Source organism: Phascolarctos cinereus, unplaced genomic scaffold (assembly GCF_003287225.1).
Source record: "Phascolarctos cinereus isolate Bilbo 61053 unplaced genomic scaffold, phaCin_HiC Scaffold_2;HRSCAF=192, whole genome shotgun sequence".
NCBI classification, from domain to species: domain Eukaryota; kingdom Metazoa; phylum Chordata; class Mammalia; order Diprotodontia; family Phascolarctidae; genus Phascolarctos; species Phascolarctos cinereus.
In genome coordinates, this window is record NW_027555625.1 from 247908313 (window position 1) to 248052491 (window position 144179).

Here is a 144179-nt window from a genome sequence, read left to right on the forward strand (position 1 = left end):
ACTTGCTAGGCTGCAGGTGGGATAGCCCTTTGTTGTTGAAGGCTGGGGAAGGAGCGGGTTTGATCTCCCGCTTCCTTTCTTTGCTTCTCCCGCACTGGGCTCTGCTGGTCTGAAGCTGGAGCTGACCTTGTGAAGGGGAAGGAACCTCGCACTTCCTCATTTGTTTACAGAAGACAAAGGAACTACTACACATTCTTGATAATGCCATCTTTATTAATATCGTTATAATAAATTATTCACTAGTGGTAATGATGACATTGAGCTTTATCACTGATCTCCATGTAAGAGTTTTCATTTATAGAATGCTAGAGATCACCTTGCTTCAATCCCTTCATCTTAAGGGTAGAGGTGGACACTGAGTTCCAAACATAAGTGACTTGACCAAAGTCACACCAAGAGGACAGCTAAGTGGCTCAGTGGATAGAGCTCTGATTCAGGAAGACCCGAGTTCAAATTCGAAAGCCTTGTTGTGAGGATCAAATGAGATAATATTTATAAAGTGCCTGGCATGTAGTAAGTGCTTTATGAAAACTTACAAATACATACACATATGTGAAATGCACACATACTTGGAAGCTAAGTGTTACAACTGCACTAGAGCTTAGAGAGGTACTGCCTAGAGACACTGCTGCCACTCAACACAGCCTTCCAGTGAGGTCCCCCAGTATTACACCATATATATGCATGCATATGTATGTGTATACATACATACACATACATATGCATGCACATATATACATATACATATATGTATATGTGAAGAATATGAATAAGAAAGCACAGAGATGTTCACTCAAGATATTTGATATCTTGGAATATATTTTATGTGTATGTATAAACTGGCTCTATGAAGGGGAAGGGAGTATACACACACACTGGCTGTATGAAAAGGAAGAGAATACACACATATTCAATATAATTTTAAATGTATATGTATATACATTTATATATACATATAAAAATACATTTAAATTATATAATTATATTTCCCCTTCATACAGCTCGTTTAGAGGTAGAACTGGGACCAGAACCCATACCTTAGAGTCCATTACACCCCATTACTTTCTTTCCTGGTAAGGTGGATTGCTTTGGGCTCTTATCCCCACTGGTTTTACTTATGGAAGCAGTAGAGAGACCTCACCATGTGGCTATGTTGAGTGGCCAGCAGTGTATCTAGAAGTATTTCTACGTTCCAGTGCAATTATTATTATATAACATTCAGTTTCCAAATTCTTAAATGGCTTGTTTCCAGCAGGTAAAGGGACCCTTCATGCAGTTGTCCTAATTTTCCTGTTCTTCTCCAATCTCCTGCCTGTGTGGTCCAGCAGACTTCAAGGTCCAGATCTCAGACTATCTAGAGACAAACAGGATTGGGCTCACCTGAGGGGATACGGAAAGTGACTGTTTTAATATATTCCATGAACAATTGACTGTGGTTTTGGAACCGAAGGGTACAAGTGCTGGAAGGGACCTTAAAGCCCTCTAACTTTACAGATGAGGGTATGTGACTTGCCTAAATTCATGCATTATTTATAACAAAGTTGGGGCTGGGCCCAGGTCTCCATTACTCTTTCTGCCTCACTATCCCTACCTCAGGTATTCTCTTGCTCTGCATCTTTTTTCTGTTCTCTGAGTTCTTGATTCTCCCATTTATCTGTATTCTGGCCGGAGGTGTTGGCACAGATAATTCCAAAGAGTGAGAAATTAAAAACTCGTTTGTAATTAGATTTGGAATGTAATTTTCCATAGTGTACTAATGTGTAATTATGTGCCAATCAGAAACACTAATGGTTTGTGGAGAGGATGGAAAGGGATTTGATTGGGGTTTAGGCCTGAGACAAGCTGCTAATGGATAATTGAAAGTTGACTGCATTTCTTTTTTTTTTTTTTGGTTAGAAAGAATAATACCAGGGTTACAATTTGGTATCTCATAACTCTCCCTCATGCCCTGCCAGGTTGAAATGTAGATCCACATTGCTTGTGAATGATCAGAATTGTCCTTGTATAGCATGAATGTGTGAAGGGACAAGATGCTCCCTACTTTTCCTTATTCCTTCTTGACCTTCCCCCTCCTCCAATTAATTTAGACAAAGAGTAGGCAGGGCCTTGGGTTCATAATAACTATTTGCACACAGGCATGGGCTGTCAATACAGTATATATACTGTATATATACGTATATAGGCACACACATAATATGTGCCCAACTTTCAGTCAATCCATCTACAAATATTTATTAATAATAATATCTAGCATTTGTATAGTGTTGTAACATTTGCAAAATGCTTTACAAATATCTCATTTTATTCTCACAACACCCCTGGGAGATAAGTGCTATTATTATCCCTTTTATAGGAAAACTGAGGCAGACAGAGGTTTAAATGACACAGCTAGTAAATGTCTGGGGCTAAATTTGAACTCAGGTCTTCTTGACTCTAACTCCAGTAACCTATTCATTTCATCACCTGGGGGCCTCACTAATTAAGCACCTGATATATACCAGGTGCTGGGAATATAAGGACAAAAGTGAAACAATCCTCATCCTTGAGAACCATACAATCTGTCCAGCAAAGATAACATGTACATGTATAGTAATATACAAAATGCATTAGGAATAGATATAAGGTAATTTGAGGGGAAGAAGGAGACAAGCAGCAGAGTACTTCATGGAGAAGGCAACACTCAAGCAGTGAGTTCAAGGAAATCAGCAAGGGGTTCTAAAAAGCAGAGATAGATGAAGAGAGAGTGAATTCCAGGCATGGCGGGCAACGGATTCAAAGGCCCAGAGGCAGGAATCAGATTGTTTCATATGAAAAGCAGTAAGACAGCCAGTTTGGTTGGACTGTGGTTTATGTGAAAGAGAGAAATGTGCAACAAGACTAGAAAGGTAGATTGGGACCAGATTGTGATGGGCTTTAAATGTCAAATGGAAGAGTTCGTATTTGCTCCTAGATTGAATAAGGAACTGCCAGAGTTTTTTGAGTAGGCAGGGAAATCACACATTTGGATCTGGAAGGGACCTTAGAGGCCAGTGACATTGTAAGACCTACACTTTAGGAAATCACTTTAGCAGTTGTAGGGAGAGACTTGAGGCAAGAAGATGTTTAAGGGGGCTATTGTTTAAGAAAACCTGATATGGGAAAAGTCATCTTTACATGGTCCCTTAGTCAGGTGACCTAGGTTCTAATTCATATTTTCTTAAGCTATTTTTTGTATTACAAATTCAGTTATAGAATCAGAATGATGTTTTAAAATTCACAAAATATAATGCATAGGATCATAAAGAAAACCAATTATGTTGAAATATAGTTATCAAAATAGATTTTAAAAATTCGTTCATAGACCCCAAGTTAAAAATCTTCATTCTAGTTCTTCTTCCATACCCCCAAGAACTTGCTATGTGACATTGAGCAAATCTTTTTTAAAGGGCCTTGGTTTCATCAAGTATGAAATGAGGGGTTGGGGCCAGATGATCTCTGACTGGTGTATTGTGTTCTCCTTCATCTGTTTTGTTTAGCCCCAATTATAGACCTTTGGAGGGAAGTAATTTCTCTCCAATTATCCCTGCCTCCTCCTCCAATTCTGACATTCTCTGAGTGTTGTCAAGCACTGGATTTTCAAGAGATGTGTGACTGAGCTCAATCACAGAGGATCAGATATGTTACTGTAGATTGAGTCCTAGACACATGCCAACATCATGCAGATCCCGCTTTTTTCAGCTCCTCAGGTCACTTGAGTCTGTGCCAGGGATTCTTAGACCATTTTTGTGTCATAGACCCCTCTGCCAATCTGGTGAAGCCTATGGACCCCTTCTCAAAATAATATTTTTGAATGGATAAAATAAAATACATTGGATTACCAAGAAAGTCAATTATATGAAATAATGATAAAATATTTTTTTCTCATGCAAGTTTATAGACATACTGAAATCTATCCAACTCTCAGGGTTTATTTAAGGCCAAATAAGCTAATATCTGTAAAGTGCTTACCACTGTGCCTCACCTATAGTAGGAGTATAATAAATAAATGTCCTTTGGAGTTAAGAACTCCTGGTCTTGGAGAGAACTTTTCCTATCTACATGGTAAATGCAACCTCATAGTGGCTGTGTTAGACTCTGAGAATGTTAGATTCTGAGATATGATATACTCTGTCTAGAATCAGGACCTCTGGACCTTTGCCTGGAATATAGACCTCAATTATAGGACTTCCCACCCCCAGAAACTCAAGGAACCCAAACAAATCAAGAGGAGATCTCAACAACTATCAGCAAGATAGCCTTCAGCTAGAGCTACACAGACCAAGCAGAGAGGAACCTGGCACACCTGACCAGTTAAACTGAGATATTGCACCACTCTGCAGAACCTGACCTGGCTCATTCATTCCCATACTCTCCAGACACTACACCATGAATGTTACCAAAGGTTAGCCAGTCTGACATCTTGCTATAGTAACACCAGTCTTTTCCACTGATCCCACCTAATTGATCTCTCCTTTCTAACCCAGAAACATGGAACTGCTAGAATGGATCTCTAGTACATTGCTTCACCTGTATTCCTCCATTCCAGTACCTATTGCTAATACCATGGATCTAAGAAATATATCAGGCATAATCAAAAGCTTCCCTTAGTGCACAAAGAATTTTACTCTTTGGTTGGCAGCATGGATTAGAGTTGGAGCCTGCAGTACTGCTGGTTGGCATAATGGCCTTCGGCCTTTGGCAAAGTCAGAAGAAATGCTGTTCTTGAGCTTGATGAGGGCATTTGTCCTTCTGCTCTGAGTGGTTTTGGCTCCGGTCCCTGGAGCGTGGAGGGCACTTGTACAGGGTTTTGTTTAAAAACTGGCTTCTGCAGTGAATGCGTTTGATCTGGGGCCAAGCAAACCGAATGCTTGCTCTGACCCTGAAGGAGGAAGAGAAAGCCCCAGCCAGCCTGAACAGCATCTCTTTTCTCTCTTGTATCCATGCTGGGCTGTTCTCGGCACAGAATCCTCCAACACAGCTCCTTGGTGGCTGGAAGGGTTTTGTGCTTCAGGCTGGTGTTCCTTACTCTTTCTTCATTTTGAATATTTGTGTAGCATTATTCTGAACTCATTCTTCCAGAGCAAGGCCAGCTTCATCTCCCCTTAGGAAAGTTGGGGTGTCCTTGAGGCATTGGGGGAGTCTTTCTCTAATGCCATCAGCCCAGACCTCCATTCCCATATACTCTCCCCCACTATTAATCATCAGTAATTAGCTCCTGGTTTCGTTTAACCAATTAATATCAGTTAGCTTTTACAAAGGGATGTTTACTGAAAAGATATAGGAAGAGCCAAATGTACAAACATGTTCTTATCAACACATGTGGGTATTGTCTCCCCTGTAATACCTTGGGCCTCAGGGAGAAAGGACTCAGACAATGCAGTTTCTGCATAGCATTTGCTACCAAGTTCCTTTACAAATGTGGCATAGCTTGTGGTTAGAGGAGGTTGAATCTCTGCTATTGCCTAACAGAACCAGGGCAAGTGCTTTGGATTTCGATCCTCACCATCTTGTTTCTGGCAAATTCTGGCATGGATTCCAGCTCCTTGACTTTGGGTGGCTTGTTCTGCTGACCATTGAACGTCCCAAGGTCATAGCTATCTCCAATTTCCTTGGGGTGGGGATATATCTAACAGACACAGAAACCATAGTAGGGCCATATGGCCTAGGTAGGAAGATAAAAGCCTGAAGACTTTCCCCACCAAAGGCTTGCTTAGTTTCCTCATTCCAGCACAGGCAGGTAGGAATAAGGATCCCCTTGTTTTGAATTTATCTCAGTTCTGGCTGTAAAGCACATCAATGGTCCTCCTCCTCATCATATGGTTAGATGACCAGAACCAGTTACAGAAAGAATGTCTGGGCATGTTCCAAATTGGGGATTAGGACACTTACACTTCATATCATCTTTCTGGAAGCAGCCCCCCCCATCCAAGCCTCTTCACATGGGGATTGACCCCCATTACACCTATATTATTTGCTCCTTCTAGGATTATCCTCTAGCTTTCTCTCTTTTCTTCTGAATCTAATACATCTCTAAAAGACCACTGAAGTGACACTGTGGTTTAAGGAAAGGTCATAGATGAGAAGTGCCTCTCCCCAGAGCCTCAAATAGCAATTTTTATGCTTGGAACAATTATCACAAAATAGATCCTGGGGCATACGACACAAAACTTGTCCTCAGATCAACCATGGGGCTAGTGGTTAGGGCATGACTCCATAAAGAGGAGTCAGAGATCCCGGGATATCAGCTCCTATTGGGGGGAGATCCTGAGATGCCTTGAGGCTGCTACAGGGTAGGCCACTGACCAGGGACGAATTCACCTGTTATTTGGTGGTAGTGAAGAAATGTTTTATCTGGTAACTTCCTAATTTAACTAATTATTCTTTTTTAAAAGAAATTTTTACTGCCATCTTTTGCTATTACATGGTCTCAATTTCCCCCATATCTCCTTCCTTTCCACCTCTTACAGAGACATTATACGTAACAAAGATTTTAAGAAGAAAAATGAAAAAGAGGAAGAGAAAAAAACAGCAAAAAGCAATCAAAATATTTTAAAAATCTGACATGTAAAGTTTTTCTTATGTAGGTTGTATAAGTCTACATAAATATTATCTACAATTAGATTTACCTAAATTTGGCTCACAGGGTGGTGTGAATAGACATATCTGGAATTTCACTCATCCTTCTTTACAGGAGACTTTTTATTTCTGCTTGGATGGGAACAAAGGATTGAGGCCATAAAGTGGACTGTTTTGCTCTCCTCAGAGAGTGGATATTGGAGTAGAATTATACCTGTCTCCTCCCCAAGTCCTCCATACGCATTGCTAATCTAGGGAAAATGCTTTCTTGATCACTATCTTTTAACCAAAGGAGTGCCCCAGGCTATATCCAAATGTTTGACTTGCTTCTCAGCAACAGCTAGTTATATAAAGACCATTGCGATGGTGAATAAAGACTAAACCCATTTTCCTAAGCAATTTTTCCAATAGCAAGCAGGAATCATAGAAGTTATACAGATTGGAATACCAAACACGCACAAAATGAATGAACTCTCCCTTTGGGAGCAAGATATCTCAGTTTAGCCAAGGAAAGGAATTTCCAAGCTTACCCAAACAGAAATTTCCCAAAGTCTCTCTATTAGGGAAAACTAGAAGTAGAATACAGGTAAGCATTGACTCCTCTACAATTATTCTTCTCACAGTTATCGCTATCCCCATGGTGGGGCACTCCCATGATCCGGTAAATACGCATAGAATTCTTTGGCCCTCCTTTCTAACCAGATTATTTCTAACCGGAATTATTATGGTATTAAAAGACAAAATATGTTGATATTATATAATATATCCATATATTTTATGCATTTCTGAGTTTGTAAACTTTTTCTGTGTCTGCGGCTTCTGCAAAACTCCCCCCAAATTCCCATTTAATTTCTTATGCTGGCCTGTGATATATTGAAACTGCAATGGGAAAAGTCATGATGTGGAAGGGATAACTGTACATGTAAGCTTCTTCCCAAAGTTTTTTCTCCTTCCAGGGGCCTTTCCCTGAAGAGAGCTTGGATCTGTGTGTGTCCTCTCTCAAAGCCAAAAGGCAGAGAAAGAACCTTCCTCTCCCAAGCTCCTGCCATATCTGCCTTTCACACAGGCACAGAACATTAAGTAATCATTTTATCCACCAGTGATTATGTAAATGCCCAGCCTTGAACCCCAGTTACAGACAATATACGCAATGTTCCATACCCATGGACTTCCCCCCCTAACTTCTGCAAGAAATTTGGAGGAGTGTCTTCCTATATCTCTTCTTTGTGGCAAAGATTGTTCTTTGTAATCTGGCAACATTCGTTTTCAACTGTTTTATGTTGTTATTTCCATTTCCATTTTAGCAAATTATTCTTGCTTATTAGTTTCTATGCTGTTGTGAGAATGAACATAACAGTCAATTTATATATGTAACAAAATGTGAAATTATAAAATCTTTAAAAATAATTATTATTTTATAATTATTTATATTGTTTGCATTCATTTATTTGGATTTATTTGTAATTAGAAATCTTATTAATAAGTATTTTTGTACCCTCTAAATTTTAGTGCTCTGGGAAAAGCCCTAGTTATGCAAGCCTAATTATGGCTCTGCCTTCCATCATACCAATGAAGAACACTATGCCTTTCAGGATACACTTGCCCCCTTCAGCCCTGTTCCTTACCCTCCTCTAAATCTTATTAGCACAGTGACAAATGTAAGGTAGAAAGCTGTGGATCTGAGAATCTCCATTTCTAGGGTGCTTGTTTTCTAGGGTGTTTCTGAAGTCTGGAGACTGACCTTAATAATAATAATGAAAACAGTGACAGCCGACATTTAGATAGTGCTTTAAGGTTTGCTAAGTGTTTTACATCCATTATTTCATTTGTTCTTGGTGTCAGAGTATATTATAAATTAATGAGGTGCACCGCTTTCTTGAGGAGGGTAGTAGTACCTTGTGCTGACAAATATTTACACTGCCATTTCTAAGGAAACCCATCTACTGATGGTTTGAGAGATGGTAGAGTTTGAACCTTAACTTTCTTTGGATAGAATGAAGATGTCTTAGGTTGGTTCATCCCAATGTAAGTGGGATAGGAAGTGTGGAGGTTTCATCGTGGAGCCAGAATGGATACATATTAGTTTCATCAACCTGCTTAGAGATTTTGAAATATTTGGTTCCTTGGGTCACTTTGTTCTAAGGGGTGCCTTTTCCTACCTGTGAAATGCAACCTAATATTTGCTATGTTAAAACTGAGAATGCCTAGTCGAAAATTAGACAGCTATGTACATAGATGGAAAAGATCAGCCTATAGTGATAACTTGTTACTATCTCACCTTTGGGCTATAAAGGACCATCAAGATGTTCTTTTGGTGCTGATAACTGGTGTAGTAGGTAACTGGCAGCTGGCTCCCAGGTGTTTATTACAGAATGTAGAGAGGAGTCTGAGTGTGACAGGATGTTGGTCTTTGTTTTGAGTAACTGTATGAAAGCCAAGGGAGTCTGAGTCAGTGGTGTGTCAGCAGGGTGTGAAGCAATGTGTCTTGTGACCAACTGAGGGTGTTATTTGGGTAAAGATTCTTAGGCAATTTGAGGGCATGGATGGATAGAAGGTTGTGGTTCCACACTTAGGTGAATCTCCATTTAGATAATTTGGGAGTAATTCAGAAGTAAGGCTGTGAAGATGTAAAAGGAGTGATGCTATGGAACGTGTTCTGGCTCCCTGTGGCTGGGCACAAACATTGGACTCTTGCTGAGGGGCAGGTGCTTCACCTTACTGAGATATTGACGAAGGTCTTGACTGGTCCTCATGTTTTCCTATGGCTTGGTATTGAGTCCTTGGGAATGGAATCTGGAGGAGGCACCTTCTTCCATAGTAAGCTGGAACAGCTATAATAAGGCTCTATGCCCTCTCTCTTAGATTAGAAATCAAACTGGCCTGGGTGAAAATTTCTGCCATGGGGAGCTCCAGCATATAGGACAGAAGTGGGGAACTCATTTTTCTACTGCTTTCCTCCAATGCATAGGGCAATTCAGATGGAGTTCTGGACAAAAATATCTTAGGTGGGTCCCTGGAATATGTAGGGCACCTAGAATTTCTCCAATGGATCCCTGAAAAAGCTATAGGGCATTTCAAATGATGGTCCAAACTCACTTCTTTTTAGATAGGTTAAAAAAAAAGAAATCAGACTTTGATAAACTCCAAAAATGTGTGGGTTGGCCCAAAAGGAATTAAACACTTGGGAATGACAGGAATCAATTCCTCCCCCTTTCCTCCATATCCCAGAAGAGCCTCAGAGATGTGAATCATGACTCATGGAGGCTGCTTCCCACCAGCGGCCATAATTCTGGGCTCAAGCAGACCAAGATTCATTTTGGGAATGGCCTGGCAACAAAGAGACGGGATCAAGCTTTTCCGGAAATCTCTGGTTTATGATGTCTCCACCCCAGAGCAGAATAATGGAGAAAATCTCTAAAAATCAAGCTTAGATATGGTTCACATCTAGGGTCTTCCCATGAAGGATTAACAGGATCCTATCCATAAAAGGAATTCATTCTATAAAGAGGATATCAAATATAGGACAGGTATTTATTTCTTCCATCACAAAAAAATTCCTCAAGTACATAAAAACCTTATTAAGTGTTCATTTAAAAAAAACACTTAAAACATGAAACTATAATTGGTCATATCTATCTTGCTCTCCTGGGAGGTAAGGACAACTTTGTTGGACTTCTAAACAAATGCTTCACATTCATCTCAAAACTTTACTGTTTGAGTAACTTACAAAACCCAGGTCTTCCTGACAGTTAGACATGTCTTTTTTTTCCTTTGTAATTAGTCATCTTCTCTCCTAAAGAGTGGTGTAGTTGTAGAAAGCACCTTCTATTGGGCAGTGGGGACCAAGTTAGGAACTCCCAACCTTTTGAACTCACAAGATTACTGCCACTAAGTTTGTAAACATCTATTTCTTAGGATCATTGCTTGCTGAGCTGGGCTTAGGAAAAGAAATACAAAACAGAATAGGCACTCAGATATTTAAGACCAAGTTTCAAGATCATCTTCTAGACAAATACATGTTCTAGGTGCTTTGTACTTGAGTTGAAACTATTGTGGATGCTGGGGGTGGGGAGGGTAGAAACATCTCCTTCTTCCCTTGCCGAAACCCAAGAAAAAGCTAGTGCTAGATCTATTCTAAGAGAAGGAGGCCTGAAAGAGAGAAAAGGTAGAAACTTTTCATAGCTCTTACCAGGGTGGAAGGAGTTATACTTGGTTTTGCAGGGTAGGTTATTCTTGGTTGTAATCCTAGCTCTTTTGCCTTCCAGAATATCATATTCCAAGCCCTGTACTCTTTGAAGTGGTAGCTGCTAAATCTTGAGTGATCCTGACTGTGGCTACATGATATTTGAATGGTTTCTTTCTGGCTTCTTGAAGTATTTTCTCTTTGACCTAAGAGTTTTGGAATTTGGCTATAATATGCCTGAGAGTTTAATTTTGAGATCTCTATCAGGTGGTAATTGGTGGATTCTTTCAATTTCTATTTTACTCTTTGGTTGAAGGATATTTGGGCAGTTTCCCTTGACAATTTCTTTAAATATGATGTTTAGGGTCTTTTATTTTTGATCGTGGTTTTCATAGACTCTAATAATTCTTAAATTATTTCTCCTCTATCTATTTTTTAGGGCAGTTATTTTTCTTATGAGATATTTTACATTTTCTTTTCTTTTCTTTTTATTCTTTTAACTTTGTTTTATTGTTTCTGGATATCTCATGGAATCATTAGTTTCCACTTGCCCAGTTCTAACTTTTAAGAAATTATTTTCATCAGTGAGCTTTTGTACTTTTTCCATTTGTCTAATTCTGTCTTTTAAGGTGCTTTCTTCAGTATTTTTTGATGCCTCTTTTACTAAGCTGTTAATTGTCTCTTATAATTTTCTTCCTTTGCTTTCATTTCTTTACCTAGTTTCCCCTCTACCATTGTTATTTGATTTTGATTTTTTAAAGCTCTTCTAGGAATTCTTATTAGGCTTGTATCCAATTAGCATTTTTCTTTGAGGCTTTGCTTGTTTTGACTTTATTATTATTATTATTTTTCCTGAGTTTGTGTCTTAATCTTCCCTGTCACCATAGTAGCTTTTCATGGTCAGGTTCTTCTTCTTTTTTTTTCCTTCTCATTTTTCTACCTTATTACTTGATTGGGAACTTTATGTTAAAGTTTGAGCTCTGTTTCCAGCTTGGGGCAGGGAGGGGCTTTTTTGTATTGATGTTTTCAGAGTTAGCTGGGGGCTTGGAACTTTTCAGGTGCTTCCAAGGTAGTGTGATCTGGGGAGAGGTGTGCTCACTTCTCTCCTGTCAACATTCTAGTCCTTTTCTAGGAAGGTTCCCTGACCCTTTGGTACCAGAAGCAATACTTCCTTGGGGTCCCTGATCCCTTGGGGCTTGAAGAGATACTGCCCCTCATGCTTTCCACTCTGTTGTGACTGAAAGTACTCCTCCCTACCCTTGAAGTGGGTGTAGGCAATGGAGTTGCCATTTGGTCTTTTGTACAGTGCTAGCCCAGGGGGTCCCCTGTAATCTCTTTCTGACCAGTTACCAGGTCCCCTTACCTTACCTTATCTTACTTTGACTTGAAATATCCTGAAGTTGCTGCTGCCTCTGTTGCCACCACTTAGCCCCACTACTGGTGTTTCATCCACATGGGCTCTGGGCCAGCCTCCTCCCCCATGTCACAGATCTCTCTTTCTGACCTCCTAGGTTGTCTTGTGCTGGAAGAATGTCTCACTCTGACCTTTTGTTGGCTGTGCCTCTCCAGAATTAGATTTGAGGTGTTATTTTAAAGTTGTTTGGAGGGGAATGTTGGGAGAACTAAACTGAGTGCTTTCTCTACTCTGCCATCTTGGTTTCACCCTTGGAAATTCCATACCCTCATTTCTGAACACTGCACCAGAGTAGTTCCCTTGTTCTGCTATAATTGTTCCTTATTAATTGTGTCATCACATGATCCTATTAATTAATAATGTTTGTGTTCTTGCAGCATAAATGTTAAGCTACGTGAAAACCGTGATTGCTGGGCACGTGCATTATAAATCATCTTGAAACCATCATGGACCATCACAAATGTTCTGCAGAAACAAACCTTGTATTGCTGTTCATTTCAGTATTAAGGCTATTTTCTGATTTAAACTAATCTTTTGCTTATGTTACTGTTCTATCTGGTAGTTTTTCAGATGAACTTGCTGGCAGCCCTGGTGAGTTGTTCAGCTAGATAGCTCAGTGTATAGAGCAATGGGCCTGGGCTTGGGAATATTTGAGTTCAAATCTAGCCTCAGACACTTACTAACTTCATAACCCTGGGCAAGTCACTTAATCTCTATTTGCCTCAGTTTCTCATCTATAAAATGAGCTGAAGAAGGAAATGGCAAGTCTCTTAACCTGTTTGCCTGAATTGCTTCAACTATAAAATGAGGATAATAATAGCATCTACCTCCCAGGGTTGTTGTGAGGATAAAATGAGATACTATTTTTAAAGTGCTTGGCACAATGCCTGGCATATAGGAGGCACTACATAAATGCTTATTTCTTTCTTTTCTCTCCTCCTCTTCTTCCTTCCTTATCCCTCCAACCTTACACACACTCAGCAGTGTTTCTGTGAGCATGTAGCTGGTGTGCTGGTAATAGAAGAGATGAAAGTAACATCTGAAGTGATTCTTTCCTTACAAAGGTTAGTTTATATATGGAATCTTGCAGATAATAGTGAGCATATGAAGCCTTATTGGATTTTAATTCTTATAGAATTTTCCACATAAAATATTAATAATTATTTTATAATCAGTTTTATTATTTTTAGTTTTCATAATTATAGGTATAAATTTTATGATTTGTAATTATGTAACATAAAATTTAGTTTAGTACTTTTTTTGGACAAAAGTCATTATAGTTATTGTAAACACTAAATGAATAAATCCGGGTAGTTAGGTGGCACAGTGGATAGAGTGCCAGATCTGGAGTCAGGAAGACTCCTTTTCCAGAATTCAAATCTGGGTCTCCAACATTTATTAGCTGTGTGGCCCTGGGCAAGTCACTTAACCCTTCTTGCCTCAGTTTTCTAATCTGTAAAATGAGCTGGAAAAGGAAATGGCAATACACTCTAGTATCTCTGCCAAGAAAACCTCAAATGGGGTCACAAAGAGTCAGACACCCCTGAACAACAACAGTGAATAGTATGAGGGATATATTAAATGTATTAAATTGTCCTGGTGGCTCATAACACATTTCCCCAAGCATTGGGAACCTCAGCTTCATGGGATTGCCAGTGTTATCACGAAGCAGGCCACTGCCAGCATATGTCCAGATAATGAGATTAAGACATTCTGGGTCCTAATGCTGATCTCCACAGATGGGTTCTGGCTTTTGGAGATTATCATGATGAAGCCCTGGCTGAAGTAACAATCTAATCAGCACAGTCTGATCCTCCAGGGGTCTTTGTAAGATAGCTCTCAGGGATTACAAATCATTCTAAAGTTGATTGAATGAATAAGTGACTTTGGGAGCATGTGTGAGTACATCTGTGTCATCTTGTTAGGGTTCTGTGATCTCTGACATGATCACATTTGAGAGACCAGGGAAGGGCTCAGAAGATGTTGTCAAAGATTAACATAGAGCCATTGCTATCCAAACCCTTCCACATTCTTTATGCTTGAGGTCTTGGAAAGCTTGGAGCATATGATTTGCTAAGGGACACACAGTACAGGGAAGCAGGGGCCAATACTCACAGCTACCCAGGAAGCCTAGATCTTCAGCACCATAGTCTTTGTCATGTCTCCTCTCCCCTGCTTCCACAACAATCAACTTTCCAAACAATAGAATGAGTCAGTTTTATAAACAGTAGTCCTGCAATTCTGATGTCTCTATTAAAAAAATCTGCTGCCTTCAGGCTGCCTCGGAATGGAAGAGAAGTTGGTGCTCTTCTCAGGGCACCTGGAGTTGTCACTTGCTTACCTCCCCAAATCAGCTGTCTTGGCTTCCTTAATGTGGTCATACCCTTCCTGCACTTCTCCTTCCTGGGAAGTATCCCCTTCCTTTTCTCCCCACTGCCGATAAAAACCAATTCCTACTTGGTTCCATTTTCTAAGGACTCTGATATCAGTCAGCTAAAACAAATAGCCTTCTCTGGTCTCATTTTTCCAGGGTGCTGCTCTCAGCTAGCTTTCCTTGAGTCATCCTGTTAATAGGTGATAATGGTTTAATGAGCTGTATACCTCTTGGCAACATAGTTGTCCTGGAGACACAGTCCAAAGAATGAAGCTCTAATGGGTGTATCATAAGCACTGTGGCAGAACACTGGAGAAGATCTTTGGTCAGCTAAGCTGTAAAGAAAGGGGGTGCATCCTGTGAACTTTGCAGGGGGTGGTGGTGTTAGGAATGACCTGTGTATTAGTTTGAATTAAAATTAATGGATGAAAATGCATTTATTGCATGCTTCCTATGTGCTAAGCATGGTGCTCAGGGTAGGGATACAAATACAAACCAAGCAAGACGGTCCTGTCCTCAAGGAGCTTACATTTAATGGGAGAAGACAGCACGTGAAGAAGATCTAGGAAGGAGTCTGGGTATACCATGTATGGTGGTGTGGTTTGGAAATGGTCCAGAAGTGTCCTGGAAACCTGGTTTGTGAGAAAGATCCTCTATCAGGGTTCTGGTGGGAGAGAAATGAGGAAAAGTCGAGTACAGGTGGCATGGTTTGGAAATGGCTGAATTTTGATTGTGAGGTGATGGGAACTATTCTAATTTGCCTGTTTATATTTCTTGTTTTTTCCTTTATGGAAGAGGTGAAGTTTAATGCCTACTTACAGTAACTAAAGATTTACATACTACATAGGCAGGGCACTAGAGTTTGCCCTTGCCACCAGGATATTGCTTAGAAAAGAAAATTGATAACAGTGAGCCTTGGATTGGAAGAATGGACCAATGATCTTTGTCCAAAGAGCCCAGTTGGGGGAATCCCAAATTTTGTTTGGGTGGATAAATGCAAAGACAAAATACTCCTAAACAGCGTTCCTTAGCTCAGTGTTGGGGTGGTCACAGACCCCCAAATGGGTTTGGTTCTTATTTTCCAGATGATGATTCTGAAGGTATTTCATAATGGGCAGAAGGGTCCAGTTGTCCATCTTCCCCTGCAAAGACTGGTTATTTTTCCACTTGGAGGAAAAGATGCCTGTCTTTGTCAGGCCACTAAGGGAGTAGATACAAAGTGCTCCAGTCACAGGGGAGGAGATTAGGCTAGTCAGACTAACCATGGAGAAGATTGTAGAACATGATAGGTTAAGGTGTTTAAAGTCACCTAATTTAAGATTGGGTAGTTTTCATTTATATACTTCACCACTGGCCTTACCCTGTTGTTTCAATTCTGAATTTTTATAGTCTCTTTTATTTTACAATCAAACCATAGAAAGCACATGCCTATGCTTAGGTGCAATGAGGAGGAGGAAGGTTGGTGTAAGGAAAGGAGACAGAAGAAGCACAGGTAATTCGAGCTCCGATGTGTCAGATCTCTGAGTCCAGGGAGTGAGGTTAGTATGGGCCAGGAAAATGCAATAGTCTCAGGGACTCATGTTGGGATGAGGGAGTGTGCTGGAGCCAACTGGTACAGGCTCCTGAGGTCTGATTGTTTAATTTTCAGCGTGCACATTTACACCTCAGAAAACAGCAAACAATACAAATCAGGGCTTGAATTTTTGTTTTGTTTATTGTCTATGCTTAAGAAAGTCCTAGAGAAAATATAAATGCAGATGAAACTTGTATCTGCGTATAATTTTTAAAAAATCATTCATCAGTATACCCCTAGGTTTAGGAATCAGGGTATTTCAGTTGGGGATGTAAGGTAGAGCTGAAGACAATTTGAGGGAAACAGTTAGGGTTCTAAGGAATCTGATGGGTGAATGAGTAAGTGAATGAATGAATGAATTACAGACTTTGTTAAGCACTTACTTTGTGCCAAGCATTTTGCTTAGTTCTGGGGATACAAAAAGGAAAAGCTCCTAGGGACCTCACACTTTAATTGAAGGAGAAAACACATACAAAAGAATTCAGCAGCAGAGCACATGGAGACTTCCAGAGGTCCTGAGGGTATAGCAATAGGACGAGTAGCAAGGTCTAGCAAGCCAGATGAAAGCGTCAGGGGGTCTGGAGAGTATAGAGGCAGGGCATATGATTAGGTCTGGGGGTGCTCCATCTAACTGAAAAGATTAGAGCTGGTAATCCCTTCATCATTCAAGCAATGTGAGCAGGATTCCTGCGTGACTGAGTGAGGTGGGGTCTGGGCTACCCAAGGATTTGGGGAGAGAGTGAAAGGAAGGGAAGGGGATAGGCCACCCTTAGTGGTGGGTGATGTAGGTCAGTAAGGTCTAAGGCCTAATGATGAATCCTTGCTTCCATTAAGGTCAGCCCTCTGGATTGACTTAATAACCTAACTCCTTTCATGAGTACACTGTATTCACTGAAGAAGCATTTAACAAGGAATTTATATGAGTACATGCTTCCACCGCTGTCCTGTAATCACGATGTATTTACAAGCCTTGCTTCCAAAGACTTCAAAGTACTGTTAATACCTAGCATCTCATTTGTCTTTATGGTAGCTTTGTCAATGGAAGAAAGAGTTGACCTTAATGTTCTTATTTCACAGATGGAGTGAGTGAGGCGCGGGTTGTCTGGAGAGGGAAGTTACTAAAGAGCATCTAAGAAGAAAACTAAGAATCTATATACCAGGCTGTTGTGGGTCAGGCTATTGTGGGTGGGTAGGGGAGTGAGTGTGCCAATGGGACAATTGATTGTATGAATCCAAAAGTCTAACATGAAAACCACATTTTGGGCTTTGGGAATGTGAAGCTCATTCCTAGCATCTGTTGTGTTTTCTTGAATCAGAATTTATAGTTTGATTACTTTTGTTTGGGCTCTTATAATCCTTTTTTAATAGCTGGTAATTTTGATCTTTAACTCTTCTATTCTCCTCAACTTAAAACTAGCCTTTGAAGTTAATGATGAGTTGGGGCGCTCTGCCTTCCCAAAGTCTGCATAGGCTCCCACTGGGCTATGCTCTTTGGCTCCCTTGTGTCACTGATCATGGCCAAATTGCTCGTGGGGAACTTGGTCAGTCGGGGAGAACTCCTGGAAGTCTCTGCTTCCTAATTACTCAGGGGAAAATTTCCTGTAGTGCTTTGAAGATTGGGGCAGGACTCTTAAAGATTTGCTATCAGGGATGGTCCCTTCTACTCATAACCTCCCATGCCTGGCTCTGTGTATTTCTCTGGGAATCACCTGGAGTCCTGTAGTAGCCCTGGTTTGTGGAAGATGATTCTGTTCAAGCCATGGTCTTGTGGGGGAATAGTTGGTAGCCAAAGTAGTTATGTCTGTATCTTAGTAAAGAAAAAAATATTTTGAAAGACAAAATAGTCCTAAATGGCATTGGTCAAGTCAGGTAATCCTTAGGCCTCCCAAATGGATCTGGGTCACTCAAATTACGATTCTTCAGAATCTCTTAATGAACAGAAGGGTGCAATTGTTTTTCTTCCCTTGCAAAGACTAGTTACTTTTCTATTGTGGACATTACCTTTGTTTCTCTGAAACTCAACCTATAGATGTCACAATACTTCAGTGAGTCTATGATTTTATTAGTGTGGATATTCTTTCTATTTGTGCAGTCCATAGCCTCTCCATACCTTTTTATCCTGTGCAATTCTTGTCTGTCTATCTGTCTGTCTAGCTAGAAATCCCCCATAGATCATCTACCCTAATGCATCAAAGAACTTACTCTGATTTTTTTAACCTTTCCTGAATACATTTAGGGTATCCAGACCCCACCTACGTGGGGTCTTTAATGATGGTTTTTGCTCTACTTCTTACATTCAAGTTACTGTCGGTGACATGTTATAGCCTGTTGGCATCCACCATGTCTAGCTTTTTGTGACACTACTCTTTCCTAGATATTCTCCCAGTTTTCTGACCTTCCTTACTCTCTTATGCTGGATCTTCATCCACATTAGGCTTGTTAGCACGTATCTGTCCTGGGCTCTTTCTCTTCTCCATCTATACTATTTCATTTGGTGATCTCATCTGCTCCCATGGATTCAATTATCATCCCTATGCCAGTGATTCTCAAATCTGTTTATACAACTTTCATCTCTCTGCTGACTTCCAGGCTCACATCTCCATTTGCCTATTGGATATGTTGAACCAGATGACCTTCCTGAATCTGAAACTCAGCACGTTCAAAACTGACCTTGTTATCTTTTCTTTTAAGCCACCCTTCCTCCCAAACTTCCTTATTACTATGGCAGGCACTACCACCCTCTGGGTCACCCAGGTTCATAATCTCATCCTCAACTCCTCACTCACTCTCACTCCCCATATCCAATCTGTTGCCAAGACTTGTTGATCTTACCTTTGTAACATCTCTCCCATCTGCCCTTTCTGTCCTCTAGCACTGCCAGTGCCCTGGTTGAAGGCCTTATCACCTCGTGCCTAGATTATTGCAAGAGCCTGCTGGTCTGCCTGCCATAAATCTCTCCCTACTTCAGTTCATCCTCTACTCATTTGTTAAAGTGACCTTCCTAACATACAAGTTTAACCATGTCATCCTCCTATTCAACAAATGCCAGTAGCTCCCTATCACCTCCAAGATCAAATATAAAATACTCTGGCAATCGAAGCCCTTTATAACTTACACTGCCACATTTCCAGTCTTCTAACCCCTTATCCTCTCCTTCCCTGCCCTACCCATGTACTTTTCAGTTCAGTAATACTGGCTTCCTTGCTAAGCCTAGAACAAGATAGTCTACCTTCCAATTCCTAGTATTTTCCCTGGTTGTCCTCCAGCCATAGAATGCTTTCCCTTCTCATCTCTGCCTGCTGGCTTCCCTGGCTTCCTTCAAGTTTTAGCTAAAACCCCATCTTTTCAAGCAGGCCTTTCCCAAACCCCTCTTAATTCTCATACCTTCCCTCTGTTGATTATCTCCAATTTATCCTGCATATATCTTGTTTGTACATAGCTGTTTGCGTGTTGTCTCCTCCGTTAGACTGTGAGCTCCTTGAGAGCAGGGACTGTCTTTTACCTTCCTTTGTCTCCCCAGTATTTAGCACAGTTCTTGACATATAGCAGATGCTTAATAAATGTTTATTGACTGACTATGTGTCCTTCCATTGTGTTTTCGGTGATAGGATCATATGATAAATTCGGAGCTGAAAGGGACCTTGGAAGTCATTAAATACAACTGCATTTTACAGATGAGGAAATCGAGGCCTAGGTCACACAGATAATATGTTCCTAATCAAAGATTTGACCTAGGTTTTTCAACTATAAATTTAATGCTCTTTGCACTTTACCACAGTGCCTGCAATTGTGATTATTCTGAAATCGTCATATTCTGTAACAGATATACCATACATTTATTTAAAAAAAATTTATTTCTGATATTCTAAGGCTATATCAGCAAAGCCCAAGCTCTAGCAGCTTCTACCATATTGGAAAGGCTTTGAATATACTCTTGGCCACAGACTATGTTTGTTTTCCAAGGACCACCTTTGCTAAGTATGGAGAATCCCATTATACATATACTGGTCACTTGGTCATGAACAATTTGGCCATCAAAATCATAAATCAAAGGCAAACAGGATTTGCATTGTGCTTTTGCCTTTATTAGAGTCTCTGTTTTAAGTGAGCACTTTTTATTATGCATACATTTTTATTAATTTTAATTGTGATAGTTTGTTGTTTTGCCAATGTTTTTACATAAATAACTCTGCTCTTTGTGTTTTGATCTCCTTGAGAATAAGGTCCCATCTTTGGTTTGTGTTTCCCTTTCATGTGTATGCCAGTTCTGGGCAGAGGTGGGAATTCAGCTGAAGATGCTAACAGCCTGACCATATCTTCCAAGCAGACTCCAAAGGATCTATAGGCCTTCAAAATTTCCCAGAAATATGGTCACCATCCCCCAGAGCATGCTGTAGCAACTATCTTAGTAGGTACAGGGACAAGGACATTCCATCCTTGATCATATTTATCAGTGCCCGCTCCATCTAATCCTACTCATTAAACTTCCCTCACAAGTGGCTGAAGGGAGATCTTTCTACAAAGAACAAGCCTGTGGTGTGTGGACCCATGCATCCTTGTGATGTGAATCAAGTCAGGATTGAAGATAATTTTGGTGATATCATAAAAATGGGGAATATGGAATCCCTGTCCCTTTTCTTACTGCTCCTCCCAATGCTCTCTCTCTCTCTCCTACTTCCAAAATGTGTTGTGGGAATCAAAAAAGCTAATTCCATCTTGGGCTGTGTTAATAGAAGTCTCGTTTCTCAAGTGGAGAAGCTCGTCCACTCTCTGCTGTTGTCAGACTACCTCTGCGGCATCACGCTTAGTTCTGGATACCACATTTTAGGAAGGACACTGGCAAGCTGGAGCATGTCTTGAAAATTGTGGCCAGGATGGTAAAGAAGGCAGCTAGAAACTATGTCATATGAAGAATGTTTGAAGGAATTGGGAGTGTTTACCTGGGAGGTGGGGTGAGGAACATTGGCTCATGGATTCAGAGATGGAAGGGATCTTAGCGGTTATATCCAATCTCTTCATTTTATTCATGAGGAAAACTGAGATCCAGAGAAGTTAAGTGATTTGCTCAGGGTAGTATAGTTAGTAAATAGGGGAGCTGGGGTTTGAACCCAAGTCCTCTGATTCAAAATCCATTGTTCTTTCTTACTGCATCACATTTCTGCCTTCCAATAGCTGAAGGCTTTTTATATAGAAGAGGTAGTAAGTAGACATTCTGTATAGCTCTTGAGGGTGAGACTAGTGATATAGATGTAGCAGTGACAGGAGGGCAAATTTTGGTTCTGCATAAAGAAGAGCTTTCTAACTGCCAGAAAGGATTGGCAGTGGAGGGGGTTGCCTCATGGGATAACGCCCTCCCCATCACAAGATGTATTCAAGCAGGACTGAATGACCCTCTGTTAGTTATGTCATAGAGGATTCTTGCATGGGGTGGGAGGATAGACTTGGTAACCTTTAATGTTTCTTCCAATCTGAATATTCTATAAATCACACGGCTTCCATTTGAAATTTTATTTCCACAAAATGTCACATCATTTCAATGGTAAGAACACAACACAGAATAGAATTTCATATCACAGTGTTTTGAATTGAGAAAAAATGTTCAACAGGAAGGATTTTTGGATTACTCTCCAAGCCTATGGACCACAAAGATTAAGAGAAAAACCCAGAATTACTGTCTAATGCCCACCATTTTGGAATTAAGTGCAGTCTACCTATTGATTACCTTTTCTGATTGACTGTTAGCCTTGTCTGATTGGCTTTTCTATGACTTCTCTCTGCCATCTTTAGCTTTGGTAAAATACATTATTACCAGACTTCTCCACTAGGTGGCAGACCCAGCCTATGAGAAAAAAAAAATAACTTGTATGCAGCATTCAAGGCAGACCTTTTCTCATTCTCTGCATCCTGGCTGCCCAACTTTGACCTATTTACAGAGGATGCTTAATCTGCACAATAGAATGTTGCTTACATGTTGCCTGTAAATTGAATTGTAGAAACTAAGTCATTTCTAAATACACAAGAACATTTTAAACCTCTGTAGAGAAATGTATCCAAGCAAAGGCTGGATGATACCTTTCAGGGTTGTGGTAGAAAAAAAGCTCATGGTCTGTTTCAGGATAGTGCTAGGTGACTTCTGAGACCTCTTCTAATTGTAAGCCCACGTATCCTTTTGTGAAGCCCAATTCGGTTCTTAACTTATTTTTGTATAAGCCCGATTTTTTATCCAAAGTGGCCACATCTGGCCACCATGTACCTCATTCCTCACAGAACCACAGATTTTCAAAGTTAGAAGAGAGCTCAGAGGCTATCTAGTTTAAGCCGTACCCAAACAATAATCCACTCTATAAATGCCTGATCAGTGGTCATCTAGCTTTTATTGGAATATCTCCAGTGAAGAAACTTTTTTTAGCTTCTTGCATATTTATACCAAGATGTCCTGCTAGAACTTCTAACTCCACATGGCCAAAACTGAACTCGTCATTATCGCCCTCCCCAAAAATGTCCCACCTCCTAACTTCTCAATTTCTACAGATGGTATTTCATCCTCCCAGCTTTCCAGGCTGAAAACCTCAAGGTCATTGACTGTATCCTCTTTCTACCACTGACAGAGTCCCAGGGAGGTCTAGAGGTGAAAAATGAGAGTAGGAGGCTTGGCCAATGTAAAAATCCAGGGATCCTGAGGCTCCTAGTCCTCAGAAATACAGCCTTTACCAATAATGGCTTCATTTTTTGGCCAAGAAGATGCACTATTACATTGCGGTTTTCAGTGTAGGTTTAAGGACCTCATTGACCTGCCTGGCATTGCACCCCTTATGGTCAGAGCCATGTAGTTTAGCCCTCAGTTTCTTGAATTGAATTATATTGTTTCTTATATTGTTCACTCCCTCCCCCCTCCCACCTGAGTCTGGTTTCCCCAGTCAGACTATGAGCTCCGTGAGGGTAAGGACCAAGTCTCCTGTCTCTCCTAGAATGCAGGCTAATACAGGGCCACCGATATTATCATACACAAAGAAGGTGCATAATCAAGACTTGTTGACTTTATGGGAGAGAGTAGAATCTGTTGGCCATAACAAGGCTTTTGGATTACTTGTGGATTCCAGTGGTCCTACTCTCAAATGCTGCCTCTGGATAATTGAGAATTGGTAGAATCAGTAAAGCACAGGGAGCAGAATGCAGTCAGTTTCTGAGGGCTGTCATGGGCTCCTTCTTTTGTAGAGAGATGGTAGGGTCTTAGAGCCAGCCATCTCTGTCTGACCAGTGGCCACTGTGTTCCTGCTGTTTCTTTCTTCTGAGAGGAAGGCAGGTGAATATCTCCAAGTTCAGAGAGCAGCAGAGATGTGAATACCAGGACCTTCTATTCTTCTTTTTTCTTCCCCTCTACTACCTCTGTTCCAAGTTTACCTGGTCTGAAGCCTTGGACCATCCACCTCCCAGATCCATTCAATTACTATTTGACTTTTCCCTAAGGGAGGAAAAGATGCTAATTTCTGTTTCCAGGAATTACCATGACTCCAAGGCTGAAGGCTGGACACAAATGTTCGGCAGAAAAAAAGTTCCCCACTCGAGAGGAGGATTGAGCCTTTGCAAACCCTTCTGTTCCCAGGGCTCTTTGTTCAGTCATCAAACTACTTCTCCTTTATGTAAGAACCTTCCAGCCATTTGCACACAGTCCTCAGAGTTTACCGCCAAAGATTGATTGTGTTCATTTTACTTAAGATAAGAGTGGAGGCCAGAGGGGTTCCTGAATTTGTGCCATCTCTTTCTTGCTAAGATGGTTTGTGCTTTTAGAAACTAGTTAAAAAGATTTATCCCTGTTTACTCCTTTCCCTCCACACCAAACCAAGCCTTCATAATGCCCTTTGCTTGCCTTACTCTTATCCCCTGGGAGAAGTACACAGTGGTGTTGAAATCTAGGATTGGGGAAGGAACTCACAGAGTCCAAGACTGCTGGCACTTTGGAGTTTGGAGACTCTGGTCTTGGTCACTTGGCCATTTTATGTCATTTCTTTTTTGTTTGTCTTAATGAAAACAAAACTTCCTGAATTCCCACTCATGGCCCACTCATGGAAGTCTCCTCCAAAGCCCCATTGCTTGAAGCAGGGCTGGGATTGTCTTCTTCCTTTGGGCTTCCTTCTTCAATCTGGGCAGAGACCTCTTTCACTCTTCTTCTTCCTCTTGGGGACTTCTTAGCTACCATAAACAAGAAGGCAGACACTGGAATTAACATCAGGGTGGGGGAATCTTTCAGAAAAAGGACTACATAGGTCATTGGATGTGAGGGATACTGGGAAAAATGGACCCTAAGCTAGATCAGATCTGAGACCAGGGCCTGCCCCAGGCAAATTGCTGAGCAGGCACCCACTCATTTTTATTTCCACACATCTTCCTTACTGTCTAGCAATCCTCTTTTCCTATTCTACAGAAGTCCTGGGCTTTCTGGCAGTCCAAAGCAACCCATCCATGCCTGTCTTCTCTCACTCTTTCCAGTGGTGTTTTTGCAAATTACCTTCCCAGTTACAACTCCTAAGCTCTCTATATGGAAACTCTTGGCCAGATATTAGGAGAAAAACTTTTGATAAATTAAGTCATACTAAGCTGTGAATTCGATACAATTTTTTCAAGAGTGTTTGGATATAAGAGGCTCGTTAACTTTTTTTTTCTTTTGTTAGGCAATGGGGTTAAGTGACTTGCCCAGGGTCACACAGCTAGTAAGCGTTATGTGTCTGAGGCCAGCTTTGAACTCAGGTCCTCCTGACTCCAGGGCTGGTGCTCTATCCACTGTGCCACCTAGTTGCCCCGAGGCTTGTTAACTTAAAGAGCCCTATAATTGGTGCCACTTAAGGTTGGAACAGTATGAAGAATCTCAAGCATTGTGGAGGAGATCCTTTTGAGAAGTGCAACCAGATGCCTTTTCCCATGTTCCCAGCCAATAAGCAGTAAGCATTCTTCAGGATTGTGGAGGCATTTACTTCCGGAAGAACATTATCTTCCAGGAATGGAGGCCTTGACACAGGGAAACATATCTTCTAGAGGTAGGAGTGAAGGAGCAAAAAAAAGAATAACAGAATCTTTGCATTTTAGAGCTGGGAGAGACCATTAAACTCAGCCCATGTCTGAGCAGAAATCCCCTCCCCCTAACCAAAGTACTAAATTAGTCTTGTTACTGGATTTTTTTTTGCCTCAGTTTAATAATCAGGCAAAGGAGAGTCATCTTTCTGAAGACGATACAAAGCACATAGAAGCAACCTAGTACAGAGGAAAGTAATGCTGGATTTGGAATCAGAAGACCTGCCTCTGCCACTTTCTACCTGTGTGACCCTGGGCAGGTCACTCAACCTCTTTAGCCTCAGTTCTTCAACTGTAAAATTGAGGGGTTTGACTAGGTGACCTGGGCAGTCCCCTCCAGTTCTAAGTCTGTGATAGAGCTCGGGTTATCTGGGCTGAACTTTCTGATTATTTGGATTCTTGATAAATGAGCGTTTTATTGTTAAAAAAGCCTTTTGGGCCACCAGAAACATAGTGCAGTGCTTTCTCTGGAAGTTAGGCTTATCTCTTTGGTTTGGGGTCCAAGCTGATTTTCTAGTAGCTTAGATAACTCCTTGTCATAAAACTCTGTTCCCTGGGGTGAGGAGCATCCTAGATTGGGTATTTTCCCTCTCAAATCATTCCATTTTCAGTGAGTCCTATCATTGACTTACATGACCTAGAGAAATAATACTTTCCCCAGGCCACTTATGGAATAAGAGGAGTAGGGTGAGAAGCATTTGTTTTTCTGCCTCTTTCTGCTAGGTGTCTGTGCAGGAAGAATTTTCTTTGAAGGTTTGCCTAACTTTGAAGATGTACCTAGGGGATTAGTGGCATTTTCTGGCTCCTTATGCTTCCTGTGTGGCAAGCCCAGGCCCTTCTATCTCAGGATGTAGGCAGCTACTTCCAGGGAGGTAATCCTTTTCGTTGCTACTCCAGAATTTAATTACAGCTCTTGTATCCAGAGTCCCTTCAAACTAGGGGAAAAAAAAACCAAAACCAAAACCAAACACAAACCACATGGGGCAGCTGGGTGGCAAAATGGATAGAGTGCAGGGCCAGGAATCAGGAGAACCCAGTTCAAATATGGCCTCAGGCACTTACTAGCTGTGTGATCCTGGGCAAGTCACTTAACCTTGATTGCCTCCAAAAACTCCCCCAAAACAAAACAGAACAAAACAAAACGAAACAAAAAAGCAAGGGCAGAGTGAAGATTGCTTGCTAGTAAGAAATCAAAGAAGACTTCCTCACAGTGTAAGGGGGCACATACTCTGGGTGTATATGACTGAGGGCAGGGAATTCTACTTTGTGGGCCCTTTCTTTGCAAAAATGAGCAGCTGTGGCATGGACCCTGCTTTGTGGTATGTTCTCCAGGAGACAGTCATGCTAGCTCTATGGGAGTCCCACTCTGGTAGTATACAGTTGTTTTTTTCTCTTTTAATAATATTTCCATTAAATACAAGGCAAATAAGAGGTAGTAGATCGAAGGCTGCTCTTGGAATCAGGAACACCAATGTTCATATCCAGCCTCTGATACATATAAGCTGCATGGTTGTTTTTCAGTTGTGTCCAACTCTTCATTTGGGGTTTTCTTGGCAAAGATACTAGAGTGGTTTGCCATTTCCTTTTCTACTTATTTTACAGATGAAGAAACTGAGGTAAACAAGGTTAAGTGACTTGGTCAAGGTAACACAGCTAGTAAGTGTCTGAGGTCAGATTTGGACTCTGGTCTTCCTGACTCCAGGCCCAGCACTCTATGCACTATGGCACCACCTAGCTGTGTGGTAAGTCACATAATTTGTCAGTGCCCCCAGAAGTCTCTAAAAGTAGGTTACAGATGAGTTGCTGATCTCCAACAGTGAAAGGTGTTTCCACACTGGGAATTACCCACACTGATTAAAAATACTCATCTGCACTAAAAAAGAAAATATTTCAAATGCTCAAAAGGAAGTAAAAAACCAAGTTGTAGGGTAACCCCAGGTGAGAGGCTGAGCCCATCTGCTATCCTTGTGCGTTCAGGAAACTCCATCACGACTAAGATTCACCAGATGGAACCACGAAGCTCCTGCCAGTACCCCATCTTGAATTGTACCAAAACAAAGAACTGACTTAATAAACCCACAGCTTCCCCACCCATGGCCCCTTGGGGCCCATCTGTACCATTCTGCAAAACATCTGGTTTGCATGATGAGGCAGGATGCAGCTACTGAGCTTGGGGCTGCTTAAAGCTTGGTCTTATCAAGGGCAATTTTCTGCTTATTCACCAGTAGGAAATAGCTGTATAACCCATGCCATTGTTGGAAAGTCCAACTGCTACAGCCGGTCTGGAAAATAAACAGGAGTTGCATAAAAGCTTTCTCCAAATGTCAATAGTGTATTGTGGAGTGGGTGGCCTCCGCTGTCAATCCATGTTTCTGGATATTGCTTGTATAAACACTGAGGGACTTACATGTATTAGCTTATGTGTGAAAGAGGGCTCTTTCAGAGCTCTGGTTGCCAAGTCTGGGTGGCTAACCATTAGCAGGAAGTTCCCTGGACTGGAGAGATACGTGGGGTTCCCAATGTACAGGGGACCGTGTCTTATCACAGGGAACGCAAACCCCAATAGTATCACCCTAGGCAAATGTTTGAGCAGCATGAGCTTCTTGTGGTGGGAACAAACAGTCAGGCTTCACCCTCTGCAGCTCTTCCGCTTTTAAATGGAATCCTAATCCAGCAAGCCCAGGGTTTGGGCCCCAGCATCCTGGGAAAGGGCCTGAAATAGTTTCTGATACTTGATTTGGAACTTTTGTTACATAGCAGGATAATGGTAGCAGTGATGACAAAAAGTCTCTTTGTATGATACCTTTAACCTTTTGACCTCATAAACATTATTTCCATTCATTTTTTTCTTTCTTTCTCTTCCGTAATGCTTTAAATTACTCCAGCTGTAAGCAACCTTACAGATCATTCAGGTCAACTCTTTCATTTACAGATGAGGAAACTGAGACCCAGAGAAAAGAAAAGGCGGCATGGCGTGATGTATTCTGCTTGATAGAATGCAATTTCCTTGAGGGCCAGTACTGTCTTGTTTTTTTCAATTTGTTTCCAGTGCAAGTACTTATTAAGATGACTACTATGTATCAGGCACACAAATATAAAAGTCAGACAATACCTGCCCTCAAGGCACTTACATTCTACCCAGGGGGATAGAATATGTTCATAGTGCTTTCTAGTTTATGAAGTTTGATCTCACTCCTGGCCCAGTGTTCAGCTGAACCTAGATGCTGGGCTACCTTGAAGCCATTCAGGTGGTTTTAGTCACAGCTTTGAGTAGGCAGATGATAAGTATGTCCAGAGTTGCTGGGAGGCAAATTCAAACATGATTAGAAACTAGAAATAATAATTGCCCCCTGAGACCTGGCTCTCCTTCTCCCCTATCATCCCCTCCTCTCTCTCCCATAATGCTCTTTACCCTCTTGGAAAAGCCAACTCTTTCGGCTGGGCCTTCTTCTCTTATACCTTTACTCCATAGATCTTGTCCTCGTTTCCGTTTCTTGGGCAATCCCTGTATTTTATCCTTCACACAGAAATACCTTAGGTCTTCTCCCTGGGTATCTTGGTTGGTTCCTGGGTCATAATTAGGAGGCACCTGAAGCACATGAGAGATATTGCTTAGGTTAGGACACAGCACCTTCTAATCCCAGGTCAGAATCATAGGGTTTGGAGCTGGAGGGGTTCAACCACCTCATTTTATAGAAAATAAACTATGGCTCAGAGAGGGACACACAGTTAGTAGTTATGCTGGGACATGAACTCCTCTGGCTTTAAATCTACTGCTGGTTCCATTTTTCCCTTCATGTTATCTTCGCATTCTCATTCAACCATCTTCCCCTTTGGTGTCCCTAAGTCCCAGGTGGCAGGAACAAACCTCACTGTCTGAGGTATCCATCTCATCAGACTCTGGCTTCGAGGACTCAGCGTGGTTGGTGTCTGTAAGGCACAAGAAAGAATGTTGGGCTCTTGGTTTTAGTGAACAATGGCTTAGAAGTTCAGCTGTTTGTGTCCACATCTCATTTCATTGCAATAAAAGGCCTTTAATGTCATCAGAATCACCTACTATAGAAATCCCTACTGTAACCCCCCCAACAAGTTGTTGGTGAGCTTTGACTTGAAGACCTACTATGAGGGAACCCATTACCTCCCAAAGAAGCCAGTTCCACTTTTGGGTAGTCCAATGGTTGGGAAGTTTTCCATCACATTAAGCCTAAGCTGGCCTTTTTATGGCTTCCCCTCAGTCCTCCTGGTTCTGTTCCCTGGGGCCAACAAGTAATAAGGATAGGGATTGAGCTATGATTTTATAGGTTGTATGCCTATAGGTATAAGGAACTTGAAGGTAAAGAAACTTCCTTTATCAATGCAGGTAGGAACTTTCTCTTCAATTTACAACTTTAGTGAGTTGCCTTGAGCACTGAGAGATTGAATGACTTGTCCATAGTCACAATCACAGCCAGTTTATGTGAGGGATGGAACTTGAACCCAGGTCTTCCTTAATTGGAAGCTGGCTCTCTATCCACTATGACAAGCCTAATCTTTATTCCATATGATAGTCCTTGAAAAGTCCAGCAGAGCTTTTATATCTCTCTAGACTTTTCTACAGAATAAACATCCTTCAATTGTTTCTCATATGATGTGGGCTCAAGACTCTTCACCATCCATCCTAGTTTCCTTTCTCTGGACAGTCTACAGCTTAGCAGTGTCCTTACACTGTGGAGCCCAGAATATTCTAGTGGTCTGACCAGGGCAGAGTACAGAGGGCTGTCCTCTTCTTCCTGGAAGCTATGCCTGTCTTAATGAAGCCCAGAGCTAATGTATTAGCTTTTTAGCCATCCCATTACATTGTTGACTCATATTGAGATTGTGACCCACTAAAACCCCCAGATCATTTTCAAACAAAGTGCTATCTCTCTGATCTTGTACTTGTGAAGTTAGAGTGGTCCCTCTACCAGTGCAGATCACATTGGATGGCAACCTTTGTCTCTATCCTTCTATAAGCCTTCCAAGTAGGGTCCACTCAGCATAGAGAAGGTCCTCCTCTAATTGTTGTAGTATCTTAGACTAGTTAGTGTGGTATAATATGCAAAAAACTGAATTCATCATCTTCTCCCACCAAATTCTTCCTTCTTCTTAACTTCCTTATTCATGAAGTTGCCTCTGTGCTCCCAGTCACCTAGGATGACAACCTAGGTATCATGCTTGACTCCTCACTCTCTCTCAACCTCCCCATCTCCATATTTAATCTATTGCCAATCTATTTACGTTTGTAACACCTCTCATTTTATAGTCTTCTCTCCATTGACACTGTCACCTTTGACAATGTCTCCACTGACACTCTACCTCCTCTCCATTGATACTACTACCACCGTGGTGCTGGCACTAATCACCTCATGCCTAGGCTATTGCAATAAGCTGCTGGTTGGTCTTCTTGCCTCCAGTCTATCCTCCACTCAGCGGTCAAAATTTCCCAAAGCACAGGTCTGATCGTGTCACCTCCCTGTTCAATAAATCGAGTGGTTCCATATTACCTCTAGTTCCCTATTCTAGTTCTAGTTCTCTAGGTTCCTTAACACCACCAGGATGAAATATAAAATAGACTCTGACATTCAAAACCCTGTATAACCTAGCTCTTTCCTACAATTCTAGTTTTCTTACACTTTATTCCTCCCCCATATACTCTGTGACCCAATGACATTGGCCTCTTTGCTGTTTCTCAGCCAAGACCCTTAAATTTCCAACTCCATGCATTTTTACCAGCTGTCCCCTTTGCCTGGAATTCTCTTCTTCCTCACCCTCTCCTCCTGGATTGTTTGAAGTCTCAGCTAAAGTCTCACCTTCTGTAAGAAGTCTTTCCCAGTTCTCCTCAATCTTAGTGTCTTCCCTCTGGGAAACTGGGATGTTTTCCAGTTTCTTCTGTCTATACCTTGTTTGTACGTAATTGTCTGCATGTTGTCCCTCCCATCAGACTGTGAGCTTCCTGAGGGCAAGGACTGTTTTTTTTAAAACCCTTTTTTTGTATCAGTGTGTTGCTTAGCACAGTGTATTGCACGTAGGAAGTGCTTAACTTCAATGCTTATTGACTTTAATTACAGGCTCTCCTAAATAAGATTCATAATCATTCACATTTAATGCTAATGTCTTTTATCTGTTGACAACCACCAATTTACTTTGTCTTATATATATTTTGTGTATGTAGCTGTTTTTCTGCTGTCTTCTTCATTAGACTATGAGTTCCTTGAGGACAAGGATTGTCTTTTGCCTTGCTTTGTATTTCCAGTGCTTAGCACAGTGCCTGGCACATAGTAGGCGCTTCATAAATGCTTATTGACTGAGTGACTACTTTCTCTCATTCTTACTGCATAACTAGCCCGCCTCCTTTTCCAGTCATCCATGTCCTAGATTATGTCTGGTTTCTTTCATAACCAGAATGTCAATATGGATGTGGTTCAGTTCCTCCAGCAATATGTCAGCTCATTGACCGTTGGCCAAATAGCCCACATTAAGAATATGAACAATTAAATTAATGTTTGTATACTGTATAAGAACTGTGTAAACAATACCTTCTGTACCCTACTTCATTATTATGGAAGCTGAAGGGAGAAAGGAACACGTAAGACTGAGGACTATTTTGTATTTTGTCTATTTCTTGGGTCTCAATGCCCTCCTCCTCCTCTCCCCACCAATGGCCATCATTTAGTGGGATCCAGCCCTCTGGCAATGGTCCTCCCTGCACGTAGCTAGTACAGCAGATACAGTGTGTAGGTTCATAGTATATTTAGATGATAATAACAGTCTTTTTCTCTGTTTCATCAGGATATAGCACTTCATAGTGGTTTGCAAAATGTCTCAGAGTGGATAGAGACTTTACTAGCCATAGTCTCATTGAATCTGTACTGAAGTAGACAGGACAGAGATAATAATTCTAATTTTACAGTCACTTTTCCACCATCCATCTTTTAGGGGATCCAGCCTTGCTGTTTTAGACACCTTGCTAGGCTGGAATAAGATTCATCCCTCTCTTGGGGAATATAATGCCAGGTCAAAGAAAGCCTGTCACCCAGGAGAGGAGTTCCCTCATTGACATGTCATTCACTGACACCTTGGTGCAAAAGAATATATCACCCCATTCTTGAGAGCAGTTTTTGATGTAGGCAGAGGGAGGGACCCTGGAGAACAAGGAACAAAGGCCCTGGGCCCAGGAAAAGGAGTCTAGGCATGTCAAGCTTTCCTGATTTCCCACTTTGCCAAGGGTCACCTCGGCCCAGCACTAGGCCTGTCAGCCACACCTCCACCCCAGATCTCCTGATCTCCCCAGGATCTTCTTGCTAGACCCAAGGCTCAGTTTACATAGTGAGTTGGCAGTGGCCAAAGCCGTCTTAGGCTACATCTCTTGATGTGACTCATGGTCTGGCTCCCAGGAAGTAGGCATGAAGGGATTCAATTATAACAACATGGGGAAGGCTCGGAAAATGACTACAGTTAGAAGGAAAGAAGTAGGAGGAGGATTCTAGAGTCTCAGTCACATGAAGAAATCCAGAACTGGAAAGGCCTTGAACAGGAATCTATTCTAGTTCTTCTCCACCAGCTGGGCAAATATCTAAACCACTCAAGCTACCCTCTAATGAGTTGTATCTTGGTTTTGTAATAACATAGCATTTGTATAATATTTTATATATTTTCAAGCAATTCTACTTATATAAAACACTCATTCCTTTCCAAATATGTTTTCCTTTCTGTCATCTTATCTTCCCAATACCCATGTGAGATAGATTTATTCTTTTTCCCATTTTACAGATGATGAAACAGAGACTCAGACAGGTAAATTGTCCAAGATCAATACCCTTAATGATACTACCCTGAACTACTTTTCAATTTTATCAAGGTCACTTTGAATCTTAACCTCTGCAAATTTGTGGACCATTATTCTCTATGCCATTCATCATCAATATGCATATTGAATAAGGGGGGTCCCTAGGATTTGTCCTTTCTGAATGTCACTCCACGGGTTCACCACAACCCACTAATAATACATTGTTCTCAATGACATGGATGCAATAGTCCTGTAGTTAGCAAGAATATTGGCTTTAAATCAGGAGACCAAGATTTTCATCTCAACTCTACCATTTGCTATCATGTTACCTTGGGCAGGTCATTTTACTTCTCTGAGTTGTTGTTGTTATTGTTGTTGCTGTTGTTTTTGGTGGGGCAGTTGGGTTTAAGTGACTTGCCCAGGGTCACATAGCTAGTAAGTGTTAAGTGTCTGAGGCTGGGATTTGAACTCAGGTCCTCTCGACTCCAAGGCTGGAGCTCTATCCATTGAGCCACTTAGCTGCCCCTACTTCTTTGAGTTTTAGATTCCTCATCTATAAAATGGGGATAATTATAGTTGTACTACGTAGAAAGGCAACAGAGCATAGTGGGTAGAGGGCTGGACTGAGAGTCAGGAAGATGTGTGTTTTAATCTAAGACTTATTCTTGGATCCATGGGTATGTTGCTTGTCTTTCTGAGGTTCAATTTCCTCATCCTTAGAATGGGGATAATACCCGTGGTACCTAACTCATAGTGTTGTTGTAAAGTCAGAGGAAATAATATGTGAAAAGTACTTTGTAAACTTGAAAGTTCTAAATAAGTGTCATAAATAAATGTCTAAATAAATTCTTATTATTAGCTACCTCTAAGCTAAGGTATCCAGTGAGGTCATGTATATAAATTGCTATAGAAATATAAACAATTATTATTACTGTGACATATCAATTATTTTATGGATATGATATGATCTTAGGATCATAGGATATAGAGCTTTAAGAGCCCTTAGAGATCACTTAGTCCATTTTATAGTTGAGGAAACTGAAATCTGCAGAAGAGAAGATGGCTGTCCATGGTCATCCAGGGAGTAAGTGGCAGAGGCAATATCCTTTAAGCAATTATTTTACATTTTAGCAGAAGACCATGGTTGGGAGAGGGATTCAGAACTGTCCCAGAGATGGAAATATAATCTGAAAGTGCAACAAGCAATGAATTTTGTATTGCAATCCAATCAATATGCTAGATTAAGCTATTTAAAAATAACAACTAACATTTCCATAAAACTTTAAAATTTGATATATTATCACATTTTAGCCTCATATCAACCCTGTGAGGTAGGTGCTATAGGCATTATTATTTCCATTATATACATTTGGGGCAGCTAGGTGACAGAACAGATTGAGCTTTGAGCCAGGAGTCAGGAAAACCCAAGTTCAAATCCAACCTCAGACACTTACTAGCTACATGACCTTGGGTAAGTCACTTAACCTCTGTCAGCCTTGGTTTTCTCATCTGTAAAATGGGGATAATAATTGCACCTACCTCCCAGGATTGGTGTGCAGATCAAATGAGATAATGATTATAAAGTGCCAAACACAATGCCTGGCACATAGTCAGCACTATACAAATGTTGGCTAGTATTATTGGGAAGTCGAACCTCCTGTAGGTTAAGTGACTTGCTCAGGATAACACAGCTAATAAGTGTCAGAGGCAGGCTTCTGAACCTAAGTCTTCCAGACTCCCAGTCCAGCAGTCTGTGCACTGTGTCCCTTTATCTGTTATTTTGATGTCACATACTAGTAGGATTACCTGGATGACCATCTGCTTCTTGTTTCCGGAGAGACAACCTCAGCCTGATTCCTGGTTCATGTTCAGCCTCGTCTGAAGTGAGCTTGCTGGGATGATGACCTTGTGTGGATGGCATTCGCTCCTAGGAGATAACATGGAGGACAATAGTATTTAGCATCTCCTGGGCTCTGCGTACTTTCTGATCTAAGCAGCCGATCCCTCCAAACCTGGGGCTTAAAGAAGCCCTCTCTGGGTCCCTGCTACCCCAATCCTTGTTCCAGAGCAGGAAATTCCTAGGCTTTGGACCCAGGCAATATTCTGCTATTGTTCCCATGCTCAATCTTATTTCAAGTGCCATCCCTTGATATATGATATTTTATAGGTTTTTCGTGGGATTTTACAAATCATGAAACCCAATCCCTAATTTTTATAGGTGATAAAACAGGTTCACAAAGTTAAGTGGCTGAGCTGGGATTTGAACTCAGGCCTTCTGACTTCAATTCTAATATTTTCCCCCCATGTCTTATTGTAACACTAGGTGACTTTTAAGTACCCTCTTTAAGGTCTAGATGATCTCCGAGGATTTTTCTAACTCTGGGCAGCTAAGCTCCTTTGGCTTTTGGTTTTTATCATTTTGCTTTTCATTGATGGGGTCATTTTTCAAAGGAGCCCTGTGAGACATTGTTGTTCAGGCACAGAAAATTTTATTTACTTAAAGAATAATCAATGCAATAGTCTAGAAATCAAAATGCACAACTTAAGAAATTTAGAGGCCACTGAAGGCCTCTAAGGGTGTTTTTTTTCTTTTTAATTTAAAGTGCTCTCATTTAACTGGGAGTAGTCCCTAAATCCCATGGATGCTATAGTAAAGAGAATAAGGAGGGTGACAAGCAATTAACACTTTTTCATACAGCTATATAGTTCTCTAATATTTCCTGTGTGGCAAGCTTGTCTCATGATTAGAGAGACAAGGAGGAGACTTCTCATATGCTCCCCAAGGACAGTGAGCCTGTATTCTTCTGAGTACAGGTACTACAATTCTGAGCAGATGGGGATGGGGTGGGGTTGCAGGTTGTGGAAAAACTTGTTGGCTTACTGATCAAACAGGCCAAGAGGAACACAGGCCTTGGAGTCATAAGACCTAGGCTTTATTTCCAGCTCTGTCACATACTAACAAAAAATCAGTTTTTAAAAAAAATCACTTTGATTTCTTTGTCTGAAAACTGCCTGTTTATATCCTTTGACCATTTATCAATTGGGGAATGACTCAGTTCTCTATATATTTGAGAAACGAGGCCTTTATCGGAGATACTTGTTGCAAAAGTTAAAGAATTTTTTTCCAATTTTATATAATCAGAATTATCTATTTTACATTTTGTAATGCTCTATCTTTTTTGGTCCTAAATTCTTCCCTTACCCAAAATCTGGCAGATACATTATTACATGCTCTCCTAATTTGCTTATGGTATTACCTTTTATGTGTAAATCATGTGTCCATTTTGTCCTCTTCTTGGTATATGATGTGAGATATTGGTCTATACCTAGTTGCTACCACAGTTTTCCAGTTTTCACAGCAGTTTTTGTCAAATAATGAGTTTTTGTCCCAAAAGTTTGGATCTTTGAGTTTATCATATGCTAGATTACTATATGGTCATTTACTATAATGTATTGTATATCAAATTCATTCCACTGATCTACCACTTTATTTCTTAGCCAGTACCAGATTATTCTGATGTATTACCTATATCTGATTTCTTACCATCTCAGAGAGGGGGGAAGGAAGGGAAGAAGGGAGTAATAGAACTTGGAACTCAAAACTTTAACCCTACCCCCCACTTAATAGTATTTTATTTTTTCCAATTACATGTAAAGATAGTTTTCAACATTTATTTTTATAAGATTTTGAGCTCCAAATTTTTCTTTCTTCTTCCCTCTTCTCCCCCCTCTCCAAAACAGCAAATAATCTGATATAGGTTATACAAGTACAATCATGTTAAACGTATTTCCACATTAGTTATGTTGTGGAAGAAGAATCAGAACAAAATGGAAAAACCACAAGAAAGAAAAACCAAAAACCAAAAAACCCCCACCAAAAACCAAAATGAAAATAGTATGCCAAATTTGATCTGCATTCAGACTCCATTGTTCTTTCTCTGGATGTGGATAGCATTTTCCATTGTGAGTTTTTTGGAATTGTCTTGGATCATTGTATTGCCGAGAAGAGCTAAGTCTATTATAGTTGATCATTGAAAAATGTTGCTGTTACAGTATACAATGTTTTCCGGGTTCTGTTCATTTCACTCAGCATTAGTTCATGTAAGTCTTCCCATGTTTTTCTGAACTCTGCCTGATCATTATTTCATATAGCACAATAGCATTCCATTACACTCACATACCACAAGTTGTTCAGCCATTCCTCCAATTGGAGGGCATCCCTGCAAATTCCAGTTCTTTGCCAACACAAAGAAAGCTGCTATAAATATTTTTGTACATGTGGGTCCTTTCCCCTTTTTATGACCTCTTTGGGATACAGACATAGTAATGGTATTGCTAGATGAAAGGTGTGCAGTTTTATAGCCCTTTGAGTATGGCCCTCAAAACTTAAAAAATGTTAAAAATTGTTTTAACATGTAGCTAGAGAAAAATAAATAATATTTTAAAATTACTTTCAGATTGACAAAGCACTTTTTCACAGATGCTCCTACGAGGTAAGTAGTATGTTATTTTCACTTTACAAATGAATAATCTGAGACTAAGAAAGATGAAATCCCTTGTCCAAGATCGCACAACTAGTAAGTAGTAGACCTGGGATTTGAAAGTGTCTTCTGACTCCATGCCCAGCAAGACTAGCTGTATAACATTTTACTTTGTGCCTCGTTTTTCTTCACTGTAAAATGAGTGAATTGATGTATTTGGCCTCTCAGATCCTTCCCCTCTGAAGGTCTAAAATTCTGTTATTCTGTGATCTACGCCTAAACTACGAGGGGATGGGTCTTAGACGTCAAGGCAAACTTGTGGATAAGTTGGGTGACAATGGAGCATGGCTTGCTATGGGAGCTTGGGGTGGGGTAGGGAAACCCCACTTAGAATGCCCTCTCCTCTTTTTTACTCCTCTACCTATCCTTCAAGGTTTGAATCTCCCAAGATTACTCAGGCCCACACTCAACTATCCATTTTCTAAACTCTGATTGTGCCTGGAGTTCATACTTCATATTTTACCACTTAATTGTTCTCTGTTTCACAAGTGTCAGTCTTGTTTTCTTAGCTAAACTGTGAAATCCTTGAGGGCGGGGTGGTGGCTTTCCTAAACTACACTTGAATAAAACTCTCCTACAATATCCCCAACAAATGCTCAAGTCTTCGCTTAATGACTTCTAGGAATGGAGGGGACCCACTTACCTCCAGAAGCAGCTCATTCCATTTTTTTGGATAACATTAATTGTTAGGAGATTTTCCCCCCTTATATCATGCCTGAGTTTGCCTCTGTAACTTTTAGCCATTGCTCTTAATTGTGTCTTCTGGAGCCAGACAGAAAAGTTTAAACCATCATCCAAGTGATAGCCCTTCAAATACATGATGACAGTGTTCTAAGTCCCTTGATATCAAATTCTGTTTTCCTTAGTATCACCTTGTCATTCTGTCAGCATCCCTGCTGCCTGTCTTAGCTATGAATAACCAGCCACCCATGTGATGTGACCTAAGGATGCTATGAGATAAAATTCTGAAATGTATTATAAAGGGATAGTTTGTGGACCTCTCAAAAAAGGAGCAGTGATCATGAAAAGTTAGAATGGCTCTACGCAAAATGAGGTCATTAAAAAAAAGCAACCTAGCAGCCCTTTGTATGGTGGCAAGAAAATGGAAAGAAAGTATATGCCAATTGATTGGGGAATAAATGAACAAGTTGTGTAAATGAATGTAATGAAATATTATTTGCTAAATAATATTTAAAAAAATATGTTTTAAGTATTTTAAGAAATTATAAAATGAGGAATTCAGAGAAATGTGAGAAGACCTGTGTGAATTGAGGCAGAGTTACAAAATAGAATCAGCAGAACAATATGCAGGACTGCAATAGAGTTTTAAAATGCTAAAAGATAGCTTAATCTATAGTAAGTGAAATGACTTATATTGTTTCCAGAGGACAAATAATGAAACACATTTCCCTTTTTCAGTAGAGAGGTAATGGACTATGGGTGCAGGATGTTACATATCCTGGCAGATGAGCCACTCTGTAGATTCATTTTGCTTCCCTGTTTTGAATTATTACAAGGAAGGGCTCTATCATGAGATGATAGTGACATATAAACCAAAAGGCATTAATAAAATATTTAAAAAGGTCATGCCACACTAAATTTACTTGCTTATGTGACATGGTTATTAAAGTAGTAGATCAGGGAATGTAGTAGATATGATTAACTTAGCTATTAGCAAAGCATCTGGTAAAGTCTCAGGTTATTTTTTGGAAAAGATAGAATAAGATGGGCTATGGAGGGGGGGGAACTTTTGGCCTTGAGGCCACCTATGGCCCTCTAGGTCTTCAGGTGTGGCCCTTGGACTGAATTCAGTCAATTAGGTGTATTTGGAATTGGTTGAATGACTAAATCAAAAAAATAGCTATCTTGTCACTGTCATCTTGGAAGGAGGTATGCAGGGAGATATCTGTGCTTGGCCTTATGTTGATAAACATTTTTTTCTTTTTTAATCAATGATTTGGATAGAGGCTTACCCAGAGGCTACAGATGGCTGAAAGGAAGAGGGCTACCTTTCAAAAATAGGCAGACAAGCCAGAAGGAGAGGATCACTAATTTTCTGCTCTATTCAATTAAATAAATGTTGATAAATATTGAAGTTATGGGAGGTATAGAAATAAAAGTCCTAGAGCTTGTCCTTAGAGTTTGCAGTCACATGGATAAATTGAATATAACATAGAAAAGGATATTAAAGGCAACCTGCTGCCTTAAAAAACTCTAGAGGCTCCCTATCAGCTTTAGGATGAAATATCTGTTTGGCATGTAAAACTCTTTACAAGATGTCTTCTTCCTATTATTTTAGTTTTCTTACACATCATCTTCTGGCACGTTGAGGTCCAGGCTTACTCTCTGTTCTTTACACATTATGCTCCCATGTTTCATCTCCATACCTTTGTACTAGGCTATCCCCTGTGCTTGGAATGTTCTCTTTCTCACCTCTTGGAATCCCTGGCTTCCTACAAGATTCAGCTTAAGCAGCCACCTTCTGAGGGAGGTCTTTCCTGTCTCCACCCTCCTCCCCTGCCACTCCTTCTCCTCTTATTATGCCTTGCATAGTGTCTACTTTGCATGTATCTTGCATATGTTTATTTTTTCACACATTATCTCCTCCATTAGAATGTAAGCTCTTTGAGGTCTGGGAGTATCTTTATACCCTCCAGTGTTTAGCAGAATACCTGGCACTTGAAAAGAGAACAGTTGTTTGCTTGTTGATTGATTTGAAAGGCAGTCTCTGAAGAATGCAGACAAGCTAAAGAGTAGGTAGGAAAACACCAATGTAGGCAGCAGGGTCCAGGAAGTCTTCCTAGGGAGGTAGATCTTGAGCAGGAGCCCTGGGGTGGGAGGTGGGGGTGGTCCAGGGCTGAAGAAGGCTTAGCAGGGAGGAGAAAGACTGAGTCCCCTGGTGCCTCAGCTCCTGGATGGACAGGCACCAATCACATTCTAGTCTGAACCATCTGGACAGCTCTTTAGCCTCAGCTGAGTACACTAAGGTGTGTCAGAGGGCACAGGGCACTCTGTTGGCAGGCTCCTTGATGTCTTTCTGAGAGTCAAAAAATACTCTTGAAGGGTGGCATCTGCTTTGGGGACCTGTGAGCTCCTGTTCTGTGGAGCCTGCTTTGGCTTCACAGAAATCACAGATCCTGATTTGTTTCAAAAGGCAGGTAGTTAGTTATTGAGTAATCTTTCTAGGAGACATCACAGTGCCTGGGGCGGTGCTGGAGCCCCTTCCCAGGAGGCTCAGAGAGTTTGAGAGTCACTAGGCAATAAATCAGGATTTGTCACCTGCATCCTTAGGAGTCAGACTGAGGCCACTCAGAATATTGGGGGTAGAGGGAAGGGAGAGGAGGAGGTAATTAAACCCCAGTAGTTCCCTTAGAAAGAATAAAGGAATGAATAGTCATTAATGCATCAGTGGGGCTGCTAGGCTTAGAGTTAGATCCCCTTTTATTTACCTGTTCTGTGTTGGGCTTTAGGAGTCTCCATCCTATATTCTATTCTCTCTCAATTTCTTGGAGTAAACACCACCTAAACCACAATGTGAATGTGTTTTCCTTTTGGTTCACATAAAGTGAGAACTGAAGTTAAGAATGTTAATGGTGAAATGAAATATAGGTTATGCTTGGAGATTTCCTCAGAGCTTAAGCCAAAATACAAGCAGAATTTGTGATAGAATCATGAAATGCAATATGTAAATAAGTATTTTACATCCTGAGAGCCCTAGACAGAGCCTAGAAAAACCTGGGCCAAGCTAAGTCAAGGGACTAAGGAAAAAGGCAAGGGGAGGGAAAAGGCAAATGCTTGTTGCATTTAGGACAACTTTCTAATTAACCTGCCTTACAGGTGTCAAAAATCCTTCTTTCACTATCTACCTACCTTTAATGATTCAATTAAATACCTCATCTCATGAAGATCTATTTTCATAGTTTCATGTGGAATAAGCATCACCTACCCTGATATCCATTACTGAGATAATTTATTAAGGCATTTTGAAAATTTTGGGCACCATATAAATGTCAGCTGTTGTTATTTATTATTATCATCACACCTTTGACCCTTATTTTCCATGTAACCTTGGCAAGTCACTTGCCTGCTATGTAACTGAGTCAATTTCCTAAGACTTACCTGCTACGATATAGACAAGTTAGATGACAAGTTTATCAGACTTTGAGATAACACAAAGCTTATATGATTAGCTAACACACTAGGTTACAGAGTGAAGATTTCAGAAGAACTTGACAGGCTAGAGCACTGAGATGACTTTAATAATATTAAATGTGAAGTCTTATTCTTGGATTAAAACAATCAACTTCACAAGTACAAAATGAAATGGTATGCCTAGATGGCTATTAATCTAAAACTATCTAGAAATTTTAGTGCTTTGTAAGCTCAATAGGAGTCAACAGCATTATGTGGTAAGCAAGAAACATAATAAAAGCAGTCTTAGGCTTCATTGAAATAGCCCTGGTGTCTTATTTCAATAATGTCTGACTTTTGCACAGATTTAGTCATGCTGTTCCTACTCAAAATCCTTCCTTGGCTACCTTATTGTCTACAGTACAAAGTAGCCAGCACCTAGGACAGTGCATACGCATAATAAGTGCTTAATAGAGACTTGTTGATTGATAGTAGGTACTTAATAAATGTTTGAATTGAATTCTTTTTGATTATGCTTCTCTCTCATCAAAGTACAAATACATTTTAAACAAATCTCTTTCCCATTAGCCAAGTATACAAATACTTGGAGCTATTACCAGGCATTGGCATTGACATTGATTTCTCAATGCCTTTCCTGATGGCTGACTGGAGGTATCAAGCATCAATAGGGGAGGTCTGTCTAGCTTCTCTAAGCAGATGAGTTGGCAGTGGGTGGGTACCTGAGAGAGGACACCAGGATAAAAAGAAGTTGCCCAAAGCCAGACCTGGAGATCTCAGTGATCTGAACTGGTCTAGCCTCTGGCTTGTGAGTGACACCCTTAAAAAGAGAGTTGGATTCCATCAATGACAGGCTTGCTTAATAAGGTCAGGCCTTCGTGGGCCAGGCTTTGTTGGGGGAGGGGGAGGAGGCGGGGAGGACCACTTCGGGCTCTGGTCACTTACCAAAGTTGCAGATGGATCATCGCTCTCCTGGCTGCAGACTCGATCTACATCTCTATGAACGTCTTGGGGATTGGAGGCTGGGAATTTGCTTAGGGTCTCTGGAGCCAGAAGGGAGTGAGCCCCTTTGCCCCTCTGTGCCAAAGATCTTTCCCCTAACCTTGGACTTGGGCTTCGAATCTCCGGGGGACTAGGGGACTTGAGCCAATCGGGGAGTCTAGGGGCTTCCCGACACCGGCCATAGTCGGAGAGGTCCAGGGGCTTGTCCAGGACATAATTCCGGCTCGTTTCCTCCTTCTCCCTTGCCTCTGAGCAGTCGCTCCCCACTAGGAGCAGAGGTCTCATAGGCTCTGCACAAGGCTCCCTGGGTGGATGCTTCTCTTCCTTCTGTGTCTCTTTTCCTCCGGAGTCTGCAGCCTGGTGGGGAGAAGAGGGCGCCTTCTCCTCCCGTTCCGCTGGAGCTGTATCTCGGTCTCTGGTGCTCTCCACCCGAGCTCGGAGCCCCCGAAGCTGCTGCTGGGCCAGGAGGTACTGCAGCCTCTCCCTTTGCTCCAGGAACTGGAGCGTGCCCTCCAGTCTCTGGTCCCGCATGTACACGATAGCTCCGGGCAGGTCTAAGAAGGCCGGGCGGTCCTCCCAGTCCTCCTGCAGTCGGCTCCGGACTTCCTCGCCCTCCCCGCCCTTCAGCCCACTCCTCGAAAAGCTCTGGGTCCCCGTGGGCGAAGAGCAGTGACTCCGGAGGCCGAAGCGATGCAGGGACAAGTGGCGGTTGAGAAGACAGAGGTGCTCACTGCGCGCTGTCAACTTTAGGGATTCATAGGAAGAGGCTGACTCTCGGGAATCCTGCTTGTTTGTTTTCATGTAGCTGAGCCGGGCACGGGGAGAAAAAGACAACACAGGGCAATTGACTAATCCGATGTGAGAACGACAAAAATGCACTTAAACCCCTCCGTTCTCAGTTTCCCCTTCTGTAAAGTGAAGGGGTGGGGTTTGGAGGATTTCCAAGATTCCTCCCACCTCTGACATTGTGCTTTCTGGTGGGGAGAACACTGCTTTGTATTATCTACCCTTGTGGTTCATATACGTTCAAAGCTGGAAGGGACCTCACAGGTCAACCCTCACATTTGACAAACCGAGGTCCAGAGAGATTAAACGACTTATTCAAAGTTATATACAAGTAATAAGCAGAATTTGAAACTAATCCTCTCTGACTTCAAGACCAGTACTTTTAACACTGTCATATCATATGCACCTGTATTCACTCCCTTTCTCTAGATCATCCTTCACAGGGCTGCCAGGCCAGGTCATGTCACTGCTGGAAAATATGCATTGAACAGAATTCTGAGAGTTTAGGTTTAGGAGTCAAGGAAGTTAGTACTTTTACCCCATAGTAGGAACCCGATGGATTTTCAATGAAGGCCCAACAAGCACATTAATGAATGTCCTCATCCTCCTAAATATTCTTTCACTTTAAGGTATGAGAAAAATAGTTGATAGTTTTTTTCTTTATGCCCATTGTAGTGGCCAGAAGGCTGGCATTGTAGTTAGGAAGCTCTAGTATCAAATCCTGTCTCTGACAAATACTGGCTATGTGTTGCAGGGTAAGTCACTTAACTTCTCAATATTACAGACATTTGTCTAAGACTGTATATAGTACAGAACAGTCACAAGTCTGAATCGCTGGAAGGAGTTTACAAACTAGATCTCTACCCTGATGAAATTTCAGGGTATTGCTATTGCCTTCCCACACATCCCACATCTGGAGTATTGTAAAATTATAGAATGTTAGATTACATGGGGAATATAGGGTGATCAGTTGCCACCTCCAAGTGTAACTTCTTTCTGGCTAGAATGCTTTCCTATTTCTTTTTTTCCCCCTCTTCAGGACCTACAGAATCCTTTAAGAATCAACCCTAAGACTCACAGAGCCTTTTCTATGAAGCCCTTAATGATCTCTCCCACCACTGAATTTTTACAGTACTTAGGTTTGTCCCATTCAGTAGGCACTTATTACCTAGAGCCTTTTATTATTAGCTCTTTTTGCATACTGGTGAGACTTGTTTCTTCAAGTAGACCTTGAAGTTCCTGAGGGCAGGGTCTCCATCTTCTCTTTCTACTCTCTTCCCCTACCACAGAACCTTGCACTCAATAAACATTGTTAATTGGTGTTAACTGGGTTTGCATTCTCTGTGCTTACCCCAATTGAGGGTTTTATGGACTTGAGGTTGTAGAAGCCATATGTTGGGCAAGTGGGATGGGGGAAACCAGCTTGCAAGTAAATTTTTGCCACTGAATACCTGTAGTGAGGAGCTAGATGCAGATAATTAAGAGTTGGTTCTATACAAAGGGAAAGAAAAAGGTTTTTTTTGGGGGGGGAGTGGGAATCTATTTACGTTCAACTCTCACTTCTGCCAATACTTTAATCTTTTCAAACAACTAATTATAGAAAACAAACATCTAGTTTCTGGTGACAGAGTTGGAGGAATGTAGAGCAACTGGAATGTTTGTTCCTATTGGGAATAGTTTTTACCTCAGATGTAATTTACATCTCTGCACCCCAGATGGATTCTACAGACATAATTTCCTTTTTTGTGTGTTTGTCCACCTTTCACAGGGGACCAAGCTCACAGGGAGAAGCCATCTGTTGCCTAGTGAGAACCAGCAGCCAGGGTTTTCTTCACAATTTAGTGCTTAGTTATGTTCTTTCTAGAATGAAGAATCATAGGATCAAAGGGATAGGGAGTAGACCTGTGATATCATTGGCAGAAGAAACTCCTGCCAATGCAGGTCAGACCTTCTCTGCAACTTACGGTGTTAGACAGTAACCTAGAGCATTGAGAACTTTAGTGGTTTACATAGAGTTGTATAGTCAATATGTGTTAGAGGGCAAAACTTATACATAAGTCTTCCTGGCTTTGAGTATAGCTCCACTATGACCCGATGCCTCTCCATATGATCATAGAAAAGGTAATAGAAGGTTAGAATTGGAAGGGACTTGGGAGCTCACCTAGGCCAAACCCCTCATTTTACAAATGAGGAAACTGAAGTCCAGAAAGAGGAAATGACCTTTCTGATGTAACATAATTGGTTAGCAAAATCCAGTGTGGAGGCAGACCCATCACATTGAAAACAGGCTCTTTCCTCAAGTGATGGGCATTTAAGTTGGTTACATGATGACAGAGTGAGCTTCTGTGCTCACCCAAAATTTCTATGTTAGTGTAAAACTCCCCAGAAGTAGCTGGAAGTGATTGAAGCCAGCTCAGCAGAGGTACCAATCTTTCTTTCAATCAACAAATATTTACTGAGCACTTCTTGGATACTCAGGTGCTATGGGTTAGACAAGAAAGGAGAATGGTCTGGGGCAGCTAGGTGTCACAGTGGATAGAGCACCAGCCCTGGATTCAGGAGGACCTGAGTTCAAATCCGGCCTCAGACACATAACACTTACTAGCTGTGTGACCCTGGGCAAGTCACTTAACCCCATTGCCTAGCCAAAAAAACAAAAAAACAAAAACAAAAAAAAAAAGAAAGGAGAATGGTCTGAGCATTTGGAGAGCTCACTGACTATTTGAGGAGAGAACTCAGGAAAGTAGTAGTAGTGCAGTGTAAAGAGTAGCAGAGTGGGGGAAGGGAGACTTGGGTTCTAACCTCAGCTCACATTCAGCCCTATTAATCTGGCCTCAAGAGATAGGAGAGCTCTGGGAAGGAGGGAGGTGAAGAAGGTAGTTCCCAGAAATCTTGAACAAGCTTGGTTTGATTTCGAGAGCCCTGATTTTAAAGGCTCAGACCATGAAGGGATAAACTTAAGGACAAAAGGGACAGTTACCCTGAGCTCCCAGGTGTCTAGAGCTCCAGAGGCCCTCTTGGAATAAGTGTGTGGTGAAGTGTTGGTTCTGCCTCTGATCTCCCTTCCACCAGTTTATTCATTCTTCCCCATCCCTTCCTCTGATCCCACTTCCAAACTCAGGCAGCTTCATTAGCATAGGGATTGATAGAAAACAGGGTGCTATCAGCTTAGATTTAGCTCAGACTGTGCAGCCCAGATGTCAGGTCCTGGGGGAGTGAACAGGGACTCCATCCCACCACAGGGATGGAAGCTTGGATCAGGGCTGGAATGGAGATCCCTGTTTAGGAGGATGGAAATGGTGGAGAATATGCTACAAGAAGCAACTTCTAGGGAGTTCCTAGGAATGACCAGTTCCTTCAACATTTCCTCCTGTGACCTTACTCCCCATTTGGACAGAGCAGCACTTCCTTCGAATGCTTGGCTTTCCCAATCTTCTCCCACCCCAATACTTCACCGTAACCCAGGTAGTTCCCATAGTTCTCTCAAATTGATTTCCAGAGAGATGATATTCTAGTTTGGTCTGGGCATTTGGGATAGCAACTGGACTGCTGTTCGGATGGGCCTCTCACTCTGGGAAGTATGTAGGGGAAGGCCAAATCCACTTCCTCACCCTGATTCACTCCATTTAATATATGGGAGGGGGTCCCTTTTGCCTGGGACTGTTTTTTCAGGGCTGTTTCAGGGCTTTCTTTTTTCTTAATTACAGGGTTATAGATTGAGATTGTATGTTATATATTATAGATTGAGGCTGGCTGACTTTAGAGTCATCTAGATGACCTTAGAGGTCAGTTAGTCCAGTTCCCTCATTTTGGACATAAAGAAATTGAGGATCAGAGAGGTTAAGTAATTGGTCCAAGGTCACACAGGTAGTAAATGGCAGAGTCGGGATTTGAACCCTGGTCTTCTGACCCATTGCTCTTTCTGATGTATCATGTTCTACCCCCAACTCAGATGTGATCTTCTGTGTGTGCTGAGGAGATTGAGGAAGGGGAGCTCCACTCACCTGTCCAGGGTATGGCTTCGGTCATAGGATGGGGATGGAGGGCTGCTTCTTGGCGGGGGTGGAGTAGCTGCTTCAGAAGAGTTTTTCTCTGAGAGGCAAGCCCTGGAGCCTGGTCTGACCACAGCAATGGTCCCATGCAGCTGATTAGAAATCCTCTGGGGATTCTGAAGAGAGGGAAGGTGAGAACAGCATCAGGGTTATAATATTCATTACACTTAAACAAGGGCACATAGTATCCTATGCAGATGTGCTCCAATTTAAACAACTCTGTTTCATGTATGTACGTATATATGGTTATTCACATTACACTACAAAAGATAGTAACCTACTCCTTACACTGCTGACTTAATAAGGGGCCCTGGACAATCATCTAACCTCACTGGCTCTCAGTTTTCTCATCTGTTAAATGAGGATAGTACCTGCTCTGTTTCTCTCACAAAGTTTTTGTGAGAATAAAATGTGAAATTTCTTTGAAAAGTACAAAGCTCTATAAAATGCAGGGTTTCATTATTAATACTGTTCTTTAAGTAGTAAGTTACTCACTGTATTTAAGTGTTTATTTGCAGATTACAATATCTTAGAATCATAGAATCTCAGAGCTGGAAGAGACCATAGGTATTGTCTAGTCCAGCCTGTACCCAAATAATGAATTATATCTGTAACATCCTTGGCAAATGGTTGGTCGTTCAGCTTCTGCAGGAAGACTTACAATAATATTCAGGACAACTGGCTGGAAATGTCCAATAGACAGCAGTTGGTGGGGTGGAATTAGAGCTCAGGACATAGATTAGGGCTGGATATAGAGGTCTAAGTCATTTATAAAGAAATGATAGTTGAACCTAGGTGAGTAGATACCAAGAAAAGGGGTATAGGGAGAGAAGAGAAGAGGAAAGTCCCAGGACACGGTGTTAAGTGGGAGCACACATGGTTAGGGGCAGAGACAAGGATGGAGATCTGGCAAAGGAGATTAATTTTAGGAGATTAGTAGTCAGAGCAGAGAGAGAGCAGTAGTCAGAACAGAAGTCAGTGTCATGAAAGCTGAGGGAAGAGAGAGTTTAGGAGTAGAGAGTGATCAATATTGTCAAGAGCTACAGAGAAAAAGTATAAGGGCTAAGAAAAGGCTGTGAGATTTAGCAATGAAGAGATCCTTGGTAAACATGGAAAGGGCAGTTGCATTACAGTGATGAGGTCAGAAGTCAGACTGCAAAGGGGTGAAAAGTGAGTGGAAAGGAAGTGATAGAGAGAAGTATAGATACTTTTTCTTTTCTAGGCATTTGACTGAAAGGGAGGAGAGACAGAGGACAGTATAGCTAGTTTCCAATTAGTGAGAAAAAAGAATCCCCAGAAGTGATCACACATATTTAAGTTTGCACTTTTCAAAATTATAATTATGCAAAATATGTTTATTTGTTCTAGCTCAGTGGAAATATTGGGACCTAAATGTGCCTTTCTATTTTAACTATTCTTGCTAATGTTAGGCCAGTTCAATTGGAGTCTTGGCTTCTAGCCTCTTCTTTTTACAATCCATCTTCCACATAGCTGTAACAATAAGCTTCCTAAAGCACAAGCCTGACTGCATCATTCCCTTCCTCCAGAATCTTCATTGGCTCCCTACTGCATTTAAGATAAAATACAAACTTCTCCATTTGATATTTAAAACCCTTCCCAATCTGACTTCAGCTTATCTTTCCAGGCTTATTTCATGTAACTCTCCTTCATACATGATATATTCCAGCTGGACTGGATTACTTGCTATTCCCTGATCTCTTCAGTCCATTTCCTACCTATGCACATCTATGTGTCTTTGTACAGGTTGTCCTCATCCTTTAGAAGCATCCTTCCTCGTCTCTGCCTCTTAGAATCTTTTTCTTGAAAGCTTAGCCAATATGCCACCTTCTACAGAAAGACTTTATCTATCTAGTCATTAATGCTTCTTCATTCCTTAAATAGCCATTTTTATATTTATCTATTTGCATTTTATATCCACTCCCCAGTAAAATGTAAACTCCTTGAGGACAGGGTATATTTTACATTTTGTCTTTGTTTCCTAAACCTCTACAACTGTCTTGCACCCAGTAGATGCTTAAGAAATGCTTGTTGGCTTGAATTGGATAGGGGAACTCATAATTTTTTTTAAAGCAGCTCATCCCAATTTAGGATAAGTCTAATAATTAGAATGTTTTCCCCCCACATTTATTTCCTAATAGTTTCTAACTATTACCTCTCATTTTATACCCTGGGGATAGGTCTAATCCATCTTCTATACGAATAGCCTTCAAACATTTGAAGATAAGCTCTTATGTCTACCACCTAAGCCTTCTCTTGTCTAGGCTAAACATCCTTTGTTCCTTCAAGTCATTTTTGTATGGCATGCTTTTGATATCTTAGTTGTCCTTATTGGGATATTCTATGTCTTGTCAATATCTTTGCTTAAATGTGATTCTTGCACTTATGGGTAAAGTTCAATGGGACTTTAACTTCACAAAATGTCAGAGCTAGACTTCCAGGAGCGAAGATGGCAGAGTAAGCAGTAAATTGCTGTAACTCTCCTATATTCACCTCCAAATAACCATAAATTAGCACCCCAAAACAAATCAAGGAACAGCAGAGCCAGCAAAAAGATGGGGTGAAATAATTTTTGAGCCCAAGAAACTTGGGAGATTGGCAGGAAAGATCTGTCTCACTTGGGTAAAAGGGGAGTGCAGTCCAAGACAGGAAGTGTCCCAGCAAGCCAGCAGCAAACCAGTGGGAGATCCTGAGCCCCCGTGCAGTGGAGCAGGCAAATGTCAACACCACGATCCCCACATACTTCAGGATACCCAGGGGAATGGGCAGACTCCAGCTCTGAGAACTGCCAGGTGCTTCAACATTGCCCTGGCAAACTGGCAACCTCTAGTGGCCAGACCTCCACATGCTTCAGCATGGCCCTGGGCAAACAGGCAGCTTGCAGGGGCCAGATGCTGCGTGCTTCAGTGTAGCCCTGGGGAAACACATGAAACACCCCATAGGCCTCGGCACATACCAGACACCAGCACTGGGACCCTGGCTCAGCACCAGGTAGGCTGCCAGACCCCTATGGCCACTAGCAGTGCCAGCACCCCCACCTCAGTCCAGCAGCAGACACGAGGGTCCCCCATGGGCCTCTGGGCAACATCAGTGCAGCACCAGGTAAACAGCCAGGCCCTGCGATCCCTGGCACAAGAAGCCTGAGACAGTGCCCCTTCCATCCTGTGGGCAGAGATCAAATTTAAAGGAAAGGAAAAAGGCCAAAAAAGATGAACAAAACAACAACAACAGAATCTGACCATAGAAAGTTATTTATGGCGACAGAGAAGATCAAGATGCAAACTTGGAAGAGGACAACAATGTCAAAACACCTATGGGCAAAGCCTCAAACAAAAATGGGAAGTGGCTTGAGCCCAGAAAGAACTAATGGCAGAGCTCAAAAGGGAGTTTAAAAATCATAAAATAGAGGCAGAAGAAAAATTGGGAAAAGAAATGATAGCGATGCAAAAGAATTATGAAAAAAAGTCAACAGCTTGGAAAAAGGAAACAACTGCTTAAAAAGTAGAATTGGCCAAATGGAAAAGGAGTTACAAAAATCCACCAAAAAAACCCAACTTCTTAAACACTGCCATTGGCCAAGTGGAAAAAGAAGTACAAATGCTAACTGAGGAAAACAACTTAAAAGTTAGAATTGGGCAAGTGGAAGCTAATGACTCTATAAGATATCAAGAATCAAACAAATTCAGAAGAATTAAAAAGTATAAGAAAATGTAAAATACCTTGTTGGAAAAACAACTGACCTGGAAAATAGATCCAGGAGAGACAATGTCAGAATCATTGAACTACCTGAAAGCCAGAATCAAAAGGAGGACCTTCACATTTCAAGAAATTATCAAGGAAAACTTCCCTGATATCCTGGAACCAGAGGGCAAAATAGTCATTGAAAGAATCCACTGATTATCTCAGGAAAGAAATACCAAAATAAAATCTCAAGGAACATTATAGCCAAATTTCAGAGCTATCAGGTCAAGGAAAAAATACCGCAAGTGGTCAGAAAGAAACAATTCAAATATTGGGGAGCCACAATAGAGATTACACAGGACTTACTAGCTGCAATATTAAAGGATCAGAGGTCATAGAACATGATATTCCAGAAGGCAAAGGAGCTAGGACTACAACCAAGAATCACCTACCCAGAAAAAGTAAGCATAATACTTCAAGGGAAAAAAACAGTCACTCAATGAAATTGAAGGATTCCAAACTTTCATAAGGAGAAGACCAGAATTGAACAAAAAAATGATCTCCAATAATCAAGACCCAAGACAAGCCTAAAAAGGGAAAAAAGGAAAATAAAACATAAGGGATTCAATGGAGCTGAACTGTTTACATCTGTACATGGGAAGATGATAATTGTAATTCTTAAAAATTGTACCACTAATAGTACATCTAAAAGGCATGGACATAGACAGAGGGAATGGGTATAAGGTGAATTTGAGGAGATAACATAAAAATAATTAAGGGATGAGAAAGAGGAGGAAGAATGGGGTTATTCCACATGAAAAGGCACAAAAAACCTCTTACAGTGGAGGGAAAGATGGGAGGGTGGGTGATGGGCATTGTTTAAACCTTACTCTCATCAGTATTGGCTCAAAGAGGGAATAATATACACAATCAATTGAGAATAGAATTCTATCTTACACAACAGGAAATAGGAAGGGAAGAGATTACATAAAGGGGGAGGACTGACAGAAGAGAGGGCAGGCTTGAGGAGGCAGTAGACAGAAGCAAAACACTGTCAAGGAGGGAAAGGGTGAAAGGAGAGAGAGAGGACAAACAGGAAGAAACATAGGGTGGAGGGAAATACAGTTAGTAATCATAACTGTGAATGGGATAAACTTTCTCATAAAGTGGAAGCAGATAGCAGAATGGTTAAAAAAACCCCCAGAATCCTACAATACGTTATTTACAAGAAACACCCTTAAAGCAGAGAGACACACACAAGGTAAAGGTAAGGGGCTAGAGCAGAATTTATTATGCTTCAGTTGAAGTGGAAAAAAAAAGCAGGGTAGCAATCCTGATCTCAGACAAAGCAAAAGCAAAAATAGACCTAATTAAAAGAGGTAAGGAAGAAAACAACATCTTTCTAAAAGGTACCATAGACAATGAAGTAACACATTAATTCACCAAGTGGTATAACATCCAAATTCTTAAAAGAGAGGTTAAGTGAGTTACAGGAAGAAATAGACAGCAAAATTATACTAGTGGGGGAGCTCAGAACTTGATAAATCCAACCAAAAAATAAACAAGGAAGAAACCATGGAGGTGAATAAAATATTAGGGAAAGTTAGATATGATCAGACCTTTGGAGAAAACTGAAATGGGAACAGAATAGAACTCTTTTTTTCCCTCAGCAGCACATGGCACATACACAAAAATTGACCATGTATCAAGGCACAAAAACCTCAAAATCAAATGTAGAAAGGCAGAAATATTAAATGTATTCTTTTCAGATCATAGAGCAATAAAAATTATATTCAATAAAGGGTAGTGGAAAGATAGATTAAAAATTATTTGGAAACTAAATAATCTATTTTTGTTTTTAGGCAATTGGGGTTAAGTCACTTGCCCAGGGTCACACAGTTATTAAGTGTCAAGCCTTTGGTCTGAGGCCAGATTTGAACTCAGGTCCTCCTGACTTCAGGGTCGGGGTCTATCCACTGTTCCATCTAGCTGCCCCTTAAATAATCTAATCCTAAAGTATAAAGGGGTCAAAGAACAAATCATAGAAATAATCAATAATTTTGTTAAAGAGAATGTCAACAATGAGAAAACATCTAAAAAATTATGGGTTGCAGCTAAAGCAGTACTTAAAGGAACATTTATTTCTCTAAATTCTTACGTCAACAAAATAGAGAAGGAGCAGATCAATGAATTAGGCATGCAGCTTAAAAAACTAGAAACAGTGCAGGCAGTGATGTGGCACAGTATAGATCATTGGCCCTGGAGTCAGGAGGACCTGAGTTCAAATCTGTTCTCAGACACTTGACACTTACTAGCTGTGTGACCCTGGGCAAGTCACTGAACTCCATTGCCTAGTTAAAAACCAAAACAAAACACTAGAAAAAGAACAAATTAAAAATCTCCAATTGAAAACCAAACTGGAAATCCTGAAAATCAAAAATGAGATTAATAAAATTGAAAGTGAAAAAAAGCCACTGAACTAATAAATAAAATAAGGAGTGGTTTTCTGAAAAAACAAACAAACAAACAATAAGATAGATAAGCCACTGGTTAATTTGGCTAAAAAAAAAAAGAAGAAAACCAAATATCCAGTGTCAAATATGAAAAGGGTGAAATCACCACCAACAAATAAATTAAAGTAATGATTAGGAAGTATTTTGCCCAATTATATGTCAATAAATCTGATTATCTGAATAAAATTGATGAATATTTATGAAAATATAAATTACCTGGATTAATAGATCAGGAAATAGAATGCCTAAATAACTCCATCTTAGAAAAAGAAATTGAACAAGCCATTAATTAACTCCCTAAAAAACCCCCCTGGACTGGATGGCTTCACAAGTGAATTCTACCAAACACGTAAAGAACAATTGATTCCAATACTATATATAAACTATTTGGAAAAATAAGTGAAGAAAGTCCTACAACACTCCTTTTATGACACAAATACGGTGTTGATACCTAAACCAGGAAGAGCTAAAACAGAGAAAGAAAATTATAGACCAATTTCTTTAATGAATATCAATGCAAAAATTTTGAACAAAATACTAGCAAGGCAATTTCAGCAATATATCACAAAGATTATGGTGGGATTTATACCAGGAATGCAGGGTTGGTTTGATATTAGGAAAACTCAACATAATTGACCATATCAATAACAAAACCAACAGAAATCATATGATTATCTCAAAAGATGTCAAAAAAGTTTTTGACAAAATACAGCATACATTCCTAAGAAAAACACTAGAGAGCATAGGAATAAAGGGAACATTCTTTATAATGGTAAGTAGTATCTATCTAAAACCCATCAGCAAGTGTTATCTGGAATGGAGATAAGCTAGAAGCCTCCTCAATAAGATCAAGAGTGAAGCAAGTATGCTCATTATCACCACTGTTATTCAATAGAATACTAGAAATGTTAGCTATAGTAATAAGAGAAGAAAAAGACATCAAAGGAATTAGAATAGGCAAAACTATCACTCTTTGCAGATGATATAATGGTATATTTAGAGAACCCTAGAGAATCAACTAAAAAACAACTTGAAATAATTAACAACTTTAGCAAAGTTGCAGTATATAAGATAAGCCAATACAAGTCATCAGCATTTCTTTATATGACCAACAAAGCCCAGCAGCAAGAGATAGAAAGAGAAATCTCATTTAAAATAACTGTAAACCATATAAAATACTTGGGGTGGGAGGATCTACCTGCCAAGACAAACCCAGGAACTATATGAACATAATTACAAAACACTTTTCATACAAATAAAGTTGGATAAACAATTTGAAAAATATTAATAGCTTATGGATAGGTTGAGCCAATATAACAAAAATGACAATTCTACCTAAGTTAATTTACTTGTTCAGTGCCATACCAATCAAACTACCAAAAATTATTTCATAGAGCTAGAAAAAAATAACAACAAAATGCATCTGGAAGAACAGAAGGTCAAGAATATCAAGGAAATTAATGAAAAAAAATACCAAGGAAGGTGGCCTAGCAATACCAGATCTCAAACTATATTATAAAGCAGTAACCATCAAAACTATATGTTACTGGTTAAGAAATACAATATTGGGTCAGTGGAATAGGTTAGGCATACAGGACACAGTAGTAAATGACCACAGTAACGTAGTGTTTGATAAACCCAAAGACCCCAGCCTTTGGGATAACTGGAAAACAATAGGGTACAAACTAGGTATGGACCAATATCTCACACCATATGACAAGATAAGATCAAAATGGGTACAAAGGGTGACATCATAAGCAAATTAGAAGAGCAAGGAATGGTCTACCTGTCAGCTCTACAGGGAAGGGAAGAATTCATGGCCAAACAAGAGATAGCGTTATGGAATATAAAACATAAATTTTATTATATTAAATTAAAAAACTTTTGCACAAACAAAACCAATGCAACCAAGATTAGAAGGAAAGCAGAAAGCTGGGAAACAATTTTTACAGCAAGTGTCTCTGATAAAGGCCTTATTTCTCAAAAATATATAGAACTGGTTAAATTTATAACAATACAAGCCATTCCCCAGTTGATAAATGGTCAAAGAATATGAATAGGCAGTTTTCAGATGAAGAAATCAAAGGCATATAGGCATACGAACAAGGGCTTTAAATCATTTTTGATTACAGAAATGCAAATTAAAACAACTCAGGTATCACCTCACACCTATCAGATTAGCTAATATGACAAAAAAGGAAAATGATAAATGTTGGAGAGGTTGTGGGAAAATTGGGACACTAATATACTGCTGGTGGAGTTGTGAACTGATCCAACCATTCTGGAAAACAATTTGAAACATGCCCAAAGGGCTATGAAACTGTGCATACCCTTTGATCCACCAATACCACTACTAGGTCTGTATCCCAAAGAGATCATAAAAAAAGGAAACGGACCTACATGTGCAAAAATATTTGTAGCAGCCCTTTTTGTGGTGGCAAAGAACTAGAAATTGTGGGATGCCCATCAATTGGGGAATGACTGAACAAGCTATGGTATATGAATATAATGGAATACTATTGTGCAATAAGAAATGATGAACAGACAGATTTCAGAAAAACCTAGAAAGACTTGTATGAACTGATAGAAAACGAACGGAGCAGAACCAGGAAAACATTGCACACAGCATCACCAACATTGTGTGATGATCAACTATGAATGACTCAGCTCTTCTCAGCAACATAATGGTCCAAGACAAGTACAAAGGACTCAAGAAGGAAAATGCTATCCATATCCAGATGGATGACTGATGGACTGAAGTATACTTTTTTCACTTACTTTATTTTTTTTTTTGAGTTTTTTTCTTTTGATATGTATCTTCTTTCACAACTGTGACTAATATGGAAATATGTTTTAAATGATAGTACATGTATAAGCTATATCACATTGCTACCATTTTCAGGGGAGGGGAGGGAGGGAAGGAGAAAAATTTGGAACTTAAAATCTTGTAAAAATGAATGCTAAAAATCATCTTGACATGTAATTGGGGAAAAAAAGACTATTAAAAATGTCAGAGCTAGAAGAGCTCTAGTCTAGTTCCTGACAATTTACAAGTAAAAGAATTGGGACATTCTAGAATCCATGCTTCCTGACTCCTAGTGGTGTAGTAGATAGAGCTATCGGACTCAGAATGGAGAAGACCTGAGTTCAAATTCTGCCACAGACACTTACTAGCTATGGGACCCTGGCAAGTCACTTGCTTCTTTCAGAGTCAGTTTCTTCATCTGTGAAATGGCACAGTTGTTGTGAGGATCAAATGAGAAATATGTAAAGTGCTATGAAAATATTAGCTATTATTATTATTACTATTCATTCCACTATGTCACACTGCCTCAGTCTAGTTCAGTCCTTCATTTAGACAACAAATAATTAGAGCACCCAAAATGTACAAGAATTTGTGTAAAATGCAGAGTAGACAAAGTTGAATAACCCTCTCAAGTTACTTACTCTTTTGTTGGTCTCCCTAACGGTTCTTTTAGAACAACTGAATTAAGAAATCTAATTTAGTTAACTTCCATTATCTGGAGCAGAGCTACGGCAGAGTTACCCTTGAGAGGGTTTCATTTAGGGGCTGGTTCTAACAACAATTAATAGTATCTAGGGATTATGAGGGCATTCTGTGTGTCACCATCTTCCCTACTGGTCATGTGGCACACTGTGGGTACAGCTGTCTTAGACAAAAAGGATGGGCTTCTTGGAGGATGAGGCCATCTAGAGAGACCTTTTAGCTCTGGGGAAGGTAGCTATAGATGATGGCTTTGAAAACAGGGCTCCATTTTGCTTTGATCTAGTCCAGAAAAAAAGACATGACTCCAAACTTTCCAAACCTCACCATGTCCAGAACTCGCTGCTCCTGAAGGTTTGTCCCAGGAGGGATTTTAGGGATTGGAGAAGTCTGGTACCCTGTTGACTTTTCTGTTTTTAAGAAAGAAAGAAAGAAAAGGTCAGAGAAATTGATGGAAGAGGGTCTCTGAGTTTCTGGGGTGTGTGTGTGTGTGTATGTGTGTGTATGTGTGTTTATAACTAGTTACACCTGGGATTTTATTTTGTTCTCCCCAGTGCTGCTAAATTAATGCATTTATGTACTGGACTTCTCATGGATTCTGTGTAGAGGAAGTGGTTTTGCTGGGCAAAAATTTGCTAACTGAAACCTCTCTCTCCTTCCCACCAGTTGCTCAAATCTCCAGTGGGATAGAAATTGTGAACTTAACTGAAAGGAAGGAAGCTCCCTTCCCATGTGCCTCTCCTGCCCTGGAATCCTGCCCATTTCACTTGATGCCCTTCCTCAGACTCTGTGTGCTCCCTCTTTCTTGGCCCTCTCTGTTCCATGGTCCACACTGTACCTTCTCCTAGGGGAGTGTGGGGAAGATAGTCCTCCTCTGTCTCCCGGCTTGGTGGTGGTTTCTCCGTGCTAGGCTTGCGCCCTCCTGGGGATAGTAAGGGCACAGGTGAATCTGGACTGGAGCTGCTTTCCCTGGACATAGCCTTGTGGTGCTTGGGTCTGTCTCTGGGATGGGAGAGACAGAGAGGAGTGAGGATGATGCCAAACCACCACGGCGGGATTGATGAAGGGAGACCAGCCTTAAGTCTAAGCATAGTCAGGGAACCCATATATGGCATGGTTTAGGGTTGCTGGGAAGGCACATCTGCTTGCAAAGGTCATAGGATCATAGGGTTTTAGGTTTAGAAAGGATCACAGGGAATACTAATATAATTGTCTCAATTTATAGATGAAGTAGCTGAAGGCCTGAGAAGTAAAATGATTTACCCAAGGCAGGGTGGTGGCACAATGGATGGTGCCCTGGAGTCAGGAAACCCCCAGTTCAAATCTGGCCTCAGACACTTACTAGTTGTGTGACCCTGGGCAAGTCACTTAAGTCTGCCTCAGTTTCCTCAGCTATAAAACAGGGATAATAATAATAGTACCTACCTCCCAGAGCTGTGGTGAGAATCAAATGAGATAACATGTATAAAAAATGCTTAGCACAGTGCCTGACATAGTAGGTACTATATAAATGCTTATTCTCTTCCCAAGATCACACAGGTATTAAGTGGAAGAACCAGAATTCAAACCTAGGTTTTCTGACTCTAAGGCAAATACTCTTTCCGCTATATGCTATACTGCTAGCTCTACTGCTTATGATTTTGGACAAATAACTTCATCTCTCAGACCCTCAGTTTCCTTACTTGTAAAATAAAGAGTTTGTGATAGAGAGTTCTTAAGTTCCCTCCCCCCTCTAAAATCCCATAATCCTAGGAAAAAGCCCAATAAGTTTTTCTCTCAATGGTCCATGAAATCCCACCATGCGAGTTTAATTCTTTAGGGTTAAGCACTTCCCTCCCTAGGTCCTCTTTTAAAATGTAAGTGCTCGCCTCCCTCCAAATGAATCTTAGTTTCCTCATCTGAAAAATGGGGATAGTGTTTGCAGGGTTTTTGTGAGAAAAGCACTTTGTTAACCTTGAAGTGCTCTAGAAATATGAGTAATTATTACTTCTCTTATAGGGAGAGACATTGGGCCTGTAATTTAATTGAAATAGGCAACTCTGAGGTGAGGAAATTCCCTCTAGCACTGCAGGTTGGCACCTTATCTGCAATTTATAGCTGTAGAGTCTTAATCTTACTGTTTAGCAGGCCCTGATGGGGAACCAGATGAAAATATGATTGGGAAAAAATTAACAAAATCAATAAAAATACAATAAAACACAGATGGTGTTATTATGTGGTTTTCTAAGTCAATAGGCAGCTGTAAGGGATCCTTATGAATAGTCAGTGGTCCTTGTTTCTATTTGAGCTTGGCATCACTGTTCTGGACCAGTGGTGTCAGATAGAAACTAATCCATGCATAAGTATCTCTGCAGTTGACTTAGTTTTAAAATGTAATGTTATCTATATTTTATTGTATTTTAGTTTATTTTGTTAAATGTTTCCCATTTACATTTTAACCTCCTTTGGTGGCATCTGCCTGTTTGACACTTCTGGTCTAGAACACTGAGAAATGACTTGTCCTGGGCCATACAGCTACTATGCGTCAGAGGGAGAACTTGAATCCAGGTCTTCCTGGTCCCAAGGCTTGCTCAACTTATGTTACAGTAAATTGCCTCTCACTATTATTATTTTTGCTGTTGTTTTTCAGTTGTTTTGAGTCATATCCGACTCTTTGTGACCCCATTTGGGGTTATATTGGTAAAGATATTGGAATAGTTTGCCATTTCCTTCTCCAGCTTATTTTACAGATGAGGAAACTGAGGCAAATAGGGTTAAGTGCCCAGGATCATGCAACTAGTAAGTATCTGAGGCCAGATTTGAATTCTGAAAGATAGTCTTCCTCACTCTAGGCCTGGTGATCTGTGCGCTAGGGGGCCACTAGCTGCCCATTACTATTATAGTTCTAACAAATTAATGGTTAATGGCAGCTGAGTGGCACCACCTTTTCCCCCTCCATGGGAATGACGTGATTGGGGAATTGATTCCCAAGATAGTGGTGCGGGGCTCGTTTGCCTGGACGTTGGTGGGGTAGAGGAAAGGTGGCTCAGTCAGAACTCACTCCAGGTTTCGAAGTCTCTTCAACTCTTCCTTCAGAGCTTTATTTTCTTCCTTTAGCCCGTTCATTTCATTAGCTATGAATAAACAGGAAAAAGATCAGCTTGGCTTGGGGAAGCATGAGAAGTGGAGGAGATCTGGGCCTGTCTGCCTCAAGAAGTAAACTGCCCCTGTGTGAATAGTCAGATACCTTGAGAGGGGCCATCACTGTCTGCTCTGGTTCACTTGCCAGAAAATATGACAGCAATATCCCCTAAATAAGCTCTTAGGGCACTATGGGGGAAATTAGTCCCTCAATGGGATATGGTCACAGTTTCCATATTTATAAAATGGGGTGTTGTGGTGGATAATATTGGGCTGAATTTTCTTTTCTTCTTTGCGTAATAAATCACGTCAAATGGAGGGAGCCAGCGGTTGGGAAGGATTCCCAGGGGTAAATAGTAATTTCAGTGAAGGAAGGTGTGTGTGTTAGTGGGGAGGGTTATAGAAGATAGGACTCACAGAATCGTAGAGGTGGAAGTGACCTGGAGGTCATCTACTCCAGCTTTTACTCATAGTTCCCTCCCATCTCTATCTATTGAAATCCCTGCTATCTTTCAACCCCGACTTCAATGCCACCTCCTCTATGGAGCCTCCCTTGATCCTCCCAACTAGAAATGATCTGTTCCTCCTTTGAAGTGTACTAGCACTCATTTTTGCCTTTCCTATGGACTCAACATGGTCTACTTTTATTATAGTTTTATGTGTTGATGTCTTATCCCCCTGACTTTGCTGGGTGCTCCTTGAGACCGGACTCATAACTTTTATTGTCTTTCCCCTAAGCGTTTTTACCCATTTTGGATGTGAATATCTACCTCCCGGAGAGTCTAGGGGCCCAGGGATGCTGAAAAAGTACAGTCACAGAAACAAGATGAACACGACTCAGGGACAAGAGTCCAGCATCCAACTGGCTTCCTCTTATTTATCGGTTTTTCCACAAATGCTCTACAATGTGCACAAGACACTCCCATGCTCATGTGTACATGCATGTTCATATGCACACATACATATATATGTGGACGCACAGACAGGAACACACTCACCTGTTCTCACACGTCCATAAACCGCATCCCTCCTAGTCATGCAGGCATAGGTGTACGTACACATACACAAGTTGTTGTTATTCAATCATGTCAGTCGTGTCTGACTCTTTGTGACCCTATTGGGGTTTTCTTAGCAAAGATACTGGAGTGGTTTGCCATTTCCTTCTCTAGCTCATTTTACAAATGAGGAAGTGAGGCAAACAGGGTTAAGTGAGTTGCCCAGGGTCACACAGCTAGTAAATGTGTCAGGTCAGATTTGAACTCATGAAGATGGGTCTTCCTGATTCCAGGCTCACACTCTATCCACTGTGCCACCTAGCTACCCCACACATACACCCACAAACATACATGCACATGGTTATTGAAATTGTATGCATACTGACAATATTACATATTTATGCGTATACATATATATAAAATGCTTTATATTCATGATTTTTTTTGAACCACACAACAGCCCTGTGAGGTGTGTGCTACAGGGCGCTCCATTTTACAGATGAAGAAGCTGAGGTTCAAAGAGATTATGTGATTTATTCAGGTTCCCACAGCTACTAAGTGGCAGAATTTGAATACAGGTCTTCCTGACTCCACATCCGACTATCTTTGTACCACACTCTACTACCTTTCTGAAAATGAACCCTTATATAAGCACAAACATTGAAAACATGCCACAAATGTAAATTTATCTACAAGCATACCCTTACTATACAGTCCTGCATACTCATAGACACAGAGTCACATGCCCTTCAACAATCATGTATACACATACATGTATGCACACTCACACATACATACATGTGCATATTTGTACTCATACACACAGGCATACATTCTCATGCATACACTGACATACATAGCCATACCCTTACACACATGTTCATCGACATGTGCATTACAGAAATTTTTCTTTTTCAACCGAGACTTTTCAGGGAAGCATAAAGTCGTGACTTCTATGGCAGCATTCTTAAACTGTGGGTTGTGGTCCCATGAGGTCGCTGAAGGGGTCTCAAGTGGAAAAAGTTTAAGAAGCCCTGTTCTATGGATTACCGGGAGAACTGTCAGGAGTTGAGAAGATTCAGTCGTTTCTTTTACTTCTCACACCCTGAATATGAGGTTCTTTTTCCAGCTGACCCTCCTGGGAGTTTCTTCTCAGCCTAGGACAGAGCTTCTCAGCTGCCCAGGGAACCTGCATAAGCATCTCCTTACCTTTGCCCCTCTTCAGCAAGGGCTTTCTCAAAACACATCATTCACCTTGAAGCATTACACATTTATCAGATCAGGTAGGAACTGAGTGCCTTTTAAAGCTGGAGCTTTGAAGGACTTTTTTCTGGTCCCTGAATCATCTAGACTCTTGGCTAGAGAAATGTCAGATGGACAGAGGGGAGCCCAGTAAAGGTTGAAAGCAGCCCTTGGGGTACTTTTCAGAAAACGCAGAAACCAGAAAGCTTCTAGGAAGGTTGGTTGAGTGCTGAAGTGGTTTTCCTAAATCACGGGTCTGACCAATATAACTCTCCTACTCAGTGAGTTCCAATGTCTCCCTATTGCATCTAGAGAAAAACAAATTCCTGTTTGACATTTAAAACGCTTGAGAACTTAGTCCCAACCCATCTTTCTGGACCTGGTGTATATTACTCCTTTTCCCACACTCTACAGTCCAGTCAAAATGGCCTTTTTGCCATTCGTCACGTATCACATTCTATGTCTCACTTCTGTGCCTTTGTATAGGGTGCTCCCCTCCCCCTCATGCCTGGAACGCCCTCCTTACTCACCTCTGCCTCTTAGAATCCTTTATTTCCTTTAAAACTCAGCTCAAGGACCATTTTCTACATGAAGTCTTTGCTGAGCCTCCCCCACCCCCAAGACCCAGCTCTGAATGCCCTCATTCCAAAAGTGTTTTGTGTTTATTTCATGTAATCCCATATGTGTGTATATATGTATACATACATATATATACATACACACATACATATAGATACACACACACACACATATATACTTGTTTATGTCCACAAAATTGGAATATAAATTCCTTGGGGGTAGGGACAGTTTCATTTTTTCATTTGTATCTCAAGTCCCTAGTACAGTGTCTGGCACTTAATGAACACTTTCTGATTACTTGAGCGCTTGACTTACTGAGAATGAAGATGTGCTGCAGGCTCTGGAGATGGGAATTCTCATATTCATGCTGTTTCTTCTTGGCCAGCTCCTGAGTCACCATGCATCGGTCACAGAGGCCGGCCCTCAGCCTGAAGTGAGATAGCCACTTAGCTGCTCGCCTCTGTACCAAGGCTGTTCCCTTTCCTCCCTCCCTTCTCACATCTGGCCCATTGGAGGCACCTTTGTCCATGGCCATTTGGGCCTGGGAGGAATCCTAGGTTGGGAAAACCTAAATATAGTTTGGAACTGGAAAGGTGCCCGGAGTGTGCCATGCTCAATTTTGGGTTGTGTTTTAATTCAGAAAGAGGAAGGCAAGAGATCAGAGGAAACCTCTCTGGATAGGTTTCCGTACTTTATATTATTATTATTGTTGTTGTTGTTGTTGTTGTTATTATTATTATTTTTTGGTGAGGCAATCAGGGTTAAGTAACTTGCCCAAGGTCACACAGCTAGTATGTATCAAGTGTCTGAGGTCAGATTTGAACTCAGGTCCTCCTGACTCCAAGGCCAGAACTTCACCTAGCTGCCCCTCCTCACTTTATATTCTACACGTGTTCCTGAAAAGTTGAGTTTAAATGGAATTTTTGTAAAGTGGATCCTATTTTAAATACAACCAGAGATTTCTATGAAAAATACTCTTACAGGGATTCTGTTTATATTCTGGCAGTCCTAATCAATGGAGAGAGTATGGTACAACTGGACTTGAGCTTTACTTCTGTGCCTGCCATTTACTATCTGGGTGTTTGGGCAAATGACTTCACCTTTCACAGCCTCATCTATGAAACAGAAATCATCCTACTTGAACTACCTACCTCACAGAGTGGTTGTAAGGGTCAAGTGAGACCATGTATGTGTTAGCAGTTTGAAGAGTGGGACAGTGTAAAATACCTGAAGTACTATATAAATGATTTCTAGAGAGCTTGATATGTAGGATAATAACTGTAAGCAATAATTAGAATAACCTCTGTTTGGTTGATAAATTTGGATTTTCATTTATGAGAATTATTGGAGAGAGCCCTGAATTAAGAATCAGGAGACCAGAATTCTAGTCCCTTCTTGACTGACAAGTTGCGTAACCTTGTGCAAATTGTTTATCTTTTGGTATATTAGTTTCTTCATCTATAAAAAATCTGTAATAATTCTAGTATCCTCACAGGGGGTTAGTAGAGAATTATATACGGATGGGGCAGAACTTTAAAAATGCTAAAGCTCCATACAAAGGGGAAGCATAAAATCACAGATTGTTAGAGCTAGAATGGTCTTAGATTATGGCTATATATTTATTGTTCACTTGTTTTAGTTGTGTCTGACTCTTCATGATCTCATTGGAGTTTTCTTGGCAAAGATATTGGAGTGATTTGTCATTTCCTGCTCATTTTACAAGTGAGGAAACTGAGGCAAACAGGGTTAAGTGACTTGCCTAGCGGCACATGACTAGTGTCTGAGGCCAGATTTGAACTCAGGAAGATGAGTCTTCCTGACTCCAGGTCTGTCATTCTATCCACTGAGCTACTAAAGTGGGGCTCACCAGTGCTTTTGAAAGACTCTGTATTCTTGGAATCCTTTAAATGAGGCATAATTCCCAAGTTATGTTCTATTCCTAACAAAGGGAGAGTTATTCCAGGACCCGGTGGGGGGCTGCCTGTTCTGCCAGGCAGGACTTACCTGTTCTCTAATACCTTAACATTTTCCTTCAGGGCTTTCTGCTGTTCCCGAAGCTGGTGGTTTTTGGCAAATAGCTCTTCAATCCTCTGGGCATCTCTAATTCAAGAAACAAGGAGGAGACAATGAAAATGACCCTTTGCCTTTAGCAGGGAAAATTTCCAAGTCAGAGGTTTGTTAAAGTTGGCCTGGATAGGGGAAGGGCTGAAGGCAGGGGAATACCAGCTAGGAGGCTATCACAGTAGCCCAGGTGAGAAGAGATGAAGGCCTGACTTGGAATCAGAGAATCACAGGAGTTTTTAATTGGAAAGGATGGTAGAGCCCATCAGGATTAGAGGGAGGATAGCGAGGAAGGTGAGGAGGGAATGAATGAGGGAGCTATTTCCAAGAAAGCATGCATAGGACTTGGTGACTGTGAGAATGTGGTAGATGAAGGGGAAGGTGGAGTCAACACTGAATCGGAGGAAGCTTAGTATAATGGGCAACTAAAGGCACAGTGGATAGAGCTGTGGGCCTGGAGTCTGGCCTCAGACACTATCTGTGTGACCCTGGGCAAGTCACTTCACCCTCTCTGCCTCAGTTGTCTCATTTGTAAAATGAGCTAGAGAAGGAAATGACAAACCACTTCAATATCTTTGCCAAGAAAACCCCTAATAGGGTCATGAAGAGTTGGAGGCTACTGAATAACAACAACAAATTGTATAATGGAAAGATCACTGTTCTGGTAATCAGAGGATCTGGGTTCAAATCTTGGCTGTGCCACTAGCTTGCTGAATGACTGTAGCCCAGTTGCTTAGAATCATTGGATGTAGAGCTATAAGGGATCTTAGAAAGTGTTTAATTCGATTGACATGGAGAAAGATTAAGTGACTTGCGCCAAGTCAGCAGAAGGTAACTGTCAGGGCCAGGTTGTCTGACTTTGCATCTAGGATTGCTGCTACTATGCCGCAGCTGCCTTTCCTTAACTTTACTACTGGTCCTCAGTTTCTTCATTTGGAGAATGAGTAGATTGGAGCAGATAATATCTAAGGTCCTGCCTTACTTAGACATTCTATGACTTCTATACGGTCCATTCATATGAAGGATGGACTATTTCCAATTTGCAAAGGTTGGTTTGCTTCCTCTGCTCTCCCATCTCTGTGGTTCTCTTCCCTTCATGGGTGCTATTATGAGTTTGGTACCCTCAGCCTCCATTTTGAGTCATAAAACTGAGGGACCAGCCATCAACTCCAAGGGAAAAAGCTCAGTATCCCATAGGCTTTGTATATCTCCTGGGGCTGGGTCAGGCTCCCTATAATAGAAAGGGTTTTTGCCAAACCCTGACAAATATTTCCTTGGAAGATTTCCTCTGGCTCCTTAGAGAGAATACCAAGGTTCAGCCCATTCAGCAATGGGGCCCCCTGTTCTGTTGAACTCACCGGCACTTCTCTGTGTTAAGCTCCAACAATTTGTTCTGTAGCCCTGTGAGAGGGAGAGGATGTTAGGATGCAGAGCATTCTATTTTAGAACCAAGACACCATTTATTAAGTGTATGGGCACCTTATCTGGCACAAGGGTGTGGAAATGAAGCTCCATGGTCCTCTTGTGGGGGGAGCTCTACTGGAAAAGGGATGGTAGAATTTCAGCAGTGAGCAAGGGCCTTTCCTGACTGTCTTTAACAATGAATTGCTGTGGTCTCCTATCAAGGCCACGTCTGGGTATTTCCAGAGCTCCAGAGCCCTCCCTCGCCACCCATGTACTTATCTCTCCAGCCCTGGTACTCAGGGAGACACCTTGGTACAGTGGTAAGGGCTCTGAATTTGAAGTCGGAAAATGTGGGTTTGCATTTGCTAGGTAGCTCAGTAGACTGAGCTGCTTGGAATCAGAAAGACCATCTTTGAGAATTCAAATCCAGCCTCAAACATTTATAAGCTGTGTGAGCTGGGGCAAGTCACTTAACCCTGTTTGCCTCAGTTTCTTCATCTGTAAAATGAGCTGGAGAAGGGAATGGAAAACCATTCCAGTATCTTTGCCAAGAAAGCTGTAAATGGGGTCACGAAGAATTGGACATAAGTGAAACGACTGAACAACAAAATTCTGACTCTGTCACTTGCTACGATGACCTTGGGAATAAACACTTAATATTTCTGGGCCTCTGTTTCCTCATCTGAAAAATGAAGGGTTTGGATTAGGTGGCTCCTGAATCCTTCCAGCTTTAAGTCTATAATCCTATATCTTCCCCAGGGGAAGGAGACGCCTCAACAGAGTAGTCCCTCAGTGTGCACCAGTACCTCTGGGCCCAGGCTTCCTGCACACTTATCCTTTCAGTCCTAACCCCTTATCCCAGGGTAACCTGAGTGTTGTTCCTACCCAAACTACTGCTACAATTCAGGGATGGAGGGAGACCTACACAAGGAGGCTGTGTTCTCTTGTCGCAGGAGAACTGTTTATTCTAAAACCAACAAATGCACTTTGTGAGAGGTTGGCTTGGGGGTCCCGTCATTTACACTGCATATGACATGGGTATCCAGAGCCTTCTTTCAGCCAAGGATCATAGGAACATCCCATGGTACACTTAGAAGGTTCTAGTCCTAAAGACTGCATAGCCCACCCTGTGGCCTTGCCCTTATCTCCCTGGAGGCTGGGTCATACCGAGGACTTCTTTCTCATGGACGTCCTTCAACTTGTTCAAACATTCAGCGAAACTGTCCATGGCTGGGACTTGGGTCCTTCTTCTCCCCACTCTTCTTGTGGCAGGTGGAACTTTCTCCTTGGGTCTTATCTCATGTTAGTCTCTGACCTTAAAAAAAATAGTCATTACATATAGAGAGTTTGAGGGGCAGTAGTGAGGGAGCCATGCAGAACCCAAATGGACTTTTTCTTGACTTCATATGAAATTAAATATAAGAATCTGGACAGAGGAAATAATCACTTTTCTATGTGGTAGTCAGCAAAGGTTTCTGGTAAATTATGGCCCTCTAGCCAAGCCTCTCTACTTAGGCAAAGTGAAATGAACAGTGAAATCTACTCCCAAGGCCTTACTGCTCCTTCCTAACCCACCCCCCTTTCCCCCAAACACCCCCCCCCACTCCCCTGCCCCAGTGTAATGAGTGCAATACTGAAATTGGGAGTTTACAAGCTCTGGCTTCAAATAGGAACTTAAAAAATATAACCTGTGTGACCACAGGCAAATTCCTTTAGTTTCTTCAGTTTTCCCTCTTTAAAATAAAAGGGTTAGACTCTCATCTTTTTTTTTTTAGCTCTAAATGCTATCTTTCCATGATTCTCTGATCCAAACCACAATTTCTACCAAGCTTTCAGATATGTTATTGGCTGAATACAAAGAGGACAGATCTGACAGCTGGGCTTGTTGGCATGATAAATTTTGTAGATAGGAGAAAAGGCATTCCCTGTTTTTTAGGCATTGAGAATGAACACACACACACGCACACACACACACACACAGAATCATTTAAAATTTCTGTCACCAACCTTAGCTTGCCATGACTTATGGTTGATTTATTTGTTTGATGTTCTTAATTCCACAACAGAGTACAACAGGCTTGTGACTTGGTTGTTGAACCTAATTAACTTGTGTTTAACAACACACACACGGCAACTTATGAAATCTTTTTTCAAGGCTCGTTTTGGAAACTGACATTGAAGTAATGCCAAATGAAAGCTGATTTATGTGGGATACTGTTTTCCAAGAGAGGGGATCATTTTGGACTGGTTCTGATCTCATTGTGGCCATTTCTTTATTCATGCATCTAGCCATTTATTGGACGAAAAATTATCGAACACCTTCCGTATGCCCAAATTGATGCTCCTGGATGTAAGAGAGTCAGGAGAAAAAGATGTAATCCCTGCCCTCAGGGAGCTCACATCTAGTAGAGAAAGACATGGTTTAGTAGAAAGAGCTTTGCAACTGGCCCCAAGAAATATAAATTTAAATCTTGGCTCCGAATATTTAAACAAAAACAAAACAACGCTCCGCCTCTTAAAAAAACCCAACCAAATAAGCAAAAACAAAATCATGTTACCCTGGGCAAGTCACTTAACTTACTTGTTATAGCAGATGGAGAACTGAACTTGAAGTCCAGCCTGAGTCCAGGAAAACATGGATTTAAATCCTTCTTCAGTCACTGACTAGCTATATGACTTTTGGAAAGTCATTTAACTACTCCCTGCCTCAGTTTCCTTATCTACAAACAAAGGGATAATAAGAACACCTATCTCACAGATTTGCTGTGATGATCAAATAAGATAATGTATTTGGGAACCTTAAAGTACTCTCTAAATCCCAGTTCTCCTTATAAAGAGGTTAAACGTGTTGTCTAGAGCCACTCAAGTTAGAAAACAAAGATGGGAAAAAGAGATAGATCAGACTGAGTATCCCCAGAGGAGTTCTATGCTGGAGGTGCCATGGTTTTGAGGGAATTGAGGGGTTGAATGACAACATGGCTGAAAGATATTTGGAAACAATTGATGATATTATTATTACAAAAAAACCAAGATGATATAGAAAATATCAATAACTACTGACCCATAATCCTACTTTCCTATCTCTCAAAAAAACCTTTGTAATAATAACTGACATGTATCTGGAGCTTCAGAATTTGCAACCCACTTTATAAACATCTCTGTTGAGAATCACAACAGATCTATGAGGCAGGTACATCAAACATTATTATCTACGATGGTCATTGTTATTGCCAAATCCCCAATTGCCCATGGTCACATGGCTTATAAGTATCAAAGGTAGGAGTATAATGAAGATCTTCTTATCTCTGAGTCTAAATATCTATTCTTTCTACCACCTTGCCTCTCCTTTAGCAGATGAATCTACATGTGCATTGAGGTTTTTTAATTAATTAATTTATTTTTAGTTTTCAACATTCACTTTCATAAACTTTTGAGTTTTAAATTTTCTCCTCCTCCCACCCCAAGACAGTGTGCAATCTGATATAGGCTCTAAGCATATATTCCTATTAAAGATATTTTCACATTAAGTTATGTTTTAAAGAAGAATTAGAACCAATAGGAGAAACCATAAGAAAGAAGAAACAAAACAAAACAGAAGAAAAAAAAAGAAGAGCAAATACTATTCTTTGAACTGTATTCAGACTCATAGTTCTTTCTTTGGATGTGGATAACATTTTCCATCATCAGATTTTTGGAGATGTCTTAGATTCTTACATTGCTGAGAAGAGCTAAGTTTATCAAAGTTAGTCATCGCACAGTGTGACTGTTACTGTGTACAATGTTTTCCTGGTTCTGCTCACTTCACTCAGCATCAGTCATACAAGTCTTTTCAGGTTTTTCTGAAGTCCACTTGATCATCATTTCTTACAGCACAATAGTATTCCATTATATTCATATATTACAACTTGTTCAGCCATTCCCCAATTGATGGACATCCCCTCAATTTCCAATTCTTTGCCACCACAAAAAGAGCTGCTATAAATATTTTTGTAAATGTGGGTCCTTTCCCCATTTTTGTAATCTTTTGGGGATACAGCACTAGAAGTGGTATTGCTGGGTCAATGCCCTTTGGACATAGTTCCAAATTGCTCTCCACAATGGTTGGATCAGTTCACAACTCCACCAACAATACATTAGTGTTCCAATTTTCCCACATCTCCAACATTTTGTCATGTTAGCCAATCTGATAGTTGTGATGTGGTACCTCAGAGTTGTTTTGATTTGCATTTCTCTAATCATTAGTGATTTAGAGAATTTTTTCATATGACTATAGAGAGCTTTAATTTCTTCCTCTGAAGACTTCCTGTTTGTATGCTTTGACCATTTCTCAATTGGGGAATGACTTGTATTCTTATAAATTTGACTTAGTTCTCTATATATTTAAGAAATAAGGCCCTTATCAGAGACATTGGTTGTAAAAATTCTTTCCCAGTTTTCTGCTTCACTCCTAATCTTGGCTGCATTGGCTTTGTTTGTGCAAAACCTTTTCAATTTAATGTAATCAAAATTGTCCATTTCACATTTCATAGTGTTCTCTATCTCTTGTTTGGCCATAAATTCTTCTGTTTTCCATAAATCTGACAAGTAAACTATTCCTTGTTTGATTGAGGATATTTTTTCTGAAAGTGTTAGAAAGATATTAGGTAGACTTTAAAAATAATATTCCATAGCAGATCCACATCTTTTCAGTGATACAATCAATTGAAAGCTGCAGGTATTACTGTATTTATTCTCAGTTGGCTTCAAAAAAAAATTGAGAAGAGCAAAAGTACTCTTCTAGGGGCAGCTAGGTGGCACAGTGGATAGAGCACCGGCCCTGAAGTCAGGAGGGCCTGAGTTCAAATCTGGTCTCAGACCAAACACTTGACACTTACTAGCTGTGTGACCCTGGGCAAGTTATTTAACCCCAATTGCCTTAAAACAGTTGTCCAATCCCCTAAAAGTACTCTTGGGGCAGTTAGGTGGCACAGTGGATACAGCACTGGCCCTGGAGGCAGGAGGACTTGAGTTTAAATATGGCTCAGATATGTAACATTCACTAGCTGTGTGATGCTGGGCAAGTCACTTAACCCCAATTGCCTCACCAAAAGAAAAAAAAAGTACTCTTCTAACAAGGTGTCATATACATATATGTATATACATATACATACATACATACATACACACACACACACACACACACACACACACACATATATATATGTATGTATGTATGTATATATGACATTGATTAAGTGACTTGCCCAGCGTCACACAGCTAGTAAGTGTCAAGTGTCTGAGGTCAGATTTGAATTCAGGTCCTCCTGACTCCAATGCTAGGGCTCTATGCACTGTGCCCCCTAGCTGCCCCTTCTCACATATATTTTAAAAATCATATAGGCTTCCCTGAAAGAAGTTAACAATAGTGATAACTTTGACAGCTTTCTGATTAATATTAAGTAAGGCACAAAACAGGTACATGCTTGCCAAAAATGTTTGCCACTTTGATGTAAAGATTAAATCAAGGAAGGATTCAATGTATGGTAAAATTCTCCAGATTTCCTGTCTGCAGATGATATTGTTGATTGTATTAAGATGCAAAGCACCACAGAGTCTCCTCAGTGAGATTCAGAATCTTGCAAAAGCATAAGAAAAACACAGTGGCTGGAGAATACCTGTTATAAAGATTATTATATGTAGTTGGATGGATAGCCCGTAGGTCCATCAGTATGTGTATATATGTATACACACATATGCATATATAAACATATAAATATATATGAATATGTGTATATATATACACACATTATATATACACATATATTTATATACATCTTCTACAGACATTTTGTATGGACAACAATCTGAGTCCAGAATTGAATAAGAGCAAAGTAGAGCAAGCTGGATTAAATTTGGGAAACTGAACAATGCTTTTAATGACCCCAAACTCAAGGAAACTAAAAAAGAATAACTAGTGGTGCCATGAATCATGGGATATGATATCTGAAGAATAAAATTTGAGAGTTACCCAAATGGCGACAGAGGGGACCATGGTGGGCACAAGTAGGGTATGGCATATTGCCAATGAAGAATTGTTAGCTAGGTGGTGCTATGGATAGAGCTGGAGAAGGAAATGACAAACCACGCCAGTATCTTGACTGAGAAGACCTCAAATGGGTTATGAAGAGTCAGACATGACTGAAAATGACTAAACGGCATCAACAATGAAGAATTATGCAGAATAAGTTTCATAAAAGGATATTATTTGATGGATGTAGGACAGATCAAAGGTGGTTATCTTTTATGTAACCAGTGGACAGCCTGCATGCTCTATTTCGTTAATACAATGTTAACAGAGGTAGAGTTAGGTACCCAGTATATTGGTGGGAACCCCATGGAGGATTAATTGAAGGACATAGACAATTATTGCATAGGATGAGCAAACATGTATGTGTTGTCATCTGTATCATTGGAACAAAAATGATAAGGATGTCAATTAAGTCACAGATCCATTTTAAGTATCAAAATAAATGTGAGCTATTGCTTAGGCCACTAGGTAAGAATGGCCCGGAAGAGGCCCTTCTCTCCCAACTTTCTTGCTGATTTTGCCTTTCTCTTCCTCATCATCTTTCCTCATCCTCTGTGAACACTGCGTCCTCCTATCCCCACCCCTTTAGGAAGGAACCCCAAATCCCTACTCTCCCAGGACCCTCAGGGCTACTCTCTTCTTCTCAATGATGGCAGGCTGGGCTCCTCCAGGTTCACTGCCCTACAATGCAGATATTGCTGCTTACATTTGGGTGAGTTGGGAATCACCACCTATAGTCCTCCTGATAAGATGGAGGACTACCAAGTCTTACTATGCCTTGTCACTATGATCCTTCTGGCCTTACAAATTACTCTGCCACTATAGTATTCTGAGCCCCAGGCACTTCCATCTGATCCACTAATGCACCCTAAAGGACAAGACTGCCATCCACCCAGCTACTGCAGCCTTAGGACTTATGGACCTTTCTATCCATCTTGCAGCTGCTCCCTCTAATATCTGTTGTATCTTCATATCTGGAGTATGAGTTTGAGAGGAGGCGCTGTCTCATTTTCTATTTCTATCCCCAATATTTAGCACAGTGTTTGGCATATAACAAGTGTTTAATACATCAATTTTCTTTCATTTATTTATTCTATAAGTTATTATTATTATTATTATTAATACTATTACTATTAGTAAACAATTATGTAACTTTTTTTTCCCCACTGGACCTGTGATTTCATTGGTACAGGGAACTTCCAATGAGGAAATTCTTACCTGGGCAAGTCAACACCTGCTTGTAACATAGGGTCTTGGAGAGTTGTCTGAGGTACTAAGAAGACAAATGACTTACCCAGAGTCATGCAGCCAGTTCCTGTCAGAAATGGACTTGAAACCAGTTCTACCTAATTCTGAAGCTGGTTCTCTCTCCACCATGCTATGCTCCACAAATGCCAGTGTAAGTGCAGTTGTCTGCATTATCGATCTCATCTGTATTATCTGGAATGCCCATTTCACAATTGAATTCTAGAATTGTCAGGTTGGAAAGTCCATTGGGAGGCTTATATAGGCCCCCCCACCCCCGCCTTCTATATAATAGGACCACAGATTTAAAAGCGGAAGGGACCTTGGAGGTCATCTAGTATAGCACTTTCATTTTACAGATGATGAAACTGTAGCCCAGAGAGCTATAATGACTGATCCAAAGTCATAGGGGTAGCAGAGTCGGGATCTGAACTCAGCTCCTCTGACTCCAAACCCAGCATTCTTCCTATTATAGCATATGTTTGAGTCTCACCCTACACAGGTGTAACTGTCTATCTTTTCCCTTAACGAACGTCCAAAGCTAAAGGTAGAAGAACTTCGAACAGACTTGGAAAGGGGCACAGAACAGGAGCATTTTCTTTCCTTGTTTGTTAGTTCATTTGGTTAGTGAGGCCTCACTAAAGGATGTAAAAGGATTGTGAGGCTTTTTTGCCTCTTATTTTGTGTGTTTATCTGATTTTTGCTTTTGTTAATAGTTGTTGAATTTACAATTAAAAAAACAACAACAACTTTAAAAAAGGAATGTAGGGATCTGCTCCTGGCCAGGACTTTGGAGCTCTGCTTTGAAATTGTATAGTTCTTCTAAAATGACTCGATGTTTTCATAGGTCTTTTCTTCTGAGTATCACAAAGTATTTTACAGATTAATTTCCTTGATCCTCCCACAGATCTTATGTGAGGAGGGGAGGTGCCAAACATACAGCTCCGACTTTTCCTTTGAGGTTTTTCAAAGGTAGACTCTCCTTCACTATAAATGCAAGGGGCGATTGTTATTAATTTTACAGCTTAAAATGCCTTACCTTATACTTCCCACAAGCATAGCATTTCAAAATTCACAAAGTGCTTTCATACCCATTATCCCACTTCATCCTTACAATAATCCTGTGGGATAATTAGGGCAGGAATTATTGTCCCCATTTTATAGATGAGGAAGCTGAGGCTAGGAGAGGTAAAATTATTTGGCTAAAGTCACATAATTGTGATAAACTTGGCCCTAATTCGTCATGAAAGTGTAGCCACTGTTGGTCAAGCAGGTATTGGTTGGGGTGGATTAGATGATCACAAGAGAGAGAAGATAGAGCTATTCAATTATTGTCTGGAGAGAAAACTTGCTAATTATGGCATCTTCCTCTGCACTCATTTAACCTAGCTATCATGGACTATCAATTGATTTATGTAGCTTCATTAAATTCAGATTTTGGGGGATAGAAACACTCCTAGAATCACAAATTTCAGAGTGGAAAAAACTCTAAAAGTCAGCTAGTCCAATCTTTTATCTCAAGTAGCAACCTCCAGTACAAGCCTAGCCTAGAAGTTATCTTGATTGGGGCGCTCACAAAACCACCTTGGTCAGCCCATTCCTTTCTCTTTGGGAAAGTTGAATAGTTAGGAAGGTTCTCTTTTCATTGAGCCAAAGCTCTTCAGCCTCTGGGTTCTGATTTTACCTTACAAAGGGGCGTGGTGGTGGAATTTTCTTGAGACAAAGGAAAGGAATTTGAGTGAAGTAGTCAAGTTATTAAGAAGTGATAATTGCCTGGTAAAAAGGTTTAACTAGGTGTTTAAGGTTAAGGTATAAACATTCACAAGTAGTTTCAGGAATCCATATTGGAAACCTCAACCATTACGGTGAATACGGGAAATTGTGAAGAGGCTCATATTGTGTGAAATGTTTTTATTTCTACCACAGCCTAGTGCCTGTTACCATGTGCTCCCAGTGTAAGCTGATCTTTCTCCTAGAGGAGAAGGTGAAGAAGCTGGAAGAATGTTTCTACACATTCCAGGTTGTTAGAAGGAAGATTTACTGAAGCAATGGATGCAAATGCTTCCAAGGGGGGAAAAAAAAAGAACCTGAGGTAGAGGAAGGGAGCTAGCAGGTGAGAGATCATCTGGTAAAGGAAGAAGAGGAAATAGAGTAGTAGAAGTTGGTGATTCCCTGCTAGGGGTACTGAGAAAGCTATTGTAAGACCCAATAACAAAAATATAGAGGTCTATTGTCTTTCTGGGTAGCTGTGTGCTGCAGTGGATAGAGTACTTGGCCTGGGCAGTAAGACTCATCTTTTTGAGTTCAAATCTGTCCTCAGACACTTATTAGTTGTGTGACCTTGGACAAGTCATTTAACCCTGTTTGTCTCAGTTCCTCTATAAAATGGACTGGAGAAGGAATTGGCAAATCACTACAGTATCTCTGCCAAGAAAACTCCAAATGGGGTCACAAAGAGTCAGATAGGACTGAAGTGACTAAACAAAATTGTCTTTCAGGGGTTTCTATATAAGACATAACAGAGATCATTCTCAAAACTTATCTAAATAGATGACAGCTACTCATTGTGGGAAATTTAAGTAAAGCACAAATGATGCTACCAGAAGAAACTTAAAGAGCATTACAAATAATTATAAAGTTCTTGGCAAGAGACAGAAGACCACCACAGGGTGCAGGTATTTTCTTATTGTCTATCAAAGTCAAAGAGTGCAGAAGAGAAGAATTAACTTGGGAAGTGAACAGCTGGCTGAGAAAGCATGACTGAGAATGAGATTTGGATTTCTCCATTGTGGGTTTACATATAAGGTTGACAGATTCCTGGCCAGAGACTGAGTACATTTGACAAAGACTGGTAAGGATGTTTTTGTCAGATGTCATGCAAATTTAATCAACACACCATTAAACTGAAAAGGATTGGGTGGCTTGGGGGAGGATTGTGCATATCCTTGTAAATCAGAGAATTAGGGACTGCAGTAACCTCAAAGAAGGAAGTCAGTCAGCAAACTAGCATGTATTAATCATCTACTATATGTCAGGTATTGTGTTAAGTGTTGGGGATACAAAGAAAGGCAAAACAATAGTCCCTGCTATCAAGGGTTCTTGATCCTTTGATAGCACAGTCTAATGGGGGAGATGATATGCAAACAACTACGTATAAATTGTCACTAATTCACCAAGATTAAGAACTGGGAAAGGCTTCTTGCAGAAGGTGGGACTTTTGCTGAGACTTAAAGGAAGCCTGGGAAGCTAAGAGGTGGAGATGAGAAGGGATAGTGTTCTTGGTATTGGGGACTACCAGTGAGAACAGTCAGTGAGGAGATAGAGTGTTGTATGTGAGAAACAGCAAGAAAGACAGTGCCACTGTCATTGGGAGAATAGTTAAAGAAGTTGACAGCTACAAATTCTAGGAGGCATAAACCCAAGTAAGGAACCAGTAGGAAAACCCATGCTCTCAGTTGTCTGTATGTAAATGTCCAAGGTTTAAGTAACTAACAAGAACCAGTGGTCCTGATTCAAGTGGGCAAATTTGACCTCAAAGGTATTAATCACTGTAACTGGTTGTGTTGGAACACATGACTGGACTATAGCTTCAAAAGAAACACTATAGATAGAAGAAGCACTGGAGTAGTATTGCATATTTAGGAGGAATGCTCATGTTTGGAAATGTTGGAACCAGATTTGGGAAGCGTGATGGAGAGTATTTGGATGAAGGTCAAAGTAGGGAGAAATAGAAATGACTTTTGCCATTGGAATATCCTACAGACCACCTTGACAGAAAGAAGAAATGAATGAGGAGTTTGGGAAACGAATCATAAGCTTAGTGTGGAGGTATAATGTAGCAGTGATGGGAGACTTCAACTATCCAGATATCTTCTGGAACTCTCCACCAAAAGCAGTCTTGCCTTAGCAATACTTTCGTTCTTCAAAAAGTAGAGGAAAAATATAGTCTACATCTAATTCTCACTTGCTTTTACTCTGCCATCTTGGCTCCACCCCCTTAATTCTCACTTGCATAGAAGAACTGGATACTGTGGTAGAAATGATGGGAGCCTGTGGGATAAGTGATTGATAGTATTCCATTCTAGAATTTATCATAGAGAGGAAAACTAGGCATGGTCTGATATGCACTCTAGATTTTGGAAAAGCAGATTGCAATGGGTTCAGAGGAAAATTGGGTAGGATCTTAAGGAATAAAATAAGTTAGCATAGGTGGGATAGGAGATGCTCAAGAATGAAATTCTGAAGACATAAAGGGAAATACAGTAATTCAAATAACAAGGAAAAATGGGATTTGTTTGAAGAGACCCATGCATACACACAGAGAATTCATGAACCAATTTAGCTTTTTAAAAATGTACAGAAGATGGGGCACTAATACACTGTTGGCGGAACTGAACTAACTCAATCATTTTGGAGAGCAATCTGGAATTATGCCCAAGGAGTTATAAAACTGTGTATACTCTTTGACCCAGCAATATTGATATTAGGTCTGTTTCCCAAGGTGATCAGGGAAAAAGGAAAAGGATCTATCTGTTCTAAAATATTTGTAGCAGCTTTCTTTGTGGTGGCAAAGAACTGGAAATTGAAGGGATGCCTGTCAGTTGGGGAATGGCTAAGCAAATTGTGGTCTATGATTGTGATTCAATATTACTTTGCTTTAAGAAATGATTAGCAAGTTGATTTTAGAAAACCGTGGAAAGACTTACATGAAATAATGAAGAATGAAATGAGCACAGCCAAGAGAACATTGGATAGAGTTTGTTCAAACAATAGCTGTGAATGACTAAGCTATTCTGAGTATTAAAAAATATTCAAATCAGCTACAAAGGACCTATGAAGGAAAATGCTATCCATCTCCTGAGAAAGAACTGACAAACACAAGTATGAATAATATGGTTTTATATACTATACATACTTAATAGTACAGTTTTAGTGTGTCAAATGGTGACCTTCTCTAGTACAAGGTGGGGAGAGAGGGAAAGAGACAGCTTGGTGCTTGAAATGTAATAAAAAATTAAAAAAATTAAATTTAAAAAAATGTACAGAAGATAGAAGCAAGGCCAGGTAACAAAGAATGAATATGAAGGTATGTCACAGACCTATATGAATAGTGTCAAGAATTCTAAACTCAGCTGATTAACTAAGGGCAATATCACTCTAAAACATATTGGAAGAAAAATGAGTATTACAGGAGGGAGAGGATCTTTTCTTGAGGTGATTTAGGTTATGATAACAAAGAGAAGGTAGACCTACTGAATTCTGATTTTCTTCCTGTTTTCTTGGCAACGGAGAAGTACATCTACATTGGAAAAGACCACAAAAATGACTAAAGGAGTTGATACCCAAGATAAGTTAAGGGAGTGTTTTTAAGTGTCCTTGATAAATTCAAGTAAGTTGGCCTAGAAGAACCTCATCCTCCAGTCCTGAAAGAACTGACAGATGGGATTCCTGAGCCATTGTCAGTGATATATGAAAGATCATGGAGAACAGGAGAAATGCCACACAACTGAAAAAGGGCAAATGTCTTGATTTTCAAACAAGGGAAGAGAATGGAGCCTTTGAACTATAGGCCAATGGGCTTGACTGTGACTCCTGGGAAAATTCTAGAAAACATTGTGAAAGAGATGGTGGTTAAAGATCTAGAAAGGGAATCAGTGATTACAAAGAGTCAGCATGGTTTTGTTGAGAATAAGTCATGCTAGACTGATCTCATTTCCTTTTTCTGATAGGTTACTAATGTAGCAGATGAAGGAAATGCTGTGGATAGAATTTACTTAGATTTAAACAAGCTTTTGAGAAAGGATCTCATACAATTTTTATGAAAAAGGTGGAGAAATATAGGTTATATGATAATATAATCACATAGATTCTGGACCACTTGGATGGCTGGAGGCAGAGTAGTTGTTAATGGTTGAATTCCAGCATGATAGGAGAGTGCCAATGCAGTGCTCCAGGCATCCTATGCTTGGCCCTGTACTGTTGAACATTTTTATCAATGACTTGGATAAAGGCATATGTGGTATACTCATCAGATTTTCAGGAGATTAAAAAGCTGGGAGTGATAGCGAACAGTCAGAATGCAACAGGACCTTGGCAAGGCTGGAGCATTGGATTGAAACTAATCAAATGAAATTCAAGAGAGAAATATAAAGTCTTGCATTTTAGTACGAACATCAACCCTATGAGCACAAGATGGAGAAGGCATGGATAGACAGTACTTGGTCTGAAAAATATCTGGGGTTTTAGGTGGATTGCAGGGGCAGCTAGGAGGCACAGTGGATAGAGCACTGAGCTTGGAATCAGGAAGACTCACCTTCCTAGGTTCAAATCTGGCCTCAGACACTTAGTAGCTCTGTGACCTTGTGCAAGTCACTTAACCCTATTTGCCTTAGTTTCCTCATCTGTAAAATGAGCTGGAGAAGGAAATAGCAAACCACTCCAGTATCTCTTCCAAGAAAACCCCAAATGGGGTCATGAAGAGTCAGACACGACTGAAATAACTAAACAACAACAACAGTGCAATATAGATCAGCAGAATTGATATGGCAGCCCCCCCCCCCCAAAAAGCTACTTCAATCATGGGCAACATTAGAAGAAGACATAACTTCCAGAAACAGGGAGATGATAATCCCGTTATATTCTGCCTTTACCTGATGTTCTCTGGGTATTGTGTTCAATTCTTAGTGCCACAGTTTAAGAAGGACATTGACAAACCAGAGAATATCCAGAGGAGGCAAACCAGAATGGTGAAATGTCTTGAGCTCCTGAAATATGAGGATCTCTTGAAGTAGCTGGGTGTGTTTAAGCCAGGAGAAAAGAAGCCTGGGGAGGGACTGAGGTGGAACGTGAGTGTCATGTTCAAGCAATTGAAGGGCTCCCATGTGGAAGAGGATTATATTTGTTCCGTTTGGCCCCAGAGGATAGCGCTGGAGCAATGGGTAGAATTGGGAAAAATCATTAGGAAAAATCTTACAATTAGAGCTTTTCAAAAGTAGAATGGGCTGCTTGGAGAGCTGATAGTTTTCCCCTCATTGGAGGTCACTAAGCAGATATTAGATGACAGTTGTTGGCTACGTTATGGTGGGTGTTCTTTTCATGTATCGATTAAACTAGGTGGCTTCTGAGGTCCCTTCCATCTCAGTTTCTGTGATTCTGTAGGCAAGTAAAAGAAGTTCAATCTTTCTTCCCCATGACACTCCTTCAAATATTTGATGAAAACAATCATGTCCCTCTTAAGTCTCCTCTTCTCCAAGCTAAGCATTCTTAATTTTTTCAACTGATCCTGCTTGTCAAGGTTTTCTTTAAAACCTGGTGCTCACAAACAAGCATGCTCCCATCTGAATCTCAGGTATGGTATGGATTGTGAATTGTTATGAACTGGAATCAAGAAGTGGAATAAGAATGGCCAAAATATTTTGACCTGAATATTTTCAGGAGTTTATTGGTGAAGCAGAAATGGATGAAAGACTTATTGAAGAAGCTACTGATTGATTTTGCACTGGATTTTTTTCTCATGAAGGAAAGCCTGATTTCTATGCACTCAGTAAGAATCATATATCATGTCAGGGCAATCTCAGATCTTGAGACCACAGTGCCAAAGTTAGTAAGATTCTGTGCACCACCTGCTATTTAGAGATCAAAAAAGATAATATATGTGAAACACTTTGTAATTAAAGCACTAAGTGCTATTATTAGTATTGTTGTTGTTATTTTCTGATTGGTATTATAATTGGAATTTTAGCTCTATTACTTACTAGTTGTATGGCTTTAGGCAAATCACTTGACCTAAAGAGGCTAGACTTGATAGTTTCTAAGGTGTGCTCTAATGTTGTAGGACTATGGTGCTATATCCTTCTTAATTTCTGCCTTTGCCAGTCTTTTTCTCAGCAAAAACAATAAATATTTTTTACTTTTAGTTCTGCTTCTGACTGTGCAGCCCTGTATAAATCATGTCCCTCCCTTGGACATCTGTTTCCTTATCTGTAAAATGGGAAAGATGATGCTAGATGAAATTATCTTTAAGGACCCTTCCAGCTCTGACATTCAATAGGTCTATGATTTTTGTCAGTTAATCAACAGACATTTATTGTCATTAACTTTGTCTAGCCCTGTGCTAGAGTCTGTGGCAGTTATAAGGTCAAGTATAGGTCTGACTATGTCATCCCCTAATCACAAAGCTCCAAAGGCTCCTGTTTATCTTAAGGACCAACTGTAGAGTCCTCTTTGAAAGCCCTTCACCTGGCACCAGCCTACCTTTCTGCTACATGCACTCTAGAGATGGGTATGCTGACTGCATACTCATAGTCCATCTCCCACCTCTGTGCCTTTATATAGATAATTCCTCAGTCTTGAAATGCATTCCTTCATCTCCTTCTCATAGAATCCCTAGCTTCTTTCAAAGCTCAACCGAATTGCCATCTTTGACAGGAAGCCCAACCCAATACTTCCAATGGTTAGTGCTAATTATATTTTATACTTAGTTTTCCTATGTGCATATTACTTCTCCTCAACAGAATGTAAGCCTCTTGAGTACAGGTACTCTTTTTTTTTTTTTGTCTCTGAATCCCAAGTACCTGGAACACAGTAGGAGCCTAACAGATGCTTTTTTAAATGAATGAACAAAATATGCCTGGAACTCAGCAAACCATTTAGCATCTCTCATGCTATCCTTGTGGACAAGTTAGAGAGATATTGAATAAATTACACTTAACGTAGATTCAGACCTAGTTGACTATCTAGACCCAAAAAATAGTCATTAACAGGTTGGTGCTAACTTAGGAAGTCTCTAGGGAAGTATCCCTGGGTTCTGTTCTTGGTTGTCTACTGTTTGATATTTTTGATCAATGACTTGATTGAAGGTACAGCTGATGTACATAACTGGCAGGTGACAAGAAGGAAGGATGGCTAACATATTGGATGACAAAGTCAAGACAAAAAAAGGATCAGCATAACTTGGCAACCCTAAAAGTTACCGTGATCTTAGGACTGCATCAAAGGAGGTAAAATGTCCAGGATTAGGAATGCCATCATCCCACTGTTTTCTGCTCACATCAGACCACACTTAGGGTATTAATTATATTAATTGCTGAGTCCCACATTTTAGGAAAGACTAGACTTCTGAGGCTCCTTATGACCCTGTGATTCTTTGTATACCTAGAGCTTAACATAGCACCTGACATGTAGTAGGTGCTTTAGTAAATGCTAATTGTCTAACTGAGATGAATTTGTTGACTCTTGAGAAATCAGAAAAGTTCATTTACTGGGAGTCAGGAAACTTGGGTTCTAGTCTCAGCTTTGCCACCTGTACCCTAGATAAGACAAGAGGCCAAGGGGTACAATTAAAACACCATTGGTCTTGTCAGGAGTCCTGGATTTGAGTTCCAGTTCTGACACTACATGTCTTTGAGTAGATCCTTTAACTTCTCTAAGCCTCAGTTTCTTAATCTGTAAAATAAAGATACTAAATCTTTCACTAGAGAGGTAGCATGGAGGAATATTTAGAGGGCCCCAGCAAGCCTACAAGTCAGTAGACTGTGAGATCAAGTCTTACCTTTGATACCTGCATACTAGCCATGTCACCATGGGAAAGTGCCTTAACTTCTCAATATCTTTGGCAATTTTTAAATTAGTTACAATTTAAATTTAAAGAAAATTTAAATAATTTAAAGACAAATCTCAGAGGAGTTGCTGATTTTGTCAGGACAAAATAAATAAGTCTTTTCATTAAATGCCTCATGGGGTTGTGAAGAAAGCACTTTGTAAACTGCAAAGTATCAGTCAGCCAACCAGGCACCATGCTAAGTGCTGGGGTTACAAAGGATGGCAAAAAGCAGCCCCGAATGTCAAGGAGCATATGTTCTAACAGAGAAGTCAATGTGCAAAAACTATATATAAACAAGATACACACAGGAAAAATTGGGAGTGGTCTCAGATGGAAGGTCCTGAGATTAAGGAGGCCTGGGAAAGACTTCTTGCAGGAGGTAAAACTTTAGCTGAGACTTTAAGAAAGCCAGGGAAACCAGGAGGTGGAGATGAAGAGGCACAGCTTTTAGTATTCTTTAACTCAGAGTCATAGAATATTAGATGGAGTTAGAAATGGATGTGAGAAATCATCTTGTTCAGTTCTTCAGTATGACAGATGAAGAAATTGGGATTGAGAGAGGCTCAAGGAAGTATTCAGCATCATACCATGAGTCAATGGCAGAGCTAGTTTTGAAAGCTAAGGGTCTTGGTTCCAAGTACAGTGAACTTGTCTCTCTATCTCACTGCTACTGGCATTCTCAATATCTTTGTGTATCTTCTCTTGGATATGAGGAGGCAGCATAGTATGGTAGACACAACATGAATTTTAGAGCTTGAAGATCTGAGTTAAGTGCCAGGCTCCCAAACTTACTAGGTTAGGAATGTGACTCCTGGGAATTTTTTTGGGTATGCCTGGGCTAAGTCACTTAACTTTTCTGTGCCTTGGTTTCCTCATTTGTAGAAAGAGGGGGTTAGACTTGATGGCCATTAAAGTCCTTTCCAACCCTAAACCTAGGATCCTATCATAACAGGTCTAAGATCAAATGTCCTAGGGGAATTCCCTTGACATTTCCACAACCTCAGTGCTCTTCAAATAGCTTAATTTCCAGGTAACACCTTACAGATGAGGAGAATAATGCCCATTTTCTCTCCCTCCTCCTCCTTTCCTTTTCCCTTTTCTTCCTTCATCTTTACCTCCTCCTTCTTTTGTACCTTCTTCCATTTCTTAGAATCCCTAAGTCTGCAGGGTCTGAGTTGCTAAATCACTGCCTCTAAAATCATACTTTGTTCATGGAATCGCTCCTCTGTCCCAGACATCAGAAGGAGACATGGGAGACTTCTCTGCTAGTTTCTGTGCTAATTCCTTTAAGAAAGTGGACAGAGGCTGAGCTCCTAGCTCCCGGAGGTGGCTGAAGCTACATGTATAACTGTAATGAGGGTGGTTGCTGCCCCCTAACTGCAGAGCTGAGAACAGCATACACCAGCTACAGGTCTGAGCTCAGCCCCTTAGGGTATAGGGTAATGTGCACATACTATACCCTGCTTGCATTCCCAGACAAGTCACTCTTCTGGAGCAAAAGAGCTGTATGTGGGCAGATCCTTAAAGATATCTCAATTATGTAGAACCCACTAGGGAGGGGCCATTGTGAGATTCTAGAGGAATGCTTTTTTCACTTTTTCTTTTTTTACCTGAAGGTCCCTGTCAGAGAACATTCATTCATTCATTCATTCATTCATTCATTCATTCATTCATTCATTCAACAAATACATTTATTAAACATCTATTATGTGAAGGGCACTCTTCTAGGTTTTAAGAATACAAATATAGATTCATGGCTCATAGATTTAGAGGTGGAAGGGACCTTACTGTAGAAATCTTCTGGTCTAACCCCCTTGTTTTATAGATGGGGAAATTGAATCCCAAAAAGCTATAGGGACTTACACAAAGTAACATAGGTATTAATTAACTGTGACGATTTGAAAACAGAACAGGTTTTTCAACTCTAAACCTAGAGGAAGTGAAAACTTTGTTGTATAGGGAACATTGGGAGCTTTTCTGTTCCTGAGGGAAGTGGCTTCCCTTGCATCCCAAGATCCTGGAGAGGACATTTCTGCATCCCTTCCCTCCAACTTAGGTTATAGCTGTAAACAGCTAAATGGTACCCTAGATTGAACATTGGATTTGGAGCCAGGAAGACCTGTGTTCAAATCCTGCCTCAGACACAACAGCTGTGTGACTTTGAGCAAGTCACTTAACCATTCTTTGCCTCAGTTTCTTTATCTATAAAATGAGGAGCACCTACTCCACAGGGTTGTTGTGAAGATCAAATGGGATAATATTTGTAAAGTGTTTTGCAAACCTTAAATTCTAGCCAGCTCTAGGCTGTCTATCTGCATATAGGTCACCTAAATGGTGTGTAAGCTTAGGTTGCTTTAGCCCTGGAGTGTGTAGACGATAACAGCAGAAAGGGACCTTAGAGATTATCTGGTTCAGTGGTTTCCAGCATTTTTTGTTCCTTAACCCCCTTTCCTCCTCCTCCTCCTCATCAGCAACAACACATTGTGAACCCCCAGAGTAACTTAATATACTACTCATAATATTCTGCAATTATTTACTGTTTAAGGTGCCATTAAATAATTTTTAGTAAGAATCCCTTGGACCAGTATCAAGAAACTCAAGGGATTGGAGAAGCACTAAATGAGAACCACTCATCTAGTCTAATCCTCCTCATTTCACAGATAAAGGTAGTGACTTGTGAAAGGGGCAGCTAGGTGGTGCAGTGGAAAGAGGGCCTGGCCTGGAGTCAAGAAGACTCATCTTCCTGAGTTCAAATCTTACTAGCTGTGTGGCCTTGGGAAAGTCATTTAGCCCAGTTTGCCTCAGTTTCCTCATCTGTAAAATGAGCCGGGGAAGGAAATGGCAAACCCCCCAGTATCTTTGCCAAAAAAACCCCTAAATGGGGTCATGAAGAGTCAGACATGAATGAAAAAATGATTGAACAACAAAAGGTGACTTGTGAAAGATCCCAAAGTCGGCTGCTGGTAAGCACCAGAGCCAGGGTTAGAATACAAGTCTTCTGATTCTAAGTCCTGCAGTCTTTCCATCAGTATATACTGCTGTCTCTACTTCATCTTAGTGTGCTTGAATAGGTCATCACTGAGCCCCAGGGTGGCCCAGAGGAAAAAACACTGGATTTAGTCAAAGGTCGTTGTTGTTCAGTTGTGTCCCACTTTTTGTAACGTTATTTGAGGTTTTCTTGGTATATACTGGAGTGGTTTGCCATTTCCTTCTCCAGCTCATTTTACAGTTGAGGAAACTGAGGCAAATGGTATTAAATGACTTGCCTGGAGTCACACAATTTATGTGTCTGAGGCCACATTTGAACTCAGCTCTTCCTGACTCCAGACTCAGTGCTCTATCTGCTTCGCCATCTAGCTGCCCTTACTCTAAGGACCAAGATCTGAATTCTGCCCCTGTCACTTCCCACCTGTGTGACTTTGGGCAAGGTACTTTTCTTCCATGACCCAGGATTTCTTCATTTATAAAATAATGGAGGTAGGACAGATGACAGGTGTTTTGTGCTCTATGATACTGTGATTGTATTCAGGGTTAGAGTTATATATCTTATGTCACTGGGGCCTCACTACGATTCCTCGAGGTAGCTTCTACAAGTAAGCACATTATTGCCGTTTTAGAGATGAACAAACTGAGTCTTTCCTATGGTCACACAACTGATAAATATCAGAGGCAAAATTTGAATCCATCACACTCACTCTAACGTCTAGTGCACTATGCAATCTGTCACATTGCCCTTTAAGCTATCTGCTGTGGGGAGTAGAGGCACATCAGGGGTGTGTAGGGGCCAGCTCCTCTTGTTAAAGTTTCAGTGTGAGCATTTATACTTCTGGCCTGATGTCAGCTAACACGGCAATCAGGTCTCCATTTATTGTTTCATTTATTGTCTAGATTTAAGAAACTATAGGGAAAATGTTAACAATGAAGAGTAAACTTAAAAGCCTCTTCTGCAGTAATTTTTTCCCCCCTGGAAAGCCACTTGTTAAATATGTTACTAGCATGCCCCTGGGAAGGGTGCATTTTAAGCAAAGTTCCAATGGCAGAATAAACCTGGCCCCTTTAACAAATCATAAAATGAAAGAGCCCTGGGAGGCTATCTAAGCCAACCCCCTAATTTTATGGATAAGGAAATTAAAGCTCAGAACAGCTGAGTGATTTGCCCAAGGTCATATAGGTGGTGAGGGGCAGAGCCAGTATAGTGTGCCACAGAATACAAATTTGTTTAAACATCAGATTGGGAAAAAAAAAGTAATGAGAAGGATACATTTGTTGGGGATGCATGGGTTATCTCCTGTTTGGAGGTTAGTCCGGCCTTTGCTCCCCATGCAAACCGCCCAAGGTGAGTCACCCAGTGTCCCTGCCTGTCGCCCTGAGTATCCACAGAACATCTCTCTTGAGTCCAAGTTCAGCTGGTGCCAGGGGCAAAGTCTCCACTTCAGCGCTATTTGCTTATAGAAATATATTAGTTATGGGTTGAATGAACCCAAGTCATTAAGAAAAAAAAAAACGCCCTTTCCATCCTCCTGCTTGAAGGAACAGCGGAACCAGTTTGGCAGAGCTTGGCGGGTTTTTCCTCTTCAGGCATATTCCCATCAGCCTTACAGGATCTGGGGCCGTGCTGAGGGTGTGACTGGTGTGGCCATGTCCATGAGCTAAGTAAGGCAGGGTGGGGGTGGGGTCTAGCCCTGGGGCTGGAGCTTTTAAAATGGGCAAAGGGATTTGTATATATATTTTTTCCGGGCCCTTTGAGTTCTCAACTAATTAGAACACTGAAGGCTTAATTTCTGATCTCAGTTCTGCTACTTTCTGGCTGTGTGACCTTGGAAAAGTAATTTTCTCTCTGTGTGTCTCAGATTCTTCCTCTGTGAAATGAGGGGTTTGAAGGATCTCTAAGACTCCTTTCAGTTCTAACATTGCATTGCATGTGTCTCTATAAAAACTCTAGTGCTTAGAAGTATATATACAGCATATACTCAATTAATGGAAGCAGCCTGGACCTAACCCATGTTGGAGCCCTCCTGGACTGGACAGAACGATTCTGAGCAGAGGAGGAGGGTGTGCCCTGTGAGAGGGCCAGTTTTGAGGAGTAGCTGTGCTGGCTTATCCTGACTTTTGGTCACTGCCTTCCCCATTCCCTCCTTTTCTGCACATTTCCCCTAAAACCAAATGCCTTGGTCTGTGCTCCAGGAGACAAAGTCTAGAGGACCTGGGGTAGCGAAGGATGTTGTCTAGGACAGGGTTGATTCCTGCCCCACCCCCTATATGTGTTGCAAACATTATTACCATGGACTTTTAGGGTATGGGACCTCCCCTAGATCCAAGGGGGACACCCCCCTCCCCCCTGTGGACACTCATCTAAATGGACAGAGGCATGCAGGACTATTTGAATGTAAACAAGTAAAAATTCTTGGTGTCCAGAGCTCCTGGTTTCCAGACTTCTGCTGGTGGGCTGGGAAGGGTAGGCTAGGCAAGTATGGTGTCATAAGAACAGCTTTGGAGTCAGGAGACCTGGATTCTAGTCAGTCAGTCAACAAATATTTATTCAGGGCCTGTTGTTATTCACTTGTTTCAGTTGTGTTCGACTTTTCATATCCCCACTTCAGGTTTTCTTGGCAAAGACAAAGGAGAAGTTTTCCATTTCCTTCTCCAGCTCATTTTATAGATGAGGAAACTGAGGCAAACAGGATTAAGTGACTTGCCCAAGGTCACACAGCTAGTAAGTATCTGAGGCCAGATTTGAGCTCAGGAAGATGAGTCTTCCTGACCGCAGGCCTGATGCTCCATCCATTACACCACCAATCGCCCCTATTCAGGGTCTACTATGTGCTAAGTGCTAGCTAGTATACGCTCTGCTACCTACCTTGGGTGAATCAGTTCTTTCTGCTCCCCACTTGCCTCATTTTTCTTTATCCTTCAAGTATCAGTTCAAACCACTTAACCAACGTATTAGTAAGCATTCTTACAATGTGATAGGTAATGTTCAGAGTGCTAGGGGGTGCAGATGCAAAATATGAAACCATCTCTACTCTCCTGGAGTATCCCTGTCTTCTCTGAAATCTCCCCCTTCAGAAATCCTTCTGGAGTTTGCACCTTTCTCCTTTATCCCACCATTCAAACACCCATTAGAAACATGGAGAAGAATAAATAGATGGTCCTGAATGTTTTATCTTACTCTGTAGTTGTCTGCTCTGCCTCGCTTGCTAGTCTGTGAGCTCCCTGAAGAATCAGCTTGATACATCAGCAAGGCTGGGATTGGAGTTCTGGGTTCAAATCCCACTCTGCACACTCTATCACCTGTACAATCTCAGAAAAGTTACTTCCTTCCCTGGCCTTCAGTCCTCATTTATAAAATGATTAATGTGGATTAGATGACCTTCAAAGTCCCCTTCAGCCTTAACTTCTATGGGTTTATGAAAGTAAGAGCCTCATTCTATGCATTGAGCTTAGGGCTGGCTGGAACTGGGCAGATACTCAATAACTGGTGAATGAATGAACAAATCTTTAAATAAGGAACTTGGGCTAGATCTCTGAGTTCCCTTCTAGCTGAGATTCTAAAAAGCATGACCTTTGGCCTCTTCATTCCTTCCTCTCTGCCACCCCAGAGATTTTCCTCCTGCAGGGAAGGGAAGCTAAAAACTGCTTTTATGCTGGGCATTTCACCGTGAGGCTGTTCAGTGGTTGTTGTCCATCCAGTTTCTTTGCGTGCTCATCAGCCGTGGAAGCCAATGGGGGAGTTGGGAGTTTCAGAGCCTCCTAGCTCAAGTAACTGAGCTGGGTCTTGGTTTCAGATTTCCTGCCCTTCAGGTTCTATTCTGGAATCCTCCTCCTCCTCCTCCTCTGCCCACTATTGTTTTGCTCTGTGTTCTTTGGGTTTTATTTTAAAATCCCCCATTTCCCAGATGCCTCTCCTTTGGGGAGGGGTGTGTGCTGAGGCTTTTGTGGAATGTTGTGGGGGGTGGGGGGTGGGGGTGGATCATCCCCAGCACAGCTTCCTCAGGCAACAGGATCCTCAGTTTAGTGGGCACTCTTGAAAACCTCCTACTCCGCCGGTCTGCCCTAGCCCAGGCTAGCTGGGAGTTCATGCAAAGCCTGCCCACAGATAACCTGGAGACCTGTCTCTCATTGGCTGCTTTTAGTCCTGGAGCCTGGAGCGGTTACTGAAGACTTGGTGGAAAGATTTTAGAGACTTTTTTTTTTTACCCTTCCTTGACAAAAGGGAGGTTTTTGGTTTCAGGGCTATGGAAATGTCAGACTAGGGTGGGATGACCCACTTTTGGAGTTAGGCAGGTCCACCCCAAGAAGGCCAATTTCTTGAGTGGCCTAAGGAAAGGACCCATTCATTCATCAACTATTTGTTTGTCCTTGCCCTTTGAATGATCCCTTGCTCTGTCTTCTTTTCCAGCCCAGGCTTGATATGTGAAGGTAGGAGATTGTCTCTGGTAATCTGTTTTTCTTAGGTCAGACTTATAGGGTAGCTTCAGAAGGATGACATCTCAAAAAAAAAAATCAAACGATGCAACTAATAATAGAGCACTGGGTCTGGAGTCAAGAAGATCTGAGTTCAAATCCAGCCTCAGATAACTTCCTAGCTATGTGATCCTGGGCAAGTTGCTTAAATCTCTATCTCAGTTTTCTCAGCAGTAAAATGGGGATGAAAATAGCACCTACCTCCCGGGGTTGTTATGAGGATCAATTGATATAAATTGATCTGTACAGTGCTTAGCACAGAACCTGGCACACAGTAGGTACTTAATAAATGCTTATTGCCTTCTCTTCAATGACCTTCAATGCTCTGAATCCTTTTCATCCATACTCTTCCCAGTGGTTTTTCTCCATTTCTTTTGGGATGTGGATCCTTTTCAGCTGCACTGGGCCACTAAAGTTCTAAATGTGTTTCATTCACATAGGAGCATGTGAATTGTGAGCCAGGATTTTCATGGAAATGACATTTTATTTAATATCTATTCCTTAAAGAGAACAGATATAGCAGAGATTCTCAGAGGTTGAAGGACCCCAGAGGTCATCCAGTCCAACTCATGTTTGAGTAGAAATCTGTCCTCTAAGTTTCTATTTGAAGACTTCCAGTGATGGGGAACTCACTGTGACATGGGAACTGATTGTTAGAGGCAGAACATTCCACTTCTGGACAACTACAATTATTAGGAAGTTTTTTCCTCTACATTGATCCAAAATCTGTCTCCCTGAAGCTATTACCTATTGCTCTCATTTCTATTCTATGGGACCAAAACAAGCTTAATCTCTCTTCCTTATGATAGCTCTTCAAATATTTGGCAACAGCAATAATAATAATAGTCTACATTTACATATCTTTTTATAGCTTGCAAAGTCCCTTGGATGGCATAACTTCCAATGCCCTCCCATTATTCTCATCAATTTGGGTTTTTAATGTTTAACTATTAACATTCTACTCTATAGGCTTCCCCTCTTTTCCTTTTAGGGAGTTCAACACCTGCCCTCCAACACTTGGTGGTGCTCAGAAGATTCTGGACAGGAGTCACCAGGGGCTCACATCTCCACATTATAGAAAGCTTCCAAGTCCCAGTAGATAGGACTTATTTCACTACAACAACATCCTAACATTAAGAAAGAGTTTGGATGGTCCCCTGGAATTTGTGGTAACAAAGTATGGGCTGACTTTGTGAAGGATAAGCATGACCACTCAACAGATGAGTCAAGGACAGACCCTCGAAGTCTACTTCCTAATTCCCTTACCCAATATGTTCAACATGCTCTGTTCCCTTTAGTGAAAGGGAAAGTACAGAGAAGCTTCACCCACTTTGCGCCAGGGAAGCTCTGTTTGTTAGATAAAGCAGTGTGAAGCCTGTCTGAGAACAGACAATAGCAGCAGTATCCTGGCCCTACAAAGCCATTCACTGTATTTGGATCCCTATGTGTGTGAAGTGTTCCAGTAGGCCTCTCAATAAGGGCCCTGTATTTGCCTGTTGGAGTCTATATTTGCTTAGGAAGAAGAGAAGTTTCTAATGGGTGTTTCCAATTGTATTACCCTTTCTTGCCCTATCCCATAGTTGTAATATTTTTCCTAAACCAGAGACTAGAAGGCCAAGACAAGTTTTTCTGTGCTGTACTGTCCTGAAGCAAAGGGAAGACAAGTCAGTGAATTCAGTCAGATTATCTGGATTTTCTCTCTCCCTCTCTCTCTTTCTCTTTCACCTCTCTTCTATCTCTCTTTCCCCTTCTCTCCTTCACCCTCTTTTCTCTCTCTCTCTCTCTCTCTCTCTCTCTCTCTCTCTCTCTTCTTCTTCTTCTTCTTCTTCTTCTTCTTCTTCTCCTCCTTCTCTTCCTCCTCCTTCTCTTCCTCCTCCTCCTCCTCCCTTTCCTCTTTCTTCCCCTCCTCCTCCTCTCTCTCTTCTCTCTGTCTCTACTATCTCCACTGTCTCTTTTTTCTCTGTCTCTGTCCATCTGTCTGTTCTCTCTCTCTCTCTCTCTCTCTCTCTCTCTCTCTCTCTCTCTCTCTCTCTCTCTCTCTCTCTCTCTCCTTTTTCCCTCCTCTCCCCAGAGATTGAGTCCCTCTCTTAAGGAGACTACTTGAAATCAACCTCCCTTAGAATTGCACTTTCAGGATAACAGTAGCCTGCAGGGATCTCACCTAGGTGCCAGCCTTTATCTGGCTTAACTAGGTCCAGGAACCAGTGACTAGTCCTATGCTGGGTAATGAGAGGTTGGCAGGAGAAGGAGAAAACTCAGTCCTTGCCCTTGGGGAGTTTGCAGTCTGTTTTGACAGACAAGTTTCAAAGCCATGAAACAATTAGCGAAGGCTATAGGACAGTGTGATGAGGTGTTCAGTTGTACGGCACAGACATTCAGAGAACAGGGCAGAAAGTAATAAGGTGCTAATTGTGTGCTGGAGAAGGGAGGCAGCCCGGTACAGTGGAAAGACAACTGCAGTTAGGGGACCTGGGTTGGAATCTTGGCTCTGGGACTTACAACCTGTGTGACCTTGTCAAGTAACTTCCCCTGCTCTAGGCCTCAGTTTCCTCATCGGTAAAATGAAGAAGTTTGATTAGATGTGACCTTTAACATTCCTTCTGCTGCTACATCTACATGTGGATATATGTCCATTATTCCAAATGCTGGATGGTGCAGCTCATAAAGCACCAGGCCTGGAGTCAGGAAGACTCATCTTCCTAACTTCAAATCAGGTCTCAGACACTTACTAGCTGTGTGATCCTGGGCAAGTCACTTAACCCTGTTTATCTCAGTTTCTTCATCTGTAAAATGAGATGGAAAAGGAAATGGAAAACTGCTCCAATATCTTTGCCAAGAAAACCCCAAATGGGGTCACAAAGAGTCGGACATGATTGCAAATGACTCAAAGACAACAAAAATGGATAGAGTGCTGGGCCTGGAGTCAGGAGGAGCTGAATTTCACGTCTGGCCCAAGACATTTTCAAGCTTTGTGAACCTGGCAAAGTCACCTAACTTCTGTCTGCCTCAGTTTCCTTAACTGTTAAATGGAGATAACAAAAGCCCCTTACTTCCCAGGGTTTTTGTGAAGATCAAATGAGATTATATTTGTAAAGTGCTTATCACAATGCCTGGCACATAGTAAGTGCTTAAAAAATACTTGTTTCATTCATTCATTCATGTTTATTACACATCTCTATGTGGCTATCCTGCTGTCACTCTCCATTCAGATTAATCAAAACTCAATTTGTTATCCTTTCCCCTTCCCTTCTTAGATGGTTTTTCCTTCCCAACAACCTCAACTCAGCCTCAGTTTCCTTATCTGCAAAAATAGATGATGATGCTTACATGTACTACCTACTTTTCAGGGCTTATTATGAGGAAAGAACTTTCTAAACATTAACATCTTGCAGAAATGTGAGTTATGACTGAACATACATTTCTATGTACACATACAAACACCCTGATATAAACTTGCACACAGACACTCCTGTAGATGCTACATGTATATACATGAACAGCCTTGACCACATATGCAAATGATGGATGGTTTGTACCCACTTGTGGACACACACACACACATGCTGGTACAATATGCATACCTGGCAGCACACACATGCATGCCTACGATCATAGACATGCACATTACAGGCTGGCACAGCTACACATGCACGTATATGAGAACAATGCAGGATTGAGGCACAGCCTAGGACCCAAGGTGTCAACTTGCTCTCCTGTCCCCTGCAGCTCAGGTAACAGAAACCACTGCAACCTGACTCCTGCACCAGGGTGAAGTCAAACAGCTACCTTTGGGGTGGAGTACAAAGGATGGCCTGGCATGAGGGTTGGGGGCTGGGTGGAAGCTAGAGCAGATTTGGTGGAACATATTCTGGGATTCAGGGGCTGTCTTTGCAGGAGAACAATGAATTCACTGGTGCTGGGAATGGGGACAATATCTCTAAAATGGGGTAAAGCTAGAAGCACAAAGGATGTCTTACTCCAGCTCAGAGAGCCATGCTAGCTATCACACACCTCAAAGGGAATGATGGGGGAGGAGTGGGGATGGGGAAGGAGACTTTTCCCTCTTCCCACATCCAGTCCCCATAGTCCCTCTCTCACTCACAAATACACCCAAATAAAGAGTTTGGGGACATGTCCTTTTGTATAGCTGAGTTCTCACCCAACAGACCAATGCCCTTCATGCCATCTACTTGCTGCCCTCACCTCTCCATATTCTCTGCTCCAGACTGGGGATAGAAAAGAAATGAAAAAAGAATTGAGGTTCTGTCCAAATGACTATTCTCAAGAGAAGCCAGGGCAGACATCCTGCTTTCCTGAATCCACTCACTTGATGTTTCCCACCCAGCCTAGTGGTCCTCCTTGTAGTGGATTCCATTCCCTCTTCCAGTTCCATTTAAGGCAATAGTTTTATTCACTCCTTTCCAGCTGAAGCAACTGGGGCAAGCTCCAGGCATTCTGGTCCTCCTTTGCAAGGGGGGAGGAGTAAGAAATCACTTTTATGGGCAGCTGTGACTTTGTAGGGAAAACCAAGCCCTCCCCAGCCAACTGAGTGACTAGGGAAATGTTTTGGGATTCCAGGCTTGGATTCAAATGCATAGAGCCCATTCAGAGAGGAGAGCAGAACTTAGAGCCCTGCTTAACAACAGAGAGAGTCCCCTTGCCACACTGAGGATAGCACCTGGAGCTCAGCTACCTCACATACTGGAGGAAACTTAAGCTCCCGAGAGCCATCTCCCTTTCTCTTCCTCCCCAAAGGTTACACACCGAAGTCAACGCTTCTTTCTTTCTGTTTCATAGACTTTACTGACTTCTAGAACATCAGGGCCAGTCACAGGCCCTTGGTACTTACATCATGGCTCTGCCCCTCTGGTCTTCTGGTGCCCGGTCTCAGCCTCTACCTTTGAGTCAAGAAATGATCTCCTGGTACACAGGAGAGCTATAAAGGAGCAGTGTGTGAACTTGCACAGACAATAAGCCATAATTTTTGACCAAACTCGCTATACTGGTTTGTGTTTCTTCAATCCAGAAGCAGAAAGGAGGGAAAGCCAAGCTGAAGTTGCTGAACGAGTTCTGCTATAACACAAAAAAGTGGTAAAACGGGTAGGGTGTGAACTCAAATAGAGATCTGATTGTTTTCTCATAATTACGGCTCGGCCTGTACTGTTGGTTGAAGTCAATCCAGTTAACAAACAGGTCGAGTTCAATAAATGCATTCTGACATTAAAGTCACTTTTGTTTTGGGCAGTGGGGAAAATATCATCGCTTGGGTAGGAGGAAGAAAACTCTGTAGCTGTGTCTTGTTTCCTAGAACCGTAGGATATCAGAGGTGAAAGAGGGCCTTAGAGGTCATTTAATTACCATTTTACAGAAGAGGGAACTTGAGGCTCAGAGGTTACTGGGTAGTGAAGTAGCTTAGACACTAAACCTGGAGTCAGGAAGACAAGCTCAAATCTGGCCTCAGACACTTACTAGCTGAGTGCCTCTGGGCAAGTCATTGAACAGCTCTGTGCCTCAGTTTCCTCATCTGTAAAATGAGGATAGCAATTGTACCTACCTCCCAGGGTTGTTGTGAGGATCAAAGAATAACTATAAAGTGCTTAGCACAATGCCTGGCACATAGTAAGTACTATATAAATGCTAACTATTATTATTATTATTAGTAGTAGTATTTTTATTTTTATCTGTAAAATGGGGATAATAATAATAGCACCTATCTTATAGGAGTGTTTTGAGGAACAAATGAGAAATCTATGTAAAGTACTTTGTGAAGCTTGACGTGTTATTAAAACGCTGACTATTATTATTGTTAATCAATCAATAAACATTTATTAAATTCCTATTATATGCCAGGCACTGTGCTAAGTGCTGGGGATACAAAAATATGCAAAAGATAGTCCCTGTTCTCTAGGACCTCACAATCTAATGGAAGAGACAATAAATAAACAGATATATACAAGCAAATATATACACAGGATAAACAGGAAATAATTAGCAGAGGGAAGGCAGTAGATTTAAGAGGGTCTGAGAAAAGCTTTCTGTAGAAGATAGGATTTTAAGGAAACCCAGGAAGTCAGGAGGCAGAGATGAGGAGGGACAGCACTCCAGGCATGGGGGCTGTCCGAGGAAATGCCCAGAGCCAAGATATGGAGTGTCTTGTTCATAGGACAGCAAGGAGGCCAGTGTCACTAGAGAGTACCGAATAAGGTATAAGAAGGCTGGAAAGGTAGGAAGGGGCTATGTTATGAAAGTCTTTGTCTGCCAAACAGAGGATTTTGTATTTGATCCTGGAGAAAGTAGAGAGCCAGTGGAGTTTACTGAGTATGAGGTGATGTGGTCAGATGGGCACTTTAGGAAGATTAGTGAATGGCTGAATGGAGCATGGATTGGAGTGAGTAGAGACTTAAGGCAAGCAGACCCACTAATAGGCTATTTCAATAGTTCAGGTATGAAGTAATCAGGGCCTGTACTAGAGTGGTGGCAGAATCAGAGGAAAGAAGGTGAAATTAGTAGGTGTTGGCAACAAACTGGTATGGGAGGTGAGAAATAGTGAGGACTCCAGGATGACCCCTAGGTTGTGAGCCTGAGGGACTGGGAGAATGGCGATGCCCTCTACAGTAAAAGGGAAGGTAGAATGGGGCAGGGGGCATTTAGGGAGAAATGTAATGAGTCTGGTTTTGAACATGTTGAGTTTAGGATGTCTGTCTACTGGACATCCAGTTCAAGATGTCTGAAAGGGAATTGGGTATGCAAGATTAGAAGTCAGCAGAGAGATTGGGGTAGGATAGATAGGCTTGAGAATCATCAACATAGAGATGGTAATTAACTCCCCGGGAGCTGAAGAGAAGTGAAGTAGTAGAGAGGAAGAAGAGAAGAGGGGTCCAGGACAGAACCCTGAGGGGCACCTATGGTTAGAGGGTGTGATCTGGATGAAGATCCGGCAAAGGAGATGGAGAAGGAGCAGTCAGATAGGTAGGGGGAGAACCAGGAGAGCGTGGTGTCCTGAAAACCCAGAAGAAAAAAGAAAGCATTAAGGAGGAGATGGTGATCAACAGTGTCAAGCAAGGCAATGGATTTAGTATCTAAGATCATTGGTAACTTGAGAGCAGTGTTGTTGGAATGATAAGGTCAGAAGCCAGATTATAAGCAGTTAAGAACAGAGCCAGAGAAGAGAAAGTGGAGACACCTTTTGTAGATGACCGTGTCAAGGAATTTAGCCACAAATGAGACGTAGAGACGTAGAATTATAGTTATCAGAGATGTCGGGATCAAGTGAGAGTTTTTTGACAATGGGGAGAATGGCATATTTTTTAGACAGTAGGGAACAAAAGTAAGTGATAGACAGGAGATGACAGAAGGGACGGTCTGTTAGAGGATGCAGGAAGGAATGGGATCGCTTGGGCAGGTAAGGAATAAGGCCTCCTCTTCATAGGGTGGAGAAAGAGATGGTGGCAGAAGGTACCTGAGTGGTATGAAAAGAGGAAGAGAGAGATCAGGGAGAATGGACTCATTTTTTTTTTTCTGTAACACATGAGGCAAGGTTCTCAGCTGATGGGATGGGAATAGGGGGAACCATGAGAGATCTGAGGACCAATGAAAAAGTTTGAAAGAGGGGTTGTGGAGAGTGTGATAGTCAGTCGATAAGGCAGGTGTAGAAGGGTTGCCAAGTAGCAGTGAGGGCCTAATTAAGGATGCGAAATATAAATTTGAAGTGGAACTAGTTAGAATGGTGGAGTGATCTTCTCTACCTTGATTTAGCAGCACATATGTAGGGAGCAAAAGGCAGTAAATGTTGCAAGTGATCTGAGGCTGAGGATTGAGTCTTGGTAGAGCAGAATCAGCTAAATGATAAAGAGACTAGGGATCGATTATTATTATTATCATTATTGAATTGACTGGCCCAAGATCACACACTTAATAAAGTGGCCAATCTCAGACTCAAACCCAAGGCCTTTTGTCTCCATATCCAGAATGCTTTGTCTCTCATTGAAGGAGTTGTCTGGATGGTTACATAGACCAGCTCATGAGCAAAATGTGAGAATTATGAATCATACTTCTTCCGCATGATAGCCCTTTAAATACTAGAAGAGCGTGATCATGTTCTCCCTAAGTCTTCTCCTTTCCAAGATAAATAACAGCAGTTCCTTCAACCAGTCTACATATAGCGTAGTCTCTGGTCTCATCACCCTAGCCGACCTCCTCTTGGCACACTCCAGCTTGTCAATGACCTTAAAATGTGGTGCTTACTTCTGAATGGAATACTTCAGATTTGGTCTGAAAAAAGAAAAAAAGACAGAGAATGGTGGAACTGTCACTATTACCTCCATTATTTTGGACACTTCACCTCTTTTAATTCAGGCCAAGTTGAATTACTTTTTTTTTTTAATTACCATGGCTCAATGTTTCTCATATTGAGCTTATTGTTCACCAGAACCCTTGGATTTTTTTTTTCCACAGATACTCTTGCATAGCCATGCCCCTCTAATCTTGTACTTGTGATGTTGATTTTTTTTTGAACCAAATATAGGATTTTATGTGTATCTCTATTAAATTGGTACAGCCGATAGAGTGCTGGGCCTGGAGTCAGGAAGACCCATCTTCCCAAGTTCAAATCTGGCCTCAAACACTTAGTAACTGTGTGACCCTAGGTAAGTCACTTAACCCTGTTCGCTTCAGTTTCCTCATGTATAAAATGAGCTGGAGAAGGAAATGGCAGACCAATCCAGTGTCTTGGCCAAGAAAACCCCAAATGGAGTCATGAAGGATAGAACACAACTGAAACAACTGAACAACAATGATAGTAACTAATAAATTTCACCTAATTTGATTTGGCCCAGTATTTTTTCTCATAAAGGTATTTTTGGATCTCAATTCAGTCTTCCAAAATATTAGTTACCCCTTTCAGCTTTGCGTCATCTGCAAATTTTGTAAGCAATCCAGTTATGACTTCATTGAAGTGTTTGATAAAAATGTTAAAAAGAACAAGGCCAAAGACAGATCCTCGGGCTAGTTTACTTCCAACTTGACATTAACCCAATAATGACTATACTTTGGGTCAGGTCATTCAATCAGTTCTGAATCTCCCTAACTGCACCATCATCTAGTTCACCTCTTTCGACCTCGTCCACAAGAGCAGTGGAAGAGACCTTCAGATCTCTGACAGTGAGTGGCTCCGTAATTCTCTTTCCTTCAGTACCCTGAGACGTAGTTTGTCTATGCTCAGTGAGTCCAACTGATGAACTAGGATGTATGAAATAGTACAAGCCAAAAGAAGTCCTCCATAAATTCTCTCTAGAGTATTGTAGAAAGATATGCTTAAGAATTAGGTAATAAATGTGTTGGGGTACTCTCTTTAAAAACAAATCTCACCACTTATCTTGGGTTTCAACTCACTGTTCACCATTTTTTGTTCTATCTTTCCTAATCTGGAAATCTTTCTCTGTGCCAAGGAAAACAGAAACAAAACAAGCGTTCATTAGTTCTACTTTCTCTGCATTATCCATTATCATTTTATCCAGTCTAAGTAGTCAGTCTTATTCCTTCTCTGATAGTCCTCTTGCTCCAGAATACCAACGCCACCTCCATCTGCCTGTTGTCTTTAGTATTTATGACCAACCTTGGCTTATTTTAATCTCTAATGTAACAGTCTCTATTCTTATAGAGAATATTTTGACATTATTTTTTATATTTTTGATCCCTCTATATCTTTGCAGTCCATGCATTTTAAAAAACATTTTCTTGATTTCTTTTATCTTTGCTTCACAGTAATTTCCCATCCCTGCTTCCTAATGAACCCTCCATTGCGACAGATAATTATAATATACTATTTTGTATTATCATTTATGTCATGTTATATATAAAATGACATTATAACAAATAGTACATATACTATTTATAACATATATGGTGTGTCTTATAGACTATCATATGAGATCAAATAAGATACATGTAGAGTTCTTTGTAAACCTTAAAACACTATATTAATGCTAGATATTATTATTATTAATAAGCAAAATATACATGTTTGACATAGAGTCTATATCTGACAGCATTTGCAAAATTCTGTCCTACTAGTTCCCCATCTCTGTGTCATGAAGGAGAAAGTTTCTTTCATTATCTTTTCCCTGGACCTTCATAGTTATTATCTAATTCTTAATCATGTCTTTCTACAATACTGTAGAGAGAATTTATGGAGGCATTCTTTTGACTTTTACTATTTCATACATTCTAGTTCATCACTTGGACCCACTATCTTTTACCCATTACTTGCAATAAATGACCAAGCTACCTCCTTTTCTAATCATACATATATCCTGGAAAGACAAGCATGCTGATACACCATTGGAGATGCTATAAAGTGGTCCAGACATTTTTTTATTTCAATTTGGAATTATGCAAGAAAAAGGATTAAATTGTCAATATCCATTGATCTAGCAATCCCATTACTGAGTTTATTCCTAGGGAAGTCGAAGACAGAAACTAATGTCTACTATATACCAAGATTTTCTACCAGTCATAGATGTCTTTAGTGATGTGTCTATTGCTATTTCCCCTTTTAATGACCGACTCAATATCCAAGGTGGATTAGATTTTGGGGTCTGGAGCAGAGAAAGAACTAAGCAGGGGTACCCTGTTAATGGTTGCTCTGGCAGGAGAGGGCTAGGGGAGTTGGAGGCCATTGACACACTGGTTTTATTTATTTGTTTCTTGAAATAAAAGCACAGCAACACAACTCATGCAGAAAGAAACACACTCTGAGAAGAGACCAGGAGGCTTTTGCCAGTTGCTTTCTCTCTCTCTCTCTCTCTCTCTCTCTCTCTCTCTCTCTCTCTCTCTCTCTCTCTCTCTCTCTTTCTCTCTCTCTCAAGGGAGAGTCTAACTTTTTAATTATGTTGTTTTACTGGTCATTGGCACAGGATTCAGGAAAGGAGATTAAACACACCACTGGGGTCATCCTGACCCCATAGCAGGGACTGATGTTCTCAGGATTCCCTGAGCAGGCTGGATCGAAGGAAGAACTTCCTGAACTGCCTCCTCCGGTACATTCAGAGAAATGTTATCGTCTTCTATTTAGGAATTTAAAACAGTTTACCAGCCTGTATTCCCTACTTGTTTTTGTTGAGTGATGGTTATCTAAATTGAGATCCTTAAGGATAAGGACCAGAGACATCCCCAGGGTCCTGGCAAAGTGACTGATTGCCTCAAGCTTTGAAATTTGGATAGCTCCCCCCTGCCATGACACCGTGGCTGTGCTGTAACTGGGGAGGGTTAGGGAGGGCGGCCCTGTCTGGCTGGGGGAAAAAAGGATAGCTCCCTCAAGTGGTGCCAAAAAGAAGACCCACGGCCAAAAGGCGGCAGGGCCATAATAGAAAGAGGCCTGGATTTCTAATCAGAAGACGTGGTTTCTTTGTTTACTCTGACTCACTACCTGTCAGTTCTTAGACAAGGCCCTTCACTCCTCTGGGCCTTAGTTTCCCCATCTGTAAAATGAAGGGTTCGGACAGGGCAATCTTTATGGTCTCTTTCTTCTCAAGGTTTCTGTAACATATACAGACCCTAAACCTATCTCCCAAGGGGAAGAGGGTAGCTAACCTCTTCTCAGTCTTTCTGTATGCCCTCCTCCCCAAACCCTGGACATGTGTTTGTGACACATTCCCCTTGAAGGCTACTCTTGATATTTATTTTAACCTCATTTTACCTGCATATGAATATTGGGGGGCAGAGCTTGGGAGTGCAGAGGGATTTACTGTAGATTTGCAATTTCTCTAGGTAAAGTCCTACTGCTTCTCCTTCCTTCGAATGGCTAATAGTGCCCAGCACTAGCTTTAATAAAAGCATTCATTCATTCATTCAACACCATTGAATTCCTATGACGCACTACTGTGCTAGGCACTGAGAATATTGAGATGCAAAAAGTACAGAGCCTTAAATTTCAGGGGTCTGTAAGATATTGAACCATAATCATAATATAAAGTGTAGTATGGAAAAAATGTATGAGACAGGTACAAAGGGAGGTCGGTGGTTCAGGGAGGGAAGAAAGGAGGGATCAGTTGGGGTCAGGGAAGACTTCACAGAGGAGGCATCACTTGAGTGTGAACTTTCAGGGATTAGCCAATAGTCAAGTTTGATTGGAGCAAATGGTATATGAAAGGGAATAGACAAAGCTGAAAGTGAAAGTAGGAGCCAGGTTTTGGAAGGCCATGAATACCAAGCTAAGTAGTAAATGTGTTGCTTGAATCAAGGTCATTTTTACTTGCTGCCTTAAGAATAGACTCTTGGGGAGGAAAGGATAATCTGTGGAAGGTCTCTGAGCCACTTTACTTTTTTCTGTGAAGGGCTCACTCAGGGTGATGGGTTTGGCAAAATTCCAGGACCAGGGAGCTTGGCCCTGGAAAAGCAGTCAATAATATGCAAAGCATCACTTTGTAGCTGGGTTTGGACAAGAAATCCCAGATCCCCATGGGACTGTTGTGAAATCTCCTTAAGATCTTCCTGGATTTAGCTATGCCCTGACATTAACCATTCTCTCAGTGGGAAGGTTCTTTGAGGCCCAAATCTCTTAGAAGGTATTAAAAGTCAAACTTGCCCAGAGTCTGATTTCTTCTTGCACTGCTTTCGTTTCTTTGGGAACATTTGATCTGTGCGTCTGTAATGATTTATAGAATCTCAAAGCTGGAAAGCTGGAGTGTGTGTGTGTGTGTGTGTGTGTGTGTGTGTGTGTGAGAGAGAAAGAGAGAGAGAGAGAAGAGAGAGAGAGAGAGAGAGAGAGAGAGAGAGAGAGAGAGAGAGAGGGAGGGAGGAGGGGAGGGGGAGAGAGAGAGAGAGAGAGAGAAGAGAGAGAGAGAGAAGAGAGAGAGAGAGAGAGAGAGAGAGAGAGAGAGAGAGAGAGAAGGTAGTGGTTTCCCATCTGTGAATGTCAGCTTCTTCCTTTATAAAATGAAGGAATTTGAGCTCAAAGGCCCATAAGGTGCCTTTTAGTTCTAAGTCAGAGGCAACAAGGTAGTAGAAGGAAACCTGGGTTTTTAGTGTCTGGATCCCTGACCTACTTACTCACGTCTTGTGAGTGTCCCACTCTGGGCACGTCCCTCACCTCTCTGGGTCGCAGGTTCCCCTCCTATAATGGGGGTGGGGTGGGGTTAGAGTCATGCTTTTTTCTAGCTCTAGCTCTAACTTCTGTGATTCTGTGAGATCAGGACAGATTGAATTTGGTGAAACCCTGAAGGTGGGCAGTATCACAATAGAGAAGTGACTGTGCCTGGAGGGTCTGACAAGGTGAGAGTGCCACAGACTCTCCCTCTCTGAAGGGGATTAGCATCCAAGGATCTTAGCTGCATGACTAAGAGAGGGATCAGCCAGAATACATATGAAATCAACTTTCTTTTTTGTTTTGTCTCTTATTTCAGATAAAAATAAAGTTCTTTGTCTGTGATAAAGGTGTTTCCTGGGTACCTCATTGCATAAAAATAGGGTGCTGTGATGGAAAGGAGAATCTGGCTGGGAATCAGCTCTGTCATTAACCTATGGTGTAACCGTGGGCAGGGTGCCCAACTTCTTTGGACAGGAGTATTCCCTTCTGTAAAATTAAGGGAATTGGATTAGAACAGGGTCTCTTAACCAGAGGTCCGTGAACTTGTTTTCTTAAAAAAAAAAGAGAGAATTGTATTTGACTATAATTAGTTTCCTTTGTAATCCTTTATATTTTATTTTATACATTAAAAAACCTATCCTGAGAAGGGGGTCCATAGGTTTCACCAAACTGATGAAGGGCTCTATGACATACAAAAAAGGTAAACAAGCAAAAACAAGCCAAAAACCCTTGGATTAGATTGTCTGATTTAAAGTTCTTCCAGCTTTGACGTTCTACGATACTGTAGGGTGGCCAGGTAACCAGAGGGAGCCCTTAGGATGTTCTGGGAAGGGCCCCTCCCCAAGGCTGCAGGGCTGGTAGGTGGGAGCTCAGAGCCATCCTGCACCAATGGACTGTCCACCAGAGGTCACTCTTCAGCTACAGAATGGAGCAACAATCACTTGGCCTGGTAGTCACTGAAAATCTGGGAAATTTCCAAGAATTTACTCTTAGTAGATTCTTCTAGTCCTTAAAAAGAGACCCAGTGAGGCTTAAATCTTGTCAGGATCTCGCTGCATCCAAATTCTGGATTCCTACTTCTTTTTTTGTGTATGAGAGGAGGTAGCAGGGACTCAGAAAAACATCCTTGATGTCATGGAATGGGGTAAAGGATTTCTGATAATTTTAGTGGTTACAAAAATTTTTTTTTAATAGACTTGTGATTTCTTCCATGTAAGGTGCTCCCAGTGGGGAATATCCTACACCAATGTAAATCGGCATCTTCTCTGAAACCTTCTAAGTATGAGAGTTTTCTGGGCACTGTGAGGTTAAGTGATACACTTAACCAGGGTCGCATAGCCCCTCAGTGACTGAAGAAGGACTTGAACCTCTCTATTCACTAAGCCCTGCTAACTATCTACTGTGATTACCAGTCAATCATAACCTCAAGGAAGTGGGAGAGTTAAAAACTCCCTCAGAAATCATCTCATCTATTCCAATTCCTCCATTTTAATGACAGGAAAACTGAGGATGGGCAAAGGGAAGGAGTTTGAGGTCATAACTGAGATATAGTCATTTATACTAAAGTGTTCATTGAACTTAATGAATTCATTTTAGTTCCATTAGATTACATTCAATTTCACCAACAAATAAGCATGTGTTATGCTTCTACTATGGACTAGAAACTGTGATAGGTACAGAGAATTTAAAGACAATAACCAAACCATCCCTACCCTCAAGGCAGTGGCACACCATTGTGGGAAGGACACCTTGTTTGTGTAATTTTGTCAGGGGGAGTTACTAGCATCAGGGGGGAATCAGGAAGGGATTCATGAGGAGGTGGCATTTGAGTCACCTATGGCATCATGGGGACATGCATTTGTGAGGTGGCTCTGTTGCTTATGAGTGTGAGCTTGGATAAGACACTTTGCCTTTAAGGCCCTCAGTTTCCTCATATGTAAAATGGAATAATAATACTTGCATTACTTACCTGAGAGAGTAATTGTAAGGACGCTTCAACACTTCTGTGATTTTGTTGATTAGCATGGGTAGTCCCTTCCCTGATGCAGATTACAATTCCTCTCTGTCTTAGTGAATAATTTTATGGGATTTCTGGGGCTGACAAGATTCATCAACCTGTGGCCATGCTGCTGCTGAGCCTCACTGTACTTGGATAGGTTGGTCCTTAAAAAGCAGACATATAGACCGTCACCAGTCTTGTACTCAAAGCTTCTCCACCTTGGCCTTACTTATGCTCCAGGGGCCTTATTTTTGAGAACCCTGGGCCTTCTCCATACCATAGAAAAGATTGGTATAGGAAGTTAGTGGAGACTGTGGGGACAATTCTACGTAAACAATTGTTATTATTCCAGTGCTAATGGTCTGTGCATCTGAGAGCTCAGAGTCTAGTCAGGGAAATTCCCCAACATAGGCTCCCAGATGGCAATGGCAGAAATTGTCACTAGAGTATCCAGACAAAGAGACAGTACAGCACAGAACACAAATTGTATTATTCAGTAGCAGTTTTCTAAACCTTTTTTCCTATTAAGGGCTACCCCAGAATGAACATGTATGCATTTTATTGTAAACTGGTACGTGAGGTTGGTCTCTCCAAATTGCTCTTCACACAGCTGTTGAAGTGATACCCCTAAAGCACAAGACTGACCACAAGACTTCTTGTCTCAAGAAGCTTCAGTTTTGGACGTGTTAAGTTAAAGATATCTGTCCCCTGGACATCCAGTTCAAGGTGTCTGAAAGAGAGTTGGATCTGTGAGATTGGAGGTCAGAAGAGGGATTAGGGAAGATAAATAAATTTGAGAATCATCAGCATAGAGATGGTAATTAAATCCATGGGAACTGATGAGATTCTCAAGTGAAAAAGTATAGAGGGAGAAGGAAAGAGGGTCCAGACAGAACCCTGAGGGACACCTATGATTAGGGGGAATGATCCAGATGAGGATCCAGCAGAGGAGATGGAGAAGGAGTCATCAGGTAGGTAGGAGAAGGTGGTATCCCAAAAACCTAAAGGGGAGAGATTCTTAAGGAATAGAGAGTGATCACGAATGTCAAAGGCTGCAGAGAGGTCAAGGAGAATGAAGATTGAGAAAAGAGCATTGGTTGGACCACTAAGACCATTGGTAACTTGCAAGCAGTTTTAGTGGAATGATAAAGTCAGATGCTGAATTGTAAGGGGTAGGAAGAGAGTGAAAGGAGAGAAATTGGAGACGCCTATTATAGATGGCCTTCTCAAAGAGTTTACCACAAAGGGCAGAAGATAGAAGGTGATGGTTCCTAGGGATGGAAGGATCAAGCGAGGGTTTTTTGAGAATAGGGGAGACATGAACATATTTGTAGGAAGTAGGGAAGGAGATAGTAGAGAGGGAGAGATTGAAAATAAATGATAGGGGCAGCTAGGTGGTGCAGTGAATAGAGCATTGGCCCTGAAGTCAAGAGGACCTGAGTTCAAATCTGGCCTCAGATCAAACACTTGACACTTACTAGCTGTGTGACCTTGGGCAAGTCACTTAACCCCAATTGCCTAAAAATAAAATAAATGATAAAATGTGGATGGCAGGGTAGGGCAATCTATTGGAGAAGACAGTATGGAATGAGATCACTTGTTCAGATAGAGGATTTTGCCTTGGTAAGGAGTAAAGCCACCTCTTCATGGAAGACAAGAGTGAAGGAGGAGATAGTGGCAGAAGGTACCTGAGTGATATGAAATGAGGAAGAGGGGAAAAGGACATTGAATGTCCTCTGTGATCAGGCAGACCTTCCTGGAAGCAGGGTGTTGGCCTAGATGGCCTTCCAAGGCCCAGCGTCTAGCCCTATTGATTCTGTGAAAAAGTCGCAAAATCAGAATCCCGGAATAATGAACTCAATGATCTTAGAAAAACATGGGTAGATTTGCATGAAATAATGAACAGTGAAAAACGAGAAGAACCAAGAGAATATTGTGTACAGTAACAGTATTATTGTTTTAAGAACAACTTTGTGTGAATAAGTCATTTTGACTATTATAAACATCCAAATTAACTACAAAGGACTTCTGAAGGAAGATGCTATTTGCCTCCAGAGAAAGAAATGATAAAGAGAAGTGTGTCTAGAATGATTTTACACACACACACACACACACACACACACGTATACACACACACATATACGTATTTGTTTCTAATGGTAGCGTTTTCTAGGGTGAGGGGGAAGAAAAAAAGGAAAAAAAGAAATTTACATGACAGCTCTTTTATGTATTTAAAAGGAACAGCAAGTTGTACAGTATAGATCTGCAGTTTCATGTGCAATAATCTTTTTTGTTATACTGTATCATGGGAATGCTTGTTTTATTCTGTAAATGAAAAATAAAATAAATAAACAAAATTAAAAAAAAAAGAATTGGAAGAGATGTTGGTGGCCGTGCAATCGTGAATTCACTCTTCAATGTACCTGACAAGGTCTCATCCATCCTTTACTGAAAGAACTCCAGTGAAAGAGAAACTTAGGACAATTCAAGGCATCCAGCTGCACTTTGAGATAGCTCTAATTCTTAGATTTTTCCCATTACATCAAGCCTAATTTGTCCCTTTGCAACTAACATCCATTGCTGTTCTGCCCTTTGGGTTGAGTAGAATCATTTTAATTCCTCTCCCCCATGACAACCAATACTTCAGATACTTGGAGACAGCTATCATGTTCCCAAATTCTCTCTTCTCCAACTTAAATATATCCCTTTCTTTCAACTGATACTTGTATGACATGAACTTGAGGCTCTTCACCATTCTTGTTGCCCTCCAAGTGATATCTGAGAAGCAATTAGTTTCAGTGCAAAATCTGGTGGACCTGCTCATAGGAGATCCTGAGTTCAAGTCCTAACAAGTCTGTTTACTAGCTGTGTGATCTTGGGAAAGTGACTTGACCTCTCTGAACCTCAGTGTCCTTGATCCATAAAATGAGGGGATTGGATTCCACGTCCTCTGAGGTCCCTTCCAGCTCTGACTCTATAGTCCCATGATCCTCTGTTTCCTCATCTGTAAAATTGGAACAATGGCAAGGACAGGAGTTGGTCCCTGACCAACTGATTTCCCTCCTCTACATTTTCCCTTCCATTCTTTCACTATCCCCAGTAATTCAACTATGTTGCTCTGCTAACCTCACAGGATTGTTGTAAATAGAAAAAGTTGTGGAGAAATTAGCTGCTATCTTGAGAAATGTGCATGTTCATATTTTTCAAAAGTACCTTCATATACATAATCTTATTTCAATTTCATAGGACTCCCTAAAATATGATTATTCCCATTATACAGATAAGTAAACTAAGGCAAGAAAGGTTAGATGACTTGCTATAGCAGCCTGTAACCCATCGCTGCTAGAAAAGGTGCTAGGATACTGCCTTTTCCACTATCCCACACAATTCTCTTAGACTTAGCCTAGTGTTACTGGGTGTAAGATATGATGCCTTATTGGGACAGGAGTAACATGTTTGGTTCATTTTCACTTAGGTCCCCTTTCTGGCCTGGTAAAGGTGGAAAAACTATAAGAATATGTAGACCAGAGCCAAGATAATTCAATTGTTTACTGTTGATATAAACTTTCAAATAACATTATGTTTTATTGTCTGCTGTGTCCTATCAAGGAGGTGGGGGCAAGAGAAGGCCAGGATGGTTTCTGAGCTTCATATAAGCAATGCTGTTTAAAGGAACAATACCCCAGGCATAGGCCACCCATTCCCAGGTTTTTATCACAGCAGAGAATCAGGAGCAGCAGGGGAAAATGGACCTGCACTCATGCACTGCCAGGATTAGGCCCACATCCTGTATTTGTAAGGGTTTCCTGGTGGTGTATGGTGCCCGTCTCCCTTTGCACCTTCTGGGTTGGCTGGGTCTGTGCTGACTGGTACAGGGTCAGACAGGGTGTGTAGTCAAAGGGGGTTAACCCTTAGTCAGCCTCTCTGTGCCTGAACTTTGTATCCTTGGGGAAGCAGCTGCATTTGGGGCCCTCTACTTTCACTCCTTTCACCCAGAAGAATCTTGGCCGAAGAGTAAAGAGGCCAGCTCTCATCTCTGCTTTCCCACTAACTAGCTGTGCGACCACGGGCAATTCCTTTCCCCTTTCTGGCTCTCAGTTTCTTCTTTTGTAAAGACTTAAGATAAAATGGGCTCTAAGGTCCCTGTTAATTCTAAAATTCATGATTCTATGATCTGGATATTTTAGGTCCCTTCCCCCAAAGCATATTTCAGTTTGGGTAGATCACTTTTCTTCTTTGCAACTTAGTTTCCCCCCCTCTAAAAGGAGAGGGTGGGATGAGATGATTTCTAAGCCCTCTCACCCCCTTTTTAGCTCTAATACCGATGATCCTCTGTTTGAATAACGGTCTCATTTCTTTCCTTCACCGCTTATGTAGGGAGAGAGCCCTTCAATCTGTTAAGCTCCCCTGTGACTCCTTAGTCTGAATGTCTAAATACTGTTAAACTCTATACCTCCTTCATGTGGATGACCCTCCTAGAATAGGGCAAGGGCAGTACCTCACAATCCATATGGACTCAGAACATTGCTAGGCTCCAAGACTTGTCTACCTGAACTTGGGTTGTTGTTGTTGGTGATGAGAATGGTGGTGATGATGATGGTGGTGATGGTGATGGTGGTGGTGATGATGATGATGATGATAATAGCAATTATCTCTCAAGTGAGAGGTAGCTAAGAAGTGCAGTACATAGATTTCAAGATCTGGAGTGAGGAAAAGTCAGCTCCAGACACTTACTTGCTGCATGACCCTGGGCAAGTCACTTAATCTCTGTTTGCCTCAGTTTCCTCATTTATAAAATGGGGATGATAATAACATTTACCATCCAGGGTTGTTGTGAGGATCACACTAGATAATAAACCATGTAGCAGAGTGCCTGGCACATACTGAGTACTAATGTCAGGTTATTAAAATATAATGTTAGAGTATAATTATTAATTATAATTATTATCTACCTTAGTTTCTTCATCTGTAAAATGAGGATAAGAATAGCACCTACTTTGAAGGAATGTTGTGAGGATAAAATGAGATAATATTTATAAAGCTCTTTGCAAATCTTAAAATGCCATATAAATGCTAGCTATGATTATTTTCTGGTCTGAGGGGATAAGGCACTACGGAGCACAGAGATGGGCCCATTCCCGTGAAGAATCCAAACTTAAATCTCCTAGATGTCTAAATCTGATTGGCTTACCCCATCTTTGGACCCGCGCAGCTTTTTGATTAGAGTAGTAGCATTAAATTCCAGTAGAAATGGGGGCTGCTAACCCCCATTTAAGTTCCCATAAGTGTTTTATCTTTCCAGTAGGATGTATTGCCTTAGAACTGAGAATTGTTCATTAGCCAAATTTTGGCCCATGAACTTAATGGGATATTACCATGCTGTAAGAAACAATGAACAAGATGAATATGGAGAGGCGTGGGAAGACTTATATGAACTGTTGCAAAATGAAATTAAAAGAACCAGGAAAACAAAGATCTCTGTGGGCCATGTAGTGACTTAGAAAACCACCTAGTAATATTATCTGTGTTTTATTATATTTTTATTTATTTTGTTAAATATTTCCCAATTACATTTTAATCTGATTCAAGTCACACTCCAGAGTATTGTGGGCTGTATTTGTCCCACGGGCAGCCTGTTTGATGCCTCTGAACCAGAGTGCTGTACTAGGCATCTGGACGACTTGAGTTCAAATCCCACCTCTGATTTTAGCTGGGTGACATGGGAAAGTCCCTTAACCTCTCTGAGCTCTTGGCTCCTGATGATCAGATACCTATAGTTATTGAGAAAATCAAATGAGATAATGCATATGAAGTGCTTCACAAACCTTAAAATGCAATATGAGCATTTGAAGTGCTTCACAAACCTTAAAATGCAATATGAGCATTAGATATTATTTGTATTCTATATGTTTTTGTGTGTGTGTGTGTGTGTGTGTGTGGCAATTGGGGTTAAGTGACTTGCCCAGGGTCACACAGATAGTAAGTACCAAAGTGTCTGAGGGTGGATTTGAACTCAGGTCCTCCTGACTCTAAGGCCAGAGCTTTATTCACTGCACCATCTAGCTGCCCCCTATTCTATGAGAATATGGAAGAATGAGAAGACTGGATGGAATGCTGAGCCTGGAGTCTGGAAGACCTGAGTTCAAATCTAGCCTCAGACACTTACTAGCTGTGTGACTTTGGGCAAGTCACTTAACCTCTGTTAGCCTCAGTTTCCTCAACTGCAAAGTGGAGATGATAATATACCTTTCAGGGTTGTTATGAGGACCTAAGAGGGAATAATTATAAAGTGACTAGTGCAGTTCTTGGTATGTAGTTGGTGCTTAATAAATGTTTGTTCTGTCACGCTTCTTCTAACATCATTTTAAGAGTTTTTAGGTGAAGCTGTTGAGAAGATATTATAAACATACACTTTTCAGAGGTTGTGAAGCATTATTATTTTTAATTTTGGTAGCACACTTTTCTATATCAGCCTAAGGTCACCGAAGTATTTTGTTAACAACTCGTTGAAGAAGATAACGCAAGTATTCTTTTCTCTATTTGTTGTCAGGATCACTTGAGATAATATTTGTGAAGTGCTTTACAAACCTTAAAGTGACATACAAATGTTGCTATTAATATTATTGTTGTTATTTCACAGATGCAGGCTAAGTCATTTGCTTAGGACGGCACATCTAGTAAGGGTCACAGCTGGGATTTGAATTCAGATCTCTGAATTTCAAGTCTAACACTCTTTGAACAAATAAAATGAATCTATAATGAGATCAGTCCATAATTCTCCAAATATGTGTTTAAGTACAGCCTGTTATAGACAGTGTAGTTGACAAAAACGTCTATTGGTAAAGTCCCTGTCCTCAGGGATTTGATGGTTTAGGATGGAAGATAAATCACTTATACAAAGGGATAAACTCAAAATACTAGGCATACCTGAAAGACACAAATGCCAAATGCCTTAGAGTTGAGAGGATGAAGATAGCTAGGGAAGGTGTCATGGAGGAGATGATGGGACTTAAACTAGGCCTTGAAAGTTCAGTAAGTTTTAGAGGGGCAGGGGGAACAGCATAAGAAAATGCAAAGAAGTGTGTGTGAGTCAGGCACGTAGAGGGAGTAGTAAGTAGTCCAGCGCGGCTGGAGGGAAGTGTGAATATTGGGAAACTGTGAGAGATAAGATCAGCGAGGTTGGGTGAGACACCCTCCTCTTCCCCCTCCCCCCAGCCCCTGGTAAAGATTATTGGATGAGCCTACAATTTCAGTGGAAAGATAAAACCCACTTGTGAAACCACTAAATAACAGTTCTTTTAAAAATTGATGCTTTTGTTTCATATATAATGTATATGTACATATATATAGCCATATATCATCTATATTTCTCAATGTATTCCTCCCTATTCCTCTCTCAGAGAGTTATCCTTATAACAAAGAATTAAAAAAGAGGAAAAAACAGTTTGGTAAAACTAACCAATATATTGACAAAGAAGCCTGAGGGAAGGACCTTCTCCTATCTCTTCTTTGGGACCAAGCTCAGTCATTATAATTTCACAGCAATTAGTTTTGATGGCTTTGTTGGCGCTCTTTCCATTTACATTGTCACCGCTGTCATTGTGCGCATTGTTTTCCTGATTCTGTTAACTTCACTTTGTAATAGTTCATAGAAGTCTTCCCATGCTTCTCTGTATTCATCCTGCTCGTTGTTTCTTACAACATGGTAATATCCCATTGCGTCCATGGGCCAAAATTTGGCTAATGAACAATTCTCAATTCTAAGACAATACAATACATTCTATTGGGAAGAGAAAACACTTAAATATAAATAGATACACTCTAATTGGAGAAGGAAGAGAGAAGGGAATGGAATAAGCATTTATCTACCGTTTGCCAGGTACTATGCTAAGTGCCTTACAAATATTATCTCATTTGATCCTCGCAACAACAGTAAGAAGGAGGTGCTATTATTACCCCCATTTTATAGATGAGGAAACCGAGGCAAACAGTAATTAAATTACTTTCCCAAGGTCACACAGCTAGGAAGTATCTGAGATTTGATCTGAACTCAGGTTTTCTTGATTCCAGACTCAGCACTATATCCATGGTGCCACCTAGCTGCCTTTAGAGAGCACCAACAACTGAAGGGATCAGAAAAGACTTTCTGTTGGCATTTGAATTTTGAAGGAAGCTGAGGAGGCCGATTAATAAATTAATTAACTAACAAACATCGATTAATCACATACAATGTGTCAGACTCTGTGCTGAGTGCTGGGGATACAAATAGAAAGGTAAGAAAGGAGTGTATCTTTTGTTATGTGGAACAAGCTGCCTATGTAAAGGTACCAAGAATCAGGAAATAGGATGTTGAATTTGGAGACTGCAAGTAAATCAGTTTGACTGGATCAGGAGAGGGCTAGAAAATAAATCTAGAAAAGTAGGGAGGGGCCAATTTATAAAGAACTTAAAATCACTGAGTAAATGTTTATTTGATGCTTTAAAAAATTGGTATCATTTCCCAGCGACTACCCTTTCCACCTATAGAATCTTCCCTTGAAAACAGAGAAGTACAAAGAAACGAACATTATGGCTCTATCTGATGCCATCTTCCTCCTTTGACCCTATGTTTCACTATGAGAGTCAAAGATTGGTTACTACATTGAATAGAGTTCAGATTACTTTTAGTGTTGTTTACACTATTTAAATCATTATGCGGATTGTATTTTTTGATCTGCTTACTCACCAAACTAGTTCATGTAATTCTTCCTAGCACCTGCAAATTCTTGTGAAGAGCATTAAGTGCCAGGCTGAAGAATTTGTATTTTATCCTAGAGTTACCAAAGACTCACTGAAGATTCTTGACCAAGGAGGGGACTGATATATTCAGTTATGAACTGTAGGAAGAGTATTTTGACAGCTGACCCTTCCTCTAATCCATAGAGGTTGGATTTAGAGAGGAAAAGAGCTGGAAGCAGGGAGCCCTGTTGGAAGTGAGAGGTGATGAGGTCTTTAGGTCACTGATTGTGTGAGTGGAGAAAAGGGATGAAATGGGAAAGAAGTGGTGAAGACTGAACCGACAAGGTCTAGCAACTGTTTGGCTGAGGTTGTGAACCTAAGGGACTAAAGGATGGTGATGCCTTTAAAATAAATGGGGAGTTTTGGAGGAGGGACAGGAGGGAAATGAATCCCACTTTGAACATGTTAAGCTTGAGATACTGATGGAATCTGAGATAGATATCCAGCTACTTGTTTCATGCCCAGCAGGGCCTGCCTTGAATTGAAAGGCAAAAGATCTCTTTACTGGCTAGTTCTCTCTCCTTTCTCATAGTATCATGTACATACTTATCTGTTTATGTGTTGTTTCCCCCCAGCATAATATAATTCTGGGAAGATAGGGACTATATTTACTTTTGTCTTTATATCCCCAGCATCTAGTCTAGTATAATGCTTTGAAAATAGTAGGTGCTTATTGTATTGGAGATGATTTAGTATATACATATGTGCATACATACATACATGCATGCATACATGTGCGTGTGTATGTATATATGCATGTAGGTATAGCAATATGTTTATACACATGTATATATACACTCATATATGCATATACATATATTTTTATATATTCATATAAAATGTTTATGTGTTTGTATATATGATATTTCATAGATAGAGAGATAGTAGGCTTATGGATATTAATTGAACCCACTGGAAGTGATGAGATTACCAAAAGAGAGGATGCAGAGAGAGAAGAAAGGACAGGGCCCAGGACAGATCCAGCAAAAGAGACTGACAAGGAAAAGTCAGGCATTTAGGAGGGGAACCAGGAGAGAAGAGTGTCCTGAAACCCAAGGGAGGAAAGAGTACCCCACAGAAAGGATGCAGAGAAGTCAAGAAGAGTGAGGACTGAAAAAAGCCCCCAAATGATTCACTAGCTTGGAGACCTTAAGCAAATCATAGGGTTATAAATAGGGACCTCAGAGGTCACCTAGTCTACCTGTCTCATTTTACAGAGCAAATAATGGAGGCCTAGGAAGATTTAAGTGACTTGTCCAAGGTTACATAGGTACTAGGAGTCAGAGGCAGGATTTGAATCTGCCTCCTCCAATTCCAAAGCCAAAGCTCTTTCTGCTCTATTATACTTACCTACCTCTGACTCTAAGGTGTGTGTGTGTGTGTGTGTGTGTGTGTGTGTGTGTGTGTGTGTGTGAAATGAGAGAATGGATTAGAATTTTTGGGTCATGGACCACTTTGGCAATGTGATGAAGATGATAGGCCCCTTCTTAGAATTATGCTTTAAAATGCATAAAGTAAAATACATTGTATTATCAACCAATTATATTGGAATAAAGAAATAAATTTTCCCTGTCCAAGTTCATAGGATCTTTGATACCCAGGGTAGACTCTGAGGTTAAGAACATCTAGAAGAGAGAGTCTCTCAGATTCCCTCCAGATCTCAATCCTATACATCCCATCTCCTCTTTTACCCTTAGTTTCCTCATGTGTAAAATGAATGGAGAGGGTTTGAACTCTATGGTCCCTTCCAGTCCTAACATTTTGCTATGATATTTTGTGATATCTGTTTGGTTGGCTACACTTAGAGCCAGTTGACTGGTCCAGGGCTCCAGAGAGCTAGGAAGAGCAGCCTCCAGCTGCCTTTGCCTTTGTGAGGTGGGCAGACCTCCTATTGCCTTGCCTCTGACCAGCACCTGGGCAGGAAGCAAAGTCTCAGCACTGGGGTGTCTTGGGTGGTTTCTAGCAAGTTGCCTTATTGTCTTGATCTGTGCATTTATGACACATACTAAATGGGCAGCTATCTGAAATGGAGAGAAGGAGGGAGGAGACTGTGTATTAAGGAGGTTGGAGTGCATTGCAATTCTCAGGGCTTTTTCCATTTGCTTTTCCAGGAGTTAATACCCAACCCAGTGACATGGCCTGGGGGGAAGGGCAGCACAGTCACCCAGCCTGGCTTCCAACTTGACATTTCAGTCAATATTTATTGGGTTCTTGCTGCAGACTCCACCCTGTGCTAGGTGCTGTAGAGGAAACTAAAGGAGGGGATGTGGTCCTTTTCTTCAGAGAATTCAGTCTTCTTGAAGTGATAATTCAACAAAATTCAATTAAGCAAGCCTTGTTTGAAAAAGCAGTATGATGTGGCAGAAAGAGAGCTGAAGAAGGAGTCAGGAAGGTTTGCAGCAAGTTCTCCTGACACACACTGGCTGTATGACCCTGAGCAGGTCACTTCTCTCACTGCCCTGGGCACTCCCTAAGACCTGAGAAGTGCTTACAGAGAAGTCGTTGAATAGAGCTGGGGGAAGGAGTTTCCTCTTTGGTACTTCCTCATGTCAATGACTTGACAGGGCCAGTCTTAAAAAAAAAAAGGTACAAGGCACCATTCAAAGTGCTGGAGATTATTGCTGTTCAGGCATTTTCAGTCACGTCTTACTTTTTGTAACCCCATGCTGGGGTTTCTTGGCAAAGATACTGGAGTGGTTTTCCATTTTCTTCTTCAGCTCATTTTGCAGATGAGGAAACTGAGGCAAACAGGGTTAAGTGACTTGCCCAGGGTCACACAGCTAGTAAGTGTCTGAGGCTGGATTTGGACTCAGGAAAATGAGTCTTCCTGACCCCAGGTCCTGTACTGTATCCACTATGCTACCTAGCCACCCCTGAATTTGGCTTTGGAGAATAAAAATCAGCTAAAGGGGTGGAAAGATTATTGGGATGTCATTTTGGGTAGTAGGGACAACATAAACAAAGGTATGGTGTAAGGAAAGGTTTTGGTCTGTGTGGCGAACAATGGGGAAACCAATCTTGTCATGTGGGCAGTACATGTAGAGAGGCAGTGAGGGACTGGCTGGGAAAGGTAGGTTGGAACCAAATCATGGTTTAAACACTAAACTGAGGAGTGAGACCTCTATTCTATGGGCAATGGGGAACCACTGAAGAATTGTGAGCAGGACATTGAAAACTAGGACTGCTATGGGATCCACTCCTGCACTGTGCACAGATAAGAGCTTCTCCACATTGGCCAAGATGCATGGTAATTAGCTTCTTAGAAGGAGATGGAAAGTTGAAGGTAGCACTGTGTTAGAGAAGGATTTGGATTTGGGGTCTGAGGATCAGGATTAAAATTCTAGTTCTGCTGTTTAATACCTGCGCAATCTTGGACAAATCATTTAATCTCAGGGTCATAATTTCCTCAGCTATGACATGAAGCAGTTGGGTTAAATGACTGAAGTCCTGTCCAGCTCCTTTGATAAATTCATAAAGGAGAAAATACTTATCTTTCCAAAAGCTCAAGGCCCTTCTTGAGGTCTGACTCAGCTCCCTTTCCCAACAGGAAGTCTGGAGTAGATGTAAAAGAATGAGGTCTTTTCCATCTGGAAAGATGGAAGTGGGGGAGGAGCTGGGATCAGTCCCCAAATTGTGAAAAAAGGAGGGGGCAACATGATGTTGGCCTTGATAATCAAAGACTGGGCCATGAGGATTAGAAGTAGACTGGAGGGGCTTTGAAGCTTGAAGGGGGTAGGCTTAAGACAAAACAAAGGTCATCCATTTGTTTACCAAGCCTTCATACAGTGTGCAGTGATAAACCTTATAAAGGACTTGGTACCTTGGAAGGAGTCATAGGGTAGAGACTTGTGTCTATAGGTGCCATTGTGGGCATTAATATCAGCTATGCCTGTGAATGTATTCATTTCACCCAGCACCTACTACATGCTACACCCTATGCCAAGTTCAGTGTGAGGGACAAAGAAGAATAAGTCATGGACTCCACTTACAATCTAGTTGGAGATTTGCAGGCTCATAAACAACTTTATTTATTTATTTTTTTTAGTATGTGAGAATGTGAATCTTTATTACATATAACCTGCTTTGTTAAAAAGTATGTAGTTAGCTCAGTTCAACATATTGCTTTTTTAAAATTTATTTTATTTTTTAATCTATGAAAGAAAACAAGATAGTTCCACAACATGGTATAGTAAAAAAGATGATTGCAAATGAAACTGCAAATGTATTATGTATAACTTGTTATTATATATAATATATATATACATATATATATATATAAAATAAAGTTATCATGTAAATTTCTTTTTTTTTCTTTTTTTTCTTCCATCCCTTGCCCCCTGTCCTAGACATGGCTACTATTAGAAACAAATAGGTGCATACACACACACACACACACACACACACACACACACATATAATTATTCTATACATACTTATATTTATTAGTTCTTTCTCTGGATGTAGATAGCATCTTTTTTCACGTCCTTTATAGTTAACTAGGACATTTATAATAATCAAAATGATTCATTCAATCAAAGTCATTCTTAAAACAATATTGCTGGTACTGTATACAATATTTTCTTGGTCCTGCTCATTTTTCTCTTCATTATTTCATGAAGCCTTTCCACATTTTTCTAAGATCATTGAGCTCATCATTTCTTATAGCACAGTAGTATTCCATCACAATCACATGCCACAATTTGTTTAGCCATTCCCTAGCTGATGGGCATCTTTGCAGTTTCCAGTTCTTTGCCACTACAAAGAGAGCTGTTATAAACATTTTAGAATATATAGATTCTTTTCCTTTTTCCCTAATCATCTTTGAAAATAGACCTACTTGTGGTGTTTGCTGGGTCAACGCGTATAGGTAGTTAAATAACCCTGGGCATAATTCTAGACTGCTTTCCACAATGGTTGGATATAGTGTCCCAATTTTTCCACATCCCCTCCAACATTTTTGTGCTTTGCCCCTTCAATCATTTTAGCCAATCTGGCAGGTGTAAAGTGATATTTCAAGGTTGTTTTAATTTGCATTTCTCTAATCAATAATAATTTATAGCATTTTATATGACTACAAATTATTTTGATTTCCTCTTTGGAAAACTGCCTGTTCATATCCTTTGACCATTTATTGATTGGGGAATAACTTGTATTCTTATAGATTTGACAAAGTTCTTTATATATTTGAGATATGAGACCTTTATCTGAGAAACCATCTATATTTCCCAATTTTTTGCTTTCTGTCTGATCTTGGCCACATTTGTTTTATTTGTACAAAACTTTTTAAATTTAATGTAATTGAAATTATCCATTTTGCATCTGACTTTACTCTCTATTTCATGTTTATTCATAAATTGTTTGCCTATCCATAAGTCTGATAAGTAACATGTTTTGTGTTCTTCCAATTTGCTTGTAACATCTCTCTTTATAACTAGGTCATATATCCATTTTGGCTTTATCTTGGTAAATGATGTAAGATATCGGTCCAAGCCCAGTTTCTGCCATACTGCTTTCTGATTTTCCCAACAATTTTTACCAAATAATGAATTCTTATATCAAAACCTTAAGTCTTTACACTTGTCAAATACCAGGTTATTATATTTATTTGCTGCTGTAAATTGTATGTCTACTTTGTTCCGTTGATCTACCTTTCTCTTTCTTAGCCAGTGCAAGATAGTTTTGGTAATTACTACCTTATACTATAGTTTAAGATCTGGTACTGCTAAACCTCTTTTCTTTAAATTTTTCCCCCCATTAATTTCTTTGATATTCTTGACTTTTTGTTCTTCCAAATGAATTTTGTTATTATTTTTTCTAATTCATTAAAATATTTTTTGGTAATTTAATTACTTTAGTAATAAGCAGAATATAAGTGACATTCAAGGAATACACAAAGTACTAAGAGGATCTGGAGGGAGGCATAATGGGATTTGATTGGGAGATTAAGGAAAGCTTCAAGGAAGAGGGAACAACTCTTTGGGCCTCCACATTCTCATCTATAAAATAAAGAAGGTGGATTCTGATTGACTGACCTACCTATAAGCTTTAAAATCCTATTGCATCTACTTGTAAGGACAGCCTTGCTCCCAATAACTCTAGGCTGTATAGTATATAAGGTGATTCATGAAAATCCAAGGAGGAAATGACAAGCAACACTGTATGGCAAAGTATTGGAAATGGTGTCCAAAGACTTGGGTCTGAATCCTGATTTGTCCACTTACTAGCTGTGAGACATTGAGAAAAATCATATGACTCTCTGGGACTCAGTTTCCTCATCTTTAAAATAAGGGAATTGGATTGATCTCCCAAGGCCCCTTTTAGTCTCTTTGAGCCTATTTAAAAAAAAAAATTATGAACAGTGTGGCTTTGCTGGACCAAGACAAGTGGGGTCCTTGACAGGAAGGTGATTCTAGAAAGGCATCACCTAAGCACAATGCCCAGAAGAATTCTAATCCTTGCTGTCCTGTGAGACCTTTGGAAAACTGCTCTGCCTCTGTGACCCTTGATTTCTTTGACTGCGAAAAAAGAGATATTGCCAAATTAACTGTCTGTGACATCTGAAAGGATTGTGAAGCCCTTCAGTAAAGTACTGGCTTACCATCTAGTTCTGTGCCTCGGTCCAAAATTATTTATTCACAAAGCATAACTTAGAGTTTTCTACATTTGCCAGGGTCCTAACATTGATGACTGATGACTCCAAGTGTCAACAGCAGCAGCATAGCAGGTTATTGTTTAAATTTCAGAATAATAGGCATATTGATGAATGAGATCTTAGAGATCATCTGGTCCAACATCCTTATTTTACAGATGAAGAAACTTTCCCAAGTGCTTTGCCCAAGGTTACCTAAGCAAAAAGTAGAAGAGATTCTGGGGCCAAATCTAGTCTTGTTTCCAGTGAATCATGCCATTCTTCCTTTCCTGACAGCTGCACTTGTTCTAGGCCTCAGCGGCTGGAGTCCTTTTAAAATCATGGGATTTGGAGCTGGACTTCACAGTAGAGATCATCTAATAATAGAAATCATTCTAATTCAACCCCTTCATTTTAAAGAGGAGGAAACTGATGCCCAATGAAAGAAAGAAAATTCTTGGAGATTCAAATTCTGCGTCTTTCTGACAGGCATCCTCTGACTGCTGTGTCCAATTCTCAGTGCCGCCTTTTTGGAGGGTTGCTTGGTGAGCTGGAACATGTCCAGAGGAGAATGAGCAGGGTCAGTGATTGTGCCTTGAAACCATGCCAATGATCTGCATACTTGTGGCTAAGTGGGGAAGGGAAGGAATAAACATTTATATAGCACCTACTATGTGCCAGGCATTATGCTAAGTGTTTTTACCAATATTATCTCATTTAATACTCACAACAACCCTGCAAAGTAGATGCTGTTATTATTGTGATTTTAGAGTTGAGGAAATTGAGGCATTGAGGTCCTGACTTGCCTAGGGTCACATAACTAGTTAAGTGTCTTGAGGCTAGATTTGAACTCAGGTCTTCCTGATTCCAGGCCCAGAGCTCCATCTACTGTGTCACCAATTGCCTTCTCAGCTTGGTCGGGCACCCTCTTATTTCTCACCTTTACTTCACTTCAGATGCTTTCCCAGATCAGTGACATCATTTTTAGAGAATGACTAAATTGTTTCTTTTAAAGAAAAGGAAACAAAATGAGACCACAAGTGCCACCGCTCCCCAAGCAGGCTCCTATTGAGGGATGTGAGGAGCTCATGTTGGTGGATCCATCCTTCTAGCCCTTCTAGCCCTTCTAGCTGACTCTGGGATTCAGCCACTTGGGTTTGAATCCTAGCTCTCTCACTTACTGCCTTAGGCAAATCAATTCGCCTTTCTGTACTTCAGTTTCCTTATTTATAAAACGATGAGATTGGCCATCCTAAGGCCCTTTGCATCTACTCCTCTCAAATCCCAGCCTAAGCTTGGCTCTGCCTTCTCCTCTGCTTTTGCTTTTCTCTTTTGCCTTCTGTTTCCTTCTATCTCTTCACTCAACTGCTTTCATTTTTATTAAGCAATTTGTTCTCAAGCCTGCCAAGGGCTTATCAGTTTCAGCACATGTGTTCAGGAAAGCCGGACCCCATGACTTTGGGAAGAAGGAGGGGAAAGGGTTGGTTCTTTTTTTTTTTCCTTAAAGAAAGAAGGGGGAAAAAAAAAAGAATGAATGAAAATCCCCAGTGAAGGGCAATAGAACCTGGCATTGAATGAAAGTGTCTGGGACAGTGTTTCCTGAGCTGCGAGCAGGGGCCGAGGCTGCCAGGATCAGCGTGTGCATGTGTAAGGAAGGAGAGGGGGTGGATTTCAGGGTGAGATGGAAGGCCAGGGCTGGGGTGTGACAATTTTGTCTTTCCCAGGGCTTAACTCTTCAGGGAAATCACCATTCCCTTCCCCCTTCACTCCTTTTAGAGATTGATTTTAGATCTGGAGTTGGAAACTAGCTTGTCCAATTGCCTCATTTTACAGTTGAGGGAGGTGACATGACTTCACCACAGCCACAAAGGCGGTGAGGGTCTGAGGCGAGTCCTCCGACTCCATAGCCAATACATTTTCCATTGTTTCATGCCTGTTCTGCACACATTAATTCATATGCTTTCTTTTATAGGTAAAATCATAGAACATCAGAGATGAAAGAGGCCTTAAGAGCCATCTGGTCTAACTCCCTTATTGTTTATATGAACACAATAGGGCTTTTAGAGAGAGACAGAACCCTCTGCCAGAGGAGGAGAAATCATTCAGAGGCAAAATTTTTCCTTTGATTAGATCATATGCTCTCCTGCCTCCCTCTTTGCCCATACCTGAAATGTCCTTTCTTGCCACTCTTTTCCTGCTTAATTTCTATGTATCCTCTAATGCGCAATTCCAATCCTTCTTCATGTATCTTTCTATGATTCCTGCTTGTAGTGACTGTCTCCCTCAGATTTCTCTCATGCAGCACCTTGTACCATACCCCAAAAGGGCATTTATCATATATTATTTTGTATGATACTTATCTGCATATGTCTTATACAGACTGTAAGCTCATTGAAGGCAGGGACTATGTTTTAATGAAAATTTTGCATCTCCCCCAGTGCACAGCACAGTGCTTTATACACAGTAAATGCTTACTTAACATTTGTTGCCCAATTGTTTGATGCTCATATTTCCCAAGGAAAACTGGGCTAAGACTTGTCTCTTCTCCCCTACTTGTTCCCCAGACATACATCACCAAGCTCCTTGGGCCAAGGAGGATGAGCTCTTTTCCTGGTCCTTGGAGCCCCACCGAGATAGAACCTTTCTTTATGACTGGCATGGAGGTGGGAGTGATTGGCCTGTTAAAGTCAAGCTGCTTAGATTTGTTTGGGTTGCCCATTGGTAGGATTGGCCTCATTTATAGGTGGTGGATTTAGTATGATTTACAGGGCACTACAAAGAACCTTGCCTCAAATAGCCCTCTTTAACCAATACTTGAAATTCTATTATTTGTTTAATGAGGGGTAAATATTGACCCTTCCACTTACATTTTTAAACTAATGTGTATGTTCTTGGAGTCGTGAGACTTGAATCATAGCCTCCGATGTACCACTCACTTTCTGTATGACCTTAAACAAATCACTTAACCTTTCTGGGCCTCTGTTTCTTTTTCGGTAAAACAAGGGAGGTAGGCTAGGTGATGTCCAAGGTCTCTTCTATCTCTAATGTTCTCTGACTTTGCAAATTCATGATTGGGGAATGTTGGTCCTGACCCATGTGAAGGAGGCTCATGGGGAAGCTATGAGCTAGGAAGCAGCTTCTCTGACAGTAACCTGGACTTTGCTCTTGGCCTGGGGGTGTGAGCAGTGGTGAATCTGGAGACTGCAGCCTGAGACTGGTGGGTTTCTTCTATTAGATGGCCAGCCCTTCCCTTTGTTCTCATAACCCTGCCCATTCTCCTTCTTGGCCCTTGCCCCTACCTAGCAGCAGAGCCTGTGGACCAGCCTGCTCCCCTCTCTGGGGGCTGCTTATGTGCCCTTGCAGGGCTGTACTAGTGAGTGAAATGTCTTGGGGCAGAGGTAGTCCCATTGGGCTTTTATCAGTAGAGGAGAGTAGGCAGAGATAAGGCTTCAAAGAAAACATGCTTTAAATACACCTTTAAAAGCCTTCAAAATGTAGTTTCATAAATGTTTGTGTTACTTGATTGATAGATAACACAGAGGAGTATTGCTGAACTATAGTCCAACTCAAGACACCCAAACGGCATTGTATCCCTATCAGGAAAATGGATTACTTATTAATATGGACTGGGGACCAGAGGGTGGTTTTTGTCACCTTTATGACTAATCTTGGCTTTATGGCTTTGGCCTCAGGGACTCCTCCCTACACCCTCTCTTGAAATGCCACCTAAGATTCCCAGGCTTTGGGGACCAGAGAAGCAATACGGTTTCTCTATTTTTAAACGAGTCCCAATTCTTCCCAAATAATCTCTAGCCATAACAACCTCCTTTATTTATTTATTTATTTATTTTTTACAACAGCCTCTTTTAAATGAACCCAACTGAAAATCAAGTCCAGTCTATTCTCAGAGCTCTTCTGCCTGAAATGGGCCAGTCCCCTCAGGTTTCCTACTCCAGGGATCACATGATCTTAGAATGCGAAGAGACTAGAATCCAGCTAGTCTGACCTCTCTTTGAATAGAAAATGCCTTTATAATATTTGAAGACGTTTTCATACAATCTCCACTTGAAGATCTCCAGTAATGAGGAACCCAATTTGTTCTGAGATAGCTCATTTCACTAGTTGGTAGCTTGTTAGGTCTGTCTTACATTGGGCTGAAATCTGTAGGACTTCCACCCCTCGCTCCTAGTTCTGCCCTTTGGGACCAGGCAGAACAAGTCCAAACTGTCTTCTACAATGGCAGTTTTTCAAGCATTTGAAGACAGTTGTTTGGCATCCTTTAAGTTTTTTTCTCTTCATCGGACTTAACATCCCCATGTGTGTCAAACCTTCCCAAGCCATCATCATGGCATCATGGTAGCAAATGCTCTGGATCAGGCACCAGATGATCTAGGTTCAGCCCCTGGTTCTGCTGCTTCCTAACTGTGACCTGGATGAAGTCTCTTTGTCTCTCTGAGTTTTGCTTTCCTAGGCTATTGAGCTAGACAATTGTTAATATCCCTCCTAGCTCCAAGTCTATGATCTCTAATCTTCTTACTCTATTGGTTGCTTTCCTCTGAACCCAATCCCAGTTTGTTATTATAATTTTAAAAATGTAGTGCACAGAATCAAATACAATACACCAGAAAGAGTCTGAGCCAGAAAGGGTACAGAGACACTATTATAATTTTCCTGATTCCATTGATGAAGCCCAAGATCATGTTAGTTTTTTTTTTTTAATTTTTACCTTTTGACTTGTCCCTGTATTTTTTTTTTGGCTTTTAGGCAGTTGGGGTTAAGTGACTTGCCCAAGGTCACACAACTAGTAAGTGTCAAGTGTTGGGTCTGAGGCCGGATTTGAACTCAGGTCCTCCTGACTTCAGGGCCGGTGCTCTATCCACTACGCCACCTAGCTGCCCCCCTGTATTTTTTTTTTCATACTAACTATTGTCATGCCATACTTCCCCCATCAGGTGGGACTTTAATCTGTAAAGGTAATTTTTGAATCAAAGGGTAGGATTTACACTTATTCTCTTTCCTTCTCTACCTGTCCCCTCCACCTCTCATGACTGCTTAATCAAGCAGGTCTATAAATTGTGCCTGGATCCCCAAGCCCAGTGGAAACCCTCCAGGGGAAACCAGAATAGTAGAAGAGCCAGAAAGAACTTGAAAGGTCTTTTAGTCCAATTCATATGTACCTGAAGCAGGAATCACCTCTAAAATGTCTCTGACTGGTAGAAATCTGTCCTCTGCTTAAAGACCTCTAGTGATAAGGAACTTACCTCCAGAAACAAGGCCTTCTTTTCCTAAGATGCAAATTGTTCTTGTCTTTGGTGGGTTTATAGTCTAGTTGGCAGAAAAAACTCATCTATGGGAAACAGGAATACCCAGTGTTAAATTGTATGAACCAGACAAGTGAATTTGGAACTCAGACAAAAGAGAGAACCATATGAGTTAAAGCAGGAGAGCATCATCATGAATATTCCAAAATCAGGGATAATGCAAAAGTAATTTCTCTTGGTTTTTGGAATTGGACACCAAATAACTAATAATCAATTTATCAGAATGCCATATTTGTTGTAGATACATCAATGTGACCCACAATTACAATATAGTCAGATCTGTGGTTTAGAAAGCTATTTTTCTGCTATGTTGTACAGTACAAGTGAACTCTGTTTTTAAGCAAATAAACTATATGAAAATCCATACTTTCACCAGAGAAATATTAGCAGGCCATTATGTGCATTGTGAAAGGATTCTTGGCTTTACCAAAGAAAAAAGTCTCATTGTAGAATATCTCAATTCAATTAGATTTAACAAGTATTTGTTAATTACCTACTATGGTCAGATATTGTGTTAGGCACTGGGGTTATGAAGACAAAAAGAAAACAGACCCTGTCCTGAAGGAGCTTACATTCTGTCTGGTGGGGAATAATAGGTCCACAGATAAGTCCAAAAAAACGTACAAAGTAATTTTGTGGAGGGAAGCCCAAACAATTAGGTCAGTCTCAGGAAAGGCTCCATACAGTAGAAGGTACTTGGGCTGAGTGTGAAAGGGAGCAAGGTGTTCCCAGGGACAGAGGTGAGGAGAGAGAGTAACCCATGCTCGGGGACAGCCTGTGAAAGGCATGGCGTTACATATCACAGGGAGCAGAACAGAGATGTTATGAGAGTAGAATCAATAGCACTTGGGACCTGATTGACTATGGAGAGTGAGAGTGAGAGCTGTTGAGGATGACTGTAAACAATTTATGGGAAAGTCTTTGAAAAATGTAAAGTGCTTCACCAGTATATTGTTTGTTGTCCTTCATTCTCGAAGAGGACCAAAATGACATCACTATGCTAGAGTCAAGTTTCAGTGTGTCTGACTGTGGCTGATCAGGGCAATACAAGCTTGGAATGCTTTACCACAGGTTGGGCGCAAATAGTCAATATGAACATTTGGAGTGGATTCTCTAAATTTGCACATCTTGCAGTTTTCTTGAGCTGTTTCAATTCTGCTTTGCTCAGAGAGCACAGATGTGGGCACGCCATGCTGGATTGTCCTATACCCACGTCTCCTGTGTCACACAAATGAATTCTAAAGTTCTTTAGAGACACCTTGAGAGTATCACCTCTTCTGACTCACCATGTGAATGCTTGCCTCTTTTTGGTAAGCCTATGTTTTGCATTTGGACAATGTGGCCAGCCCATTGGAGTTGCGCTTTTTGAAGTAGAGTTTAAATGCTTTGCAGTTTGGTTCGAGAAAGGACCTCAGTGTCTGGTATTTTATCCTGCCGAGTGATCTTCAGAATCTTCCTAAGGCAATTCAAATGGAAGCGATTCAGTTTCCTGGCATGGTGCTGGTATACTGTCCAGATTTCACAGGCATACAACAATGAGGTCAGCACAACGACTCTGTAGACTTTCAGTTTGTTAGGCAGTCTAATACCTTGTCTCTCTCATACTTTTCCTTTAGAGCCTCCCAAACACTGAGCTGGCTCTGGTAATGTGTGCGTCAATCTCATTAGCAATGTGTACATACCTGGAAAGTATACTACCAAGGTAAGAGAACTTATCCACAGCATACAAAACTTCTCCATTTGCTTTAACCCATGATTCCATGTATGGATGGTGTGGCAGTAGTTGGTGGAACACCTGTGTTTTCTTGGTGTATAGTATTGAGGGGAAAGCAAATGGCACATGGAAAAAGCCCGGAACTTGGCAAGGCCTTTTCTCATGCTCAGCCTCAGTTTCTACATCTGCAATACACTTAGAGAGCTGGACTTGATGGTCTCCAAGTGTCATGTGTTAAGCAAGAAGGTTGACAGGTACCAGAAGTTATGACAGCACAAGGGCCTGGAGAAATTGGGTGGGGCCTCAGCAAGATCCAAATAAGTGTCAAATGAAAGGGCCTGAGGGGCAGGTGGGTCGCCATAATTTCTTTGGAGCACCTGAATCTGAGTGCTTGAGGTAGAAGTGGGAGACTGGTTTCAGGAGCAATGACTCAGACCAGGAGATTAAGAGCAGATTAGGAGATAAAATGGAAAGAATACTAGTGTCTGACTTTGTCTGATTCTGTCCTTATCCCCAAGTTTCATCCTTTTATGGTGGATGTAGGCATTCTCTGATGCAGCTCTGCCCTGATTTGTCAATGTGGTAATTACTGGGTCTGTCATTGCCCCTCCTGACTCAGCCAGATCTGGAATTTTCAACACATATTGGCTGTGCACCTTTCCTTTTCTTTTAATTAATTTATTTTGAATTATCAACAATCACTCCCATAAGCTTTTGAGTTTAAAATTTTTCTTCCCCCCTCTCCCCACCTCCCTCCCCAAGCCCGATATAGGCTATACATGTACATTCCTATTAAACATATTTTCATATTAGTGATATTGTAAGAATTAGAGTCAATAGGAGGAACTACCAGAAAGAGGAAACAAAACACAACAGATGAAAAAAAATAACAAATAGTATGCTTCGATCTGCATTCAAACTCCATAGTTCTTTCTTCTTTGTGGATAGCATTTTCCATCATGAGGCCTTTGGAGATGTCTTAGATCCTTGTCTTGCTGAGAAGGGTTGTGTATTAATAATAGTTATTGCACAACGTGGCTGTTACTGTGTTCAACGTTCTCCTGGTTCTGCTCACTTCACTCAGCATCAGACCATACAAGTCTTTCCAGGTTTTTCTGAAGTCAGCCTGTTCATCCTTTCTTATAGCACAATAGTATTATTCCATTACATTCATATACCACAACTTGCTCAGCCATTCCCCAATTGATGGGCATCCTCTCAATTTCTGATTCTTTGCTACCACAAAAAGAGCTATTACAAATATTTTTGTACATATGGGTCATTTTCTCACTTGTATGATCTCTCTGGGATATAGGCTGTGCGACTTTTCAGGAAGGCCAAAGCTCAGATAATAATGTCCCTTCCAGCTCCTGATTCTAAGCAGCAGTCTTCTCTAAGACCACTTAGGCATTAGGCAGTTTGGTGGCACAATGTATACAGTGCTGGAGCAAGACCCGAGTTCAAATTCTGCCTTAGACACTTACTACCTATATAACCTGGGTAAATTATTTAACCTCTGTCTGCCTCAGTTTTCTCAACTATAAAACGGGAATAATAATAACACCTCCCTCCCAGGCTTATTGTGAGGATCAGAGATAATAATTGTAAAGTTCTTAGCAAAGTGCCTGGCACATAGTAGGTGCTTAATAAATGCTTGTTTCGTTCTTTCCTGCCTTCTTTCCTTTAGAATACAATTTGATTTCCATACAGCTTTTCCAGAAACATATGTATTTCAGAAGCCAAAGCCTAATTGTCTATTGCCCTTAAGGGCAGAATGTTTGGCTCAGGTTTACATGAATATGAATCTTCCTTCCCTTAGCCTACTGAGAGCCACAAGGTGAGTAATTGAAGCATAGATAATAGACTACAAGCTGGATATCAGTCAACAATATGACGTGGCACTCAAAATTTGAAAAAAAAAGCTACCAAGATTTTTGGTTACTTTAAGAGAGGAATAGTGTTCAGAAAGGAAGAGTCTAGCCTTGCTGTGCACTGTCCTAGTCAGACCACATCAAGAGTATCATGATCAGTTCTGGGCACTGCATTTAAGGAGGGCATTGATCAGCTGGAACAGGATGACCACGATGGTTAGATTGCCCAAACCACCCCAGACAAGCATCAGTTAAAGGAAATGAGGATGTTTAACTTGGGGATGAAAAGACTGAAGGGGACAGGCTTCAAACATTTGAAGGGATAGACAATGTAGTAGAGGGGATAGAGAGCTGGCCTTAAAATCAGCTCAGGAAAGAAGGAGGGCAGGAGGGAGGGAAGGAAAGAGGAAGGAAGAAAGGAAAAAAAGAAGAAAGGAAAGTAGGAAGAAAGGAAGAAATGAATAAAAGAAGGAAGAAAAGAAAGAAGGAAGGAAGAAAGAAAGGAAGGAAGGTAAGAAGGAAAACCTGAGTTCAAATCCTCCCTTTGACATATACTGGCTGTATGACCTTGGAAAAGTCACTTAACCTTTCAGTGCTCTAAGCAGCTCTCTAAGACTAAGTTGTGGAGGAGCAGCTAAGTGGTGCAGTGGATAGAGCTCAGGCCTTGAGTCAGGAGGACCTGAGTTCAAATCTGGCGTCAGACACTTGACATTTACTAGCTGTATGACCCTGGGCAAGTCATTTAACCCCAAATGTCTCACCAAAAAAAAAGACTAAGTTGCAGAGAAGGTGCTCACCTGCATTGGTGAAGAGAATTTCCTCATCCAGGAGTTTCTTATATTAATGAAACCACAAGTCTATTCTTTATTGCTGTCATGGGGGCAGTAGATAAGACAGCCTTCCTAAGAATCAGGAAGACCTGAGTTCAAGTGCTTCCTGAAGCCTGGATGAATCACTAAACTCTAGACAACAAGTTGTAGAATAATTGCTGATTTATCTTGGTAGAGGAAATTTCCACACTAGGAGTTCCCTACATAGATAAATCACAGATACATGCACATACACATGTGCACATGCACACAGAATCACACAGAAAAAAAGATACGGCTCGTTCTGTTTGATCCCAGAGGGCATAACTAGAACAAATAGGCAGAAGAACAACTAGGTAGCAGGGAGGCAGGGTTAGGTTTAACAGGAGGTAAAACTTTCTAACAATCAAATTAGAGTTTCCTCATCTGCAAAATAAAGCAAGGGCACCAGATAACCTTGAAAGTCCCTTCTAGCTCTAAACTTATGGTCCAATGACTAGATGTAAATAGTCCAGATTTTGGTTGGAAATTGTTCAGTTCAAAAATTGGCTAATTATTATTTGCTGTAGTCATGTCTGACTTTTCTTGACCCCATTTGGTGTTTTCTTGGCAAAGATACTAGAGTGCCATTTTTTTTCCCCTCCAGCTCATTTTACAGATGAAGAAACTGAGGCAGATGGGTTAAGTGACTTGCCTAGGGTCACACAGATAGTGTCTGTGGCTAGATTTGACCTCAGGTCTTCCTGATGCCAGGCCCCAGCACTCCATCCGCTGCACCCCCTACCTGCCTCATTATAAAAGCTACAAGCTTACAAAAAATATTATTTGAAAGGATAATTACTTAAATCTTTAAAAATATTGATATTTCTTACTTCACTGCAACATAACCACTGTCTTATGCTATATATCCTTCTGGTCAATTTTCAAACTTTGTAAAAGTTTTCATCAGCTGCTGCTCAGTGACTGAAAGTATTGCATTTGTAATCCTTGACTTAAGAGCTTTCAAAGAGCATGGCTTTGACAGGATCCCAGAAGAAAAAGTCTAGTGAACATAGATCAGGTGACCAAGGTATCAGTTCTGCTGAACCAGTGCTCTGAACATGGGTCATTCAGAAATTAGATGCAATAAATAATGACAGGTTGCCCCATCTTGTTAAAATTTAAATGTATTAGAATAGTCAAAATTCACAGAAGGAAATAAATTTTAAAGAAATTTAAATAATTAAGCTTTAAATGATTTTTAAAATGTTTGTAGCATTTAAATCTCTGAAGTCACTAAAACTTAAAACCTAAGACTTTTGGGACATCCTGTCTCATACCACCCCTTCACAGACAGTCTCCTTGAAGAAGCTGTCTATATTATCTATAGTGTATGCTGTCTGTACTTCTACTTCCTCTCATTACATTCCCATCTAAACCTTTTGCAAATTGGCTTCCATCCTCATCATTCCATTCAAACTGCTTTTGCCAAAGTTACCAAGGATTTCTTAATTGTCACATCTACTGGCCTTTTCTCAATCCTGGTCATTCTTGACCTTTGATACTGTTGATCACTCTCTTCTTGATATTTCTTCTTTCTGGGTTTTCATGACACTGTCGTCTTGGCTTTCCTCCTATCTGTCTGACCACTCTTTCTCATTCTCCTTTGCTGCATTTTCATCCGTTTTCAGACTCCCTAACTGTAGTGTCTCCCAAGGCTGTGTCCTGGTCCTGCTTCTCTTTTTACTTTATGCTGTTTCACTTGGGGCTTTCATTAGCTCCTATGGGTTAAATGATCATCTCTATACACATGACCCCTGTTTCTGAATATCCAGCCTAATTTTTCTCTTGAAGACCAGTAGTATATCATCAAATGGTGATATTTGGCCATTTTGGATATATTGGTTGCATTGAATCGATATCTGATAGGTTTCTCAGGCTCAACATGACCCATAAAGAATTCATTATCTTACCTGCCCTATCCCCAACATATATACTCACTTTCTCTTTTGAACTTCCCTATTACTGTTGAGGGCACTATCATCCTCCCAGATTCACAAGTTTGTGTCATTCTCACTCATCATTCTTGCACCCCACATATCTAATCAGTTGCCAGATTTTGTATTTCTACTTTCACAGGATCTGTTATATATGTCTCTTTCACTCCTCTCATATAGCCACCATCCTGGGTCAGACCCTTATCAACTCTCACCTGGACTATTATAATAGCTTATTGATTGGTCTCCTAATCTCCAGTATCTTCCCAATCCAATCAGTCTTCCACACAGCTGCCAATCTTATTTTTCTGAAGTTTAGATATGTTCATGTCACTTCACTTCCTACTCCCCAAATAAGCAAAGTTCAGTGATTCCCTGTTGTCTCCAGGATCAAATATGAATTCTTCTGTTTGGCATTAAAAGTTTTTTACCAACTATCCCTTTCTTACCTTTTCAATTCTCTTAACATTTTGCTCCCCATCCATATACTCTACAATTTAGTCTTAATGGCACCATTTTCCATCTCACTTCCTTTGTAATCTGCTGTACTCCATAACCTGGAATGCTATGCCTTCATAGCTCTGTCTCTTAGAATCCCTGGCTTCTTTCAAAGCTCAGCAAGGTGTCTGTAGAAGGTCTTTCTAGGTTCACTCCTCTCCTCATTCTTTTTCCTCTTTCCTTCCTCCATTTTCTCCATCTCAACCCTTCCTTCTCTTCTCCCCCAACAATGAAAGTTTTCCACACTAAGATCACTATATATCTACTCTGTATGCATGTTGCCCGTAACTAATTATTTACATGTTGCCTTCCTTGTTAGAATGTAAGCTCCTTGAGCGCAGTGATAATTTTTACCTTTCTTTGTATCCCCAGGGCTTAGCATACTGCTTGGAACATAGTAAGTCTTAATGAATGTTTGCTGATTGATTATTGTAGTTGTGGCTTAAGAGGTTATGTCTAGAAAACTGATCCCCTTTTCTGATGAATTCTTTTGCATTTGGCTCTGTGCCAAGGTATATGGAGGTGCCAAGTTAACACAGAGAAAGATTTGTGCAATGAGTACCGCAGGCACCAGACTCTGTGCAACTTCAGAAGCAGTCCATTTTCCTTGGAGAGCAAGAACAGGGACATTTCTCTCTCCTCCAGAAACAATGTTACTTAATTTTTCTGAAAGAAATTTCCAGAGGATGAAGGAGGAAAGATAACTGGTGTGGATTGTTTCTATCTTTGCCCACAGATCCACTCCTTCTCTTTTTTGTCAAGGTTAAAACATTGTAAGATTATAGAGTGGGAGGGAGTTTTAGAAATCATCTGGTCCAGCATTTTATGGATGAGTATGCAAGAGACCCAGGTGGGAAGTGACTTGCCCAAGGTCACACAATCATTAAGTAACTGAGTCTGGATTTGGATCCAGCACCTCTGATTCCAGACTGAATGCTCTTTCTATCACACCAAGGGGCCAGACTGGCGCTAATAAAAATCCCTTTTGCTATTTACTTTGCCTTTTCTTGGTGAACTGAACACTTAGTACAAGCTGTACTGATTCAAATGAGATAATGTATGTAAAGCATTTTGTAAACCTCAGAGTGCTATATAAATGTTAGCTATCAACACCATCATCATCACTATCACCTTTATCATCATCATTATCAGTCTCCTTCCAGATAGCTCAGTTCTTCATTTAATCCCTAAAGCTAGGTGGGACATTTCTTAGAAATGACTCATAGATCAGAATTATAGTCCTTCTAGCCCTAAACCCATCCATAACAAGGGCACTGAGGATGTCTTGTGAACCATGGTCATCCTTCAGCACATTACCTAAAGGGGAGGATAGTTTCCCAAATACCTTTAATTTTCGTCATTAATAAATATGTCATTGAAATCCTGCTTGAACCTGTTGCTATTGGCAGTGCCATGTGTCCTCACGGTTGATAAGCTGGAGAATGTACAGAGGAGGAAGGTAACCAGGCTATTGATGGGTCTTGACTCCAAGTCATATGACAATCGATTGAAAGAATTGGGGATGTTTAGACTGGAGTAGAGAAGGTTCAGCAGGGAAATAACTTCCTTCAAGCATTTGGAAACCTGTAATGTGGAAGAGAAATTGATTAGACTTGTTCAGCTTGGCCCTAGACGTCAGAACTAGGAACCAAAGGTAAAAGTTGTGAAGAGCCCAATTTAGGCTTGCTATAAGGAAAGGCTCTATAGCAGAAAGAGTTACCCCAAAGTGAAATGGGTCATCTCAGGATTGCATGAGATCTCCCTCACTCGAGGTTTTCAATGAATGATGAATGATCATTAGTTGTATGTATTGTATTGGGGCATTATGGGGGTGTTTCTGTGTGCATATATGGGGCAAAGAGGGCAAAGGGTTGGACCAGATGGCCTCTAAGGCCCCTCCCAACTCTGAAATTCTATAAGTCTGTGGAGTTCTGCAAGCATACACTTACCCACTATAGGACTTCACTGTATCCCTAATAAATATTTATAGAGTGTTTACCTTGTGTAAGGCTTTTGCTGAATGCTCCAGGGGATACACACACACACATACACATACACACACACACACACACACACACACATCCATCCATATATCTATATCTATATCTATATCTATATCTATATCTATATCTATATCTATATCTATATCTATATCTATATCTATATCTATATCTATATCTATATCTATATCTATATCTATATCTATATCTATATCTATATCTATATCTATATCTATATCTATATCTATATCTATCTATCTATCTCTATATATCTCTATATATATGTATGTGTGTGTGTGAACATGTACATACATATCTTTAGGGGATACAATAATGTACAGTTCCTGCCCTCAAGGATTTTGCAATCTAATAGGGCAGATAAGGCAGCTACGTCGTCAGTCATGTAGTTCCTGTGCCAAGGGCTGGATGAGGTGGCTTTGAAAAATCAGTGAATAAGCAAACTAATCTAGAAAACACACACGACTGAATCATGATGGGGCAAATCCAAGAAAAAAGTCCCAATGACTCCGTGACTTTTCCAGGCCAGTTCAACATAGAGACACTGACAGAGAAGTCTATAGATACTAGGGAAGGGGTTTGGCCAGGAGTCTGCTGTCTGGACTGTTCCAGTGCGAGAGAGAGGCTATGTACCAGGGCAAGAGGAAGTCTCAGATGCATCCAAGGCACCAGGATGGGAACAGGCCCTGATTGGCATCTTTGTTACCCTTTACCCAGTTTCTGGTTATAGATTCAGGGAGGACTGCGAAGGGTACCTTTATCTGACATTCCAGGGGAAGGTCTTAGGCAGTATATAGAGAGTACAAACTCAGAAGGAAGCAAGCAGCAGTGGGGTTCAAATCCTTGGAATAGAAGAGGGTTTCTGCTTCTAGCAGTCTGAAGACTGGAGAGGGATAATCTGGGCTGGAATTCCAGGCCAAGAGGGGGTCTGCTATTCTGTCACTGAACCATCAGAGTTTCCCAGATGACTTAGTCTAGTGGCCATCTACTGCCAATGAAACCCAAACCCAGGCTGGAAACTTGCAGGTTGGGTCAGTGATCAGACTTTGCCTAAATCAAACCACTTGGGAATGCCAACCCCCCCCCCCGAATCTTGAATAACACAATATTCAATAGCAAGAAAGCATCAGTAAAGAAGGGAATAAATTTTTCTGTAGTATTTACTATGTGCCAGGTGCTTTTTATAAATATTATCTCATTTGATCCTCATAACAACTTTGGGAGATAGGTGCTATTACTATCTTCATTTTTTAGTTGAGGAAACTGAGGCAACCAGTGGCTAAGTAACTTTCCAGGGTGATACAGTTTGTGACTATCTGAGACTGGATTTGAACTTAGGTCTTGTCTAACTACTGGTTCAATGCTCTCTCCACTGAGCCACCAGCTGCCTCTTCAGGATCGGCCTAGACTTTCTCTCCAGAAGGATGTAGAGTCTCACCTTAGCATGAAGTCTGAAATAAGAAAGTAGATTGGAGGAATGAATAAAGAAATGAAAAATAAAATCTCACCACAAAAAAAGCTTTTATAATGTCAGGGATACTCAAGACACCAACCTGGAGGAAGGGAATGACATTAAACACCTACAAGCAGTGCCTCAAAGAAAAATACAATTCGACCCTGCAAAAATTCAACTAGAGTTCCCAGAATGGAGGTATCAAGACTTTAAAAAAGAGCTAAAATGCTTTTATAAATAAAACTAGTGTTAGAGGAAAAAATGGAAAAGTGAGAATTATAGAAGAAGGAATTGGAAAGAGAATGAATGGTTTGGCACAAGAAGTACAAAATGTTGCCCAGACAACACGCTCCATGAAAATTAAAATGGACCAAATAGAATCTAGTGACTCTATCAGGCCTATATTAATTATTAAATAAAATATCTAATAATTAATTATTAAATAGAAATATTAAAACAAAGTCAAAAGACTAAAAAAAAGAAGAAAATGTAATGTTTCTCATAGCAAAAACAACTGATAGAAGACAGATCAAGGAGAAAACAATTTAAGAATCATTGGATTATCTGAATTCCATGACCAAAAAAGAGCCTAGAAGTTGTATTTCAAGAAATATTGAAAGAAAGCTTCCCAGATCTCATAGAACCATAAAGTAAAGTACAAATAGAAGAAATTTACCAGTTACCTATTGAAAGAAACCACCATATGAAAACTCCTAGGAACATTATAGCCAAAATCCAGAGCTTTTAGATCAAAGAAAAAATACTGCAAGCATTTAGAAAAAAGTACCAAGTATTAAAAGGAATTCCAATTAGGATCATACACAATTTAGCAGTTACCATTATAAAGTAGGGGGGGTAAGTAGGTGGTTCAGTGGGTAGAGTGCAGGGCTTGGAGTCTCATCTTCTTGAATTCAAATCCAACCTCAGACACTTAATAGCTGTGTAACCCTGTGCAAGCCACTTAATCCTGTTTATCTCAATTTCCTCAGCTGTAAAATGAGCTGGAGAAGGAAATGGCAAACCACTCCAGTATCTTTGCCAAGAAAGCCCCAAATGGGGTTACAAAGAATTGGACATGACTAAAATGACTGAACAACAACAACAATTATAAAGTGGTGAAGAATTTGGAATACAATAATCCAGAAGGCAAAGAATACAGGCTTACAGCTAAGAATAACTTACTCCACAAAAGAGAATAATCCTAAAGGGGAAAAAATGGATCTTTAATGAACTAGAGGGTTTCCAAATATTCTTAGTGAAAAGATGAGTGCTGTATAGAAACTTTGAAATTTAAATACAGGAGTTAAGAGAAAGTAAGAAGGTAAATATGAATAAACAATGATAAAGGACCAAACAATGATAAGCTGCTTACATTCTAATATGGGGAGAAGATACATAGTTCCATCTCAACCCTAGTATTGTCTGAGATCATGGAGGGAGTCTAATTAAACAAGGCTTGGGGGGTAGTTCTGTTACCTTTTGATGAGCTTAAGAAAAGAATGGAAAGAGGAGAAGAAGCATACACCATTGGGGAAAGGGAAAAGAAGGTTAGGGAAAAGAATATCACATTATCAAGATGTACAAGCAGACATGTATCCAGTGAATCTCACTCTCATCTGAACTAGTTAAACTAGGGAGGAATACACACATATACATACACACACATACACATAGTTGGATATAGAAATCCATTTCACTCAATGGGGAAATAGGAGGGAAAAGGGGAAAGGGAGTAGGTAGAATTAGAAAGGGTAGATTAAGGTGGGGATTGGTCCTAAGCAAAACAAATTCTAACTAAGAATGTGCAAAATATTTATAGTTCTTTTTGAGGTGGCAAAGAATGGGAATCTGAAGGCGTGTCCATAAATTGGGAAATGGCTTAACCAGTTATGGCATATAAATATGGTGGAATGCTATTGTGCTATAAGAAATGATGAAGTGGATGGTGTCATAGAAACCTGGGAAGACTTGGATGAGGACATAGGTGGTTTTTAAAGCTGTGAAGCTGGAAAGCAGTATGGGGTGGGGAGAAGGGGTCAGATATTATTAATTGGATAACAGAGTAAGGATCCAAAGATATCTCAACAGATCAGAATGATGCCTGAATCTAATAAATCATGGAATGCAACAGTCTTAACAAAATTAAAAATGAGTAACCCACAGTGTAATGGAGAGATTATTGTGGGTACAAGAAGGATGAGACAACTGACAAAAAAAGTGAATTAGTATAAAGGATATCATGGAAGAAAAAACTGGCCTTGTGAGAAGAGAGAGGGATGGAGAGCTTAATGGTATGCCCCTAATGTAAAGAGAAACTGAGGAAGACCCTTGGGTAGACTCTTTTGGAAACCTGTAGGAGGACATAGATAAAGGCCATACAGGATGGGCAGATGTGGATAGATTCTCATCTTTGTCATTAGAGGGAACATTTACATTAATAATTACAGATACATTTGAGTATTCAAGATCCTTTATATATTTTCATGCTATCTTTAGTCAAAGATATCATAAAGTCCTAGGAATGGAATTGTTGAATCAAGGGAGATGATTCCTTTTGTGACTCTTATCATATGTTGGCATCAACATTTGGAGACTCCTTTCTTAATACCCTTACAAAACAAAATACACACACACACACACACACACACACACACATTCTCTTGATTCCTAAAACAGCACATAAAGCATCTTCCCTCTGGCCTTAGCTGAGAAAAAGTCTGGAAATAAAAATACACATTCCAAACAGTAGTAAAAGGTTTATCATGTTTGGGACTGTGAGTCTTCAGGAACTTTTATTACTGTGAAAATCAATTTATCAGGCTTCAGTTTACTACAAAAAAAAGTTTTAAAAAATCTAAATTCATTGAAATGTCAGTGAGGGTTGATTTCTTAGTCCAAAGGCTGAGAGGAGGGGCTAGTTTCAGGGGCCTCAAGCTGAAATCAATATGTTTAAGAGGAGTGACTGGCAGACATGGCCTGGAAGTGCCCTCTTCTCTGTCACACCACCTTTTAAAAAGTCTGTATGAAAGAGAACAGTGCAGATTTTTCTAAAGTGTTTATTATTCACTCAGAGATTGAAGGAAGTTATTTTCCTTAACACTTGACCCTCACCACCTAATTTAACTGCTGAAGTTTTTTTTCCCCTAAGTTTCTTTGTAGTTCAACCAGCTATACCCATTTTACAGAAGGGAAAACTTAGGTCATAAGAGTGTTTTATCATTATTTATGCATAAACATGGGGAAGAAATCCAAACCAACAACCAGGCTTATTCATAAAAACTGGGCAACGTTGGCCCATATGACCTTTTGAAATCCCTTTTCCACTCGGTGATTCATTATTTCTGTTTTTCTTCCTTAGTTGGTGGAAAACTTCCAAAGAAGGTACTCCTCTTGTCCTTTCCCAGTGGCTCTACTTTGTCCCTTTCCATGGTCTCTTGGGTGCTTGAGGAGGACAAGATAAGAAATTGGTTCCATGCCACAGGATCAGTGAGAGGCAGCATGACACAGTAGGTGGAGAGCTGGCCCCATGACTATGAAGTCCTGGGTTCAAGTTCTACTTGTCTATGTGACCATGGGTAAGTCATTTAACTTTTCAGTGTTCTAGGCAATTTTCTAAGTCTGTAAGTTGTTGGATACTGCCCTTTACTGGTAGAAGTGAGGCTTGCTCATCATTTAGGAGTTCCCTATACAAATGAAATCACAAGTCCAGTTTCTACCCCACTGGATCAGAAGAATTTTTGCTCCCTGGATCCTCCCTCAAACCAGGACACTGTCTTTGATGGAGGTTCTGAAGGGAATTATAGGAACTGGCCCTTGTGACATTAATCTCATGTCCTCTGACATTAGTTTGACAAATACATAGGGAGTATCTACTCTATGTGCCGAGCACTGCATTAGGTTATATGGGAGATACAAGGGAGACTTGGCCTCTGACCCCAGGGAACTTATCAAATTCTGCCTTGTTTGATTCATTGTTTGTGTCCTGTCTTTTCCGTCCTACTCAATTGTAAGTGCCATATGTTGACGTTACAGACTGTTAGGTGCTGAAGGAGTTCAGAGGAGAAAGAACTTATTTCTGGAAGCAGTGATCAGGGAAGCCTTCTTGGAAGAGGTAGACTTTCCTTAATAAATAAATCTGTTATAAATCAGCCAGCTTAGACCGTGTAAACCAGCATGAAAACCCATAAAGTTACTTCTAAAAGGTGACCTATTTACAGTGTAAAATTTTAACACCCATTTATTAAATGCCTACCATGTTCAAGGTACTGTGCCAAATATTGGGTTTACAGAGGCAAAAAGGAAATAATATCTGCCCTCAGGAAGCTTGCGTTTTACTGGTGGGGCCTGGGGGGAGGAACAGATTATATGCACTGAGCAATCTGTGTAGATTAAATATGACAAAACAAAAATTTTTGTTGAACTATGAATGGATCATAGGTTTAGAGCTAGAAAGGACCTCAGAGGCTATTAAGTCCAGCTCCATCTTTTAGACACAGAGAGGTTTAGTGACTTGCTCGTCATCACACAACTAGTTGGTTTCAGAGGAAGGATTTGAACTCAAGTCATCTTGAAAGCAGTCAGTGCTATAGCCACTGTTGCACATGTAACTTCATTTCTAGCTCTGTTCTTTTCCCTTTGTCTACCCAAAGTCACCCCAAATAATAAAGAATAAAAAGAAGAGATTAAAGCAAAACTAAATACAACATTATATACAATGTTAAGTTCCCATAGTCTCCTACCTCTGCAAAAAAAAAAAGGAGGAAAGTGCTTTTTCTTTTCTTGTTTTGGCTGTTCATCTTTCTCAAATTAGAGGAATGGGACATGAGATATATCTAAAGTTGGGGGATGGCTGGTAGGGGCTAAAAAGGAGTCTTGTCCCAAAGCCAGGGTCAGATTCCACCTGGTTGTCTTCTTACCTGAGAGAGCTGAACATTAACTACCCCTCCTCATGGCCCTTTCTGGGAAATGGGCTGGCCTCTTCTTTCCCCTTACCCTGACCCATCCTTCACTCTGACTTTTGGTTACTTTGGGACTTGGGAAACTCAGAGCTGGGGAAAGGGTGGGAAAGAGAAGATAGGTGGGCAGCAAGTGATCTCTCTGACAATGGGAGGATTGTCATGGGATTAACCTTGGGGGGACCTAGGGAGGAGGACATAGGGAGCAGCTGGGACTAACTCTAACCCTGGATTTTTAGCTGCAGGGGCTGTTTTTTTGGGGGCATGTTCTATAGCACAAATTCCTTCTTGTGGAGGCTGCCTGTGACCTTTGACAGACTGTTTTCTTAAAGCATTGACTGTGCGTTGGGTATTGTTCTAGCTATTGTGAGCACATAGTAGGCACTCAAAGACTTGGAGCATGGGATTAAGAGCTGGAACTTTAGAGGTCATCTAGTCCAACTCTCTAATTTTGCAGTTGAGCAAGATGAGACCCAGAGAGGGGAGATGTTAGCCAAATTTAATAGGGAGTAATTATCCTAGGCAGAATTTAAATCCTCTCTGGATCCCCCTCTCACTTCATAGAATGAAGCCTGGCAACTTCCAGCATTTTGCTTTGGAATTTAAACTTTATTCATAGAGGGGCTAACCAATGGATTCCCCACTTTTTGAAGGGGGCAAAGAGGGCTTTCTGTTTCTCCAGTCAGCCTCTGATAACCTTGTCAGGTTTATTTGTACCATAATCCAATTACAGCTGGGTTGGCCCTAGCATTTTGCTAACTGTAGGAGTAAGCAAAGGCTCTGTAGATGTGGGAGGGCAGGAAGTTTACAAAAAAAAAAAGAGAGAGAGAAAGGGGGTGGGGGAAAGGGAGAGAGAGAGAGAAGCCTGCAGCTTCATTTGCCCAAATGAGATAAAATTATACAAAATCTTGCTGGGTGCTTTCTTTGGCTTGTCTTTGAAAAAGTGAGGAGTCAGTGGGAAAAGAGGAAGGTACCTCACTCATCTCAGGGAGTTATTCATTCAGCAAGAAGTCTTCTTGTGTCCTTGTTGCCAACTGTGGGATGATAAACCCTGGGGGAGGGAAGGAAAAGTCTGGAAATCTGGGGCCCCGGTTACTTCCTCTCTTTCCCTCTGTGGCCAGAGGCAACTTTGTCTGGATTCCACAAGTTTTCAGCTTTAGAGACAAAATTTCTTTCCTGGGAATGAAACAAACATATTTAAAGTACTTACCATGTATCAGTCACTGTGCTAAGTATTTTGCAAATATCTCATTTGATCCTCAAAACAATCCTGGGAGGTAAGTGCTATTATTATCACCCTAATTCTATCATTGAGGAAATGGAGGCACACTGAGGTTTAAATAATAGTAACTAACATTTGTATAGTACTCCCTATATGCTGGACATTGTGTTAAGTGCTTTTGCAACCATCTCATTTAATCTTCACAACTGTGAGATTAATGCTATTATTATCCCTATTTTGCAGATTATGAAATTGATGTACAGGTTAAATGACTCATCCAAGGTTATACTAGAAAGTGCCCGAGGCCTGATTTGAATTCAAGTCTTTCTGATTCCAAGAGCAGCCCTCTCTCCACTGCACTACACAAATATTGGTATTTATGTATAACGAAGGTACTATTTCTCTCTGGGATTTGCTTGGTGGTCCAGAGTCGGAACTTGGCTCATCTGAGTTTAAGATCCTCCCTAGGACAATCCTTTAAGCTTAGATACTCTAATTTTCAATGACACTGGGTGATCCAACAGTGTATAATTTTTGGACCCTCAAGCTAAGCTCTCAGAAATGGCTTCCACTGCTTTGTTAATCAGAAAATCGAGTGACTAGCTCATCAAACAGGCAGCTGTTTGGCACAGTACCAGCTACCCACAGGTAGAATGGTGGATCTGGAGTTGGAAAGACCTGAGTTCAAATCTAGCCTCAGATTCCTTCTAGTTGTATATCTTAGGGTAAATCACTTAACCTCTGTCTGCCTCGGTTTCCTCATCTGTAAAATTGGGATAATACTTACCTCCCAGGGTTGTTGTGAGGATAAAATGAAACA

General features: G+C 40.8%; 1 protein-coding gene across 1 annotated transcript; it reads right to left on the bottom strand.

The window, feature by feature from the left end:
- Positions 1-21569: 21569 nt before the first annotated feature.
- Positions 21570-96003, bottom strand: RBBP8NL (RBBP8 N-terminal like). The gene is made up of 14 exons (XM_020981532.2): positions 95883-96003; positions 67824-67971; positions 66611-66653; positions 65196-65291; positions 63507-63619; positions 60296-60368; positions 58094-58257; positions 57583-57665; positions 47491-47654; positions 42644-43505; positions 34815-34935; positions 29073-29134; positions 28664-28793; positions 21570-24328 (listed from the first exon to the last, which is right to left on the bottom strand). Exons 2-14 carry the CDS (start codon positions 67882-67884, stop codon positions 24189-24191), a joined length of 2112 nt encoding a protein of 703 aa, XP_020837191.1. The 5' UTR covers positions 67885-67971; positions 95883-96003; the 3' UTR covers positions 21570-24188.
- Between the last annotated feature and the right edge of the window lie 48176 nt (positions 96004-144179).

Coding starts and splice junctions, on each gene's coding strand:
- RBBP8NL (XM_020981532.2), bottom strand. CDS start 67,884: ATGGACAGTTTCGCTGAATGTTTGAACAAGTTGAAGGACGTCCATGAG. Junction 47,655..57,582: donor AGCAGCGAGTTCTGGACATG/GTGAGGTTTGGA, acceptor CCCTCTCTTCAG/AATCCCCAGAGGATTTCTAA. Junction 28,794..29,072: donor TGGATACCTCAGACAGTGAG/GTTTGTTCCTGC, acceptor CATGTGCTTCAG/GTGCCTCCTAATTATGACCC.